At 38.3% G+C, this 144179-nt stretch overlaps 4 protein-coding genes and 1 pseudogene across 5 annotated transcripts; all 5 read left to right on the plus strand.

Moving 5' to 3' along the window:
- Positions 1–4031: 4031 nt before the first annotated feature.
- FAM149A (family with sequence similarity 149 member A) lies at positions 4032–27574 on the plus strand. Of its 2 annotated transcripts, XM_063077247.1 has the most exons (14): positions 4032–4098; positions 7778–7888; positions 8180–8321; positions 10545–10687; positions 12476–12601; positions 13335–13505; positions 14565–14755; positions 15562–15716; positions 19630–19733; positions 20223–20432; positions 22980–23100; positions 24329–24457; positions 24541–24619; positions 27221–27574. In XM_063077247.1, the coding sequence occupies exons 4-14, from the start codon at positions 10602–10604 to the stop codon at positions 27292–27294; spliced, it is 1446 nt and encodes a 481-aa protein (XP_062933317.1). In that variant the 5' UTR covers positions 4032–4098; positions 7778–7888; positions 8180–8321; positions 10545–10601; the 3' UTR covers positions 27295–27574. The 2 variants fall into 2 exon arrangements, with proteins under 2 accessions (XP_062933317.1, XP_062933316.1); XM_063077246.1 differs by lacking the exons at positions 4032–4098; positions 7778–7888; positions 22980–23100 and having other exon boundaries at positions 8242–8321; positions 20223–20340.
- An 8324-nt stretch (positions 27575–35898) lies between these two features.
- On the plus strand, positions 35899–51651 carry LOC134361721 (cytochrome P450 4V2). The gene is made up of 11 exons (XM_063076710.1): positions 35899–36112; positions 38610–38722; positions 40126–40211; positions 41081–41271; positions 41681–41750; positions 43099–43225; positions 45393–45578; positions 48685–48787; positions 49584–49718; positions 49813–49992; positions 51479–51651. The coding sequence occupies exons 1-11, from the start codon at positions 35899–35901 to the stop codon at positions 51649–51651; spliced, it is 1578 nt and encodes a 525-aa protein (XP_062932780.1).
- Positions 51652–58404: 6753 nt separating this feature from the next.
- On the plus strand, positions 58405–59199 carry LOC134362001 (small ribosomal subunit protein eS1-like). The gene is made up of 2 exons (XM_063077287.1): positions 58405–58674; positions 58900–59199. Exons 1-2 carry the CDS (start codon positions 58405–58407, stop codon positions 59197–59199), a joined length of 570 nt encoding a protein of 189 aa, XP_062933357.1.
- Positions 59200–65477: 6278 nt separating this feature from the next.
- On the plus strand, positions 65478–96713 carry KLKB1 (kallikrein B1). Its single transcript, XM_063077370.1, has 13 exons — positions 65478–65535; positions 69598–69760; positions 71931–72037; positions 74720–74879; positions 75337–75446; positions 89119–89278; positions 90073–90182; positions 90339–90501; positions 90601–90713; positions 90860–91028; positions 93048–93223; positions 94170–94265; positions 96685–96713. Exons 1-13 carry the CDS (start codon positions 65478–65480, stop codon positions 96711–96713), a joined length of 1614 nt encoding a protein of 537 aa, XP_062933440.1.
- Positions 96714–103274: 6561 nt separating this feature from the next.
- Positions 103275–118269, plus strand: LOC134361722 (coagulation factor XI-like; annotated as a pseudogene).
- The last annotated feature ends 25910 nt before the right edge of the window (positions 118270–144179 follow it).

Genomic DNA, 144179 nt, shown 5'->3' on the forward strand with positions numbered 1-144179 from the left:
TTCAAGGATAAGCTGAAAGGATCAGTAGTTTGGTTCTGATATGAGTTAAGTATTTACTGTGTATCGATGATGTTTATGACCACAATTGGAAAAATATATAAGTGTGTATTTAGAAGAGAAATATATACCTTGCATATACAATATCAGGCTGGACTGAGAAAGATGGAATCAAAATGTTTAAGTGTTATTAAAAATAAAAGTCAAGATATTTTATACTCTAGAGCTATTATTCAAGATAGTAACTACTAACAACATGTAGCAAATAAGCACTTGAAATGTGGGTAGTCCAAGTTGAAATATGTGTAAAATGATCATTGGATTTCAAAGACTTAGTACAAAAAAAGAACTTAAAATATCTTTGGTATTGGCCAGCTGCCAAAAAAAAAAATATATATATATATATAATCACATTAATAATTTTTTATATTGATTTCACGTTGAAATGATAATACTTTAGATATATTGGACTAAGTAAAATATATTACTAAAATTAATTTTACTTGTTTCTTTTAACTTATTAATGTGGATACTAGAAAATTTTAAATTATATGTCTTTACATTATATTTCTACTGGGCAGTGGTGGTCTAGACCAACCCAATATGAAGATTTTATCACTTTAATATTTGGGCAAGCAATGTTGATTTAGGTTTTTAAATTTGAGAGAAGAGAGATATGAACAGAAGAAAGAGCTGTTTGGGATTTGAGCAGAATTCACAAGAACTATGAAAGAGTCAGGGCTTACTGGGCTTGAAAATAAAACTGCATTTCTGTCCAGAACTAAGGAACGGCCCCTGTGCAAAGATCAAATACTGGGCAGTGGTCAAGTTGAGATCAAAGGTTTGGCTTATTAAAACTTCAGACAGATGTAGGGGCTTTTCACAGACCATCTAGGTTAAACGACAGAGCTCTAAAGATCTTAAGAGTCTTGTCCTATCACAGCCTCAAAGGTGCACCAGGAGCCCATCTCAAAAAGGTCACTGTTGTTGATGACTTATGGAGTGAACTCAGATAAAATTCAAAGAAATGACAAAGTTTATTAGAGACACACTGGTGGAGTGGTGGAAGCACCACCAGCATGGACTAAACGGGACACAGACTTCCCCAGCCTTCTCTGGTAGGAAGCAGGCTGTGAGGCTACTCAGGCAGTTGCAAACCTGGGCCATCTCTCACCCAGGGGGATGTCTCAGAGGGAAGAAGCGAGAGCCCAGAGGACAGAGCTAGGACCTGCGGAGAAGGCAGGGAGCAGTGGTGGGTCCTACTCAAGGAACTAGCAGCATGAGCCACTTGGATTTGGGGATCCAAATCCACTACCCACTTGTAGCCGGGGATCAGGGACTGCCGTGCATCTCCCACTGCCCCTCTTGTGCACAAGGATGTCAACTGCAGGTATCCTGTCCCTGCCCCACCACTGTTTGTTGGGTGTGTGGAAGGCTGCTGGCTTGTCTCTTTAGTTCGCAGCTATTCAGATATAAAGAAAATGCCCCCAAGGAAGAGCCTCATCCACACTTGTACATGATTTAGATGATGAAACTCTTGTGAATCTTCAGAGGGCTGAGTGTATGATGCATGTGAAAAAGTGTAAAGAATTTGTGGCCAGAAGGAAGATGATGGCAGATTAAAGATGGCTGCAGATTCTTTGACACTCTTCCCATTGAGAGGTGGGGTCTATTTTCCAACCCTTTGGTTCTGTGACTGCTTCAGTTATGCAGTAGAGTGGATGTAAACTATGCTAGTTCCAGGCCAACCTTCAGTCAAGCTAACAGCTTCTGCCTTTGTTTCTTGGAGCCCTAAACCATGTGGAAATTCTGACGGGGACTACTTGGAGAAGTCTTGAGGCTACATTAAAGGGGCCCAACGAGCTCAGGCTTAGAAGCCATTCCCCACCCTATGGTATAGACACACAAGTGAAACCTTCCTGGACCCTGCCGAGCAGACCAGTCGCCAGCTGAATACTAGTGAGAGTCCACACGCGGAGCAGAAGAATCACTCAGCCAGGTCTTGCCAGAATCCTGAAGTCTGTGGACTGTGAGCATAATGAAGTGATTGTATTCTAATTCACTAAGTTTGGGGTGGTTTGTTATGCAGCAATAGATATCTGGGATCCACACACACACACACACACACACACACACACACACACACACACACACACACACACGCTACATCCTAGCTGTGTGACCTTGAACATGTTACTTAAAGTCTTTGCCAGCAGCATTTTATCAATAAAATTGGGATAGTAGTATCTACCTATCATGGGTATTAAATAATACATATAAAAATATGTAAAATAATATATATATAATATATCTAAGGCGGCTAGCATATGTTTGGATCTTAATGTTCATTTTTTACTTTCTTGTCTTTCTCTGTCATGTCCATTCCCCCTTCCCCTCTTTAATATATAATAAATAATATAAAAATAATATAATAAATACAGGTTAACAGGTTTGTGTTTACTTCAGTTACCATCAGTTTTCCTGAAATATAGACAGGTATATATGATACACATAGACACACACGCAACACACATATCTACACATATACATGTATCAGGATTCTAAATCTCAATAATTTTAGAATTTATAGCCACTTACCGCTTTAAAACTGATTATTTTTAAAAGTGGCGAGGATCCTAGTATCCTTAGTTCAAGGAATGAATTACTGTTCTCGTTGTTGGTACTTGTTTCTTATCATGTTATGGTTGTCCATTCAAAATAACTAAAATGGATTGTTCACTAATAAATCTGATACATATGCTTTACCTCAGTACATACAGGGGACTGAGCAGGAGGAATAGGTGCGTTTCTCTGTGCTCGTTCTTAGTTGGCCTCAAATCTCAAAGGCCAATGGATATGGCAGGGCCGGGCTGGGACCCGTACCAGCATCCGCTTTATTAGCTGTAATTACTAAAAACGCTTTAGTGGGGAAAGGCATGCCACGTGTAGTGCCCACCGCTGGACACCTTGCTTGAAAACGTATTTTACCTCAGTACTTCACTCCTGCTTCTTTTAGCTTATGAAAAGCACGGTTTAGTAATTTCTCTCTCTCACAGTGCAGAGTCCAATGACTCTGGTCCTTGTGGGACTCCAGAACTGAAACAAGCATATACAGAGAGACCGAGAGGCAGGAAGGCTCTGGTTTCTAGAAGACTTACTGGCTTGTGGGACGTAGAGCACCCATTTGCAGATGGAGAGACAGGACGTGAAAGGATATCAACGTTTGTTGCGCATGATTAGACTTAGGGCTCCTGATAAGCGTGTAATGGATCTTGCAGTTACCAGATCTGGGGCTTCGTTTTGTTTTTAAACCTCACTTGTCCACCCCACCCCCAATCTACGCATCCCTAGTTCTTTGCCTTTACCCTGTGAATTAAAATTCTGTCTCGGAGAATTAAGGGCAGCAAACACCTGTCTGGACAGACCCTCGGCCCAGAGAGACCAGGGACAGGGGTGGGGAGGCCAGACCCGTGCGCTCCGCCCCGGGGACCCAGAGGGGACAGAGGGACGGGCGCCGGGAGGCCTCCCGGGCTGCGGCCAAAGCCCTGGTCTGGGTCGTGCCATCTGGCCTGTGGCAGGGAGCGGGGGGACGGGCGGGCTTCTGCGGAGGTCGGGGCCCTGGGGAGGCGGCGCGGACGCAGGGCAGGGAGACGTGCCGCGGGCGGGGAGCGCCGGGAACCCGCCGCCCGTCCCGGGCCGACCTCGGGAGAGGGCGCGGCGGCCGGCCGGGGAGGAGCGGAGGGCGTGCGCGCCGGGGACCTGAGGCGTCGCCCGGCCGGCCGCGCCGGAATCTGGCCTTTGCGGGGCCGACGATCTGGGGCGGGAAGCAGAGCGGCGCGCCCATGGGCTGCGCAGACCCGGCCGTGCCGCTCGGGGCTCGCGGATCCCGGGCGCGCCTGGGCCGCGCGTGCGGGGCTAGCGGGGCCGGGGCGCAGGGCTGGGCCGGCGGGGGGCCGGGGTCCCGGGGGCGCGGGGGCGCGCGGCCGCCCGCTGCCTGCGTGGGGCCCGCGCCGGGTGCCTGCGCCCGGGGACGGCAGGGCCTCGGGGCGCTGGGCCAGGCCTGGGGGATGCGAGCCGAGGCCTGGGGCTGATTGTGATTGGGTAAGTCTCCATCTGGGAGGGGAGGTGGAAGGAATTGTCTGTCGCGTCCCATTTTGGTGCCGTGTGCGTGATGTTTTCCTGCCTGCGAGGCCGGAATGCGTCGGGGCTGTGTTCCCTGCGTCCCTTCATAAAGTCCGGCGTGTGACATCACCCGGCCTTCCAAAGTGCAGTCGCTCACTTGGTCTGAGAAGCACCGATCGCGTCCCAGGTGACTTCTCCACCAGTCCCGAGAGCCCAGCTTGCTCCTGGGACCTGTTTGTCTGAAGTCAGGGAGACCTGTGTGTCTTACGTTGGAGGAACAGCTTCGGGATGGCCACCCTTGAGTGGCCTTGCTTATGTGTGCCGCGCAGTCCGGAAAACCATCCTGCCTTTCAACCCATTCAGAACACAGTGCTCATTTCACACAATCATTTCAAGTTGAAATAGGAGTGTTCATTTCACACAATCATTTCAAGTTGAAATAGGAGTACAAAATTTTGAAAGCTGCTGTCACTGTTTAACATTTGAGTTTCTGTAGGACATTGTGGGGGAGGTTTGTGGGCTATCAAGAAACAATCTAAGAAAGTAAAGATAGACGATTAAGTCATTTCCTGAAAGCTGGAGTGTAGTGACTCCTGGAGATTGAGACTCAGCCTTGACTTTGATGCACCAGCAAATTAGTGCTATACAGTTCAATGACTGCACCTCAATCTGCCCTAAGGGAACTTAAGATCTGTCCCCAAAAGAATAGCCCTAAATGTACGAACAAGTAATATGTTATCATCTCTGAAATTTAAACTGTGTAGACAGGAATTAGCGTAAAGTTGTTATATGTCTATGTAATATGTAATATAAGCTTAATAGACATTCCACCACATTCAACCTTTAAAATACAGGATAAATTCTTTAAGTTGTCTATATTTTCTTAGACTGTGTAGAAGTTATAGGAGTTGATAGTTTACAGGGAATTAAAGATGTTCAATATTACGCATGGAATAACGGTGTAATGCTTAATTAGAGGACAGAGAAACCAAAGAACGAAAATGCAATTTAAAAAAAATAAGAGGCTCTGTTTCCAGTTTATAAGGTTGTGGTTCCTGGAGAGATGCCGGTCAGCGGCCTGGGTCGTGGCACAAGTTCTATCCCTATCTTCTTGGTGACCTTGGGCAGTCATTGAGTTATGGGTTCAAATTCCTCTTCACCTAGTTTCTTCTGAATTGTGCGGTTGAATTTTTATGTTGTTACGCTGAACTCCAAAGCTCAAGAGGTTTCACAGAGATGAAGAGGGGAAGTAGGTGTTTGCAGGCATCCATTTAGTAGTAATTCCTGGGATCATTGTAGAGCTTCCGGTTTCCCCTGCCCTGCAACTTCAAGACCTCCCCCAGCTGCACTTTCCAGTGAGTAGGGGAGCTGATTTGGGGAAGGATATGGTGTAATGTGAAGAGAGAAATTACTTCCTCCATTTCATAAATAATTTTCTTCTTGTTTGAAAAGATGCCTCCTGCCCTGCAAGAAAAGTGAATTTTCTGGAGGAAGAAATTATTATTCATTGAAAACAAAACAAACTGGCATCTGTCCAAATCAGTGAATTTAGCTTTCCAGTTGCACAAAATGCATGGAAGAATCTAGAAGCAAAAAGCTGTAGTGAGTGTGGCAGAGGCCCCACTTGGCCATGAAAGCCAATTTTGGGGATATCAGCTGTTCAAAGAAGAGCTGTGCCTTTTCTATCTTTACAAAGAATAAAAAATTCTCCTGAAATGTCCTGAATGTGGAGAGTATTTCAATGTCTGATCACAGTACAATCTTTTGTTTTAAGCATGAATTTTCAGAGTAATTATGGAGCAAAAACATGCTCTGTGTTTTGGTCACCAATTTAATCTTTGCCCTTTGATTCTTTCAACAAACAGAGACAGCATCTCTTGTGTGACAAGCATTATTTTAGATGCTACATATATAAGTAAATGAACAAGGTGTGAAGATCACAGTAAGTTAAAATGCCAGAAGAGATCTCTAGAACACAAAATGCTGTGGGGGCTACAAAGGAACAGTGAGAACTCAGCATTTTCATAGAGTAATATATGACATATATGACGATGATAATGGCAGTGAGCGGACAAACCTGACTTATCTAGCACTGACTATATAGACACTGTACATACTTGATCACTTTTAAGTCTCACAACCCAGCCGTACAAAAGAAGTTGACAGCATTCTCATTGTTTTACGGATGTGGATATTGAGTCCAGGAGAGAAGTAACTTGCTCAAAGCGTCAATAGCAGAGCAAATTCGAATCCGCTGTTATTATTATACAGATGTCACGAAAGAACAGTATTTTAGTTAATTCATCACACTGAATTTTAAAATTATTTCTCAATAACATACTAATATATCAGTATGTATTTCTTAATGTTTAAGACAGATCTCTTTGATTTAATTTTTTAGTCCATTGTTTTATCTTTGCTTGAAAAGTTATTGAGTCACATGTAAACAATAAATAATTAAAACAACTGAACAGGGCTAAAGATAGTTTATTAGTACAAAAGTTTGTCTTATGTTCTTTTCTGTGGTGCACTTTTTCTTAACACCTTTATCCTCAGAATTACTCAATTGTACTTAAAACATATAAGAAGGAGAAAAATCATTTAATTCTATTATTGTCTCCTGTACCAAACATATTTATGGAAGGCAGAGGTTCTTGCCAATCTGTTTATGATAATTAATTTGTTTTACAAATATCCTTTGTTGTACAGTGCTGTGGATACATAAGTAAGAGCAGAATTTATTCCATTTACAAAAATGCAAATGTTGAACACCACATGCTAGAGTGGTGTTCTTGTTAGAAATACTGAAAGTTGATTGTTTTTTTTCTAATTCACTGCCATATTTTAAATTAATATGTTTTATTTGCATGGAAAAATATGATTTCTATTAAAAGAATAGAAGTTGTTTACTCTTAAACATTAGGAAGATATGAGGAAAGTAAATGTTTTAAGAAGTTCATTGAAAGGGCGTTTTAATGATTAACATGAACTGTGTTACACCAGTTAGGTTTAAAAATTTATTTAAAATTTAGATATTTCTTCTGTTTTAGTTCTCCATTACCTTTTAATATTTTCAAACTCTAAAAATCAGGATACACACAAAACAACAATGCTAAAGTCAAGTGAGTTAGATGTTTGTGTGGCTTCTTAGTGAGTCAAAGGGATTTGTTATATTTCAGAATTACTACGGGATTAATGATTTTTTACTGGAGGAGTAGATGGGTTTTACAGGTTTGAGGAGGCTTGATCAAGGGACAAGTGGGTCCTGAAATCCAGCCATGTTTTGTTTGCTGAGCCTTACGCCTTGCAGTAAGACTGTGTCTGAAATATTGTCAACTGCTTGGGGCAGCTTTTACTTCTCTGGCTAAGTCACAAAAAGTTGTTGTTGTTTTGTCCAGTTCACATAAAGGTGTGTATGTAAGTTAGTGGCCACCTTGATTCTAAGAAAAATAAAAATGGCAAGGTCCTAGATCTCAGTTGCTTGAGGACGTGGAGGGTGTACATGTGTGTTTATGTATGTATGTGTATGCACATGTACGTGTGTTTAAGGGGACATGGCAGAAGAGGAGCAACTTTATAAAAAAGGAAATTTTAAAAATCTTAATAAATTATTATATAAGGGAAACTTTTCATGTTTTATTTTGTTTTTATTTTTCAGAAGAGGACTGTCAGAAGGATCCAGAAAGCACAGTTTTGCTGTGAAAAGCAAAGATCCTTTACCTACACATTTTACAAGAAATGTGCAGAAAGCCATTGATAAATATACCTGGTAAGAATTAACCTGTTAAATGCTTCTGATTAAAAGTGAAAAAATGCCCATAACAAATATGAGAAACAAAATCAGTGATTGGCCATGAATTTCTAAAAGTAAAATGCAATTTTATTTTGAACCTAGGGAAAATGTTACACTGCAAAAACAGTTTTACCTTAATGTACCACGAAATTAACAAATATATTTCATGAAAGAAAGAGGAAGTAGGCTCAGAGAAGTAAAGCCACTGACCAGTACAACGTCTTCCTAAGTAAATGTTATTTCTGTCGCTTGTGTTCATTCCTGCAGTGAATCTCCTCTGTCATCAGTTTCATCCAGCAGAAGCCACACGCCCAGGGAGGCCCACAACTCTTGGTCTGGTTCTACTACACAGAGTTCTACCACTGGTTTGTCTACAGAGAGGAGCTCAGTATATTCTTGGAGAGATGATGTATGTCTCAAAATATTTTGGATAATCCTGTGGTTATAATTTATAATGAAGAATTGCTTTCTTATGTTCATAAAATCTTTTTACTAATTATAAAAGCATTACCTATTTGCATACATCCGTATACATACATATAAAAGCATTTACATGTTACATGTAAAAATATCAGAATATCTAAATATAGGGAAAAATAACAGTTACTCATAATCTCATAGCCCAGAGTCTTAACTGTTGATAATTTTGTTTTTTCCACCCTCCCACATCTCTCCCTCACCCCCACCCCATCCACAGTATGTTATATGTGACTTGTTGTTTGGTATCTGTGGCTGGAAATTCAAGACAAACCCTGACAACTGGGAGCTTGAATAAGAGAAAAACTTTGGAAAGTGTGAATTGTAAAACATTACCATGATTACAGAATTCCCCCCTCAATAGTCTCAGTCAGATATTTTACTCTCACCTTCCACCCCTAGTGGAAGCTGATAAACGACTTTTGTTCTTTGTGAGGGTGTGATTCTCAGCTGGGTGAACTTTTAGTCTACAGCTCTGGCTGTTGTTGAGAATTCTGCTGGCTCAACAGCCTCCTGCCTCTTTATCCCCTCAAGTGTCCCCAAGAATCCTGGTACACGGCCTTTTGTGAAGTCCATCTGGCTACAGAAGAGCCTGCACTATAGTGCCTTGGGTGTTCTATTTACTTCCTTGTTTGTATTCTGTTTTTCTTTGATATCTTTAAAAGCAGGTCTCCACTCTCACAGCACATCTGAATCTACTTCCTTGTACACAACAGTGATTCCCAAAGGAGTAAAAAGTGAAAGAGTCATGGGAGGGGATTCTGGAAGAGTCAGCTCAGAATTGCTCAGGGGACTTTTTCAAACAATGTGTGACTTCCTCATTTATCATCAACTGTCCCCTGTTCCCCACCCTCATGCCCACCCACTGCCATAACCTCCCACACTCTTTTTCCTCATGGACATGCCTGTGGGAAGAAGGCTGAGAGCCATTGCTTCATTACTGTCCAAATTCTGGGATTCTTTTGCTACAAATTTTCATAGAATTGCCAGGGAGATTCTTATGACTTCCAGTTATAGAATTTAAAATACTCCAAAACCTATAGTTGCTTTTCACTTTAATTTAAAAAAAAATTTACTTTTTGATAGGAAATATTTACAATGGCAACAAAATGCAAAAGACAAAGAAATGAAAGTAAACTCTCCCATGTCCCAGCTACCCAGTTCCCTTTTAAGAGACAAATATTATTAGATTTCTTCTTATTTGCACTGTCAAAGAGATAAGTCAACTACCTGTAATCTAGGGATCTATTATTAATTTGAGAGAAGAACTTACACAGAAAATATTGAATAGCATTCTATAAAAATCAACCTGAATTGGCCATTTTTGGTCAGGTATGTCAGATTGAATATGCACTTGGTTGCTTTGAGTTGTGGATTAGAAGAAAACATGACTGGGCTCTTGCCCTGGAACCGAGTGCAGTGTCGGTTCTCCCAGTTAGAGCAATGCTTATGTTCTCCTTATTGGTTGTGAGAGCTATAGGACTATTATCTCCCAACAGAGACCATCTAGGAAGGCTGAAAGGTCTTTTCATCCACAGTTCACTGCACCCACGGTGCAGATAGGAATCTCTTAAGGCCAGACAGGAATCTCTGGCATCACCATACAACCACCTTTTAGGATAATTGTGGATTTTCTATTTTTTTGCTTCATTGATTAAAAGAAGGTTAATGGCCCTTTCTACAAAGGTAATTTCATTTTCCGTGGTATCAACAGTAGAAAACAAATAGCTTGTATTTTGCTGATGTGCTTAGGTGTGTCAAGCACAACTATATGAGGGACATATGTCTGTGTACATATATGTGTATATGTGTTTGTGCATAGATATATGGGTGTCTGTATATCTGTGTATCTGTATTTATTTCTATGTCAACATGTATACCTGTACCTACATCTGTATCTATGTAAAGTCTCAAAACTGGTGTGGTAGGAATTATCTTTATTTTTCACTTGAATCTGAGGGTCAGAATGAGAAGTCATTTATCAGAAAAGTAAAAATTGGAGCACTGGTATGTCTGACTGCAAAGCCCACATTCTTTTTATCATGTTATACTCCCTCTTATATAATGAGTCACTTTAAATTTATGTGTCATTGATTGTGAAGCCCATATTTCTACAACTTTTAGTGTTGTAACTAAGTGTGCATTTCTGTTTTAGGAATTTGACAAAGCCAGTGCACAGAAGGTGCAGCAGTTGTTCTGGGAGGTGGACGAAATGTTATTTGAAGGGAAAGTAAGCCCTCAGACCCAGAATCTGCAGGCTGAATGCAGTGAGTGGGCAGGAAGATCCCTCCACCTGAGGTAGGGACATTGTTCACAGAAATTCTCTGGGATGGATTTTTGAACGACTCCGCCCGGCGTGGCTTCATTCAGTCAAGACATTTTGACTGAAAGCACTTGCCCAGTCATAGTATGTATCCAGAAGGCTGTCCCTTACTGAGAAGTCACATCCTTTGTTATGGTGTCTGAGGAAATATTGAGACATTTCAATGCTCAAGTGCCTTTTAATTTGTGAGAAGCAAATCTAACTCATCTTCTGAAAAGCACTACATACGTAACAAATACAAGAATGGCAGAAATAATCTTTCACCTTCACGCTCACTAGTATGTGAGCAGCATGTGTCTGTCCTTCATCCCTGAGAATGATGCTGGGGGTGACGGGTGGGCAGAGTAATTACTTGCCGAATGACTGGACAGATGCATCTTTCCTTTCCACCACCATTTCTTATGTAGGGAGGAGCATTTATTAATTTTATATCAAAGATGGAGAATATAGATTGGGTATAAAGGAAAAATTTTTTCCCTTCAATCATTATATTAGTCTGTTTCTGTTGCTTATGAAAGAATACCTGAAACTGGGTAATTTATAAAGAAATGAAATTTATTTCTTACCGTTTTAGAGGCTGGGAAGTCTATGGTCCAAGGGTACATCTAAGTGACACACTGTATCATATGGCGAGAGTGGACTGAGCAGGACAGAGCTCACCTGCTTACTTGATCTCCTTTTGTGGCCATCAGAACAATGCACATGACTCTATGAATGGGTCAATCCATTCACGAGGGCACAGTCCTCACAATCTAATCACCTCTAAGGGCCACACCTTTCAATTGCCGTAATAGGATTTCCCATCCTCTGACAGTGGAGTCAAGTTTTCAGTACCAGAATTTTGAGGGGACACATTTGATGCATAAAAGTCAGTCAGCCAAACTACTTACAGAAAAGTCCATTTCACTTATCTGTAGTTTCTCTATATTTGAGTAAAATAAATAAGAACACTCATGTAAATGTGAATAAATTTTCTAGTTACCTCAACTGGGTAACTTTAAAAAAAAATCTTGACTGAGTAGGTTGTTTTTTTTTTTCTTTTCAGTCCTTCATAAGCCCCATGCCTTACAGAGTATGGTATATCCACCAGATATTAATTGTTGATGTTTACTTTTCTGCGGGTGGTGCGCTTGTCAAGAAGTCAGAAGCTCAGACTTGTTCCTGTCACCATTGTCTTCCATAGTTAAGATAAAAAACAAAGGAGGGAGGGAGAAGTAAGAAAAGATCACAAGTTACATAAGCCAAGGGTATATGGGAGATCTTCAAAAAGTTTGTGGAAAGACTCAAATTATCTTATAATTCTATTTTTTTCCATGAACTTTTTGAAGTACCCTCATATATTTATATATTTTTATTCATTATATATATGTTAGTTAACATATAGAGAGAGTTTCCATGTGCCCAGCATTGCCTTAGATGCCTGAGTCTGGCGTACATTATCTCAAAGCCACTAATCAGTGCTGCAAGGTAACGGTCATTATTCTATCTTGCATATGAAAAGCAAACTAATCAATGATATCAGTGGCTTAGCCTGAGAATGTTACCTCGAGACTCTTGTCAGGGGGGAGAACAGTCCATCCCACCCTCTCAAAGACCGTGCTTTTTCTGTGACATCATGACGCTTCTAATATACCAGTTGGCACCTTATCATGTCATACACCTGCCTTCAAAATCATTATTGTAGCCTACTGTTAAAATCACAAAACATGTTTCCCTTGTCTGATAAAAAATATCAGTAGCTTCTTATTTTGTTTACTTTGCAGAGTACTAGGAAGACAGCTCATTCTGCCAGCTGATGAAGGGTTCCAGCATTTCCAGGGCAGTGTGCTTAGTTCTGCCGTACACAAACCCTTACCTGACACCTGTGAATTCAGCAGCCACATCAGAGAGTATGTTTGGAAAAGTCACTTTCAAAAAGTATTTTTAACTGTGTTTTAGTTATACTTTTTTGTGTTTATCTTATCCATGAGCCTTGGCTCCACCAAATATGCAAGTTTAGATTTTAATGGAGGGTGGTATAGAGAATTTTTTTTGCAAGATGCCCTGATTCTAAGTTGATGATGTGTGTATATATGTGTATATGTGTGCGAGTATGTATATATATGTACATACGAAAAATATATATGGAGCATACACACACACACACACACACACACACACACAAGTTAACTTCAACTTTTGCTCCAAAGGCACAGTGAAAGGTGGGCTACATTCAGAATCAAAAACCACCTCATTGCAATGGATCCTAAGCCTTAAGGCAGTAGCAGCAGAAGAAATAAAGCTTCATCCTTTTTTCCTTTGCTCACTAATACATTTTGATAAATCTCTTTATGCCATTCAAACATACGTGTTTGATGTCACCGTGCCATGACATACATTCATTATAGCAAAGAGGATACAGACTCATAGAATAATTTAGGCTTTTAAGAAATCCTTAAAATTTTTAACGATGGCCTTGTTAAAATGTTTTTAAGGATATGAGCTTTGTCAAATGTAATATTAAAGGATTTTTTATTTGGGATTCTGTACTTTATAAATAATTTAAAGATCCACCATGATCATGCAAAAATTGTATTCCTGATGTTCTGCAAACTCCCATGTAGAATCTGCTTTTTCCCATAGGTTGTGCATCTCTGGCTCTCATATAGTCCCAGCAGCACTCTCAACCTCTGCCCCGCCAGGCCCTGATGGCACAGACCTTGCTGACCTAATGGCATGTCCATCCTTGGAAGAAGAGGTTTATGAAATGGATGGAAAGATTGAAGAGTATTTTGCTTTTGACAGAAAAGAGGAGTAAATAGAATTTTATATGATTTCAACTTCATAGTATAATTTATTCAACATTTATTTTCACTATATGCTCATTTAGCATGTTTTTTACTCATCCAAAAGATTTGTAATCTTTTGAGAGAATGTACTCCCCGAAGTTTTTAGGTTCCTAGGAGGAAGTGTATATTCTAGAGCACTGCTTCTGTTTCTTCATGACAACACGGCACAGACAGAAAACAAGAACTGTACTCAGTGTGCCTGTGAAAATGGACAGGGCTCCTAGTGGCCTTAGGCCCACATCAGCTGTCCTGTACCCGTTGCCCAGAAAGGCAAAGGGGAAGCTCTGCACTAAATGCTTATTTTGCTCTTAACCAAAAGCTACAAATATGGTATGATAAAAATTTACCTTGTGATTAAAAATTGGTACATTCAAAAATATGAATGTGCTAAAATAAATCTTAACAAATTTAAGAAGATTGAAATCATAGCAAGCATCTTTTCTGGCCACAGTGGTATGAAACTAGAAATCAAGAACAGGAAGAAAACTGAAAAATTCACAAGTATGTAGAAATTAAACAACATACCCTCAACAGCCAGTAGGTCAAAGAAGTAATCAAAAGGGAAATCAAAAATATCTGGGGACAAATGAAAATGGAAACACAACATAGCAAAACTTACGGGACACAGCAAAAGCAGTTCGAAGAGGGAAGTTTATAGCAATAAAGGCCTCCATCAAGAAGAAAGATCTCAAATAAACAACCTCACTTTATACCCAAAGGAATGAGAAAAAGTTAGTAGAAGGAAAAAATAAGAAAGATCAGAGACAAAATAAACGAAATAGAGACTAGAAAAAGACAATTTAACAGATCAATGAAACTCAGAGTTAGTTGTTTGTTTTCTTCCCCAGCTTTATTGAAATATAACTGACAAAAAATTGTGTATATTTTACAAAAAACAATGTGTTTTAAAAAGAATGTTTATTAATATATGTATAAATGTATGTACATGCATAATAGGTAGATAGAATTATGGTAACTTTAGCCATTGATGCTTTTAGTAATTAGCATGGGTTTTTATCCTTAGTGATGACGAATGTCTTGAAGGAAAACCAGCTCACCGTGGTAGGAAGCGGCAGAAATACGGACTTCCTCCCATCTCCCCTCATGACTGCATCAAAGATGCCGTGGCAGCCGAAGTGTTCGATAATGTCTGGACAAACGTGGTAGAAATGTTGGAAGAACTGATTAGAAAACACTGGGAAACTACACCCACAGGTACTTATTTGTAGAATTTGATCTCACGAAAAGAAAAACAAGACCCCTGTTCCTCAGCTGTGTGCTCCCCACCCCAGCTGGGCCATGCCTGGAACGTGGCTGGGGTGAGAAGTGGGCCTCCTGCCTTCTTCACACGTGAGCTCTCACCATGCCAGAAAGGATGTGATTGCTTTTTGGGTCATAAAAATAATGTATATGCACTCTTGGAAAAATACAGAAATACTCAAGAAAGAAGCTAGAAGTCACTTTTTAAATTGTAAAAACCATACCCAATTAATCTCTAATAATGGGATATTTGTTTTTAATTGTTCGTGACATTATTTGCAAAGTAAAATGTAAACATAGCCAACTTAATAATCACTTATCTTCATTTATACTTACAAAATGTTCTCTAAACTACTTAAAATTGAGCAGAGACATATCATAGAAATATCAGTAGTAGACATTAATAACTAGTTTTATGTAATCAGTTTGTACAATAAGGCAATAATCATGTTAATTTAAATACTATTCTTTTGTTCTTTTTCTAGCCAAAGGGATTAGTAGGGCATTTCTAAAATACTAAGACTCTTTATTGCCCCACTGTATAATCTCTGTTTTTCTGCATACCACTAAAACGATAGTCACATTAGCCAATTGTTCCACGTGGATCTGTGCTCTCCACGGTAATAATGTTCTTTTACCAGTGGCCATAGCATAGATTCATGGTAACTCAAAAACAAATATGCTCTTTGAAAAATGAATTTTAAGTATATGTATTAGATAATCTGATGTTTCTTGTAATATTGATTTTTTTGTTGATACAGAAGGAAAAAAGCAAAAGGAAAAACAGGAAGTGGCTGAAAATAGATCTCCACATACCCTCATTTCCCGTGTTCACACTGATGTATCAAGTGTTCCCCTGTCCAGAAGTTCTGAGATTCGCAGCATACCCCTGGCTTCTCATCTTAATCCACTCCAGGTAGATGCTTTTACACTGGTCTCTCTCATTCTATCAATCTTTATATCTCTCGCCTCAGCTCGTCAAGAGTGCCACTCTATTAAATTCTATTATCAAGATACTTGGGTCTGTTTGTCAGTAAAACTAAAACATAGTATGATTATTTCATAAAATTTAATAGAATTTTTTAATGGAGTAGGACATCTAGACACTTCAAGATGTGGAGCTGTTTTTTATATTTTGGGAGGAAAAAAATGCTTTCCTTCTAACATTTGAAAATTATAAAAGATCTCTTCTCCTTCCACTGAAGTAATAAAATAAGCAGTGAGTTTACGTCGGGTTCATTCAACATTTATTGAGTTTGTATTAAGTGTGCTATATTAGGTGTTTCAAAGAGATATATAGACGAATAAAACATGGTCCTTGACCCAGTGAAACAAAAATTATAACACAAGGTCAGATGCAAATACATGCTGTGAGAGACATATAAAAAAAGTGTCACAGGAGAATCAGGGACAGAATGATTTGTCCTGATTAGAGGATGAGGACTTATCTTTTGCTTTGGAGTGAAATTTGAGCAGAAACATGAAGAAATGAGTAAAGCTTTTGTGGATGAGAATTCTGAGTGGGCCATTTCAGGCTGAGCAAAGGCGTGGATGAATGAAAGATGGGGTGGGTTTGGGGAACAGTGATTGTACCGAGGGTTCAGAGAACAGGATCCTGGCAACAGCAGGGCATAGTGGCAAGAAAAGGGGATTTGAAACCAAGAGGCCTATGAGGAGTATTATTTTGGACATGTTAACTTCTCTAAACTTTAGTTTCCTTATTTGTACCATGAGGATAATAATATGGTGTCCACGGGATTGTTGTGAGGAAAAAAATCATAGAAATATGTGAGAACTCCTGACACAGAATCTGGCATATACTAAGCATTCAATAAATTTTTCTTGAATTGCATCCTTATCCAAAGATCTAGTAGCAGATGTGGCTGGAAAGGACAGACTTGTTTATGGGAGGTCTTCAGTGGTGCTAAGGAGTTTGAATTGTGTGGGGGAGCAGAGAAAAAGGGTAAGACAGGATTCCTAGTCTTTAGTTGCATATAATTTCCAATTTAGTTGGGGGTAGTCAAGCCGTGTGAAAGAATACTATATGCACACACACGTGCACACACACACAAGGAGAGGCAATATAGTTGATAGAGTGAATGAGAGTTTGAGCTTTGTATATAGACTATAAATTTGGAGCCTAATATCACTGCTTATTAGCTCTATGATCTCAAATCAGTCCCTTTCTCTCAAAATCTCAATATTATTATCTCTGGGATCTATGAGATAGGAAGCTGTGAGAATTAAAGGATAAAACATTTACCACAGTGTGTGGCATAGAGTAGGCATTCAATAACTGTTAGCTTTTATTATCGCAATTAGATGCTAATTATATATTATATATTTTGTAATTAGGTGTGCTTTAGATCATAAATGCCGTGAGTTCAGAGGAAAAACATCATACCCTTCACAAAGTAGGGTAAGAATGAACTAAACCCTAATGGATAGGTAAGATTGTTAAGCTGAAAAAGAAAAGGGATGATATTCAAGGCAGAGGCAAAAATACACACCCAGCATAGGAGCAAATAAACAGGTATCTTCGTAAGATTAAAAGAACACAGGCCTAAACCAGGGTGTGTGGTTCAGGGAGCAGTGGGTAAAACTGAATATCGAATAATCTTGTTTTACTCTCTAGTGTAAGGGCTTTATAATAAATCTTATTTGCTTTTTCTGTTTGAAAGAAACTTTTGGAATTGCTAACTGCCTACATTTTTGGTCTCTTTAAACTGCTCTGATAGGTTCAATACAATGTTTCTCACTTTGTTTATTGGGCAGCATGAATCTTATAAAAATGAACAGTTGATGGTAACAATATACAAAAGAACCTTTAAATATCAGGCAAAATAAATAGACCTGAGAAATAGGGAAATTTTAAAGATAAGGAAGCTATTTTGTTGCTTTTATAACTACTTCATTTGGATAAATGTTAAAAGGAAATGAATGGACAGCAAAGTTTAATAATAATAGAGCCTATTTTGAAGTGGTCAAAGCATTCTAGTGGTAATGATAATAGGTCTTAATTTATTCCTCTAACATTTCTTTATATTTATATTCAATATGGGGAAAATGTGATTGTGGTTGCCATATCTATTCTGGAACTACAATAGAATTCTAGTCTCAGAAATCATACTCATCTGAATCTAAACATTATTTTAACTCCTAGTTGGTCGTACTGTGGGACTGAAGAGGGAATTAATAATTATTTAACCCTTACTTTATGCTTTCACAAATGTCATCTAATTTAATTCTCACAATAGCTCTACGAAGTGGATATCATTATTTCTCAACTTAAAGATGAAGATATTAAAGCTCCAAGAACAAAGTAATCTTTCCAAGGTCATCAACCAGGAAGCAGTTAGAACTGGGATTCAGATTTAAGCCTTTGAGATCTCATGCTTGGGTTTTTCCCCAGGCTATTATGCCGCTGCTGGGAAGAGAATTCTGGCAAGTGTGATGGATAGGATGGGAGAAGTGTAGGACAAGCAGACCAGTTAGGAGCTGTGATACCTTTTCTTCGCTTCTCCAGATCCTCTCTCCACCTTCTTCACCCTGGAGTGCCCGAGAGGTTGATACACATTGACTACAGTAGTCTCCCCTTATCTGAAGTTTCACTTTTGGCAGTCCAAAAATATTTAGTGGAAAATTCCATAAAAAAGCAATTAGTAAGTTTTAAATGGCACGCTGTTCTGCATAGTGTGATGAAATCTCATGCTATCTGTTGGGAAAATCGAATAATTTTATCAGGCTCCCTTGCCTGCCCATCAGGTTGAGGGGTGGTGCGGCACATTCTTTGTAAGTGAATTGTGTGTGGGTGGGTGGAGTTAGTGTGCATGCGCAGGGCCGCAACTTGGCTGGTGTCTGCCTCAGGTATCTGCCCCACACGGCCATCCTCTCCAGCCTACAGCATCCAAGGACCTGTTTGCTGGTTACCTAGCTCATAGACCTGCATGTGAGGGGTCTGGTGACCCAGCCTGGTGGGTGAAGGGTTTGTGACCCAGTCTGGGCAATGGGCTTGAGGGGTCTGTGAGCACCAAACCCAGCCCTAGCTCGACAATTGGCCCAGTTGGCAGGATTACGGGCAGGTAAAAGAGCTCGACACCATCCCACTCCATCTGGCCAGCGATGTGAATCATCCTTCTGTCCAGTGGATCCACTCTGTGTACATTCCTGCTCATTGCCACTTAGTAGTCATCTTGATCATTGGGTTGACTGTCATGGTATCCCAGTGCTTGAATTCAAATAATTCTTATTTTACTTCATAATGGTCCCAAAGTGCAAGAGTAGTGTGCCTAATTTATAAATTAAACTTTATCATAGATATCTATGTACAGGAAAAAACATAGTGTATATAGGGTTCGGTACTATCCGTGGTTTTGGACATCCACTGGGGGTCTTGGAACACATCCCCCGTGGATAAGGGAGACCACTGTCTATCAAAGGAATCCCTAGCCCTCCAACTTCTGGGAGCTCAGAGCATGGGAGGAGAGTGAAGCCTGGTTGTTTCCCTTTGGCCTACTGCCGCATGACATGGGTTGGTGTCATTTCTCTGCTCTCTCCAGGTGCCCGGAACCTCTTTCCTACTTCCTGCTGCTGCGGACCTCGGTGTGGTATAATGTGTCTCCATTGTTACGAGCCTTGGAGATTTACATGATTTCTGGTTAATTTTGCTTCTCACATCTTTATAAAATATAGTTCCTTTATTAACTTTTCTCCAAATTAGTCAGCTAAAGAGTGCCATTTGTTTCCTGCTGATTCCTGACAAGCATCAGTAACTGCAATAGCACTGGATAATTTAATTTTTTTTTTTTTTTTTTTTTTACTTTTCTCAGATTCATCGCTTCTCCAACAATTTTTGTAGTAATTTGAATGGTGTAATGACAATTCAAGCAAAACCACTTCAGCAGAGACCTACATATTTTGCAGATAAATCACAGTATGTATAAGAAATAATTACTCAGCCTTTTCCGTGTGCTAGAAACACATGAACACTAAAGACTACAGAGGACATAAAATAATAAAGATCTCATTTAATCCAGATGTGCCTGAGCACTTTCCAGGGGAAATGTAGTCAGTGTTTAAAAGTAAACACAGATTATGCTAACATCAACCAGAAAATAATTACTATTGTATATTAGGTTGGGAGAGATGAGAAAAGAGGAATGTAGCTATGAATTCTTAATCTTGTGGACTTTGCTATTTGATTACAAACAATGGGAAATTTAAATCTTTTTTTTCTTTTGGATGGTTCTTCATTGAAATTGAAATAGAAATGATAGCCTCTCCATTCATTCAGCAAACACTTGGGAGTAAGTTCTATGTGCCAGCCACTGCTCTGGACAGTACCTAGCAAGGCACAGATATATGTGTTCCCTGTTCCCACATCACTTGCACCTGAGTAACCAACTGGATTTCTCTCCCCCAGGAATGAACAAGAGGACAAATCATTGGGTGTAGGGTCCAGTGCTGTGTCCTCTGCACGGCACCGACTGGGACGAATCTCAGATAATCGCGGATTACAGACTCCTGCAAAGAAAACACCGGTATATAGGAGGCTGCCTTCTCTTACTTCAGATTCACAGAGAATAAAGACCCCCAATGTGTATAGTGATGAAGTTCTTAGGGGAACAAAACTGTAAGTTTTGTTTCTCTCATGATAAACTAAAGGTCACATACGTCAGAATACTTGTCAATTAGAGTTTATAAATTATTCTGGACAAAGCATCTTCTATCAAATTTTATGTAGACACCTTCCTAATAAGTTCACTAATTTTGAGTATTTAACATTGATTTTGTTCCAGTAATATACTTAGCTTATACTAGAATATAAGGTCAGTCAGTGTACCTGTAGCACAGGCAGCTCAGTGAAATGAAACTCTGATGGTGGGTTGATCGTGGATGGATTTCTGGCCTCTGCTGAAAAAATTATAATTAATTAATGCTTTCAAATTACATAATACTTTTTTATGGGAAGATTTAAATACGATAATGTATATAAAAATGCTGTAAAAGTAAAAGGGAAAGGTACCTATCAGTTTTTATTTATCTTTAAGGAGGTGTTTCACTCTATGTGGGAGTTTCAGAAAAGCTTTGGCCTTGGGGACTAACATCAAATCATTGCCTAATTAGGAAGTTGTCTCTTCCTTTACCATAGAATTCTGAAGGAGCTTTCCAGCCAACTTAAGTGTCAGGCAGTAACAGCTAGTGTTTATTGATTGCTTTCTTTGTTACCAACACCAGGTCAATGGATTACACTTTATCTTATTATTCCCCCACTGCAAATTTTTGAGTTGGTGTTCATATTATTCCAAATCTAAGATGTAGAAACAGAGGCTGAAAGAAATTGAATAACTTGCCAAATATCATCGCACCAGAGAGGACAGAGCTGGGGGCACCCACCATGCTGTCTGGCTCTGATATCCACCCCCTGGACCACCATGCTGCAGGCTTTCCACAGCAAGGGAGGGAGTTAATAGAGGGACTGAGCACAGGTCCCCCTGCAGGACTTGGAGGACCGAGCAGCTGCCAACACTTACTCGTAATAGGACTCTTTCAAGATGCATTCATAACACCACTTGGCTTTTTGATAGGTTGGTGTTTCTTTTACAAGTCGGGACTGCTACTTCCAGCTGTATTCGGGTCTGTGCTATTAATTCACGACATCTCTACCCGCTTCATTCTCAGTGCGGCCACCTAGCACGCCTTATTCACCCCATGCCCACGTCACTGGCATGTGATGGGTTCTCTCCTTTTCCTCCCAGCCTACCTGGGCTCTACCACCACTTTCATCAAAAACCATTTCTATTTACTATTGAAATAAATTCAGGTGCCTCCAATTGTACATTTCCTCCATCTTTGACCCCTACCTCTCTGTAGACCAATGTTTTCAGCTTTTTTTTTTTTTCATGATTGCCACACTAAGCAACCCTTTTAGATTGTTTTTCCTAATTGCTCTCCCACCCATAGAATTTCAGTACCACAGACAGACCATACATCTATAGGTATAGCTGTGCTTTATATATGAGTACAATTTTTTGCACCTGAGGGACCAATTTTTGCCCCATTGAGAGAGATTTCCCACTCTTTGGTTATGCACACTTATTTCCCATGACTTCTTCTCACCCACCTTGATTCTGGTCAGCCTTATCATCCGTCTGACTCACAAACACGCCAGCTATGCATCCTCTTACTTCCATGATTTCGTTCATGCTGTTTCTTTAATTTTTATTGAAATATCATTTCCTCCCTAATTATCATAGTACTATAATTTCACTGTGGAACAATAGGACAATAGCAAAAATATGAGAAGAAATCAAAGATCTCCTACACGCCCATCACATATAAATATAGGAATGATAACTGTTGGTAAATTTCCTATCAATTTTGTCTAGGATTATATTTGTTTTCCATTGCCTTTTTTCTAACCCTTGGTGATCTTACTGTTGTAGCACTTTTTCATGTAATTTTTTTCCTTAAAATATTATATTATTTATATTTTCCATGTTATCAAATTTTTTGAGAGCACGATTTTAATGGCCACAAAATAATCATGTGGGTATATGATAATTTATTAAGTATTTCCCTATTAAAGAAACTTTTTATTTTTTTCTATATTTTCATTATGATACTGTGCAGTTAGCATCATTGTATATCAATCTGAATAAAGATGTCATTAAATTGTTTCCTAGTGGTGTAGTCCTCGAAGAAAAACTACCAGGTCAAAGGTTATAGATATTTTTAAGGTCAAAGTGCTTCCCAGGACGATTATACCAATTTATAGCCCCACTTGCAATACATGAAATTGTCTCTTTCCCTGCAGCTTCTAAACTTTGGGTACTATGAATTTCTAGAATGACTGTTATTATGCAAAAAGCAGGTAATTAATTTTGGAATATCAACACCTGGTAAGAGTAGCTCCCTACCATTATGCCTCATATTTGTCTTCCTGAAACTCAGCTTGTTCTACTTGAACATTGTTTTCATTTTCGTTTTACATTTATTTTTACATATGTATATGGTCCAGTGTGTTGCTTCAATACATGCACATACTGTACATTGATTCACTTATGGTAGATAGCATAGGCAGATTGTGATTAATAGCTCAGGTTGGGAGCTTCATGGTAGCGTCTGTCCCCCCCGTCTCTGCACCTGGGTGCTCAGTTACATGTCGTCATGTTTACAGGCAAACTGGAATAGACCACATGTCTTCTCCACCAGTTCAAACCTCACGGAGCAGGCTACCCCCAATAGGCTCAGAGACCAGGGAGCAAAACTCTGCAGTTCCTGGATCCCGCCCTGTTTCTGTAAGACAGATTTCATTATATTTAAGTGCACTATTTAGATAGTGTGTTGGAAAACAAACAAAAATAATCTTGGCACTTCCAAGTGAAATCAGTAATGTAAGAGAATGATCTGATTTCTATATTCAAAATGTCTTCATAATTCACTTTCAGAAAGTAAATGACTTGTGAGAATTTACGGGGGGGGGTGAGAGGGTTAATTCATCATTTTGTGAAATAAAAACATGGCTTGAACTAGATCAGAAAGTCCAGATGGTCAGGATGGTGAAGTGAAGAAAAGAGTATGAAGATTGGGTCAGGAGACAGGGAGATCCGTGTTCATATCCTGCCACACACACTTTCTATATGATTTGGTACAAGTTACTTTACTCTTCCTGAGCCTTAGTTTTCTCCTCTGTAAAAGATGAAGAACGATTTTTACTTCAAAGGATTGTTATAAGGATTAAATGAACACATATATTTTAAATAATGCCTGGCATAACCTAAGAGCTCATTAACTTTTTACCCTCATTATTTTTATCAGGTCTCATTTTTACAGCTAATTTTTGCCCTCTTTATTTCAAAGTAGAGGCAATATCCTCTTCACTCAAGCTCCACTCAGCCATGAAACCCCAAAAGGTCAGGGGATGTCATGCTGCTGGTAGCATGTTTAACCAGGTCTCTCCCGAATTCACAATTACCCCGCACTTTACTCTGATACAAGTAACTTGTGTCTGTTTTACAAAACACAGAAGTACCCCAGTTGTAGGAAGATGAAGGCTTAGAGAGAAAAAAAGCCAACCACAGCAAGGTTTTCTCTTGCATTCTTTTTGCTGCATTGAGCGCAGCAATAGAAACCATGCCCCAAAGGCAAGAGTTGCAAAGCTTTAATTTTTAACTTTAGGATTAAATAATAAAAGGCAAACATCACATAAAAAAGTCTGGCTTCACAAACGCAGAATTACATTTCTATTATAATTTTATATTAACAATGTTATGTGGTTAATGTCTTGATCCTTATTCACTTAATATGGCACTGTCATTTCAGCGTGTTTAATAATGCAATTATATAAGTAAAATATATTTATATAGTTATCCTTAGTAGACCTTATACTTAGCAATATCTAAATAAAAGTTTTCAAATAAGGATTGAATGAATAAATGAGTGAATTCTTGTGGCATATATAGATTTTCTTTTGTCTTTTTAATGGTTGCATTTATTTTAAACAAGAATGTATTATCCTTCATTTAGTACAGGGGAAGACATCCACAAAACCGCGTGTTAAGTGCAGTGCCTGACAGTATAGAAAGGTCGCCTGTTCAAGAAAGAACTGTTACCCTGGAACAGTTTTCAAGGCCCAGCACAACCCATACATTCCAGGTAGGTTCGCCGTTAACTGTAACTTTGATTTTAAAAATATTCGAAAAAATAAAACTCATCTCATTTTATTTTCTTTCTGACAGTCGGATACGCCTCGAAAAGGCTCATTGATGCCAATGGAATTTACTGGTCATACGTGGACAGATCAAAGTATTTTGACAGGTCAGCTTTCTCCACATACTAATAAAATCATGTATTTTGTGAGATTTCAAGTTTCAGAAAGTGAAATTAAGATTTTAAGATTCTCTACCTTGATAAAACTATTTTGGCCTTGTAGGAAGAAATAGCAAGCGTCTATGGTCTATGGCCTGACCTTAGAAATCTCTATCAAAGAGCAAACTTGCACAGACAAGCACTTACCTGCTATTAGGTCGGAAAAGGGAAAATGTCCAAATGCTCTTAATTAACTGGGGAACTCACTCTCATTAAAAAAAAATAAAAGGAAAATTCTGTCTTAGACGTCACTGTATCTCTCTGCTGTAATTTTCATGCTTTTCTTCCAAATGAAACCCTAATATTAGAGTCTCTTTGAAGATCAAATGAAAGAATGCTTGAGAAAATTAATACAAGTTTGCTAATTATTTTATAACAGAGTTTTACAGATAAATACATAATCTCAGCCTAGTATGCTATTTGACGAATAAAATTTTAGTTTGAAAATAGGCTAGTGATGTTTTGATTTTCAAAAGTATTACCAACATTTTTTTTTCAAGGAGGCGGCATGCATCTTCATGAGGTATGCTGTTCTAGAATCTGATGTTGGGTTTCTATCCTGACTGTGCAGTCTTAGGAGCGTCCCAACCTCTCTAGGCCTAAGTTTCTTCTTTTATAACAGGCTGGGTAAATAAAATAATTATTGGAAAATCTATGAAAAGGGCCTAACTAGATGCCAGGCATACATTGCTGAAAAATTATGAACCATTTCTATTATAGATAATCTAAATGTCAAGAATATTTACTGTTTTAAGGGAAATTTTTAATATATTATAATTCTAAAAATATATTTAGTAAAGTTTAGGCATTGTATGACAGATTTACATCAGCCCTTCTATAGTTCTATAGTATAATGATGTCAGGAATTCTTTAGCCTTTTAAAACTTCTGTGAGATTTGAGAGAGAAAGGAGCTAAGGCTGACAAATATGATCCTGGGATGGCCAGCAGAAAGAGGCAATTTGAGGAATTTTGATGAATTCTGGTTTGGAGATGTTGACCGCAGCAGAGTGCCAAGTGGAGGTGTCTAAATAGGTCGTTCGGGCACACCAAAGCAGGACAGAGAACAGGGCTCTGCATTTGTTTTATTTTATTTTATTTTTTATTTATTGATTTATTTTATTTTATTTTTATTGGTTATGAATATTCATGAGATACAAAGCTGATTGTCACCCCTCGTGCCCATGATGTGAGGGCCAGATTCATGCTGGCAGCATACCCATTACCACAAATTGCATTTGTACCCCGTGTCCCCCACCCAATTATCCCCAACCTCCCTCCCCCTCACCCTTTCCCCCCGACTCTGCTTTGTAGCCTAAGGAATGCTCTCTCCCTCTGGAAGCCCAACGCACTACTGTGGTCTTTCTTTCCTTCCTTCTTTCTCTCTTAGCTCTCACATATGAGTGAGCACATGCAGTATTTAAATACGTGCCCTAAATCTTTTACCAAATACTAAGTCAGCATGTTTAATTATGAATAACTTTTTAAGAAATTTATCTCTTTTTAAATTATTGTTATTACTTTACATTCTAAGATGTTGTTGCAGATGGGGGGTCGGAGGGGGAAGGGGAAGGGAAAAGGGATGGGGGTCTGGGCTGGCCCAGGGCTGGCTCCTTCCTGGCTTGGTTGCAAGCCCAAGGCCCAAGGTAGCCCCCCCCCCCAGCTCAGGAGCCAGGGGCTTCCAGCAGAGGCTGGGTTGTTGCTGGGCTTGGTCTATTATGAATAACTTTGAGACCACTATTATCACTGATGGTCAGAGGCCTTTATTAGTCCTATAGAAATGAGCGAGGATGGGCCAGCCCGTGGCTCACTTGGGAGAGTGTGGTGCTGATAACACCAAGGCCACGGGTTCAGATTCCTATATAGGGATGGCCGGTTAGCTCACTTTGGAAGAGCGTGGGGCTGACAACACCAAATCAAGGGTTAAGATCCCCTTACTGGTCATCTCTAAAAAAAAAAAAGAAAAGAAATGAGCAAGGGTACAAAGGGGATGTTACTGTATTTCTCCAAATTTATTTTCTTTTTCTCTCACAAGCAGGCATGTGGCCGCCTTGCTACCTTTGCTTCCAGGTCAAAAAAGCACCAGGAGCTTAATTTATCAGCTTTTTATATGTTCTGTGGTAGGAAAAAATAATGAAGAAGCTGAGGGGGTCTCCGCAAAAGTGGAAGGGATCTCAAAGCAGCCCGCATTGCCCTGCCCTTGTGAAACAGTTGAGCTGCCAGAGCTCCCTACTCAGTGTCCTGGGCCTTAGGGACCGACCTCTGCGTGGAAGGTTCTTGCAAATGCACCAGCTCTGGGAGAACACATGGCCAACACCCAGGCTTGGTTTGGGGGGAGCACCCTTACTTTTTCTCAGGACCCCAAATGACAATTTTTGCATATGACTCTTTCCTGATTTGTGCAAAAGTGACATTAAAATAAAATATTTAAAAATATTTTTTTCTTTTTAAAAAGTATGAGAGTATCATCTGCAAAGAATGTACAAAATAATTTTTTGAGGGGTTGAATTTTTAACATTTTCATGAAAATTACTTTTTGGTTGGTGTTTCAGGTTCACAATATCTGCCAAAATCTTTTCAGAGGACAACTTTGACTTCAAAAAAGAGATTCCAAGTGGCGTCTTGATATTACTTCACCGAACTACGGCACTTACTGCAGCATTCAAAGCCTCAGCACACCGTTTATCACTTGAAAAATGGAAGAACAAGTATACTATCTATCTGACAGTCTGAGATGTTAGACTGCCTGAGAGAAATGCAAACAAATTACTTAATTTTGAACACTTTTCATTGCAAAGAGAATAAACATCAAACTCACCGGATTTCTTCTTTATTGGAAGCATTCCTGAGGCTTTGCTCAGAAGACCCTAATATGTGTTTCTAATCCACAATTTTATCCATTATACACACACTATAAGTATTAATTAATATTAGTATATGATCTAAGAATATGCCGTTTGGTAATTTTGTATTGACGTATTTTTAGATCTCCTTCTATTAATAATTTCATCAAAATCCTAGTCACTAATAGGTACTACTACCTTATTAAAAAATCTTGTAACGTCATTATTTGAGACAGTACGCCAGTTTGAATAAGCTTCAGATTGTTCTAGTCATTACACTGACTTTCTGATACTTTTTTTAAAAAGTGTTTTCATCATGATCCTCTTTGAGAAATGACAGCGGCTAATTTCCCCAAGACAATTTTGTTTTAATAGCTTTCATTTTCAAATACACCAGTCCATTTAAAAGTACTCCACACTTACCATTTTTTAAAGCTGAATATAAACATACGATTTGTTGCATTTACTTTTATTTTTACTGTTTACACCTGAAGTGTTCTGTTCAGCCATTGGCCTGGAAGGATTTGCAGCAGCATCCTCCTGTGTCATCACCTCTGCAATATAGCCTTCCCCACCACTGTCTAAAGCCAGCAGGTCTCTTCTCTCTGTCCTCTTGTCCTGCTTTACCTGTCTTCAGAGCATGTATGTCTATCTGACATTGCTACAGAAAATGGAGTACAGAATGTAAAGGAGAAATTATCAACTGGAAGCAAGGCTCAAGGTTTATTTTTCTTTTGTCCTCTGCCCCCATTGTTTTTCTTTACGGATTTAAGTCCTTAGACTCATTTTGATATTCTCATATCTCAAATCAGCATAATTTCTTTTTTAATCAGATAATTATATTTTATCAAACTGATGTTCATTAATCCAAAGTGAAACTTTATACCGATACACACATATATTGTATAACTGTATCATAAATTATTTTCAGACATATTTCTGGCTGTCGGGAGAGGGGATCATGGTTTGCTTATAGATGTCTGGAAATTAAAAACGTATGCTGAGACTAAAATTCGTGTTGTCCTTTATTACAGAGTGACAAAACAAAAATGATCCTAGATTCTTGCCTCCATTTGATAATTTCTCCTCTATTTTCTCTACTCCATCTTCTATAGCAAGGGGACGTGTTGGGGAATAGAACAAGGATGATCACTCTGTCCGTCCCTCTCTTGGGTGGCCCCAGGTCTGTAACTCTAGGGACAGCACTAATGCTTAGTTTCCCACACAAAGCAGACCAAAGCATTTTGAGAATTTTCTAAACTGCTCTTAAACATTAGCTATGGAAACTTTCAAGAGAAAAGATCAGTCTTAATTTAACAGTTCTCAAACTTGAGGAAGTTCTAGACATGTGAGTCGTGGGGACCCTGTTCATAGGGTCCCTCTTTAGTTGCTCTCTGGTCCATAATTACTGCTAAAAAAAGCTATCCATCCTGTTCTTTCAGAACTGTTCAGGCTATTTTATATCAATTTCCTGGAACCATCCAACTCTTTCCCTATTCAGCCCAAGCTTCTTAAAAGGGAAAAGAGCTGATACACAGCCTAAACTAACATGGGCCGGGGGTGGGGGTCATCCAAGGTAAATTATTTTTTTCTTACAGAACCACTGGATATATATATATGTGTGTTTTATGGTAGTTTTACCTTGTTTGGCTTCAGAAGTTTGCCAGTAAGAATCTATTATTTATATATATTGGTAAAATATACTTTAAAAAATAGAACCATCTTGAATCCTATCTTCTATGCACTTTGGAAGATAAAGATAAAAGACCATTTTAGAGATTATGTATGGACTTGGCTCTGTCATTGATTTTAAAATTAACTTCTTATAGCACACATACACCTATGGTAAAGATAATGCTTTATTTGTAGGTTAAATGAGAGTTAGAGGTTAGTGAATAATGCTTAATATCAAGGATGGTGCTTTTTAAACTAATTAGGTAAAAATTAGACAGTGTTTTCACAATAATCTACTTTTGAGAAATAAGTCTTATCTTAGAATTTTTCTGTTAAAAAATTGAAAAAGGCAAACTGGATTACTTCTGAGATCAATTTTTAAATTCAGGTTAGCGACTAGATTAATTAAAATGTTTGTTAATTTATTTAAAACTAAAGAAGGAATGAAGAAATTTTTTAAAGTAATCAAAGAAAATGTAAAATACCACAGAAAACTGCTAAATTTTGTAAATTTAATTTAAAAAGAAGTATCCATATCAATGTTATTCTGAACTAGAATAGAATTTCAATATGAATTAAAAGGTACATTTTTATGATGTAAATCATTTGAGAATTATATTTTTATTGCCATTGTTTTCTTATGACTACAGACCATTGTTTGGGATTTTTAATTCTTTAATTTTCAATAAAATATAAAAGTCTTGAAAGAACTTTCAAAAATTTATTACATTTGTAAAAGCATCTTTAGATTCCCAATTTGTATATGATTATGCAAATATCTCTCTACTTTGCATTTTCTAACACAGATATTCATTCATTTATTTATAATACATGGCAAACTTTTCCCAGTGAGTTCAAATATATATCCATGTATATCTGTCAAAGTTTCACCTCATTTCTGAATACATCAATGTAATCTTTGTCTCAGAAGATGACATTCCTATATGGTAATCAACATAGATTTATTATTTTATCAAATATTTATTAAACACTTTCTTTGTTTAAGATTTTGTTCTAAGCATTGGACTAAACAAGAGAAATTCTCTCCCCTAAAATAACAGATTCTAGTGGAGGAGACAGACTACAAATAGCTAAATAGAAACATAATATATAAGGTCACTTAGCAATAAGTGCTATGAAGAAACAAAACAAGACAAGGTGACAGAGAATGGGAAGAGCTGCAGCTTTGGATACAGTAGTCAGGGAAGGCTGTATTGCAGAGCTGGTATTTGAGCAAACAAAGAAGATGAGAGAAGCCATACAGATATCTGGGGAAAAAGAATTCTAGACAGAGGGAAAAACATGCATGCCTGTATTAGTCCATTTTGTGTTGCTATAACAGAACTACCTGAGACTGGGTAATTTATAAAGAACAGAGGTTTATTTGGCTTACGATTCTGGGACAGCTGCATCTGGCATGGGCCTCAGGCTGCTTCTACTCACTGTGGAAAGCGGCAGGTACAAGCAGATCACATGGTGAGAGGAAGCAAGAGAGAGGGAGAGGAGGTGCCAGGGTCTTTTAAACAACCAGCTCTCATGGGAACTAATAGAGAGAGATCTCGCTCAGGACCCTCACCCTCCAGGGAGAGCATTAATCCATTCATGAGGGATCCACCCCCATGACTCAAACAGCTTCCAACACTGTCACATTGGGGATCAGACTTCCACATGAGTTTTGGTGGGGACAACACATTCAAACTTTGCTGATACCTAAACCAGGAGCATACCTGGAATGCTTAGAGAACAGCAAAGAGGCCAGTAGACATGGGATGGGATTAGCAAGCAGGTGAAGCATAGGAGATGAGATCAGTGGGTAACAGGAGCTGAGGGATTAAGATCCTTTTTTTGGCACTGTGGGAAATTGTAAGTAATATGAAATAAGCCGCTGGAGTTTTGAGATTGGAGTGATATAATCTGACAAGAGATGATCATGTTTAGGATTAAATGGTAGTGGGTAGGCTGAGGAGAAGTCACGGGACTTTGGATGTGTTTTGAAATTTGAGCTGATAGGATTTCCTTTTGGGTTAGATGTGGAGTGTGGCTACAGAAAGGCTCATGAATAACCCCAAGGCTTTTGGCTTAACACTTGGAAAGATGGTGTTGACATTTACTGAGATTGGAAAGATCAAAAGAGGAACAAGTTTGGGAGCATGTTGGGACATGTTAAGTTTGAGAGGCCTATTAGATGCCTCAGTGGAGATGCTGAGGTATTTAGGTAACTTCACCTAAAGTTGGAGAAAAGGTGTAAACTGGAGGTATAAATTTGGGAACTGTCACAGCATATAAATGGTATTTGAGTGTGGAAGTGGATAGAATAACCAAGAGAGTGAGTGTAAAGAAGTGGGAGAAAAAGGAGTTCTGAGCCTTGGGCATTTTAACACCTCGAGGTCTGGGAAGTGAAGAAAAACCAGCAAAGCAGACCAACAAAGAATGGCTGTGAGGGAGAATAAAAATCAAGAGAATGTGGAATTCTCAAAGTCAAATTGGGGGAAAAACGTGTTTCAAGTGATAAAGAATCAAATACATTGAATGCTATTGATAAGTCAATTTACATAAGGTCTGAGAATTGAGCTATAGATTTAGCCACATTAAAGTTATTGGCAACCTTGATAAGACCTATTAGTGGAATAAACAAAGCAAAAGTCTGCTTGCAGTGGGGTCAGAGGGAACAAGAAGAGGACAGCTGAAGACAGAAGTCATGGACAACTCTAAGAAATTTTTCTGCAAAGAAGAGTAGAGTAATGGATCTAGAGGGCGACGTGGATTTAAGGGTGGATTTCAGACGGAGAAAACTGTATGTTATATCCCTTTGAGAATGATCCAGAGGAGAGGGGAAACCGATGACATAGGAAAGAGGAAAAGTTGCTAGGGCAATGTCCTTTGAAGGGCCCAAGTGGATGGGATAATCTGAGATAGGAGCATGTTCATTTAAAACTTCACCAATCTTAGATAATTTACAAGTTCTTGTACCTAAAAATGTGTTTATTACTTGTTCTAACAAAAATTTTTAAGGTTTTTTTTTAACCCTACTCTCCTCTGAATCTTCCTATGGAAGCTTCAAGGTTTTGGAGAACCTGTTGTGGGAGGAATGTGGTTAAAAAAAAAAAAAAAAAAAAAAAAAACACAGGCACAGACATGTCTATGCATCCAAATACAGTAGATCTATCTGGGCATATGTGGATAAAGAGGAAGGAGGAAGGAAAATAGAAGAGCAAGAATGGAACTAGGAAGAGGTGCCTGGGGCAATACTGTATTCCATCTAAAACAATTTATGACCAGGTTTTAGCCACTATAACAGAGTAATCTGGGGTCTGAAAACATTTTCCTCCCAGGATACTTGTGTCTTTTTATTAGTTTTGGGGTGTGTGTGTGTGTTTGTTAGAAAGCATCATCTTGACAAGTAGCTTTATTATTCGGTTTAGAATGTTGAACCAAAAAGAAACATAGTTAGGGTGCTCTCTGGAAAACATGGGGAGTGCATCACCACTGGAAATTTAAGAAAATGCTGGCAGAGCTGAGGGAATATCATTCAGAAGCAACACTCAGTGAAGGCTAAACTTTCTGAAGGGATTCTTCAGAGTTCATTAAAAAAGCATTTTAAGGGGAGGGAGAAGGGAGGGAGGTTTTGGTGATGGGGAGCAATAATCAGCCACAATGTATATCGACAAAATAAAATTTTTTTAAAAAAAGCATTTTAAGGGTGCAATGGAATATTTGGGGGGGAAAGTTTTATCTTAGAAACTATACATTCAAAATTGTTATTAAAATTCAAAAGTATACACAACTGAAATAATTCTAAAAATAAACTTGGAGGCATTTTTACTGTTTATGAAAGAATAGTTCATTCCAAACTGACACTTCCACTGAAACCAACTATAAACAACTTAAATAGACAAGAAACGGTATTTGGAGACACACGAAAAATGGGTGGCCACAAGCTTAAGAAGCAAATTGGGAGACAGAAAAAAACACTGAAGTGAGCCCCATATTTGCCTCTGTAGTTTCTAATATATTCTGGCCCATGGTTTTAGCTTTCAAAAGCACTAATTCCAAGCAGGGGAGGGTATCAAACCAAGACCTTAACCAAAGAACGATCTTCCAAGCGGGAAGGGCATCCTTTAGAATAAAATGAATCTTCAGGAGGGTAAGAAAGTAAGTCGGCACCTTCCTACTCTCTCTGATTAGGTCCATAAAGCTGACAATCTGCAGGGGCTACAAATGTTGCGGATAGCTCGCCTTCACGTTGGCAATGCAATTGTTTGCTACAAAAAGCACCGTTACATTTCATGGTAAACATTCTAATGTGCAACACCGTACTTTGTTGTCATGAAGCTGAGACAACAGGGTATTGCCGAGCATTTTTGCATTCCCAGCCACCGGGCTACCGGGCTGTCTAGTTTAGCCAAAATTTCAGTTTTCCATCACAGTATGAGAAGGGTCCTATCTGGTAACAAGAAAAGCACGTGGAAGATGACTAAGGGAGCAAAAGGACAATGGTTTTACCTTATTGTCCTTTTCCCCCAAAATCTTCAGTACCCCTCTTCCTCACCTGCAAATTGCCTTCAAAATGAAGATGAAACTTCTAAGCTTAGGAGTCCAGGTCTCTTTAAGCTTGCTCCACCCAACCTATCCACACTAACTTGCATTAGTCCCTGGGAATGACCCTGTGCTCCAGGGGCCCCTCATGACCTGTTGAACTCTTCAGACCCTTCCCTGCTCTGGAGCATTTCTTTTGCCCATGCCCTTACTTGCTGCTTCCCGGACCACTCTCCCTTCTCTGCTTCTTGAGGTGAGAAATTGTATGTTACATTTCTTTTGTCCCCAGAAATTAGCAGAGTCAGATATAGACAAATTCTGTACCTTCATAGATGTAATTGACCTTAAAGTTTAGCCTCATCTCTTTAGAAAGGAAGAAACTAAAGCCCATGAGACATATACTTAAAGATATTAAATCCATTTATTTATTAATTTTTTTAAAAAAGTCTTAAAGTGTGATTAAACAATACAGAGGTGAGTAAAAGTTTTAAAAAGTGTAAGTTCCCCTTCTCCATTCCCATTCCACAGAGTTGATCAGTATTTTTCTTTCCAGAGGTTAGTCTAGCTATAAAGAAAACAAACAAACAAACAAACAAAAAATCTTTCTCCCAGAGATGGTATTACATTATATACTCTGCTCTGCAACTTGTTATTTTTTTTACTCAATATTTCATGAACTTCTTTCCACGTCAGCACGTATAAATGACAAAAGAATTCAACTGGAGAAAAGCCTCAAGCTAGTTTTTCTGTACATCATAGAGACCCTGCTGGTGACCTTGGGCAACCGACACAGTAGCCTCAAGTAAACTAATCCAATTAAGCGAAGTAGGAATCCAGGGCATTTTTAATATTTCATCTTCCTTGGCCCTTAGTGCTTAGAGACCTGCTTCTAGGAGGGGGACACCCCTAGCCCAGCCCCTTTGTAAGAAGTATCAAACGTAGGAAAGAGAATCAGTCAGGATGGGGGCACCTCTACCTGGAGAAGAGAGGGAAACTGGCAGTCAGGGAATCTATTCTCCAGGCTGAATTAGGGCTTCCTTCCCACTGTCCTTTGCTTTTCCTTCCACAGCTGCAGTGGAGTCTTTGCTCTCTTTTGAAACTATTCCACAACTACTGTCTCCTTACCAAACCCTCCTCTCCCAGTATCCTTTACCCTCCCCTTTCTGAGACCCTCTCCTCTCCTACCCTACCCTACCTAACCTCTGGTTCTCTTAGGCTCTGGCTTTGCTTGGTCTGGAGAACAGTTTGGAAGATATCTGGATCGCCACAACCTCATTTAGCTCTCCAGTGTCTCAGTCAGCTGACAGCAACTGATGGGTGGTTCCGCTAACGTCGTGTCCCTAAGGCACTGTAAATCAAAGCAGCTTGCTACTCTGAGCAGCCCTGCTGCAGAAGCCGTGCGCCACCCATGTCCCTGCGGCCGCAGTCCCAGCCGGGCACGGTTGCGCAAGGAAGTGCAAGGTTAGAGCTCCAAAGGCAGAATTGCAAACCAGGGGCCTCCTTATTTCAGTTGTAAAACGGACTGCTCACGCCAGCTGAAGTCCCGCCACGCCCAGCAGCGGGGTCCCCTAAACGACAGCTCAGCCCACCCTGCCTGGCCCCAGGGCACCCTGGCTGGCCCTGTGAGCAGACGTAATTTCCCCTCCACCTCGCAACTGCCCTAAATGTAACGTCCCTTCTCCCCATTCCGTCCTAAGTGGCTGCAAGTACATTCACAGCCCAGAAGCTCCTTTCCGGTGTTTCGCTTTCAGCCTGCACCAGACCCAGAGGCCCGGGTGCATGGCGCAGGCTCCTGCCGTGCGCAGTCAGCACGACCGCGCCGCTTTCTCCTCCTTCCCCCGGAGGGCTGGAGACCTCGTCCCTAGGGCGGGGCGGCCCCTGCAGCGGGAAGCGCCTGCGGTCTCGGGCCGGCGCTTCGCGGAGGCGGGGCCCGCGCCCACCCGGGGCGGGAGGACAAAGACGGCAGCGGGCCTGGAGCCAGCTCTTCCCGCTCCGGGACGCACCGGCACCGCCGCCGCCCCCGGATCCGGGGTCCGGGAACTCCTCCCGGGACCCGCGCACGTGAACCCGGAGCTGGACCTCGCCGGCCGCCCCGAGGGCCCTGTCCCCGCGGCGCTCGCAGGCCCCGCAGCGGTCACTCTGGCCGCCAGCCCCGAGCGCAGGAGGCCGCCAGAGAGATGCCGGGGCTCTGGCTGGAGCTCGCCGGGCAGAAGCTGCTGCTCTGGGGCGCGGCGAGCGCCGTCCTCCTGGTCGCTGCCACCGTCCTCCTGGACCTCCTGCAGAGGGTGGCGAGCTACGCGCGGAAATGGCAGCAGATGAAGCCCATTCCGACGGTCGGCCGCGCCTACCCCCTAGTGGGACACGCGCTGATGATGAAGACGGACTCCACAGGTAAGGGCAGGTGCGCTCCCCGCCCGCGCGGCCCCGCCCAGGAGCGCCTCCCGGATCCAGCCCCAACCCCAGTACCTGAGGCTCGGGCTGCTAGGAGAGGCAAGCATCTGTCACCCGCCAGAGAATGCAGCCCCAATCCTATGCAGTTTTCCCTTTGACACCTGCCAAAAGTGCTACTCCCCCCCCCCCCCGCCATCCCATATGCACATTTTCTTTATGTGTAGCACAGAATCCGGGATTTCCAAACTCCTGCCCTTCTGCCTTTTCCCTTCTCCTTTTCCCGCACTGTAGCTGCTCAGATCTCAAAACCCTGTCTTTTCTGCTGTCTTGCCTTGGGAAACCTTAAGGACAGAAACTCCCCTGGAACACGGCAAATGCTTTAAAACGGGTAAATACTTCAAAACTTAGTGCTGCCTTCCTCTCTCTCCCTTTTTGGCAAATAAGAGACTAGAGTTTCATTTGAGCCTCCCCCCCACCTGCCCCCGCACTCATTCCCAAGCATCACAAGACTTGACCACTACTTTTGTTCCTTCTTGTCCTTTTAAGGAGGTTGTGTAATAACAGTTAGTAAGCTAGTATAGCAGGACCTTCAGGTAAACTCATATGGCAAGTTTCAAAAGCCTTGTTTATTAAAGAGTGAGTTGGGTTTTTTTAATTGAAAAAAAAAAAATCACTTTAAGTTAGAAAGCTCTCAGAATTACTAGCGTATTTGCAGACCTGCACCAGAGAGGTGAATTAGATCTGTGGGCTTCATTCTAATGGAAGTATAACTTGAGATACCCAGAACTGAAAAGATTTGCCCAAAATGACATATTTTAAAATAGGCCCAGACCACAACCCAGTTCCACTATAGGTTAATTGGTAATAATAATTTGACAGGCTGAGCATTAACTCCAAAGTTTGAAGGATTATTTCATTTTTACTTCTGTTTCCCCAAATAAAAATAATGCTGTCATTTCAACTTCACAGAATAAAATGAGGCCTCATAGGAGAATGTTTACCAAAATATTGAAAATATTTTTTGGCAGAAGAAATCGAAGCAAAGTTTTTATTATCCAAATATCAATGTGATTGATATTACAAGTAGTCCAACAACATATTTAGATTTATGGAGATCACATTGATAAAAATCATCTTGGTTAATACTGAAAGCAGAGCTAACCTTCCTTTCTACCCTAAAGCTTTATAGTATTAAAAAATAATTGTGTAGAAATATAGATTCTCTTCTCCTTAACCCCTGGAAAGTGATATACTTAAGAAGTCTCATCATAGTCTTTTGGGAATTCCAAAAATTAAAATCTGTAGTACATAAGACCTGTTTCAAAACTAACTGTGAGCTTCTTGAATTATTTAAAGTAAATCTCCTTGGAGTTACTTTCCGAGTGAGGACAATGACAATATGCAGTCTCTTACAAAGAGACATTTTATTCTGTCAAGTACTGGATTTTAGCATCAGGAAAATTGTTGCACAATTTCCAGCTTTGTAACCAAGTTGTTTGAGAAGTTGTTTAAAAATCTCTAAGTTAGAGGGTATTTGTCTCTTTACACGTAAAAGTAACTATATTACAGGATCATCTTAAGGATTATATTTAATGCATGCAAATTTTCTAGATCACTGTCCAGAACTTGGTTAGAATACGTTTTGTAATTGTTAGTCATTTATTGAGGCCTTGCTCTGTGCCCAGCAATGAGCTCAGTGAAGTTGGGAATACACCTTATAATACTCTGATAAATCCCTGTTTGTCAATAACACTGTCTCCTATCAAGAGGCTATTATGCCTTTCATTCTGTAGCAGATGTCCAAAGTCTGGCCTCAGTAATCTTACCTTGAATATTGCGGTTGGCTTCCAATTGGCCTCTGAACTCTAATCTCATGCTTTTCCAGTCCCTCATGTCAATGCCAGTCCTCCCCAGCTGCTCCCAGCTTTTGGCTCTGATACCTTCAAACCACAGATTCAGACTTCTCTGTGCCCTCCCTCAGACCAGACTAAGGCAGGCAGTATATTAACATGACACAGGATGTTTTGACACTGGTGATTTGACCCAGCCCTTTTTGCAGTAATTTTTACAATGGTTTTATCCAAGAGACATTTTGAAACAGTATAGAATAATGGTTAAGATGGCATATTCTGGAGTCTTGGTACAAAGCCAGATCCCACCACTTACTATAAACTCTGTGATATTGGGCAATGATTTTTTTACAAAGTGCACATTTTGGCACGTCAAAACCTAATAATTATTATCCTGTAATAGCTGACATTCATTATGTTATATTTATTTGCTGTGGCAAATATTATTTTGCAATAATTTCAGACCTACAGAAAAGGAGCAAAAAATAGTCCAGAAAGTTCACATATGCCCTCTACCCAGTTTCCTCTAATGGTAACATATTGCATAATTAGTATATTTATCAAAATGAGAAAATGAACATTTGTACAATGCTATTTACAAAATTCAATGTCTTGATTTAATTTAAAATTAAATATTTTTCTCCCAGAATTTTTTCAACAATTAATTCAGTACACAGAAGAATATCGCCATATGCCACTGCTGAAACTCTGGCTTGGGCCAGTGCCTATGGTGGCCCTTTATAATGCAGAAAATGTAGAGGTGGGTATGTAGTAAGTAGGATCAATATTTTACTGTAAATTTGAGTGTGAGAATCTCATCTGAGTAAATTTAATAAATGTGTTATTCTATTTCATTTGATTCAGTACAAAGAGCATTCCATTAAATATTTTAGGCAATGCAGGTGTCATTTAATGCTTTCTAGATGTAGTCTGAATCCTGGGGAAACTAACACCCTCAGATATCTGTGTGTATTTGTTATCAGGTCCACATATATTTGTTCTCCTTTTTTGAAAAGTCTTCTAAAGTTTTTTAGAACCATAAATAGATTATTCCACAAAATGAGCACTTGATATTTTCCAGACACTGTTTTAAGACTCTAAAATCATATGACTGATAAAATATGGGTGTTTCCCTCAAGGTGCTCAGGGTCTTATATTACACTGATGATAAATTTACTATTCCAAATTTAAAAAGAGAATGCTAATCTGATATTTACAGGGTAAACATCATTAATCCATGCTATTGAGATTAGTGCTCAAAAAGATTGTATACCTTTTACTCATTATTGTGACACTGGAGGAATTATCTTGTGGTATGATGAGAAAAGGATTTGGGTCAGGGGGTAAAAAGGGGATAAACAGAGCTTCTCTTTGTAGAACACAATTAAAAAATAGAATTTTCTAGAAAATAGTGCTGGAACATGTCTTTCTTAATTACTGTGGTGAAAATGTTAGAGTTTCTTTTGTACCACACTCAGAATTCCAGTTCAGAGAAGATAGTGAGGGGACCTGGCATAGGATTTCAGCCACTGTTGATTTAGTAGAAGTGGTTTGGTCTATGCAGTAGAGATCTGTCCAGAATAGGGAACGCGAACAAGAAGCCGGGGAGCATTCTGTGCTCATTCTTGGACGCTCATCCCTTCTCCTACGTCACTTTCTCTCCAGGTAATCCAGTCACACTCATGCCTTCCAATGTTACCTATCTGCTGGCAACACTCCAATATGTATCTCTAGCTCAGGGCTTTATCCTGAGCTTCACACCTGCTTTCAGACCATGGAACATGAACGCCTCAAAGGCAATGTACGTGAACATGAACTTGGGACTTCCTTCCCCCCAGATGTAGTCGTCCTCCAGATACACCTGCTCCCACCCCCCCTAATTAAGTGACTCCACTTGGTTTCTAGTTCATGGGGGAACCAGGGAATCATCTTGCACATTTTTCTTTCCCTCAACTCCATTTAGTTCCCAAGACTAAATGACAGTTATATATCTAAAACTCTAATTGAATTTCTCTGAGGCACAGAAATGAAAATGAACCACAGAGAAAATAAAGGTTATGAAATATTGCCTTAAAAAGTAGTTGTGTTCTAGCCAGGTATTCCTATAATTGAAGTTGTTTTGATGTCTATATGTCTCTGAAATTTTTTTTGTCTCTTCCCAAGGCAATTTTAACTAGTTCAAAGCAAATTGACAAATCCTCTGTGTACAAGTTTCTAGAACCATGGCTTGGCCTAGGACTTCTTACAAGGTATGCCAGTGTAAATTTGTAAAAGCTATCTTATAGAAATGATTACTTCTTTGTGTAACTTGTTATTTTAGGAATTGACACTAGGAAGTTTTTTTTTCTGTAGCAAGACTGTGCTTTTAGCATGGAAGAGAGAGGCTGGAAGGAGAGGTCCAGCTAATAGTGGGCCTTCGACAGACAAGAGTCCAGGGTGTATGGTAATCTCCAGCCATGGCATTCAATAATGACTATCACCAGTGTTCCCAGAAGACTCAGGAGGTCCTGATGTGTGAGGAGAATAAAGCAAAGGAGTGTGTGGAGCAGAGAAATCTTGAAAATCCAACAGAAAAGAGAGCTAGCCCTTGAGCACAGTGACCTCAGTCTTTCAGTGGCACCCAGAAATAGGACTCCATCCTCTGAGAAAGGGCCCAGCAAGAGAAAGGCAGGAACCTTGCAGGGACTTTGGAGAATTTGAACACAGCAGAGATCAAGGTAGAATCATGAAGCATGTGGTTCATCTGAGGACTAAGGTATTGATAGGGGAGAGAAAAAAACTCTTATTTTTGGAAACTGAGAACTTAGAAATTGAGAAAAATTCTTACGTTTTACAATTTTATGAATGCTATTCTAAATATTAGTATTATAGAACAATATCCAAAATATCCACATTTTGTAACTGTATGTGAATATATATATATATATATATATATATATATATATAAATAGTATAAACTTGTGTATATATGTCTGTCTTTGTCATTCTGACCAGTGTTTGAGAACCTGTAGATAAAGCTGTCTCAAGAGAATTTTGTTGACTTGGCTGTATTTGTGCTTTATTTTGGGGGGGGGGGTGTTACTTCTTTTTTATTTGTAACCACATATTATATTTCTAGTACTGGAAGCAAATGGCGCTCCAGGAGAAAAATGTTAACACCCACTTTCCATTTTACAATTCTGGAAGATTTCTTAGATGTCATGAATGAGCAAGCAAATATATTGGCTAATAAGCTTGAAAAACATGTTAACCAAGAAGCATTTAACTGCTTTTTTGACATCACTCTTTGTGCCTTAGATATAATCTGTGGTAAGTCTCATTGATTTGTTTCTGAATTTATGGTGTGATGATAAATGCCCCAGATAGAAAATAACATTCCATTGAGAAGGCAGATGAGGAGACTGGAAAGGACAATGGATTCTTCAGGATGGTTTTTCGGCTAAATTAGCCTCCTGAGAAGCAGCAATCACTGCTAGAGCTATGAGCAGAGCAGTCACATAGCCAACTAGCCAGGAAGGTCAAAGGGAAGAAAGAACAGAACAGGAACAGGGAGTAGGAGAAGCAGAAGGTGCAAGAGAAGGGCAAAAGTGGGGAAATAACAATTCTAAAATATGTAAGATCAGAACAGGACTTAGGCCTATTTTAGTGTCTGCCACTGCAAAATAAACACCAGATATGTGCATGAATTGAATGGTTGTTTCTTACCCATATTTTATAGAAACAGCTATGGGGAAGAACATTGGTGCTCAAAGTAATGATGATTCTGAGTATGTCCATGCAGTTTATAGGTAAATGGAGTCCTTTCAATCATTTTTAAAATTATTATTAATTTGGGCTTTAAAAACTATTACTAATAATTTCTACCTTTTTTGCAACAATTTCTGTCTGTGTCTGTATTTTTTATTGTCTCAGAATAAACATTAAACTAAAAATGAACCTCATCATTTAAGCATGTGTTTTAGACCTAGAGGAATGGTTGTGTAAATTACGGCACATTCAGATTGTGCAGTGATTTAAAATTTAAAATGATTATTTTCTGATATATTGAGGTTACATTATGATGTACCCTGTGATGCTTACATCATGATACTAAGTGATAAAAGAAAGATATGAATAGTTTCTTTGTAATATGATAACCATTGCAATATCAAAAATAGTCATTAAAAAAAACCTTAGAAAATACTATACAAAATGTTAGCAGTGGTTATCATTGTTTTGTGTACGTGCTTCTCTCTCTTATGACATTTTGCTTTTGCTTTTATTTATTCTCTTTCCTGTATTTTCTACACTGAGTAGATATCATTTTTGTAATTGAAAAAAAAGTCAATTTTACTTTAAAATTCATATTGAGAGGAAGGGACAGGATGTGATTTGATGTACCCCATCTTTAAGTCCACTGCTCATTTCACTTCATTTTAACAAACGTTTATTGAGCATTTGTAACCTGCCGATCATTGCACGAGGTACTAACTGATTTTATAGTGGTACACAGAACAGAACAGCATGGGAGACAGGCACCAAACAAAGAAATATAAACTCACAAATTGTGATAATTGCTTAGAAAGAAAAGATCAAGTTGTCATTAGAGAGGAAAACAGGGATATGTCCTACAGACTGAGTATTGAGGAGAGGCCCTCTGAAGAACTGGCATCTCAGCTGGTCCTGAAGGAGATCATGTAGAGATCTTTCTGTTCGATCTCTGGAAATGAGAGGGAGGTGCTCAGGACTGCCATGTGACTGATGGCACTTTCTTGTAGAAGAGAGCCAGCAGTTATCTTTTGTCACTCCAGAAGAGTGATCAAGCAAATGTGTAGACTTTAAGAAGAGGGAGATTTCATCTCAATCTTTGCTACAAAAGCCCCAGGAAGCCTTGGGAAGTTGAGAACTTGCCCTGGAGAAAGAAGCAGAGACCATTCTTCATTCCTCTAAAGAACTTTTGTGGGTTTTTTTTAAAGCTTCATTGCATGTGTAATAGCCCACGCCTTCATTGCTGAGCGTGTAGCAGGTGGGTCGTAGTAGCCTCTAAGACTCATCATCGACATTCCCGTACTACCTTCATAAGGCCAGGTACCAAAGAGATGCTCAAGAAATACACATTCTGATGTGACAGCTAACGTATTTCTGTCCTACTTATAGGATGAGTGACATGATATTTCGAAGAATGAAGATGCCCTGGCTTTGGCTTGACCTTTGGTATCTTATGTTCAGAGAAGGATGGGAACACAAAAGGGACCTTAAGATCCTACATACTTTTACCAACAACGTATGTTCTTGACTTTTTTCTAAATTGTGGTAAAATATACATCATATAAAACTTACCATTATAACGATTTTAAGTGTACAATCCAGTGGCATTAAGAGAATTCACAATGTTGTACAACCATCACTGCCATCCATTTCTGGAACTCTTTGTAAGTCCATGATTTTTACGTTTTGCTAACATACCCTGTGTAGGACCATGGAGCCTGTGACTCATAAAATAAAAGTTGAATTGAATAATAATGGGAAAAAAGTGGTCAGCATGATTGTATTTAAATTATGTATTCAACAAATATTATTCAGCATTTACTATTCAACAATATTATTCAGTACATCAAAATGTACTCAGCTTTTGGTACAGTGTTCCCTTTAGGATAGGGAACATACATATATGTCTTATTCATGACTGTATTTCCAACAGTTCCCTTTAGGGTAGGGAACATACATACATTAATTACAGTACCAAACACCTTACTAAATGTTGGAAATACAGTCATGAGTAAGACATGCATGTGTGTTCCCTACCCTAAAGGATGTTAGTCTAATAGGACAGGTTATCTATAAACAAATAACTACGAAATGTGACATGAGCTATGAACACTTATTAACAAACAGGGTGCTCTGTGAAAAGAATAAAGAGACAAGGATCTGTGTATAAGAGCCTTCTGGAAAATGTTCAGATTAGGCAGTAGTTTTCAAAGTCAAAGGGCATTTACTGTGGTATCTTAACTTGGAAAAGATTAAAACTAACTAGATATTACTATTTTATTTATAATTCAGAAGTAACCAGGAGATAGTGATTTATAGAATAGCTGATGCCAATCTTTGTGTTAAAGATGTGTTTATGAAAAAGCAAGATTTAATTGAAAATATACATGAAATTATAATTTAAATGTACTGAAAAAAGTGCCTATTTAAGTATAGTATTTCTTTGCTGTGAATTTTGGTTAAAATGTTTTGGAATTGCTTCCTTACAGTGAGGTAATTAATTAGTCAGTAGATGTTAGATGAATGAGACGTTCGCTTGAATTGGCTACAGCAGAGTATAGAGTAATCATCTGGAAGTAGGAGACTATCCAACTGGTTGTATTTTGTAGTTATATTTTCCCTTAAATTTCATGCATTAATATCAACATCAATAATTACTGCATTCCAGGTTGGATGGACAATACTATTCATTTAAGAAATATTGAAAGTTGCATACTGAGCCCTAGGCACTACGAGTTCCACAAAGAATAAAAGAAGACATGATGTTTTGCCCTCAAAGATCTTAGAATCTATTCTTTCAAGCCAGTTAGAAGCAGGTTTGGTTCATTGCCTGATAGGAAAAGAAAGTTGAAATGTGTAACCACATTGAGTTTATGACCTCTAATTCTTTTAGTCACTCAACAAATATCTAATGAACGTTCTTAAAATGCCAAGCAGTACTCTAGAGGTTGGAAATATATCGATGAGTAAAGATAAATCTGCTGCCACATGGATGGTAGCATTTGAGTTGAAGGAGAAAGACAGTAAATAGTAAGTATAATATAATGCCAGGTGGTAAGTGAAATGGAGAAAAATAAAGTAGGTTTAGGAAAGTAGCAAGTGCTAGGAACTAAGGTAGCAGTGGTCAAGGAAGGTCTCTCTGACAGTTTGATAATGAGCAGAGACCCAAAAGAAGTGAGGCACCCAGCTGTGCAGGCATGTGAGGAAAGCATTCCAGGCTGAAGGAATGGCAAGCATTCAGGGTGAATTGACTAATCCACCTGCTCTTTCTTTTCTCTAATACAACATGTAATTAAGAGTGATCTATAATTAGTCTGTTATATAATGATTTCATTCTCTCCATCACTTAAATTTTTTCTCATTAGTTCATTCAAATCTCTAGGGTACTATTTTGTAGACTACGACTCTGTTCCCTGGTTGGAAAGCCTGCAAGAACAGCACTTGAAAATTCTGAATGTCTGAGATTAAATTCGTTTTTAAAAGTTTCTCCAAATAATGCTCTAAATGTTAACAGGAGGTTTTAACTATTTTTCACAATAGCCTAAATTGTTGTTGAAATGCAAAGAACAGGAAAAGTTTAGAAAAAATGAGTTTAAAAAGCTACCATATTTTCATGGGAAGATATGTTTTAGGTTACGTTAAAGTCCAAACAAAAGCATGTGACGGTCATTTAAATCATATAGGTCATCGCTGAACGGGCCACTAAAATGAAGACAGATGAAGAAGGTAGAGGTGATGACCGGGGCTCTGTCCCCTCCAAAAATAAACGCAGGGCTTTTCTTGACTTGCTTTTAAGTGTGACTGATGATGAAGGGAACAAGCTAAGTCATGAAGATATTCGAGAAGAAGTTGACACCTTCATGTTTGAGGTATTTTATATGGTCATGTTACCTTCAGATATTAAACATTAAACAAATCCATTTGTTTTTAGAATCCTTAGCGTTATTTTTTAATTTAATCAAGTTTTAAAGTAGTTTAACATAACAAAGGAAGTTTTATTATTTTTTAATTCGAAATAACAAAAGTTAAGAACTTGATTAAGTGCCAGATCAACTTCTTTTTTCAGAAACGATTTTTACTAGTAGTGGGTACAGCAGTAGTTATGTTTTTTTCTCAAGAAAACCTAAGGTACATCAGATTTTTCCTAAGCAGAAGAGCAGCCAGAAGTTGCTGTCCATTCTCTATATTGCTTCATGGTTCCTTTTAATCGCCCAACCCCCCAGTTCATTTCTTCACGACCTCCTTTTCTAGCAGTTCTGACAGATGAGCTCTTAGCTGCTGATGTGAGCTGCTGTAGCTAAAGAAGCTAATAGGAGCCCTCCAATAGGGAGTTTAACAAGTTCATCATTTTAAAGACATTTCTGGTCTTCAAATTAAAAAAATGTATATATGAAATACTTTTTACAAAGATAGTCTAAATATTACAAGGAGTGATATTGCAAATATTACAAACCCCATGTGGTAATGTCTTCGCAGTGAAGCGAAGTGAAAGGCATCTGAGTTTTCACGGCAGGTTGTGTTAGTGGCTCTGCCTGCAGCTGTCTGGGTACGATGCCAATGCTCGTGCGTTCTTCCTTGCAGAGTAAGGCTCTCTGACCCTGTAGAAGAAAGCTGTGCTGAGGGTCTGTAGACCCAAATTCTAGTTCTGACTCTGTGCTCATATGAGATGGTTCCAATCACTACAGGTCTCCGTCACAATTTCCCTGTGTGTAAAAGAGAGAGATGGATTGGATCAGTGGTTTTACATTTCATTTTTAAGCATAGTATTTGATTGAAAACAAATCTTAAGCAGAAAATGGACATTTAAATTAGCTGAAAAGTAGAGAGGTGTTAAGCATGTGGACTCGGGGGCCAAATCCCAGCTCAAACAGGCACTTCAAATGTGACCTCAGGCACCTCACCTATCCTTCTGGGTCTCAGTATTGTCATTTTAATAGCACAGGCCTTGTGGGATAGGTACAATGATAAGATTTTTTAACGTGCACTGAAAATCATGCCTGGAACATAGGAAGCAAGCAGCAGATATTAGCTGTCATTATTTGATGCCGAAGTGGATAAACTGTCTCACATCTCCATCCTGCTCATGCACACACATACAGACACATGCACATACACACATGCATACACACACAAACACTCACAAACATCTGCACATACCCACATACACACATGCACACACGCAAATACACACAAACATATGCTCATACCCACATACGTGTATGTACACACACACAAACAAATCCAAACACATGCAGATGCCCACATACACACATATACACACACAAACACATGTACATATATATATACACATACACAAACACACACAGAGGCCCACATACACACATGCACTTATACACATGCATTCACACTCATGTACACACATGTGCATGTGCACACACACACATCCATCTCCCATCAGTAACCTCTCACTCTCATAAAAACAACCAGAATAATGACCTCTTTCTTCCAGCTCTAACATTCTTTGAAATTCTAATTCTTTTCTTCTTTGCAGTGAATAGGAGGCACACCATGCAGAACTATGATATTGTGACCTCCTCCATAAGGTGGATGCAGGCTATTTACTCCATGACTTCTGTGCCCCAGGTTCCAGCCATTAAATATTAAGAGTTTTGCCCCCTCCCCTGTTCTACCATTGTGTTTTAGTTAACTCTGTGCTTTATGTTTTGCTTCTTCCTGTCTTCTGCCAATCACATACAAAATAAAACCGGAAGTTCAGCAAACTTCTCTTACATATCTGGATCAGGTTTTTACTCATAAGTTCAAGAAAAGCTATTAAAAATTATTTAGCAAGAATACGTCTTGATATGACTCAGTAGACAACCGAGCAAAATGGGCCAGATCTCACCCAGAGTTCAGAGTCATTTCTGTGAAGGAACTACAAATGTAAAAAAATGGAATGCAGTGCCCATGTCAGAGACTTGTAGACTATATATTTTAAAAACTGTGAAATAAGCCTTAAGCAACTCAACTTAGGAGCTGTTTTATAAAACATGCGCTTCAGACATTTCTGCCCAGAGAATGAAATACTACAACAATCGCTTGTGTTGCATAGAGAAAATGGGAAAGTAAAATCTTCCAGAGAGGAGATAATTTGTTTTCTCTTTTTTTTTTAAAAGTCTGACTCATAGAGCTACAATATTATTATTGATTTTCCAGATACTTATTTTTTCCTGAAGAAATCACCATTCTGCATATAGAATTGTCCTAGTGAGATGAGGATAGGAGATAAGAGGCTACAACATTGCATGGGTAGAGAACAAGGTTGTGCAGGATGTTAAGTTTATTAGAGGGGCGTCTCCTCGCCACAGGCCACTCCATGCTTGTAGAAGGGAATAGCACGGGCTCTGTTTGGTCATCAGACACTCTGGCAGGTCAGTTCCTGCCTCTGCCTCCTACTAAGCTGTCTGGCACAGGAGAAGTTATTTAACCTTTCTTTCACACCAGTTTTTAATCTATAAAATGTGAATAACAGTAATGAGTATTTCATGGAGTTTTTGTGAAGATTGAGTCAGTTTCTACGAAGTACTTAGTGTTTTGCCTAAAATTCAGCAATTAAGTGAGGCTATTTATCAACTTTTTGAGGTGGGGACTATTACTCGGAACTGCACATCTACTCCCTGGTGTCCGCATCCTCAGGTAAAGCCCCTGATAAATGGGGCAAGGCAAAGAAATACAGATCTGCCACGTTGGCTCATGAAAGTCAGACTTCTTTCCCTTAAAAAGGTCTAGCTCATCTAGTCCCCTTCTTATTTACACAGCCCAGCCACTTTCCACAATGTGGTATGGCACTGAAATGTCATCTCTGGGGTAAGATGCTGTACAGAATTAATTTATGTTCTCCAGTCACATTGCAGCTGTCAAATCCAGAGACAATTCAAAATAGAGGGTTATAGTCTCTCCTAATCTTCTCAGTATAACTCTGCTCTTTAGGCTATTGTTTTCTTACATTTGCAGGGCCATGATACAACGGCAGCTGGGATAAACTGGTCCTTATACCTATTGGGTTCTTATCCAGAAGTCCAGAAAAAAGTGGACAATGAACTGGATGAAGTGTTTGGTATGTTGTATAGTCATTTATTTTTTCCACATGGATTTTAATTTCTCTCAGATTGCCTCTGGTACGTAAATTTGGTCTTCTAAACGCTCACAAGTTCTTTTACCATAGGTTCACATTTTTTATATGCTCTGCAATTTCTAGTTCATTACTGGTTGCACAAACACTTTTTAATGTCACAATTAGTAACACAATCATTATTACTAGAGCCTTTGTTCTGCTTCTAGTGTTTTCTCCATATTCCTCCTCACTGTTCCTTCTATCCCCAATATCAGTTCTAAAATTTTTGAGCAACTAATCTTTGGGTATTGAGTTGCAAGTATCGATTTCTTTGTGATTTTTTTAATTGAGGTAAATGTCACATAACATAAAAGTAACCATTTAAAAATGTATAATTCAGTAGCATTTACTACGTTCACAATTTTGTGCAATGGTCACCTCTACCTAATTCCAAAACAGTTTTAGCACCCAAAAAGAAAGCCCTGTACTATTAAGCATTCATTCTCCATTTCCCCTTCCCCAACCCCTGAAACCACTAATTTACTTTCTGTCTCTATGGGTTTGTCTGTTCTGAGTGCTTCCTGTAAATGGAATCATACATAATGTGACCTTTTGTGTCTAGTTTCTTATACTTAGTGTATTGTCTCATTTTATTTTGAATATGCATAATATTAGAAATTCTACTTTGGCTATGTTTATTGAATATTTGGTGCTTTGACTCATGCATGCCTCTTTGATGTCTCCACCCCCAAGCCCAGAGAGTCCTTTCAGTGTTGTCTTATATGCTTACTTTATTCAGGGAAGCATAAGTGTCCTGCTTCCTTAGAAGACCTGAAGAAACTCAAATATCTGGAGTGTGTTATTAAGGAGACCCTTCGCCTTTTTCCTTCTGTTCCTTTATTTGCCCGTACTCTTAATGAAGACTGTGAAGTGGGTAAGTGTTCTATAATTAGAATAGCAGGGAGAGTGAACTTTTTAAAATGTCCATCTTATTCCAGTCTGATGACATATTGATGACTTCTTGACAGCAGGTTACAGAGTTGTGAAAGGCACTGAAGCAGTCATCATTCCCTATGCATTGCATCGAGATCCAAAATACTTCCCCAATCCTGAGGAATTCCAGCCAGAACGATTCTTTCCAGAGAATGCACAAGGACGCCATCCATATGCGTATGTGCCCTTTTCTGCAGGACCCAGAAACTGTATAGGTTTGTATCCACCCAAATTGGTTTGATCTTTTAGGCCACATGATAGTGGGTTTCTCATAATAATTTCTTCGAGATGTGGTGTGACTTGCCTGTATGCAACAGCCTTAAAAAGACTGGTTTTCTTTTTTCCTCCACTTTACATTATAGTTTTAAAATGTGGCTGTCAGAAAGTGTATTAGTTTGCTAGGACTGCCATCACAAAATACCATAAACTGAGGGCATTATACAGTGGAAATGTATTGTCTCACAGTTCTGGAGGCTGGGATCTGAGATGAAGGTGTCGGTAGGGTCGGTTTCTTCTGAGGCCTCTCTCCTTGGCTTGTAGATGGCCATCTTCTCCCCGTGTCTTCACTTAATCTTTCCTTTGTATGTCTATATTCTAATCTCACCTATCAGATTGTATTAGGGCCCACTTTAATGACCCACTTAACCTTAATTACCTCTTTGAAGAATCCACTTGCAAATACAGATGCATTCGGAGGTACTGGGAGTCAGGACTTCAAAATATGAATTTAGCAGGGGTTGGGGACACAATTCAGTGCGTAACATAAAGTATAATCAGTTTCATGGTGGTTTTGGGTTAAAGTAGAATATAATTTATTGTGGTAGAAAACTCTTATATGCTTAATTATGTTTAACCTAACTTTTGTGTTTCTTGCTTTTAACACTTGCATTTTGCGAAAGCAAAACAGAGAATGTTTGTCGTATGGTCAGCTGAAATACTTAAACAAAGTGAATGCACACCACCGTGTGTTCCAAACACTTTTGACTTTAGTACAGTCGTCCCCCCTTGTCCTCGGGGATATGTTCCAAGACACCCAGTGGATGCCTGAAACCGAGGATAGTACCCAACCTTATAGATACTACGCACAAATTTCTTCTCCTTCTTCACAATTGCGCAGGTAGACTTGTTCTTACTGTAGATTTTAGCAACCTCAGCCTATGGGGTTTTTTTCTTTCCTTATTGAGAACTTTCACCTTTTCACTTACAGGATGCACTTTATGGCTTCTCTTTGGCATATCCAAATTGCCAGCATCACTACTTCTGTGCTTGGGGGCTATTAAATAAAATAAGGGTTCCTTGAATACAAACTCTGTGATACTGCCACAGTCGATCTGATAACTGAGATGGCTACTAAGTGACTAAGTGGCAGGGAGCATATACAGTGTGGATCCACTGGACAAAGGGACGATTCACATTCTGATTGGAACAGAGTGAGAGATTCTCAAGCTTGAATGAGCCCAGGATTCTTCTGGGATACTGCTAAATCACAGATTCCCTGACCCACCCAGCTATTCAGAAACATGAGTGGGAGCAGGACAGGGCACTCAAGAATCTTCCTTTTTAACAAGCATCTAAGTGATTGGTTCTTCTAAGGCCTACTGTGAAAATATAAAATTGCTTGCTTTTTGTAATCAGGCCTCTTATTTCTCACATTTGATGTATATCTGTAATAATAGTGATGATATTTACATTAATTTAAAGGTCAAAAGTTTGCCATGATGGAAGAAAAGACCATTCTTTCCTGCATCCTGAGGCAGTTTTGGGTAGAATCCTACCAGAAGAGAGAAGAACTTGGTTTGTCAGGACAGCTGATTCTTCGTCCATGTAATGGCATCTGGATCAAGCTGAAGAGGAGAAATGCAGAGGAAGCTTGAGTATATTATTGGAATGTGTCCTTATCACAACAAAGGTCCTTCTTCCAGAGAAATGAGGCATTTGCAATTTATGGATCATGAGCTCAATATTCTTAATCCCTAGACCTAACTTTTTCTTGTCCCCTCTGATCTGAGAGTCAGATCTACCAAAGAGAGAGTTTTTGTATTTTTGTCACCACCACAGACATTACATGTGGTCTTGGTCCGAAAAGTAGAGTGAGTCAGTACCCAAATAAACATACAAAAAGTTTCCCAACAGAGAGATCCACAAGCCAATTCAATTCCAATAGGAACAGAAGATATAATTTAATTGAAGTTCCACAATTTTTTAAAGGTATTCTTATTGACTCGGGAACATATATATATATATAACATATAATTTGAACAAGATGATTAATTGAGGACTTTAACTTAAGGGGCTTAAGTTTTTTGAATTATATCAGTGACATCAGTTATGAGAAGGATAATTATTACAGTACTTTCCGGATTGTATCACCTAGAGCAGATCGTTTACAAGTTGACCCATGGGTTCTGTTTGTTTCCCTTCTGACTGTACCTTTAGTTCATCTTTTGTAGAATCACGATTTCCATTATAAATCATATATTATTGGAAGAGATTCCTCTTGGTAATTTCCAGACCCTCACGGTGCCTCATATGGCTGATTAATGGCTTCTGGAGCTGAAAGGACCTTAGAACTTATCTATCTGCACTCCCTTATGTTAGAAGTAAGGGATCGGAGTCAACAAGAAGGCAAGTTTCTGCCCAAAGTCATGCTGCTAGTTGGTGATAGGGCTGGAAATACATAGAAGTCTGTGCACTCCCATTGTGATATACTTGCGACTACAATATGCTACTGCTTTACGGAACTTAGGTCTATCACTAGATGTGTCATTAGAACACAGGTCTTCTGCCTCTGATTTAGTCATATTTTTTTCTGAAATTCTCCCATCTTTAAAGGAAAAAAAAAAAGCTATTCATTTATATTTAGAAAACCAGTAATATCTCACTGAGTTTAGGGTTAGACCTCTAGTTAATTAAGTTCAACATACCTATCAAGATGGTAACTGACATGCATTCTCTGAGTTTTAATTCAGTAGACAATACCTCTACTCTCTCACTCAGTGATTTTTAAAACTGTTTTTAATAAATAATTTTAACAAGATTACTTTTCCCCCCAATTTTCCCAAGGCAATAGCAGATAGAAGTAACACATCAAGAGGGTAAAATATGTATTTTTCGATCAGAGGAGGAGGTTAACGAAACCAAAGCCATTTGGCAAGCTCTATAGCCTGGAGCATTTAGAACACGATCAGCAGCAGCTATGTATGCTTAGCTTCCCCAGAGAGCCCCAGTGCATACAACATGTCCCTAAGTTGATGAGAAAAAGTCAAGAAAGTAGATGATACAATTGCAAAAGATTCCCATCGAATGCTTAACCTTGTTATCTAGAAAATGGGCATATGTAGAAAATCTTGTTCCCAGTTGAATTTGGATAATTGAAAATCATTATTATCTCTCAGTTTTATGTACTTAATTTAATGCTTGCCTTTTAAAAATTTTTAGTGATCCTACATTAGACATGCAATTAAATTTGAAGTAAAATCTCTCTTAATGAGCTATTTTTTATTTTTGGCCTAAGATCTTCCTTTAGCCCCAGAATAATTTTTTTGACAGTTTTTTTTTATTGAAACATAATTGATTGTATATGTTTGTGGGGTACAGATTTGAATATCAATACCTGCATACAATATGTAATGATCAAATTAGGGTAATTAGTATGCTCACATTTACAAAACGTAATCAGTCTTTATGTCCCTTAACCAATTTCTTGCTAACCCCCTCCCCCTCCCCTAGACTAATTTATTACTCATATTTTGATTGGTATTTCCTTTAAATCATATCAGAGTAGGAACTGAGAAATCATGTCATGTTCGGTAGTATCAAAATGTGGATGCTGATTTTTTTTTTAAATAAGAGGATCAAATATCTGTTTGTGTTCCTATTACGTATCTTACTTCTGCATGAAAGAGATATCTCAAGAAAAGTAAATTACATTTTAGACATGGGTGTTACATTTTATTCTAAGAATTGATGTCAATTTGAAATACAGATAACTTTAAAAGCTAAGTCGGTGGGTGGCTGGCTTATAATGGGTAATAAAAGAAATAGCACTGTTGAGTTGATGTCATAAGTAACATTTGGACTTTCTAGCAAAATATTCCTGTGCCATTGTCATAGACTGAATTTCCATGACTCTGAAGAGGCAACTAGAGGAGAAGTAGAATAAGCAGAAACCACAAGCATCATCGGGTCCCCAGGATTTAGAGTCTAAAGGTCTCTCCAGGTGATGGACTGTTGATTTGAGTCTCTATGTGCTCTACTCATTGTCACAGACAACTGAGGGATGTTAATTTCTGGACCAATTGACCTGTCTCACAATTAAGAGATGCTGGTCACAGAAAGGTCTGTTCTCATCCTTTTGCTTCCCCAACTTATACACACTGCAAATATGTGGTTCTAACTGGAGCTGCCATGTTCTTAGGCAATCTCGCTTTCTCAACTTAAGTTGATTAACCCAAGTAGGGTCAAATCAGAATTCTTCCCTTGGTTTTCCCAGCTGGAATTGAAGAAGAGATACAATCAGTCTCCTTTGGTAGAAACTTTAGGTTTTGAGGCTCGGGATCCATCAGCAGTTGAACCTCAGGAGCAGCTGCTAGGAGATGGAATGAAGGTGACGAGTGGACAAGAAGCAGAGAGAAGACATGGAGAGGATCCTGGGGGTCTGAGGTCCATATTCCAGATGATACTGAGGTTCAGCTGCATGTCTGTCCTGCCCACTGCTCAGTTGCTCAACCCTCATTTGGAACCCAAGAGCCGGTCCATTGCTATTTTGCTTAAGTCAGTTGTCTTTCGCTTATAGCCAAAAGCAACTAAGCATTGTCAGATCAGCTGCAGAATGAGGAAAGGGCCCCCCATGGTCTGGACATGATCTTAGGTTTTCACACTATTTTCTTCAGGCTGTTGAATAACTTTCCTCTAGGCTGGATTATCAGCACATTTGTCTGCTAGCCATTTAAATGCAATAGCGTTTGAGAAAATGCAATTTCTTTTCTAGATAGTAGGAAAATTAGAGAGGTACAGTGCTTCATTTTAGAATACAGCTAGGTTTAGCCTAACACAGCAATCTAGTTTCTTGGCTCCACCTTGATGAATCCCCAAACTAGTTATTTATTTTTCTCCTTCCTTAATTAAACTGGGTTCATCCTAATTTTCTTTCTGACTAGCTGTATTCCAGATTTCAGGGACAAATCTCATCTATAATTACCGAAAATGAGCTGGTTGCGTTCTGTCCTCAGTTTCTCGTCCAAATGTTCACCTTATAGTTATTTTTTTGGAGCTTTTGGTCCAAATTCATTTTCTAAATTAACTCCAGCACTTAGCTATTTCTATTCCTGTTCTTTTGATTCTAGAAGATTTTTGGCACTTTCTTTCTCCTTCCCATCATTTTCTCTCCTCTTTACCCATCACTTTCTTTTTGTTGAGATTTACATTTATTGATTTCTGTTTTTCCTGATATTAGTCAACTACATTTCTTAGAAAGGCTGTACTAAAATAAAATTCATGTTCCTGTATAAAAATGTTGTGATGACCTTTTTTCTTTTCTTCAATAAGGGTCATACAGACAGTACAGATCTTCTCAGAAAGAAATATTATCACAATATTTAGACGTGCTTGTCTTATTTACAGAATGTTTTAAGTTTACTTTCAAATGACATATATTGTTAAAATATATGTTTTAGTTGAATGGTAAAGACTGTGTAGGTATAGGGATATCTATTGGGCAATCCTGGAGGTTAACTTTTTTTTCTATAGTATAGTAGGCTTTGCCTCCTTTCTTGCTCAAGTCAATCCCAAGTTTTAAGTTTTAGCTTATGGAAATACAGTAAATTAAGACTTTTAAACCACTCAGGTGCAGTTAACTTTTTCATATGATCACATCTTCCTAGGAGTGATTGTGCCTCAGTCTTTCCAGCTTTCTGTGCCTTTATTATTGTTACGACCACCCATAATGCTTGATGTTGTAACCAATATTGGTTTGTTACTACCAAAAACAATTCGGGTTTTGAAAGCCAAGGGCTGCAGTGTCTCATATTGATGCAATTGGATAGAACCTCAAGAGGATATCTGCTCCCACCAAAGGACATTCAGCAGAAGGAGGGCCAGTCTGGCTATTACTCCAACAATCATTTCCAGTGTTTTCTAAGACCAGCAGCTAAACTTCAAGTGTGATTATGACTCTCATGTGTGTTAGTTGGTCCACATTTGTGGGTAAAAGGGCTATCCTGTCCTCAACCTACTGTTTTGTTTTGTTTTTTTAAGAAACAAAATTCCTGAGTTCTGGTCAAGATGGCAGAATAGACAGTCCCCAGTTTCACTCTCTCCCACAAATCAAAATGTAACATCAGCCAAGCTGGGGCTGCTGGAGCTCAGGGGAAGAGGAGGAGAGACCTACAGAGTGCACAAAGGGGTAGAAGCTATGATGAGAGAAAGAAGAAACTGCTCGGAGCATTTTGGGCTGCGGCTGCTTTAAGGCTTAAGCTGCTGAGCGCATGGAGCAGGAGCCGGCAGAAGCTGCAGCTGTTACTTGGAGGCAGCAGGGGAGAAAAGAGCCTTGGTGGCCCCCAGGACAGCAAGACCACTAATAGGGTTCCTGTGGAACCACGCAGGAGCGAGGAACCAGAACACAGCTGTAAAAGGGAGCCACTCAGAGGCCGATGAGTCATCACAAGGAACAGGCACAGGGCCCATCCCATGGGAAGTGTTTGGAGTACAGGCAGTGGGGCAGTGTGGGAGACAAGCCAACCGGGAGAACACTGGGACACAGCAAGAACAGCCGACCCACCCCGCAATCAGCGCAGGACCACTCGGAGGAGACTGGTCAGTAATGCAGAATTGCATGGGGTACAGTTTGATGGAAAAACTCAGGCCCAGATCAGAGTTTCTACACTACCCAGTGCACTGAGTCTCTGGAGAGCCAGAAGTACCTATAAGGTCAACCATTAAACCCTGAGCTGCACAAAAAGCCTTCCCTAGGGAAACAGCAGCAGAACGGCAATTTAGCTTAACCACACAGCTCAAGTACTGGTTCCTCCATTTTAGAAGTGAGCAAAGGACAAAAATTTGTTCCAGCCCAGGCACACCAGCAAAGCCTTGGGGCCTGCCAAGGGACATGAGGCATGGGACCAGGGACCAGACCCCACTCCCACATCCAGGCATACTGCCAGTGCCTTGGGGCACACCCAGGGGCCCAGGGCATGCAGCCAGGAACCAGACGCCCCCTCACACAGCCAGGCACACCACACCAGCACCTCGGGGCCTGCCTGGGGACCCAAGACATGGAGAAATGGACTGGACACCCCTTCCACAACCAGGCACACTGTACCAGTGCCTCGGGGCCCACCTGGTGACCTGAGTCATGGAGAAGGGGACTGGACCCGCCTCCCACAACCAGGCACATTATGCCAGCACATCAGGGCCTGCCCAGGGACCAAAGGCATAAAGAAGTGGACTGGAACCCCCTCCCATAACCAGGCACACCTTACCAGTGCCTTGGGGCCTGCTTGGGGACCTGGGGCATGGAGAAGTGGACCGGACCCCTCTCCCACGACCAGGCACACCATCAGCACCTTGGAGCCCTGTCCGAGGGCCCAGGGTATGGAGCCAGGGACCAGACCCCTTCCCACAACCAGGCATATTGCACCAGCACCTCAGGGCCTGCCCAGGTGCCTGAGGTATGGATCTGGGGACCAGAACCGTTCTCACAACCAGGCACACTGTACCAGCACCTCGAGGCCTGCCCAGGGTCCCAAGGCATGGAGAAGGGGGCCGGACCCCCCTCCCTCATCCAGGCACACTGCACCAGCACTTTTGGGTCCACTCGGGGACCTGAGGCATGGATCCTGGGATCAGACACTCCCCACAACCAGGCACACCACCAGCACCAAGGAGCATGGCAAAAACATCACCTCCATGTGGGTGGCCCACCACAGCCACCACAATAACCATGGCTGCTGCAAAAGCAGCTTGATGTCACAACCAACACACAGATGGTCTGCCAGCCACTGCAATGCATTGACACAAGGAGAGTCACCAGCAGAGATAAAGAAAAGAAGAGGATGTCTCTCTCTACAAAGCCCATTTCAGAGTGACAGAAGAAGGCTCTGCTCTCTGATAATATTGGGGGACCCATCACACCTCTCAGCATTGGACAGATCATCTAGGCAACAAATCAACAGAGTAACTATTATTTTTCAGAAGGACAGAAGAAATCTAGGGTAATTAGAGGAGGGAGGGGGAGGGAGAGGGGGATGGGGAGATGTTAGACAAGGAGCATAAAGAATAATTATGATTTGTAACAGAATATGTGCTAGTAATATTGATTTAATCAGCATATCTCAATGTCGAACCCCCAAAATATGTATAATCAATTTTAATTCAGTAAAAATTTAAAAAATAAAATAAAAACACCTAATTTCTTATTCACTTACTTGCTTACTTGCTATTTCACTCTTTCATTTAATGAATGTCTGCCAAGTACTATTCATTGCTCTGGGGAAAGACGACAGCAGACAAACTGGAGTCCCAGTCCTACAGCAAGGTGTTAAAGATAGTGGGCCACAGAAAAGCTGCAGGAGGGTACTTGAGAAAGTTCATGCGGGCAGTTCCATACTTTTGGCTCCCTGAGCAGCACCATGGTGGTTGGCAAGAACAAGCGCCTTACAAAAGGTGGCAAAAAGGGAGCCAAAAAGAAAGCGGTTGATCCATTTTCTGAGAAAGATTGGTATGATATGAAAGCTCCTGCTGTGTTCAATATAAGAAATATTGGAAAAACACTAGTCACTGGGACTCAAGGAACCAAAATTGCATCTGATGGCCTCAAGGGTCATGTGTTTGAAGTGAGCCTTGCTGATCTGCAGAATGATGAAGTTGCATTTAGAAAATTCAAGCTGATTACAGAGGATGTCTGAGGCAAAAACTGCCTGACTAACTTCCATGGCATGGATCTTACTTGTGACAAAATGTGTTTCATCGTCAAAAAATGGCAGATCATGACTGAAGCTCATGTTGATGTCAGGACTACTGATGGTTATTTGCTCTCTGTTCTGTGTTGTTTTTTTCTAAAAAAGCCCGACCATCAGATACGGAAGACCTCTTCTGCTCAGCACCAACAGGCCTGCCAAATCCAGAAAAAGGTGATGGAAATCATGACCCGAGAGGAGCAGACAAATGACTCAAAAAACGTTGTCAATAAATTGATTCCAGACAGCATTGGAAAAGACATAGAAAAGGCTCGCCAGTCTATTTATCCTCTCCATGATGTCCTCATTAGAAAAGTAAAAATGCTGAAGAAGCCCAGGTTTGAATTGGGAAAATTCATGGAGCTTCATGGTGGAGGTAGAAGTTCTGGGAAAGCTACTGGGGATGAAACAGGTGCTAAAGTCGAGCGAGCTGATGGATATGAACCACCAGTCCTAGAATCCGTTTAAAATTCAGACTTTTAATAGTGACAAATAAAAAGTCCTGGGTGGGGGGGGGGGAGAGTTTCATGGAAAGATTGGAAAGATTTGTATTACTTTTTAATTCTATTTTTCCATGAACTTCTTGAAGTACCCTTGTGTAGTAATGAACAAATTGGTGATTTAATGTCAGGTACTAATAAGTGCTACATGAATAAACAAATAAATAAAGCATAGTAAAGAGACAGGAGTGAGGGAAGATGCCTCTTTAAATGAGATTCTTATGGATGGTGCTATGGGTTGAATGTGTCTCCCAAAAGTTCATGTGTTGGAAACTTGACCCCCATTGTAATAGTGTTAAGGTGGGAAATTCGAGTATGGTATTTGAAAAGTGGGGCCTTTAAGAGGTGATTGGATCATGAGGTCTATGCCCTCATGAAAGAATTAATCTATTCATGGAGTAATGAGTTATTATGGGTGTGGACTGGTGACTTTATATGGAGAGAACATGAGAGAGCTCTTGCTGTCATCACCATGTGATTGTCTGCATTGCCACGGGACCCTGTAGAGAGTTCCCATGCAGAAGAAGTGCCTCACTGGATGTACTCCCTGGACCTTAAACTTCCCAGCCTCCAAACTGTAAGAAATAAATTTCATTTCTTTATAAATTACCCAGTTTCAGGTATTATGTAATATGAGACAGGAAAGGACCAGGACAGATGGCATCTCTGAAGAGAAGACATTTGAGCAGAGGTCTGACTGAAGTGAGCCATGTGGGCGTTAAGACAAGAGCATTCCAGGGAGAGGAGCAAGTGAAGAGAACTTTCAGCTGGAGAATGTTTGAGGGCAGATTCAGAAGAAGAATCCTCTTCCTGAGCTCACTCAGTTTGTTGGAAGTATTCAGTTCTTCATGGTTGTAGGACTGAAGTCCCCATTTTCGTTCTGGTTCTCCTTGCCCCATGATGTCTCCATCTCAAAGCCAGCCCTGGAGAGCTTCCCTGCTGTCAAGTCCCTTTCACACTTTGAATGTCTGACTTCTCCCCATGCTAACAGCAGAAGGAAACTCTGCTTTTAAAGGGTTCGTCTGAAGAGAAGAGGCTTACCTAGATCATCTCCATTTTGATTGGCTCAAAGTTAACTGTTTAGTAGTCTTAACTACATCTGCAAAATTGCATTCGTCATGAAACATAATCATGGGCAGACACAATAGCTCATTGCATTGATAATCCCCAGGGTTAGAGTGGGAAATCTGGAAGAACAGTTTAGAATTCTGCCAACTACTGCCTCTTTTCAATATAATTCTGGTTTCGTTCTACTGAATCCACACACAAAAATTAGTTTTATTGTATTACTAGAACATAACATGTTTCATTGTAAGAAAAATTCAAGGTAAACATGGGAGTATATTTAAATAGGTTAAAATCTGTAATCTCACATTTTAGGGAAACGACCTCTGAGGGTTTCTGCTGTGATCTGTAGGCAGGTTACTTTTGTACCAATCATCATTTTTCCTGTTAAGTCTGGTGGCAGATGAGATCAAAAAATTTAAATTCTTTTACACAGCACAGAGCAGAAGGTTCTTTTTTGTTGATTGCTTGTGTACCTGAATCTAAAAGGCAGCACAGTGTGCATACTTAAAATGCACTACTTCATTACAGCCAGAAAATATTTTTTTGGCAGCATTATCCTACGTTTCTAATAAATAAAGTTCTGCATTCCAGTAATTTACATAAAATATTTATTTAAGAATCAGCTTTCCCCAAATCTAATTTACCAGTTAGAATGATGTACTGTAATTCTGAAGAATAAAACACAGAGGAGATTTAATGGGTGAGTGACTATGGTCTTTAAATATTTAAAAATGCACAAAAAGGGAAATAAATTATTTTATGTTGATCTAGTAGGTAAATCGAGGACTGAATGTTAGCATTTGCAAAGAGGTATATTTCAGGGTACAGGGAGACTTTTTCTTAAAAATAAAAATAAAATAGAGCTCTCTGAGCAGGAGCAGGCTGCCTGGAAAACCTGTGTGTCTCTCCTCAGTCATGGTATCCTGACAGGGAAGTATAAACTCTATGCCAGAAGTGTGCTACACAGCAAGTTTCAGCCAGCTTTATCTGTAAAGGGCCAGATAGTACATCTTTTTGGCTTTGTAGGCTTCACTGTCTCTGTCACAACTTCTTAACTCTGTAGTTGTAGGGAGAAGCAGACATAGGCAAGACATGAATGAATGGGCATGGCAGTGTTCCAATAAAACTTTATTTACAAAAACAAGTGCTAGGCCAGATTTCATCTGTGAACTGTGGTTCATAACCCTGATAGATCACATTTCTTGAATTGGGTAGGAGGAGGACATAAATATCGACCCAATCCCTTGCAAATCTGAAATTTCAGTATTATATGATTCTTTGGATACAGGAAGGTATAGATATCATTTGCTAAAATATCCCTCTAGGAGGAGCTGTTCGTACCCACCCCTTATTCAGTTGTGCCTCCAAGCAACTCTAATGGAAAAAATTTGGTTAGATGATATTTAAGCTGCGTGCACCCAAATAACTGGGAATGTTACGAACACTGTAAAAAATGGAAGGCTGGTCAGTTAGCTCAGTTGGTTAGAGCACTGTGCTCATAACACCAAGGTCCAGGGTTTGATCCCCATACAAGCCAGCTACCAAATAAACAAGTAAATAAAGGACACCTGTGCATGAATTTCACGGCCCTAACAGGAAATACGGGTGTTTTTCTCCCTGAGATAGGTATTTTAATTCATTTCCCTAATTTTTATGATGTATATTTTACAAATAAAAATTGTATATATTTATAGCATACGACATGATGTTTTGATATACATATGTATTGTGAAGTGATTGCCACAATCAAGCTAAATAACATATCCATTATCTCACATAGTTATCATTTTGCGTGTGTGTGTGTATGTGAGCACATGTGGTGAGAATAAGATTTACTCTCTAGCAAATTTCATGTATATAATACAGTACTATTCTCTATCGTTAGAGCCCCCCAACTTATTCATCCTCTGACCAACATCATCCCATCTCCCCATCCCTCACCCCCACCCTCATCCCTTAGATTCTGTTAATGTGGTGTGTCATGCTTATTGATTTGCACATCCTTGCATCCCAGGGATAAATCTTACTTGACTATGATTTTTAAAATTTGGTTTGCTAGTATTTTGCTTAGGATTTTTGCATGTATGTTCATCAGAGATATTGACTTGCAGTTCTCTTTCCTTGTAGTGTCCTTGTCTGGCTGGGGATCAGGTAATATTGGCCTTGTAAAGTGAGTTTGGAAATTTCCATTCTCTTCAATTTTCTGGAAGAGTTTGAGAAGGATTGATGATAATTCTTTTAAATTTTTGCTGGAATTCACCAGTAAAGAAATTGGGTCCTGAGTTTTTTTAGTTGGGAGTTTTTTTGATTACTGATTCAGTCTTCTTGTTTATTATTGGTCTGTTCAGATTTTCTGTTCCTTCATGATTCAGTCTTGGTAGGTTGTATGTTTCTAGGAATTTATTAATTTCTTCTAGGTTATCTAATTTGTTGACATATGGTTTTTCATAGTAGTCTGTTATGATCCTTTGCATTTCTGTGATATCAGTTGTAATGTTTCCTCTTTCATTATAATTTTATTTATTTAAATCTTCTCTTTTTTTCATAGTCTTACTAAAGATTTCTCGATTTTGTTTATCTTTTCAAAAATGAAAAAAACAAGTTTTAGTGTCTGATATTTTCTATTGTTTTTCTAGTCCCTGTTTCATTTATTTCTGCTCAAATTTTTATATTTCTTCTGCTGACTTTGATTTAGTCCTCTTTCTCATTCCTTCAGATATCAAATTAGGTTGTTTCATATCTTTCAGTTTTCTTAGTGAAGGCTTTATTGCTATAAACTTCCTTCTTGGAACTACTTTTGCTACATCCCATAAATTTGGGTATGTTGTGTTTTCATTTTCTTTTGTCTCTAGATTTTCCTTTTGATGCTTTTTTTGGCTTATTGGTTGCTCAGGATTGTGTTAATTTTCACGTTTGTGATTTTTCCAATTTTTCTCCTGTTATTGATTTCTAGTTTCATATGATTGTGGTTGATTAAAAGATACTTGATATGATTTCAATCTTCTTGAATTTGTTAAGACTCATGAAAGTTTTTTAAGATGATTATTTTGAATTATTGGTCAAGCATTTTGCAGACCTCTGTTTCTTTAGGGGAAATTACTGGTGTTTTATTTTGTTCCTTTGGTGTTGTCATGTTTCCCTGATTATTTGTGATCCTGTGATCTTGTGGTGGTGTCTGTGCATTTGAAGAAGTAAGCACCTATCCCAGTCTTTATTGACTGGCTTCATCAGTGAAAGCTCTTCACTGGTCAGCATGTCCAGAGATTCTGGGTGGGCCATCTGGTAGGGTCCATGGGCAGGCTTCCTGATGAAGTCCTCAGGCAGACTGACCTAGTGCCAAGGTCAGCAGTTGTGCAGACCTGGTACCTGTGTCCACAGGGGTTGGCCTGTTGCCTTGGTCTGTAGGGATAGGCTTGGATATTGGGTCTGCAGGGGCTGGCCTGGCACTAGGGTGCACTAGAGTGAGTCTGGTGACAGTCCACCAGGGCAGGCCTGGAGTCTGGGTTCAGTGGATCCTGTGTGTGAGAACTGCCTTGAAGCCTGGATCCTTAGGGACTGACCTGGCGATGTGACAAACCTTGAATCTGAGTCTGCAGGGGCCAGCCTGACATGGGGGTCACCTGGCACTTGGGCCCATGGGGATGAGTCTGTCCCTGAGTCCATGGAGACATCCTGGCACCTAGGTCTACAGGGGCCAACCTGGTCCCAGGGTGGACCTGCAAGCCTGGGTCTGCAGGGGCTGGCCTGGAGTCTGGGCCCATAGGTACCAATCTAGAGCCTGGTGCTGCTGGGACCGACCTGTAGACTGGAGTCACAGGGGCAAGATTAGAGCTGAGGCAGGCCTGGAGTCCAGGTCTGAGAAACCATCCTGGAGCCTGGAGGCCCAGGAACTGGCCTGGTTTGGGGTGGGCCTTAGCCTGGGGTCTCAAAGGCTACTCTGGCACTGTGATGGGCCTCAAGGCTAGGGCTGCAGGGGCAGGCCTGGTGCAGGGGTTTACTGGGGTGGGCTTGGTACTGGGATCTGTGACAAAGTTGGGTGCTCACTTCACTCTCCTTTCCACAACAGAGGGTACCTCTCTCCAAACTGTGTTGCCCAGGTTTGGGAACAGGGTGATGTGGATACTGAGAATCTGTCCTTCCTATACCCTTCAACCCGACTTTTTTTATTTCTGTGCTCCCAACAGGTGTTATAACCTCTCACCTGGATTTCTTAGCTCTATGTGAAGTTATTTTCATGCATGGATAGTTGTTCAAATTGATGTTTCTCTGCAAGGGGATGAGTGCTGAAAACTCCTATTCTGCCATCTTGCTGACAACAGTCCCTGAAATAGTTAATATTTAAATAGCTGAACACAGGAATGGGATGTTCATGAAATATGTTGACAGGACAAAAAGTTGAAACTGTTGGCAGAAACCCAAAGTCAATATTGGAGCCAAGCAAATATTGCCTGCAGCACCACATTAGGACAGCTCTAAGACCGTTCATTTTTAAGTGGCAAGAGACTTCCTCACCTCCAGAACCACGGAAGCAATTGTACTTTCAGGTAGCAAATTTCTATTATTCTGATTGCTTCCAAATAAAGTGTTTTTTTGTTTGTTTGTTTGTTTTAAATATAGTTTTTACTTTGTGAAGAAGCTGTTAGTTTATGTTCTAATTTCCTGCATATTTAGAGAGTCTAGAAGGAACTAATGTTTGTGTACATGGAAATATAGAAATGTAAGATATTTTAAAATCAAAGAGAATATTTGACTGGTTTAAAATTTCTAAATGGGCTTGAATATTTTCAGAGGTTTTATTTACTTAGGGATTCTGGTCTGGTATTATTGCCATCATTTACAATGATTTCCTTTTTTCTCAAATCAAAATGTTTCATGACTGTTTAATTCCTCTCTACCAATTCTCTTTCCAAAATTACTAGCAACAAGGGTGGCAATAAACACAATAGCAATCTAGAGGTCTCAATTTGTATCTTGGAAAGCATTATAAATTTTCCAAGCCCCTAGACACAATATGTACAAAAAACCCTTGATCTCTATAGTGGTAATTGTATGCTTTGATTTGCAATTCAGGCATTTACAAGAAAATCTATATCATCTTGAATTTAGGTTGATGTTAAATATGTGTCAAATATGGTCCAAAACCAGTAGAGTTTTGTATGTGTTGTTTTCTTTTTTAGGATGATTTCATTCAGGCAAGCAGCTTATTTCATTTGCTTGTTTACTACAGTTTCCTGCGGTAAGTGAATTACCTACAAGATGTGAATGAAGTTAAGGGTGTGGGAGAGAGAAATAGTTAAGTACTACCCCCGGAGAAAGCTATTGAACATACAGTTTCAGGGACGGAGACAACCCCTGATAATTCAGGACATGTATCCTTTTACTGCTTGGAGGCTGTACCACTTCCCGGAATATTGCCCTAGACACACATTGCAAACCAGGGGGAGGAGCCCAGAAGTGAGAATGCATGTGTTACGAGATACTCTGGATACGACTTTCTACAAAGCAGACCCCAAAACAATCAGCCCTCTATTTTTATTATCAACATTAAAAAATGAAAAAAAAAACTTCATCTGAAAATTCAAGACAGTGCTAGGCATTTTATAGTGTCTGGGTCCAATCTGAGTATCTGATAGGTACATGACACATATTTTTACTCTAGGCCATGAGGACACCATTTCAGAAACGAAAGCACCTGGTTAAAATTTAACTTAGAAAATCATCCATTTGAATAATTCTAGCTGAATAGTTTTCAACACCAGATTTTGATCTCTTTCTCTGTCCATTCCATTACTTTTCAGAGAATAAGAATGATTCTGGACACTGTTTTTCATTCATCGCTGTGGAGTGGAGTTTTCTGTGTGCCACCATTAGTGGTGGACTTGGAGTCTATGGTGACTTAAGATTTACACACCACAGTGATTGTTTACTTACATCTCAGATTTATGGCTAAGATAAACATCTCTGCATATTGTATGTAGTCCCAAAATGCAGAAATAGCCATTGTTAAAAATCTTTTGTATGGTCTTGCAGATATTTTTGTACATATTATCTATTTACACATTTTACAAAGATGTTATTAATTACAGATATTCCTTAACATATTTTCTATTTATGGCTTTTTTTAAATGCAAATAAATTTATAGCATGTGTTTTGGAGCTTGCTATTCTTTCCTTTTCATGGTATTTTTGAATACACATTATTACACACATGTTCAATTATTTCTGTAGAATAAATTTTTTGAAATAAAAATACTAGATATGACATATGAATATTTTTGAAGGTTTTATGACCTGCATCATGAAATTATCTTCCAGAAAGGCTATTATTCCCTAGCTGATTTTTTTCCACCAGCACACGAGAGTGCTCATTTACTCCACTTAGGCCAACTCTAATAGGCATCTGATGCTCTGTGGCCTGGCACATATTTGCCTTTCTGGGAATAGTATCCTCATTTATTTCTGAGGAACTGTTGCTTCCCAGTTTTTGGTCCATGTGATTCTGGTGACGCTGCTTCTGCTGCTGACAACAGGACAGAGCTTGTGACCCAGCAAGGCCTAAACCCAGAGGTGCACACATCCTGGGACTGCAGTGACGCACTTGGAGCCGATGTCTTACAACAAAGTTTTGCTCAGATTTCTAGAGATAGGACTCAATTTTTTTCCAATTTGACATATGTATAAGAGAATGCAAACACCTGAGCTACTGATATCTTGCTGCTATAGAGAGCTTGAGACCAATGGCAACACCATGGAACAAAGCAAGTGGATGGAGACAAATTGTGGACTGTTGCTATCAGTTGAGCACAATGTCCAGCTGCTCCTGAAGGCAGCTTCACCGTGGGCTTTTTGGTTTCTGAACCAATAAATGTCATTTGTATTCAAGCCACTTTGAGCTAGGTTTTCTATCATGCGCAACCAAAATCACTACACGAAATCTAGTTATTTAAATTTTAAATTTTTGCCAATCTCATGGGTAAAATGCCACCTAGTTGTTTTAATTTAAACAAAAGTTGTTTTAATTTGCTTGTATTTGTCATTCTTAACATTTTTTCATATACTTACTAGTCACTTCTATTGCTTTTATAAATTATCTTTATAATAAAGACATCTTTACATGTCTGTCACCAAATTTTTAAAAATTAGAGTACATCTCTTCTCCTTATTGATCATGTAATTTTTTAACAAGACCAAATAACTTGCCCAAAGTCCATGGACATGGGGGCCCATTTTAGACCTATGAACGTCATGATCGTTATGAGATAACATATACATACACTCTGAAATGCAATACAAACAAGGCTATCATTGTCATCTTCATCATCATCATCATCACTATCATTATTACCAACTTATAAGAATAAGCAAGAAGACCTACTAGAACTTTCTTTCCATTCAGCTCCAAAGTTGGTGCATTTCTACTCACCCACTTCCATCTGCTGATTCACATGGCAGTTCACAAAGGCTCAACTGCAGAATGAAAACTCCCAGGCTATCACCAGCCATTGTCTGTACCTTTGTATATGCATTGAGATGGGGAGAGGGGTGACTGCTTGACAGTTACGAATCAACCAAAAACACCAACCATCTAAAAAACAGGCTTCTTTATGGCTAGCATTGTCAGTGTACCAATGACTTGGTGTTTTGTGCGTATATGAAATCTAGGCATATACACATGGGAACTTGTATTCCCAGAAGCTTCCACCTGAAGAGATCTGTGCTCTTTCCAAATATAAACCTTACCTAAGAGATATCATCTGAGCCACACTTCTAAAAGGAAGGGAAGCAATCTTGCTGGGTTGGGTTTTCATAATGGGGCTCAGGGCCAGAATCCCCAGAGTGGTAGGATAGTGCAGAGAAAATGTGAATCTTCAGTGCTCAATGAAATTCAGGTTGTCTAAGCTGCCCATTTGCTGAAAAACAATAAAAACATAGAAATTATTTAAATTGAAGAGTGACTACTGCTCTAAGGGATGGACAAGGTTGTCATTGGAATATCCCATGGTTAATAGAGAGTTGACTGACTGAAATGAATGTGTTACCTTAGCTGGAAAGTTTATTAAGCTGACTTTGAAGTGGGTCTTTCATGGTAAATTAAAATTCACGTATTCAAGCCAGTAAAGACACTTAATTCTCTAATAATATTTGGGGTGCAGGGTATTTGAGAGCTGGGCTTAATTCCAAACAACAAATAGTTCATAGCTTATTTCCATATGCATGCATTTGCTTAAACCAGATAAGAAACAAACTTGTAACAAAACAAATGCTCAATAACTGTTAGTTTGCTTAAATTAAACTGAGATGAGGAACAACATTTAACACTGCATGCAAGAAAAGGGGATATGATTGGGAGTTAGAGGGGCTTGGTTCATGTCCCAGGACATTCATTAGCTGTATGGATCTTGGGGCACCCTGAGATTCAGTTACTTAACTTTTCTCCTAAAAAATAAATAAGTCAGATGCAGATAATAAAGCCTCACTCTAGCTTCCCTTACAGAGTTGTGAGAATCTAGTGAAGATGTTTATGAAAGTGTTGTGTTTTGGTTTTCATTTGTTTTTGAGCACAAATAGTTTAATTGTGTAAAATGAGATTTTCTAGAGGTGTCATGTTATCACCCTTTTAAGAGACATAAACACATGAAAGGATATCACCAGAAGCGAAGGGCTAAAAGTTAAGGGTGTTTTCAAAAAGAAACCCAGAGGTCAATCAGAATAAAACAAGCTCAACATGGTCCTAAAATCTTGGTAAAAGAACTAGAGTGGAAGCCCAAGCTGGTGAGCAAGTGAGAGAAGGAAAGAAAAAACAAAAAACATTGTTCAAGCAGATCACATGCAGAAACCCAGTACTAATGCTGGTTTTGGCATTATCTGGGTAACCCCTATTTTTTGTTATAGGTGACTCCAATAATAGTCCTATTGTTGTAAAAAAAAGTGTTTTGCAAATAAATCAAACATCATTATTTTTAAGGTTTGATATTTTTATAGCACATCAGAAAACAGAGAGAAACCAAGCTAGGACTGTATTTTATTGTGGATAATTTATGTGCAAATTATTGTATGATTTAATAAAAATCAATGTAATTTTTTATACAGAAGTACCCCTAAGAGAACTTTGAATCACATTATAGATTGTTCAAATAACTGCCTTTATATGTTTTATTCTGCCTTTGTAATTAAAGTCATGTTGTAAAGATCTTTGGATAATTAGTGGAAGAAGTAAGATGGTTAAGAATACTGGTGTATTTCTATTAATATTATGTGCATTCATTCCAAATTAATTTTTTTAATGATTATGTCACAGGGTGTCAGACTCAACTATATAAAAACACCTTTTTCAGAGGTGGGGATGTAACTGCCATGTACACCCCAAATGCCCGGCACTGTCAGATGATGTGCACATTCCACCCTAGGTGTTTGCTCTTCAGTTTTCTTCTGGAAAATTCAACCAATGACCCAGGGAAAAGGTAAAAGTTGATATTTCATTATTGGAAAAGCCAATCACTTTTCAAAATGTAAGCGGTTGTGTGCAAATAGGTGTAGCACATTGCTGGGTTGTTTCCCAAATATGGTTCAAGGACCATCTTCATTAGAATCACATAGCATGGTTCTTACAAATGAAGACTCTTAGGCCACAGCCTAGACCTATTGAATCAAAGTCTCCTGGGCCTGGAAATCTGCATTTTAAATAATTACTGTATTCACTTAAAGTAGTAGAAGCTAGTATTTTCTATCCAAGGCCTTAAGAAAAATGCTTAAAAATCACTGGGTTAAGATATTGTCTTAAGGAAGGGTCTAACAACAAGAGAGCTGAATTAGGAAAATTCAAAATTGAGAATATAATAAAGACCCAGAACTGTTGCACTCTCTTTGTCACCTCTTCCCCTGGGTGATGGAGATGCAAAAGATTACTCAAAGCCCATTTCTTCTGACCAGTGAGAAATCCCGGAGGGGTTAATTTCCTGGAACCCTCAAGAGAGAGGCATTTCTCCTTGGGAAATTAACACTGGACTGGGGTTCTTTCTCAGTATTTATTCTCCAGGCCAGAAAGTTACAGAAAAGGAACATAGGTGGAGTTATGGCTAAGTATAGTTTAACAATAGAGGCTGGTAACATCAGTGAAATAACAAAGTGACATTCCATAATGCAATTTGCAAAAGGTTAACTCAATCCATCAACAAAAGCTTGTTCTTAACAAATACTGTCTTTTCCTACAGCAATTTCCTCAGTATGTTTACATAATAATAAATTAACTTTAGGTTAACCTGCTCCAAGGGCATCTGTCCTTGAGCCAGCAATTTTGCTGTGTTACAATCCTTTATCTACATCAGAGACTTTAGCCTTTCCTGTCTTTTGCAAGGTTAACATTTCTATATGTAATTTTAAGCAGTTAGGTTATACTTGAAACTACAGGGCTTTGGAAACTAGGACCTGTGAAATACATTTGCTTTATAAATGTTAGTGTACTCCACACAGAACTTGTGATGTCGGGAGAGGGCAGGTCTGAATGGTGCTGATAGTGAGCCCGTTTGGGCACCCTAGTATGTATGGGGTGTGTGTGTGTGTGTGTGTGTGTGTGTGTGTGTGTGTGTGTGTGTGTGTGTGTGTGTGTGTGTGTGTGTGAATGTGTATTATTAAGTAGTAGTTTGGAAAAAAGTAAGAGTATTGGAAAAATACTTGGTAATAAAAATCTTATTAGGTCATGAAGATGCTTATTACGCACAAACATAGTTTCATCTTAATTTCTGTCATTTTGATCAATATTCAGAATGAACTTTTCTCTGTTGTTCTTGTTTTCATATACATGTTTTTTTTTTTTTCATTCAGTGCAAGAGGTCAAAGGCATTTTGGTTTGTTTAATATGCAAACCCTCAGCACACATTATCAGGGTCCTCCTTACTATGGCCTTGCATTCAACTGCCCATTGATAATTTCAACATGAAAAGTTACCTGTATTGTTACCTGTACCTTGCAATTTAGGAAGCAAAGTAATCCTTTTCAATCTTTTCTCTTATTGTTACTCTATTTGAGTTTAAGAACTAGAAATAGGATGATTATTCTCCGATTCTACATGTTAAACTTGTACAGAAAACCCAACCGTGTGTGAGAGTCATTATATTAAAGATTGAGTTAAGTTCTAGAATCCTTGTAAATAAAGGAATTAACATTAAGGTTAACATTTCAGAAGGAGAGAACAGACCTGTGGTTACTAGATTTGGAAAGGGGGGAGGAGGAAGGGGGTTAGAGAGAAATGGGGTAAGGGACACAAAGAAGAATTAAGATATGTAATAATGAACATGCAAGTAATATCGATTGATCATCACATATTGTACACAAATATGGATAGTCAACTCTGTACCCCATATCTATGTATAATCAATTATGTTTCAATTAAAGAATAAATTTTTTAAAAAAGAAAAGAAAAGCAATGTTGAAGTTAGGTATGAGCATTACAGAGACCATTAGATATTGTGGTATTAGATATTCTGGAAAGAATGTTCTTTCCAGAAAGCGTCAGGGAAGTTGTATTATTTTCCTTATTCCTGGCTTTATTTATTAGTGTATAGAGAATGCTAGACATTTCCTCAAGGTATGTTTATTGTTCCACTTTCTAAGTGAAGCTACTTTTAAAAACAGGTTTGGTTGCTTCTTGAAGGATAGTGTTACAGGATCCCTGCCAAGAGTGCATCGGACAAGTGCAATTTCTGGACATTCCTTGAAGCAATGTGGCCATCGAATAAGTGGTAAGATGTGGATTTCTTAGCTAAATTTGAGTTAATAATGGATCTACCTTAGAATAGCTTTTGCTCAAAGTCTGTACTTCCACGGACTTTTGGAAGGGAGCACTCAGAAAAATAAAAGCTGGGGCAGTATTCTGGACCTAAAGGAGGAAACCATACTCATCTTAATAATCCTCTTGTCTTTATCAGTCAACACATGCTAATGAGCCTCTATTATTTATGAGATTAGCATTATAGTGTAAGATTTGCAGAAAGTGAATACACTTTCAAACAATAGTCTCCCTTTATTCCAGACAAGAATTTTAAAGAAAACCCGGGGAACATCTTTCTCCCAGGTTCATTTGTATGCCAGTGGTTTTCAGTGATTGTCAACCAGCAGTGATTTTGTCCTTCTCCCCAGGGGACATTCGGCAATATCTGGAGACACTTTTGGTTATTACAACTAGTGGGGAATGCTACTAGCATCTAGTGAGTAGAGGCCAGAGATGTTGCTAAACATTCTACAAGACACAGGGCAGTCCCCCACAACAAAGAATTTTCTGGCCCACAGTGTCAGTAGTGCCGAGGTTAAAAAACCATTTGTATACCTTAAAGCCCAAATTGAAGGACTGGGTTCTGTCAATCTTGCTGAGAATAATACTTTTAAAAAGAAATGTGAGGACTAGTATGCTAGGGAACTTTAATTCGGACACCTGTTGCTACTGATGTCTTGGGAAACAGTTTCAAAGCTATCCTAATAAATTTAAGACAAATGAACTTTTTCTCTAACATGACTGGGACTGATCAGAAAGCAAAGGTGCTAAAAATATTCTGTCAACTGATGGGTTGACAGAATCTTAAAATATCCATACTGGAACTATATACATCATTACTATTTTATCTTTACCATGTACAGTTAATTTTGTAGGTTCGAATTTCAGGTATTTTTAAACTTGTCACCCTTTCCTCCCCCATTAACACCACCCCCTCAGTATGAACACACTTTGAGCCTGCAGTTTGTATTTTAAACAGTTATCAATAAAATAATAGAACATAAGGTAATAAAACAATATGTTCCTTACAGGAAATAAAAAGGGGGGGATGGAAATGCCTTAGTTATAAATATGGGGGCCTGACTTAGCCAATATAAGAGGTGTAGTTTACCTGAGATGGAGTACGTTTCCTAAGATTGAATTTATATATTAATACAATTTGGTATAAATTATTCACTTAAGCATTATTTCCAATTATTGTATCTTATAGACAAATTTAAAGAAAAAGTAATATTGTGCCTTTCTCAATTCTCCTTTGTAATTTTAAGTTTATTCAAAAAAGTAGTCTTTTTAATCTTCATTTCTCCTTTTTATTTTGCCTTTTAAAAATTGTTTCCCTCTATCTGCTTTTGTTTTGTTTTGTTTTGTTTTACAAACCCTTGTGTGATCACAGAGAGGGAGCTGTTCTACAAAACCCTGACCCAGAAGCAGGTGGTCTACAAAAGGTTTAGCACCATGTTCCTCACAAATGCACGGTGTGACAGGGGAGCAGGTGGCCCCCTTTCCCCAGACACCAAAATTTACTCTTACTCACAGAGTTTAATTTTAATATTCCTTTCTAACTCTTGTCAAACATCTTAAAGTGAAAACTTGCTCCCAGGTAATTAAAGTTTCTAAACTCAGGACCAATTTTAGTCAAAAACATGTAGAGTTAGGTTTACAGCTTTCAGATAACCATTAAGAAAAGTTTTTGTTTGCAAGTATCCCATCCTAGTTCTTAGCCTATTTCTTTTCTCATGTGCAGCAAATTTCATTTTTATAATCTGCAAACTCTTGTGTTTGTGAATCACTGTGAATAATCCCTGCCCACCTCAATATGTCGTTTTCCTGCTAGTTTGTGTATTTTCTGTCCTTCCCACCCTTAAATTTAGTTTTATGACTTCATCTATACTTCCTAGGAGTGGAAAACTATGTGTAATCAATAGGTTATGGTTTATACTGCTGGTTATACCGCTTCCTTAACCAAGAGTCTAATTAACAAATTTGAGTCTTTAAAAAAAGCCTAATTTGTTTCACTGTCTGTTAAAAGAATAAGATGCATTTCAATGAAAAGGATTCCTAAATAGAATTAAACAAGATTTTAAAGCAAAAATGGAAATGCTTTCATCATGCATATACAAGAACTCCCCACATTTTATAATGATTGGACACAGAGATGTCCATGGCAAGGCTTACAGACACAATTCATGATCAGACAGGATTAGTTGAAAGCAGAGAAATAAGACAAAGAGATAGAGAAGTTTTTTTTTTTTTCATTCAGAGCTAGAGGTCAAAGGCATTTTGGTTTGTTTAATATGCAAACCCTCAGCACACATTATCAGGGTCCTCCTTACTATTGCCTTGCGTTCAACTGCCCATTGATAATTTCAACATGAAAAGTTACCTGTATTGTTACCTGTACCTTGCAATTTAGGAAGCAAAGTAATCCTTTTCAATGCTAACGCACTGGGGGAAAAACACATATGGGATTGTGTTTATTTCAAACAGAGTTTGATAATATAGGAATGTAATTAAAATGTTTAATTTTCTAATTAATAAATCAGTCACCAAAAATGGGATATTATCCTTCAAAATTACTCTGCCCAAATGGTAGTTGATGACCTACCTCTAGAAAGGAAATTGACTGGATTTGCTATGCGTTTTATTTGTACAGCTTGCCACCGAGACATTTATGAAGGAATTGATATGAGAGGAGTAAATTTTAATGTATCTAAGGTTAAAAGTGTTGAAGAATGCCAAAAATGGTGCACCAATGATATTCACTGCCAATTTTTCACATATGCCACGCAGACATTTAACAAGGCAGAGCACCGGTGAGTAAAATTCACAGTGTGTGTTCTTTATTGATGGTGCTTTCAAGATTTAATTGTATTCTTCATATACGTATAACTTCTTTTATTTTTCCAACTTAAAACCAAACAGGGCTTTTAACCTGTTTTCTGATTTACTTACTCAATTTTAGTGTCATTTTTCCTGAAGAGAATACATTTCATTTGGTCTACAGATAGTCTGTGTTTGTGGAGTGAGAGTTTAGTGACATAGAACAACGTCTCCCACCCCATTCTCACTTTAACATTTCTTCTGCAGAGGAGAAGGGGTCCATCTGATTAATAAGGCAACCCCCTAACCCACTCAATATCAGGGTCATTGTTCTGATTGCATTGTTTATTTTCTACTGCCGATGGATCATTTCAACACCAAATATTACCAGGACTGTTGCATATATCTCAAAGCTTAGGAAGCTAAGAAATTTCTTTTCTTCACATTCAGGAATGAATGTCTACTGAAGCAAAGTTCAACAGGAACACCTACCAGTATAAAGGTGCTGAATAATGTGATATCTGGATTCTCACTGAAGCCCTGTGCACTTTCAGAAATTGGTAATTGTAGGACTATTATTTCACTATGTGATTGTAGTAGGCAGAATAAGAACACTTCAAAGAGCTTCACATGCTAATCTCTGGAACCTGTGAATACGTTACCTTACTTGACAAAAGGGTCTTTGTAAATATGATTAAAGAATTTGAGATGGGGAGATTATTCTGGATTATATGTATGGACCCAAAATGTAGTCACAAGGTCCTTAGAAGAAAAAGAGAGGCAGAAAGGTCAGAGTCAGAGAGAGAGAGAGAGAGAATTTGAGGATGTCAGATACTGGCTTTGAAGACTGAGGAAGGGTCCATGAGCCCAAGGAATAAAGGTCTCTAGAAGCTGAAAAAGACAAGGAAGCAGGTTCTCCTATAGACGTTCCCAAAGCAACAAAAGCCCTGCTAACATCTTGATTTGAGCCCAGTAAAACACATTTCGGACTTCTGATCTCTAGAACTGTACGATAATAAATGTGTTGTTTTAAGCCACTAAATTTGTATTATTACTCCTATAATGGCAGTGATAGGAAACTAGTACAGTGACATTGTAGAGAAAACTGTAACGTCATTTCTCGGTGGTGTCCATATCTAGTGAAATGACTCTACCATGATGAATCATTAAAACCCTGTGATTTTAGACATATAGGTAATTTCAACTGAATTATTTAGAAAATTGCTGTGAAATTCCAACTTATTTAGCATATCGGTGCATTAATGACAAGATGTTGAAGCCAAATCACTTGTAGCCAATTCTACACAGTATTGAGTGCTGAGTCTATACCAAGCCCAGTATTGGGTGCTGGTCTAAGACTTCTCTGTGGAAGATTAGAAAGTTGGCAGCAATGCACCTCTTTTCTTATCTTCTTTTCCCTAGCACATCCCCTTTAAGGTGTATGCCAGATTTGTGGGTTGAAATTTACTGATTATTTAATTTTCATATTCATATTGGTTTTTATCTGGGAGAGTTTTTGAAGATGTGGACTCCAGGAGGTGGGACTCTTCATTCAGACGTGTTTCATTCAGTACACAGCACTGCTGCTGGCAGTACATGCTGCACTCACCCGGGAGCTGGTAACATTGTGCTGCTGCCCAAGCCCTTCACAGCTGCTGTCCACAGCTTGAAAGATCACCCGCATGTTTAATCTCTGGCAGTTCTCTGCTTATGTTCTTGTTAAATTGCAATGAGTTCACCTATTACTTCAACCCAATTACATGGCCTTTACAAAGTGATAAAAATCCCGGATATTTCAGGAAGTGTCTCGAGCTGCTAAGGGTATGGCTTTTCACTGGGTACCTTTTTCCACATCCCTTAGGGAACACCTGGTAGCCAGATGCCTCCTAAACCTATAGAAAGGCTGTCCGTGGGCCCAACTGCCCAAATGAAATTCATAAGGTAGGGGTAGTTTGTAGTCATTACCACGTTTGTCCTTTGTCCTTAGTTTCACTAAGGATTTTCCTAATTTTACCGACAAGAAATCTACAGCTCCTAGAGGTGAAATGACATGCTCTAGGTCACAGAGCAGCCAGGCAGAGTCAGAACTTGAACCTGAGTCACATAAATTCCACACCCCTCACTTTTTTTAATGTGAAGCCTCCTACTTCTCAACCCATATATGAACTCATTATGTTTATGGACTTTCCTTCTTGTCCATCTTCCTGCATGGATTTTGAAAGGTTTCAGGATAATCAGATTCCCTCAGTTAATGTGACAAAACTTTTTGCAATTCTGGTGGGGGAAAACTACTACCATATAACTTACTAATTTCCCTATTAATATGGTGAACATATTTTCCAAACCAAAATTAGAAAAAAATATTTTATTTTTATCATCGTTGGATGGAAAAGATAGTCTGGTAAATGAAGTTGGATGATAATATTGCAATGGCAGGGAGCACCTTCCTGGCTTCTGAGGATAACCAAATGGCATATTTGAAATAAAGAATGTCCTATACATCAATTGGTTACATGGCTAAAATATCTATAAGTAGATGAGACTAATAGGAGGGCTACCCACCATATTAGGTAGAAAAAGCAAAATAAAAATAATTTTAATAGGTTAAGATATTGGGCTAAAAGTATTGCATGTATTTAAGGCAGATAAATGGAAAGTTCTTGGGGTCATATACACACAATGGAAAAGATGGGGCTTACTAGTAGTTCATAGGAAAACTTGAAGTATATATTTGAGAATCCACAGTGTAATTGCCAAAAACCTAATGAAAACTTAATTTTTATGAATAATGTATCCCTTTTACATTATTCTCTCAATCAATTTTTATATTTTAATGTAGCACGTATTCTTTTTTCATAGGTTTTAAAATTTTGATATAGAATTTAGATTAAAGAAAATTAACCCTTTTAAAGTGTACAACTCAGTGGTTTTTAGCATATTCACAAAATTATGCAACAATCACCACTACCTAGTTCCAGAACCTTTTCATCACTCTGAAAGAAATGCTGTATCTATTGCAGTCGTTCTCCGTTTCCTCCTCCCCTACCTCCTGGCAACCACTGATCTACTTTCTGTCTCTGTGGACTTGGCTATTCTGGGATGTGTCATATACACGTAATCACGCAATATGGGGCATTTTGCATATGGCTTTTTTCACTTACCTGGAAAACTGTACCTTGAAAACATCCATGTTGTAGCATGTATCAGTACTTTATTGTTTTCAGGACTAAATAGTATTCTATTGTATGAATAAATCATATTTTGTTTATATATTTATTAGCTGATAAACGTTTGAGTTGTTTCCACTTTTTGGCTCTTATGAATAATGTTTTTCTAACCAACAGTTTTTGTGTGGGCAAGTGTTTTCAATTTTCTTGTGTATATACCTAGGATTGAAATTGCTGGATCATATGGTAACTATATGTTTAACTTTTAAAGGAATTGCCAAATTGTTTTTGAGAGTGGCTGCACAATATCATGTTCCTACCAGCAATCATTGAGAGTTTCAATTTTTCCACAACCTTACCAACCCTTGTTATTGTCTTTTTATTTTGCCTTCACAGTGAGTGGGAACTTTTATCTCATTGTGATTTTGATATGCATTTCCTTAATGACTAATGATGTTGAATATATTTTTTATGTGTTTATTAGCAATTTGAATAAATTCTTTGGGGAAATGTCTTTTCAAAGCCTTTGCCCATTAAAATTAATTGGGCTATTTGTATTTTTACTGTTGAGTTGTATGAGTTCTTTATGTATTCTAGATAATACATTCTTATCAGATATATTATTTGCAAAGATTTTCTGAGTTCGCAAGTCAACTTTACACTTTCTTGATAGTGTCCTTTGAAGCACAAAAGTAAATTTGAAGTCCAGTCTATTGTTTATTTTTCCGCTTGTGCTTTTGGTGTATTATCTGAAAACTTTTCCCCTAATTCATGGTTATAAAGATTTATGCATGTTTTATTCTCAGAGTTATATAGTTTTAGCTCTTACATTTAGGCATTTGATACATTTTGAGTTAATTTTTGTATATGGCTTGAGGTAGGGATCCAACTTAATTCTTTTGAATGTGGATATCCAGTTGTTCCAGCACCATTTGTTGAAAGACTATTTTTTTTCCCATTGAATTTTCTTGAAACCCTGTTCAAAAATAAATTGTTCATAAACGTAAGAGTTTATTTCTGGACCATCAGTTCTACTCCATTGATCTTTGTGTCTATCCTTATGCCAGTTACACAAAGTCTTGATTCCTGTAACTTTGTAGTAAGTTTTGAAATCAGTCTGAATCCTCCAATTTCGTTCTTTATCAAGATTGATTTGGCCATTCTGGATCTTTTGCATTTCCATATGAATTTTAGGGTGTTTTTCAATTTGTTAAAAGAAAAAAAAAAGGCAGCTGAGTCTTTGATAGGGAGTGCATTGAATTTGTAGATCAATTTGGGGGTTTTATCATCTTAGCAATATTAAATCTTTTAGTCTATAAACATTGGATGTCTTTCCATTTATTTTGATCTTTAATTTCTTTCAATGGTGCTTCATAGTTTTCATTGTAAGAGCCTTTTTGCTGCTATTGTCAATGAATTTGTTTTGATTTCATTTTACAATTGTTCATTGCTTGCGTATAGAAATACAATTTACTTTTGTGTATTGATCTTGTATTCTGCAGTCTTGCTGGATTTGTTCATTAGTTCTAATAGATTTTTTGTCTGGATTCCTCAGGATATTCTATATACAAGATCATGTCTCTGTGAATTCAGATTATTTTACTTTTTCTTTTTCAATCTGGATGTCTTTATTTATTTTTCTTTTATAATTGTGCTGGCTAGAACCTCAAGTGCAATGTTGAATAGAAGAGATGAGAACAGACATCCTTGTCTTATTTTTGATTTTAGGGGGAAAGCATCAAGTCCTTCACAATTAAGTCTGATGTTAGCTGTGAATTTTCCATATATGATTACTATCATGATGAGGATAATCTCTTCTTTTCCTAATTTGTTGGAAGTTTTTATTATAAAAAGGTGTTGGATTTTGCCTAGTGCTTTGTTTCTGCATCTATTGAGATAATTACATAATTACATAATGTGTTTTCCCCTTTGCTACACTAATATTAGAGTAATATTATATTAATTGATTTTCATATATTGAAACAACCTTGCATTACTGGGATAGTTCTCACTTGGTCATGACGTATCAATTTTAATGAAGCTGAATTTGGATTGCTAGCTTTTTATTGAGGATTTTGAGTCAATATTCATGAGATATTATTTTTGTAACTTCTTTTCTTATGGTGTCTTTGTCTGGATTTTTATCAAGTTAATACTGGCTTCAAAAATTGAGTTAGAAAGTGTTCCCTTCTCTTTCATTTCTTGCAATATTTTATAAATAATTGTATTTATTTTTTAAATGTTTGGTAGAATTCAGTGGTGAAGCCACCTGGGCCTAGGCTTTTCTTTGTGGGATGTTTTTCAATCTTTTTACGTTTTATAGGTCTATTTAGATTTTCTATTTTAGTCAGTTTCAAAAAAATTGTGTTTCTAGGAAATTGTTCATTTCATTTAGGTTATCTAATTCGTTGGCACACAATTGTTCATAATATTGCCTTATAGTCTCTTCTTTTATTTTTGTAAGATCGATAGTAATATTTTCTCTTTCATTACTTTTTAAAATAATTCTTTTATTTTAACATTTATTTGTACATATATGTGGGGTATAGTATGTTGTTATAATACATGCACACACTGCACAGTGATTTACTTAGGGTAGATAGCATAGTTTTGTACCCATTAGTCCACCACTTTTCCTCTCCCTCTCCACCCCTCCTCTCTTGCCTCTCTGGTAACCATTATTCTACTCCCTAGTTCTATGAGAACCATGTTTTTTTTTTCTTTTAGATTTCCCATATGAGTGATATCATGGGTTTTTTGTCTTTCAGTGCCTGACTTACTTCACTTAACATGGTGGTTTCCAGTTCCATCCATGTTGCTGCAAATGATAGGATATTATTTTTTTTTAATAGCTGAGCAGTATTCCATTGTGTGTATATACAACTGTTTCTTATCCATTCATCCTCTGATGGACATTTAGGTTGATTCCATCTCTTGGCTACTGTGAATAGTGCTGTGATGAGCATGGGAGTGCAGGCATCTTTTTGATCTATTGACTTCCTTTTCTTTGGGTACATACCCAGTAGTGAGTTAGCTGGGTCATAGCATAGATCTATTTTTATTTCTTTGAGGAAACTCTATACTGTTTTCCACAGTGGCTGTACCAATTTACACGCTCACCAGCAATACAGGAGAGTTCCTTTTTCTCTGCACAGTTGCCAGCATTTGTTATTTTTTGTCTTGTTGGTAATAGCTATTTTAACTGGAGTGGGATGATATCTCATTGTGGTGTTAATTTGCATTTCCCTAATGATTAGTGATGTTGAATGTTTTTTTATTTGCCTCTGGGCCATTTGTATGTCTTCTTTTGAGAAATGTCTCTTCAGATCCTTTGTCCATTTTAATTGTTTTTTGTTTGTTTGTTTGCTTTTGCTTTTGCTGTTGGGTTGTTTAAGTCCCTTATATATTCTAGATATAAGCCCCTTGGTCTGATGTATAGTTTGGAAACACTTTCTCCCATTCTGTAGGTTGTCTTTATACTTTGTTGATAGTGTCCCTTGCTGTGCAAAGTTTTTAGTTTGATGCAGTCCCATTTATGTACTTTTGCTTTAGTTGCCTGTGCCTTTGTAGTCTTTTTTAAAAAGCACTTCATACTCCCATTTTGCATAGCATTTCCCCTATATTTTCTTCTAGTAGTTTCATAGTTTGGGGTCTTAAATTTAGGTCTTTGATCTATTTTGAGTTGATTTTTGTGTATGGTAAGAAATAGGGATCTAGTTTCAACCTTCTACATGTGGATATCCAGTTTTCCCAGCAGCATTTGCTGAAGAGGCTGTCCTTTCCACATTGTATATTTTTGGCACATTTGTCAAAAAATTAGTTTGCTGTGAGAGCACAGGTTTATTCCAGGGCTGTGTATTCTATTCCATTAGTCCATTTGTCTGTTTTTATGCCAGTAACATGCTGTTTTGGTTATAAAGTTTTATAGTATATTTTGAAATCAGGAAGTTTGATGCTTCCAAGTTTGTTCTTTTTCTTCAAGACTGCTTTCACTATATGGGGCCTTTTGTGGTTCCATACACATCTTAAGACCATTTTTTCTATTTCATTGGTATTTTGATAGGGATTGCATTAAATATGAAGATTGCTGTGGGGGATTGTACATTTTGATGACGTTAGTTCTTTCAATCCATGAACATAGGATATCTTTATATTTATTTGTCTCCTCTTCAATTTTTTTTCCACCAATGTTTTATAGTTGGTTTTTTTGTTTGTGTGGGGTTTTTCGTACAGGTCTTTCACCTCCTTCATTAAATTTATTCCTAGGTATTTCATTTTTTGAGTAGCTATTATAAATGGGATTAGTTTCTTGATTTCTTCTTTAGCTATTTCATTGTTGGTGCAGTGGAAGGCTATTGATTTTTGCATGTTGATTTGGTATCTTGCCACTTAACTGAATTCATTTATTAGTTCCAGTGATATTATGGTAGAATCTTTAGGGTTTTCTATGTATAAGATCATGTCATCTGTAAGTAGGAATTGTTTGACTTTTCCTTTCTATTTGAATATCCTTTATAGCTTTCTCTTGCCTTATTTCAAAGGCTAGAACTTCTAGTACTATGTTGAGCAAGAGTGGGGAAAGTGGGCACCCTTGTCTTGTTCCATATCTTAGAGGAAAAGCTTCCAATTTTTGTCCATTCAGTATGATATTAGCAGTGGGTTTGTTGTATATGACCTTTATTGTGTTGAGGCACATCCATTCCATACCTAATTTACTGAGTGTTTTTATCATGAAGGGTGTTGGATTTTATCAAATGCTTTTTCTGCATCTATTGAAATGATCATGTTTTTTCCTTCATTCTGTTGATGCTATGTATATAGATCACATATATAGATTTTCATAGGTTTAACCATCCTTGCCTCCCTGTGATGAATCCCACTTGATCATGATGAATGATCTTTTTATGTTGTTGGATTTGATTTGCTAGTATTTTGTTAAGCATTTTTGCATCTATGTTCGTTAGGGACATTGGTCTGTAGTTTTTGTGTGTGTGTGTGTGTCTTTTTCTGATTTTGGTATGAGGGCAATGTCGGCCTCATAGAATGAGTTTGGAAGTGTTCCCTCCTCTTCAGTATTTTGGAAGAGTTTGAGAAAAATTGGTATCAGTTCTTGGAATGTTTGGTAGAATTCGGCAGGAAAGCCATCTGTTTCTGGGGTTTTCTTTGTTGAAAGACTTTTGTACTGCTTCAATCTCATTACTGGTTATTAGTCTGTGTAGATTTTCTAGTTTGTCATGATTTGACTTTGGTAAGTTGTATGTGTCCAGGAGTTTATCCACTTCTTCTAGGTTTTCCAATTTGTTTGCATATAGTTGTTCATAGTAGTCTCTTATGATCCTTTGTATTTTTGTGGTATCAGTTATAACATCCCCTTTTTCACCTCTCATTTTATTTGAGTCTTCTCTCTTTTTTTCTTCATTTCTTCAGCTAAAGATTTATCAATTTTGTTAATCTTTCAGAAAACCAATTGTTTGCTTCATTGATCTTTTGTATTGTTTTTTAAATCTCTAATTTACTTATTTCTGCTCTAATCTTTGTTATTTCTCTTCTTCTACTGATTTTGGGTTTGGTTTGTTCTTGTTTTTCCAACTCCTGAGGTGTAACATTAGGTTGTTTATTTGGAGTCTTTCTTCTTTTTTGATGTAGGCATTTATTGCTATAAATTTCCCTCTTAACAGTGCTTTCACTTTATCCCATAGGTTCTGGAATGTTGTGTTTTCATATTTTGTTTGTCTCCAGAAATTTTTAAAATTTCCTTCTTGATTTCTTCTTTGATTTATTCACTGTTTAGGAGCATTTTTTAAAATTTCCATGTATTTGTATGGTTTCTAATGTCCCTTTTGTTGTTGATTTCTAGTTTCATTCCATTGTGGTCATGTAAAATAGTTGATATGATTTTGATTTTTTACATTTTAATGAGGCTTCTTTGTGTCCTAACATGTGGTCTATTCTAGAGAATGTTCTATGTGCTACTGAGAAGAATATGTATTCTGTGGCTGTTGAATGAAATGTTCTATAAATGTTCATTAGGTCAAGTCAGCCTATAGTAGAGATTAATTCTGATGTTTACTTGTCAACTTTCTGACTGAATGATCTGTCCTTTGCAGAAAGTGGGGTATTAAAGTCTCCAACTACTATTGTGCTGGAATCTCTCTCTCCTATTATATCCAACAGTAATTGCTTTATAAAACTGGGTGCTCCTAAGTTGGGTACATATATATTGAGAGTTGTTATATCCTCTTGTTGAATTGATCCCTTAATCATTATATAATGACCTTCTTTATTATTAAATAGTATTATTTACTTGGTTTGAAGTCTATTTTATCTGATATATGTATAGTTACTTCTGCTCTTTTTTGGTTTCCATTTGCATGAAATATCTTTTTCCATCCCTTCACTTTCAGACAATATGTGTCTTTATTTGTTAGGGGAGTTTCTTGTAGGCAGCATATTGTTGGTTCTTGTTTTATAGTCCATTCGGCCACTCTGTGTCTTTTAATTGGGGCTTTTAGTCCATTTACATTTAGGGTTATTATTGATATATAGGGACTCTATTGCCATTTTGCTATTATTATTTTTTCTGGTTGTTTTGTGGATGCTTTTTCCCCTTTTTCTGATCTTACTGTCTTCATTTGTGATTGGTTGGTTTTCTCTAGCAGTGTATTTTGAATTTTTGCTGTTTACTTTTAGTACATATCTTCTGAGTTTTTGTGTTATGTTTACCACAAGACTTGTGAAAAAATGTTACAGTTACAACAAATTATTTTAGACTCATAACTTTGATATCTAAGAAAAAAGAAAAAAAACCAAAGCCAACTCTATGCTTTGGCATCATTTCCCCCCCACTTTTTGTCCATGTGTTGTTTCAAGATATGTCTTTTAATATTACCTTTCTCTTATATGGTTGTTGTACATGTTAGTGTCTTGTTAGGTTTGTCCTTTAGTCTTCATACTAAGGATGTAAGTGGTTAATTCACCATCCTTACGACATTGGAGTATTCTTAGGTTGTCTGTGAACTTACTTTACTAATGAATTATGTAACTTCAAATGTTTTCTTGCTGCTCCTTAGCATCGTCTTCTTTCAGACTGAATAATTCCTTTTAGCATTTTTTGTAATGTGGGTCTGATGCTGATGAATTCCCTTAGCTTTTATTTGTTTGGGAAGACTTCATTTCTCCTTCATATTTGAAAGTTAGTTTTGCTGGCTACAGAATTCTTGGCTGGCAGTGTTTTTCATTCAGCTTTTTGAATAAATTCCCCTATTCTCTTCTGTTCTGTAGGATTTCAATTGATAAATCAGCTGAGAGACATATTGGTGTTTCCATTGAATGTTATGTGTTTCTTTTCTCTTGCTGCTTTCAGTTTTATTCTCTCTTTGTCTTTGGTTTTTGATTGTTTATGATGTGCCTTGGAGTGTTCCTCCTTGGATTGAATTTGACTGGTGACCTCTGACCTTCCTGTACCTGTCATTTTTCTCTATACTTGGGAAATTTTCAGCAATTATTTTCTTGAATATGCGTTCTAAATCTTTCCCTTTTTCCTCTCTTTTGGGTATGCTAATTATGTGGAGGTTATTTCACTTGATGGAGTCCTACATTTGTGGTATTTCTGTTTCATTTTTTCTTATTCTTTTTTCTTTTTGCTCCTCTGATTTGATAATTCCATGTGTTTTATCTTTGAGCTCGTTGATTCTTTCCTTTGATAAAGTCTGCTGTTGGAGCTTTCTATTGAATTTTTCAATTCAGATAATGTATTCTTTATTTCTAGAATTTCTATTTGTTTTTTTTTAATTGATTCTATTCCTTTGTCAAAATTATCATTCTGCTCTTAAATTATTTTCCAGATATCATTTAATTTTCTATCTATATTACTTGTGACTTCCTGAACATCCTTAAGAGGGTTTTTCTAAATTCTCTGTAAGACATTTCATAGATCTGCTGTTCCTCTGCATCCATTTCTGGTGCTTTGTTTGTTTCATTTGGTGCTGACATATTTCTTTGTTCTTTCTTGATCTTTGTGTCTTTATGTTCATGTCTAGGCATTTGAGGAGATTGCTCTTTGCTGCTGATTCTCTGGGGAAGGCTTTTTGTGAGGACTGTTAATCACTTCCAGTTCCAGGATGTGTTGAATTTCTGGGGTCTGGGATCAGAGATTGAGCCCTCTGCAGTTCTATTGCCCTGACCAATTTCCACTGAGACTCTGTTCAATTTTTTAAAACATCTTTTTTGTTTCTGTTCCTCAGACTGGATAATCTCAATTGACCTGTCTTCAAATTTGATAGTTCTTATTTCTGCCAGCTTACATTTGCTATTGAGCCTCTCTAGTGAACTTTCAATTTCAGTTATTGTACTTTTCAACTCCAGAATTTCTATTTGTTGAGTTTTTTAAAAAATCTATCTCTTTATGATATTCTCTCTTTTGCAAGACATTCTCATATTTTTCTTCAGTTCTTTAGTTTCCTTTAGTTCCTTGAACACATTTAAAATAGCTTACTTAAAATATTTGTGTAGTAAATCCAAAGTTTGTGTTTCCATGGCAGCAGTTTATACTGATCACTTTTTTTGTCTGTGTATGGGCCATACTTTCTTGTTTCTTTTCATGTATGATAATTTTCTTGTAAACAATTAGACCTTTTAAACTATAACATGGAGCAACTTCTAGATATCAAATCTACTCCTTCAGAATTTGTTGTTATTACTGATTTTTTGTTGTTATTGCTGTTTGTTTGGTGACTTTCCTGAACTAATCCTGCAAAGTATGTGTTCTCTGTTCTATATGGCCACTGAAGTCACTTCTTGGTTTCCTTAGTAGATAACTAATGGTTGGACAGAGATTTTCTTAAATGCCCAGAGCTAATAATTATCCCAGGCTTCCAAGTTTCCTGACAGGGGCTCTTTGTGAGTTGTGGCATGTCTCCAATGCTCGGGTAGGCATTTTAAAACTTTGCCCTGGCCTTCACTTTCTGTTGCTACTAAGCTCACAGAGCTCAAGGTCAGGCAGCAGAGACAGTTTAGGATTTTTTCAGGTCTTTATAAGCATGTGCAGAGCTCTATACATGCATGTGGCCTTCTAGATTCCCAGGAATATGTCAGAGATTTTCACCGCCCCCATACATGTCTTTCCACAAGTTTTTCTTTTACGATTTTTTTATTGGCTTGTTGTTTGCCACAGCTGTTATTGCTGCCTTAGGCATCTGCAGTTTGATATAATTGCCACTTTTTTTTTTTTTTTTTTTTGAAAAATGCTGCCAAGGAAAAGACTGATAACACTGGACAAGCTCTGAGCCAGTTCAAATAAATTCAAACCATGTGTGTGCGGGGGATTTTCCAGGTAACTTCCAGATAATTATCTAGGAATGGGGATTTGGAGTAGCTCCAACCCCATTCCTCCAGTGGCTGCTAGGCTGCTGGTTTTCACCCTAAATGTGGGGCTGTTTTCAGGTTTCCTTGGAGCTGAGGAGAAGGGGATTTGCATAGGGCAAGTTAAAAGCCCACAAAGCTCACTGTTCTTACTGATATTTAGCCATTTTTTCTTAAATAAATGCTCTCTGGATTATTATAAGCCTTTAGTTAATTTCTAGAGTTCTGAAATTAACCAAAAGCTAATTGGTTTTTGAAGGTTTTGATAATTTTGCCAATACTCTGATTACTTTTGTGGTGAAGAGGATTTTGGGGGGGTCTTTACTCTGCCATTCCTGCTAACATCCTATAGTGCTTTTGATAAACAAAACAAAAACAAATAAAGTAGTTTTACAAAAGACAATGGTCTTCAGAACAAGGAGGCATCAGTCCTTTTGTCATCTGCACATGTCAGATGATGACTGAAATATTGTGCTCAGTTTTGTATCCACACTTTGTGTGGAGCAATGAAAAGCTGGAGCACTTCAAAACAGGGCAACTGAGATGGTAAAATATCTACAAATAACAGAAAATGAAATATAATTAAAGGAAGAAGTTAAAGATATTTAAAATGAAAAGAGTCAGAATAACTGTCTTAATTTGGGGGGAGGGAAATGACTACTATTGGAAAAAAATATTAGACTAATCTGTATGGTTCCATAGGGTAGATCTAGGTAAATACTAGAAGAAAATGAGGAAAAAAATCCCAACATCTGGAGTGGTCCAAAAAAGAAATGAAGAAATAATAAAAAACTCCCAACATCTGGAGTGGCCCAAAAAAGAAATGAGCCTTGTCATGAGCTAGTGAGCTCCTTATCACTCTAAGTAAAAGTTGTAAAACAACCCGTCAGGGATGTCCTTGTGAGGATGCCATTGCAGGCTGGCATAGATGACCCATAAATTATCTTCCAGCTTCAAGAGTTTATTTTTTTAATTTAATTAGTTGAGGTTTAATTTCCTAGGCTGCCCATACGAAGATATCACGGGAGGTCCTCTCACTTGATCCCACTGTGTTCATTTAATTTAAATTATGACTGTTTTTATCCTCCCCAAAATTGCTATCACTATTCTTTAAGTTTCTATAGTTTTAGTGGAATTTATGTTATCAAATTGAATAAACTCAATAAATAACATGAACATAAATAAGAATGGAATTAAGGAATTAAATTATATAAGGGTAATAAAAGTGGGTTTCTTCCTGTTCTAATTTTAATGGGCACATAGTATTTTTGTTAGCTGCCTGGTATTTTTATTAATCTTTCTATTAAAATATTTTTTATAATAGTCAGGAAAATATAACATAAAACCTCAGGTTTTTAGGGCCTGGAATTCAGGGCCAGGGTGATATAAAGAAAATATGAATACGTGCTAAGTAACATAAACCTTTTACATTGGTGAAAGACAAAGTTAAGAGCACAGATTGAGCTATTTTATTTCTCTAACATAGGAATTTGTCCCTTATCAGAGTTAGACCAATTTTGCCCTCTCCCAAATGGCAAACAACAAGTTCAAAGATATGTTAACAGACATTTTTTTTTTCCACTTAGGATGTTTAATGCTGTGAATAATAAATAGTTATAATTTCCTTAGTTATGATGACAAAGTACAAGCAAATGTGTTAATCATGTCCTTTATTGAAGAACGTCTTCTCCCTGTGAGTTCACAGGCTGCCACATGAACATTTTCCAACATCTTGCATTCTCGGGTGTGGATGTTGCCAGGGTTACCGCTCCAGACGCTTTTGTATGTCGCACCATTTGCACCTATCATCCCACCTGCCTCTTCTTCACGTTCTACACGGATGCATGGCACAGACAGTCGCAAAGGTGAGTGTGAAGGTGTCGCCTTTGCCGCTGTTCTTTCACTGCTTTTCTTTACAGCTTGAGTTAAAAACAAACAAACAAAAAAACTTTTGTTCATTTCCCTCAAAACACTGGACCTGCAGTTTCAGCAGGTACTTTCTGCAGGTGCAGATTAGTTCGGGATTAGCAGACTTTCCTATCTACCTTCTCTTACTTAAAACATACCATTGAATCAATGAAATAACAGCCCTGGGAAAAAGAGGATCTGATGCCTTTCGTACTGATCTCAGTATTTTGCATGAGCTTGGAGTAAAATCCACTGGTGGGCAGTCCTCGTATATCCTTTCAGCTTGTTGGTTCTAACTCCTCTTTGTTTTAGAAACTAGAGCCCTGAGTATCCTAAACAGAGTTCTGGTCTGACCTCTTCACCCTCAGATAACACACCCTTTTCTTTACATACAGCATGGGGCCAAGAGAAGGGTATAGTTATAGCATAGCCCTGGCAGCATAAATCCCCCAAATTTGTCCTTTGATGATTACTGGGTTTTTTTGGTCTCTTTCCCTCCAGTTAGAAGGTGGAACTTTACCATTGTCCTTTTGTCACGTTAGCTGTGCCTATTAGTTTTCTACAGAGACGTGGCTCGATTTACGTTTAATCTCTGTAATTTGTGGAGTCCTGTCGTCTGACTTGCTTTGAAGAGAGCTTCTGAGAAGAATAAAATTTGCAGCTTTGCTTTTTTTTATGTGAGCTGCTTTTGTGCTTGCCTAATGCCTTTAATGCACTTTTCTTTTTCTCTCTTGCTTTTTTTTAAAAATAGAAATGTTTGTTTCCTTAAGACTTCTGAAAGTGGGACACCGAGTTCTCCTACTCCTCAAGAAAACGCCATGTCTGGATATAGCCTTTTAACCTGCAAAAGAACTTTGCCTGGTAATGTGATTCAGTAGTATTACTTACATACAACAAATTTTATGATTTTCTAACAAGTAATAGTGATGAAACAATCCTCGAGATACCAGAAACTTGTGTAAATGTGGTTTATTGATTTTCTCATTTTATATCTTTTTATGTTTATAATTGGCACAGAACCCTGCCATTCCAAAATTTACTCTGGAGTTGACTTTGGAGGGGAAGAATTGAATGTGACGTTTGTTGAAGGAGTGAATGTTTGCCAAGAGACTTGTACAAAGATAATTCGCTGTCAGTTTTTTTCTTATTCTGTACTCCCAGAAGACTGTAAGGGAGAGAAGTAAGGAAAATTTTATTTTTCAGAAACAGTCAGAAAGATAATCTCATGTACTTTTGTCCTCTGTGAAGGTTTAATCTTCATGTTGTTCATCTTATCCAGGTGTAAGTGTTCCTTAAAATTATCTTTGGATGGTTCTCCAACTACAATTACATATGGGACACAAAAGAGCTCTGGCTATTCTCTGAGACTGTGTAAAACTGGGGATGGCTCTGGTGAGTAAACCTCATTTTTTCATGGAACTCTAAAGGGATTTCTGTATTCATTTATATAATGTAATTACGTATTTTGTTTTCCTTGGCTGAAGAGGAGCCTGATTCACTTCTGATCCCAACCATTAGCTTCAAAACTCTCTTTTTAGTCTGCACAGCAAAAGGAAATGCACGCATTGTTGGAGGAATGAACTCTACTTGGGGAGAGTGGCCCTGGCAGGTTAGCCTGCAGGTGAAGGTGACAACTCACAGACACCTGTGCGGAGGGTCAATCATTGGACGCCAGTGGGTCCTGACTGCTGCTCATTGCTTTGATGGGTAAGTTTTGGGTGTGTCTTATCCAGAGTCTTATCTCATCTTTTTGTTTTGAAGAATCTATAATCAGTTTCTCCATCATCAAGTGACTTTATTGATGGAGAGTTATTCTTTTTTAATAAAAGACATTTTAAAGCAGGGATGGTATTCATAATATTTAACAACTAGTAGGATCTGAGCCCTGACCAGTGTGACCAGTGAGAACAGAGTGTGGCCTGTATACAGGACTGATGCCCCTGAGTGAATGTCACTCCTGCCTAAAGAGAAATTAAGAAAATGCCCCATCTGCTGCCTGCTCCTCCCAGCACTCCCTAAATGCATTTTTAAAAAATTTATTTTTTCAGGGCCGGCCCCATGGCTCACTCGGGAGAGTGCGGCGCTGGTAGCCCTGAGGCCGCGGGTTCAGATCCTGTATAGGGATGGCCGGTGCGCTCACTGGCTGAGCGTGGTGCAGACAACACCATGCGGAGGGTTGCAATCCCCTTACCGGTTAAAAAAAAAAAAATTTATTTTTTCAGGCCCGTAGAAATTTTACTTTCTACTGTTTGATTCACAAATGTTACTAAGCAATAATGAAATACAAATGTGATTGTTTATTATTCTATATATTTTAATGTATATAATTTGATATAATATTTCTATTTTATTGGGCCAGTAGTACATATGGCAGGGTTTTAAAGTTTTAAAACAATTAGACCTTGCAGTTAGAACAGGGCTAAGTTACAGCTCTGGCATTTATTAGAGGTATGACCTTGGGCAATTTGTAAATCTCTCTGAGTTTTATTTCATTTCAAATATGAATAATAATAGTACCTAATTTGTAAGGTTATTGGAAGGATTAAGTGACACACCTAAAATGATCAGCACTGTCCCTGGAATATAAAATTACTCTTAAAAATGTGAGCTATGATTACCGCATTCAATAAGAAAGGTAAAAATGGACAAAGCTTATGAATAAGCAAAAGAGATACTAAAAGACACTGGATCACTCTCTAAAATAAACACAAATCAAAGAATTTTTGTTTTAGTAAAATTCACCGCTTCTGCAGCCTCAAAGGGCAGGGTCCAGGTTGCTGCATAGCAAGACTGAGTATAGGGCCGCCAAAATCCAGCTGTCAGTGGCAGAGCTGGGCAGAGCCAGGCTCCTCCACATTGCCACCTAGCAGCTGCGCCCTTCAGTTAGTGACTCTGCAGCACATGGCCCTGCTGAGGGAGGGCCGTTGGCTTGGAAGTCAAGGCCCCAAGATGAGAAATACTAGGTCCTCTTTTTACTAAATGCACCCCAATTTGGGGCCAAGAATTTTCATCCTTGAAGGCTCTGTATTGTGAGTTTATAAGAGATAATAGACACAGAAACACTGTTTTCATTGAAAGAAAGAAAAAAAAGCCTCTTCACACCTGCTATCTCCATATTTCTTCTAAAATTTTTTGTGAGCATGTCTTCCACCACTCACTTGATGATGATAAAAATTTCCAGATCTTTGCACAAAATAAGACTTTGCTTCAGGTCATAATTTTGAATTTACTTTGTATATATTCATCATTTAATTTTTCATACTTTGCAAAATGCAGATATATTTTAAAAACACTGAAGTCCCCCTAATTTTCCCTATTAGAGGAACTTATGTAAGATCAGTCTGACTTCTTGATAGTTCTAAATTTAATGAAAGCAGTTGCTTTCAGGTTAGGTGAACTAAGCTTGATTTCCCATAATAAATTGTTAGTCTCTCCCTACCAGTTTCTCTCTGAATGGGACAGCAACATTCTTGTATTTTTACTTGCAGTAATCATGACATAATCGCATTAGTCATCTTTTGGTGTTTTAATCTAAATCTTCAGATATTTAGTATCGCTGCTGTCAGTGATAGCAAATTGCCGGGAGGAGGAATTAGGTAGGAAAAATATGTCATATGTAATATTTCCTTCCCAGTTCTTTTTTAAAAAGGGAAGAGAAAGGAAGAAGAAACAATATTAAAGACCAGTCTTTCCAGCTTCAAATAGGTATTTATTTTTCTCTCCCAGGCTTTCCTTACCGGACATTTGGCGCATTTATGGTGGCATTGTAGAGCTGTCAGAGATTACAAAAGAAACACCTTTCTCACAAGTCGAAGAGATTATTATTCATCAAAAATATAAAATCTCAGAAGGTGGTCATGATATTGCCTTAATAAAACTTCAGGTTCCTTTGAATTATACCGGTATGTAGCATAGTTAAGAAGAAGATCTGTGGCTGAACTGTTTTGGTTTAAATTTTCAAATCAGTTTGAATGAGAGGGCAGATCTGCAGAGACTGTCTTTATCTTCCAGTTGGTGGCATTGAGGGAAAGGTGAGGGCTGCAAGAGAAGTGAAGACCCTGGGACTTGACATAAAATCTACTTAAAGGATAAGAAATTTTAATTAATTCCTTCAGGAAGGAATACAACTGCATATATGTTATTGAAAAAATAGGCATTGGAACTGTCTGTGCCATCTGGGAGGTACTGGATTTCCTTTGGCAAGACTAGCAGACTTACCATGGCTTTGGATTTAGGAATAGTAGGAATATATGAGGACAAGTGGGACCAGATACTAATTTTCTGATATAACTTGCATAGAGAAGAGACTGCAGAAAGAAACTCTGGGAAGGCTGGAAAATCATGTTGGGAGGTGTTGACTTTGGAGGTACAATGACCCACAGGAGCTGGATGCCTGCTGCATCCATTAACAATTATGTGACCTCGGGCAAATTGCTTTACCTCTTTGCACCTCTAATTTTCTCATCTGTAAAATGGGGATAATAATTACATTAATAAGTTAAGCACTTAAAATAACACCTGTCCAGCGTAGACACTTTGCTATGACTATTAAGGATAGCATACACTGAATGGGACACAAGAACTTCTAAATGCTTTTGACAGTGAATTTGGGTTCTGAGTTTTTTATTTAATTCAGGAAATTTTAATGCCAAAAGTGCCATGTGAAAATGACTCTGGCAGTGAGAAATTTTCTTGAATCATTGACCTTAGAAGTTGAGCAGAAAGCAAAAGTGTTATTCTTGGTGCTACTCTGTCGAAAGAGAATACAGAAAAAGAAAAGGATGTTTTCTTAAAGTCAATATCCATAACTTTATTTAACCAAACTCTAATTTAAAAATTACCTTACAGAGTTTCAAAAACCTATATGCCTGCCTTCCAAATATGATACAAATACAGCTTATACAAACTGTTGGATAACTGGATGGGGCTACACAAAGGAAAAAGGTAAAGCCTGACATTTTAAGTGTTTCTACAGCAAGTCTTTCATGTTAAAATGCATGAAGTAAATCAGTTTGATTAGCTTCTGTCTAAAATCATATTTTAACTTATTATCTTTCCAATCTATTCTCAACTATTTATTCAGTGATTCTTGAGAAGATGTATTTTTGCTTGGGCCTGAAGAAATGTATACGATAACCTTAAGCATCTTACTTTATAATAAAAATCATTTGCTCGACTTTGCACAAATGATTGGGGCCACATAGAGCTAACAAGCCCATTCAAGTCCATCTGGTCCTCAGTATTAATAGCATTCTCATCTCCCAAGGCCATGTTCTCCTTTAATATTAACTGCCAGGAGTGTGGTCCAGCATGCCATCTCTCCTTATGGCCAATTCTTAATCTTTGTTTTTCATGCACTCTTCCTGCAATCCAGTGAAGCCTGTGAGCCATTTTTCTAATAATGCTTTTAAATACACAAATCAAATTCATAGGTTACAAAAGAAACCAATTAAATTGCAATACTATAATCAAAATACTTTTTAAAAACTGATATAGTAATATATGCGCTCCTTTATTAATATATTACGTAGCAAGTTGTTCTAATACCTTACATAATTTTGAAATAACGGTGAAGATAAGTGATGTTTTCAGTTATGTGCCACAACTGCAATGTGATATGAAAATATCTGTGATCTCTCCTGGAGGCAAAGTCATAGGTGCTACTAATACTACTGTGTTTGTTGCCTACATTCATAAATGAAAGGAGTATTAGGCTTCATTTGGAGGTTAGTGCAGATAACTCTGTATATATATTTTTTCCTATCCAAGTTTATGGATCATGTGCATTAAGAACGCTACATTAACAATTCCTGATTATGGATATTTGAAGTGTTTCAGTTACCTTTGAACTTTTCAGGAAAACAGATCATTCTTTTTTCCCCCAAATTATGCTCCTGATAGACACTATAGAGAGCAATATTTCTGTCATTCTCTGCAAAAGGAGATAGCTTGCCAAGCTCTCTCTATCTTTCCTGATTCAGTCCTATAGTCAACTAATTCAAACTTTCAATTTTTTTTACTAGTAACTTGAGACAGGAAGACATGAAAATAACCTAAACTAAGCAAAGAAAGCTCCCAACATATATCCAAGGGGAACCTGGACACAGATGGAATTTAAATGATCTGTAAATAAGTTCTTTGTGGAAAATGCTCATTTGCATTTACTCAAAAACCAAAATACCTCTTTGTTGTCAGGTGTTTGAGCCTTTTTCAAAAATGATATATTTTTAAATTATAATTTTGAATGTGTAAAACAATAGAATGGAAGGTAAGAATTTTCAAGCTTTTGGATTTTAGGCAATAAGTATAAGAAGGGATTTCTGAGGGACTTCTATTGAAATGAGAGAATGGCAGAAAATATGGAAGCCAAGTTTCTAGTCAGTCTAGGGTGCTGGAGTTGTCCCAACACTGCATAAGGGACAAGAGGCCAATACAGACACTGTGTGTGTGTGCGTGTGTGTGTGTGTGTGTGTGTATGTGCGTGTGTGTGTGTGTGTGTGTGTGTGTGTATTCGTGTGTATGTGTGTCACTCCGGTTTCTCAACCTTTATTGTCTATTTTTTTATCCAAAGATACGACCCCTATGGAAAGTTCACCATTCTAATTCACTTTAACCTTATTTCCATATTTAAAACTTTAGTCTTATTTCCATATTTATTGTATTTCCTCCCTCTGAAGTTTTATATGTTGGTTACTTCACAGGTGAAATCCAAAATACTCTACAAAAGGCAACTATTCCTTTGGTAACTAATGAAGAATGCCAGAAAAGATATAGAGATTATGAAATAACCGAGCAGATGGTCTGTGCTGGCTATAAAGAAGGGGGAACAGATGCTTGTAAGGTAATGCATTAGATTATGAAAAACACACGAGAGGCTATGTAAGAAAATTCATTTCAAAATATATTTTCCAATAGTATATTTCATTGTAGTTTTAAAAAAAATTCAGGGACAAATGATCTGTTAATTTTATAAGTAACTTTTAACAAATTGAATATATATATCTTATATATTATGTACAATATGTATGTTCCAACTGTGCACGTGTATGCTATATTTATTTAAGGGAGGACAGTTTACTTACAATAATCGTACTAAAGTATAAGAGCATTAGATTTCTTTGACATTGGGATGATGATGTCAAAATTTCTTTGTTGGATTTACTATTGAGTTAAGTCATTTTTGCTATATCCAGTAACTAATGAAGCACATGAGTAACCTGAAATTTTGTGTGTGAGTGTGTGTGTGTGCGCACGTGTGTGTGTGTATGGTATGTAGAGTGACTATGGAAAATTGAAGGCAGTCACTTATGTGAATCACATGTGCCATAACTTTCTGTCATTTTATCTTTCCACTGTGACACAGGGAGATTCAGGTGGCCCCTTAGTTTGTAAGCACAACGGAATCTGGAATTTGGTGGGCATCACCAGCTGGGGTGAAGGCTGTGCCCGCAGGGAGCAGCCAGGTGTCTACACCAAAGTTGCTGAGTACGTGGACTGGATTTTAGAGAAAACATGGGATGATGATGGAGATGCTTTGCAGAAGTCATCAGCATGAAGAGGTTGTACCGTGAGAGGAGCCCAGTTTGTAGCATGAGTTTTACAACCTGGGTTCGAGTCAAAGACACAGCCTTGGAGTCTTCATCTGCTACACGTGGAGAGTGGTGCCTGCCTCGCATCCCTGCCGTAAGGATAGCAAAGGCAATGCAGACAAAGCTGCTGAGGGCAATGTATCCTCAGGCAAGCTTTCAGCGTTTAGTAACTGGAAGCTGGTAATAGGAGATAACAACCGAAGAGCTCCACGGTTTTGTGAAATAAAATGGCAAAAGAGCATGATTAGAAAGTGTTTTGCTTTGGTTGTGAAACAAAACTGAAAATAATTATTCCAGGTTCTAGCGCAGTGCCTGGGTTTCTTCTTATCTCGCTGCTTCCTCTGGAACTCAATATATCTCAGAGGGATTCCTTCTCTGTGCCTCATCCGCCTGGCCATTAAAACCTCCGACTGCCTGCTTCACTTGGGGTGCAGAGCTGGGAAGCCCGGGTTTTGTTCCACCAACTGGAAGGGAGGAGATGTGTGCAACATTCACTTTTACAAGAAAGAGATGGGTCACCCGAACCTGGGAGAATTAGGGCACCTTTTCAGTTTGGCCTCCTTCTTTTGTCACCTGGCATTGCCTCAAGGGTCCCGGCTGGGCATGCAGATGACATCTGAGGGGCTGCAGTGGTTGTGGATGCAACTCCTGCAATAGTTCCATTTCACAGCCTTTATAGAGGGCAAAAAATCTGCTTTGCGAAGGGCGTGAACCCTGGGGGTTTGCTGGATATCGGGTTCTGCAATAGTAATTCAAGAGGCGTTGTTAGGTATCAAGTATTTCAAAAAATTCAGACTTGTAAATTCATGGTATAGTGAGTAGATTGGAGTGGATGATACAAGTTTTTATGCAACTCCCATTGTCAACTTCCCAGTGATTCCCACGACAGATACCAGGTAGCTTGATTCAGTTCAGTTAAACTGACTGATATTTACACAGAATAAGCCATTTACAAAACATTGTGTATGTGAAGTAGAAACATAGAAAAGGGAAGTTTTCTAAAGGACGATGAGTTTTTGCATCTATACTCAAAGACACATTGAGTAGTAGGAAGGGCTGAAGGTGGAAAGGCTGGAGGAAAACCATAGGCTGGGGTTAGCCACAAACCATACAGTAGGAAACTGAAGAGTTAAGAATTTACTTCCAAAGTAAATGATTGTTGTAAAATCTGGCTAGGTTCCATGAAATTATTTTTAAAAACACACAATTTCACTTCTTACCTTTGCATGCAATAAAGATACTGGTCTTTCTTCTGTGTGGATGTTGTTTTATATTTAAAAGGGAAAAAAAGATTTGTAATGAAAATATTTTATTTCAGGTTTTCAGTATTGATAATTCTAAAGGGTGTTCGAACAGGACTTTGAAGTGTTTGCAGAGTAAACCCTTGGGCTTGTGTTGGTCAGGGAATGACCTAGTTTGGGCAAAACAGAGAGGAGAGTTTTGAAATGTGAAACTTTCCTGAGGCATAAATTATCGCGTCAAAGTTGCTAGTCAGAACCTGGTGGTAGTAGAATGGTCTCTTTATTACTTACTATGTGGTCATGTACAGGAATGAACAGAGGAGCCCTTCCCACTGGAAGAGACTCATGGAACTTAGACACATTCAAGAGAAAGTGAGAGGTCAGAATGACTTTACCCTCACAAGAAATAGTAAGTGTAGGAGGCATGGGTCTTTGGCAGGTTCAACCAGTAAGGGCTGGTGGCAGTGCCAACCCTGGACACTACCACTGCTCTTACCCTGTGACAATAGCATGCATGTGGAGAACACAGCACATGTACACACTCACTGACACCAGGTTAGCCAGGGGCTCCAATATCTGTTTCATTCCTCACCAAGGTGTGGGATACCTCCAATTTAAGTCAACACTTTTTATTTTAATTATTGTTTATGTTTACCTGCTCCACTAAACTGTGAGCAACTTCGAAGGAGGCTTTCTCTCATTCACATTGCATTTAAATGGGCATTCAGTAAATGTCTAATGAATGAATGCATCTTTAGTACAAAGAGAAGGCAATGGAGGCTTGAAGTAAAAAGATTAGCTCAAGGTCACTGGCAAGGACAGAGCCAGGACTGAGCTTGGCATTCAAATCCCTGATGATGTCCCCTGGGCCCATACCATGTTGTCTTGTACTATGAACAGGATAAAAGATGACAGAAGCATTTGTAACCATCATTTGTTATTTTCGTTATTATCTAAGACAGTGGTTGTGAACCGAGGTGAATTTGCCCTGCCTCCCCACGTCCAGGGGACATTTGGCAATGTCTAGAGACATTTTTGGTTGTCCCAATAGGGGAAGCAGGTGCTACCAGCTGTAGTGGGTAGAGGCCAGGAATGCTGCTAAACATCCTACAGTGTGCATGATAGCCCCCACAACAAAGAATTATCCAGTCCCAGTATCAGTAATGCCAGGGTTGAGAAACCTTGATCCAGGGTCAGCATTAAAACCTTAGAATGAAAAGAGGATATTTCAGAGACAGCAAGAAAGAGGTTGTAGGACATGACAGGCTGTGCCCTTTTTCAAAAAGGGTTTTGATGAGAGAGAAAAGAGCTTCTAGAGGAAGCTGACTGTGGTTGTGAGAGGGAAGGGGTTGCAACCAGCAGTATGCCTTTGAGGTCACCCCTGTTCCAAACAGGATTGTAGGTCACAATATGCCCAATACCTCTCTCACCTACAACCCTAACTTCTGACTTGCACTTGGGTCTGACTTGCACTTGGGTCTAGACTAACTCTAGCTTCTTCCTGAGATTTTGTCTAGTAATTCCTGATTTTCACAGACTTCAAGAACATTTTGTTTCACTGGAGAAAAAAAAAGACACCTTTACCCTAAAAGTAGTCAGTATCAGCATTTTTAAGTGCAATGCATTAGTTGAAAAGAGTTTTAAAACACCTACTGTCAATTTGAAAGAAAGGTCTATTTAATCTCAAAGAGTTTCTATGTAATTAAGATTCTTATTCTACTTGTATTTGAATAGACAAAAATATTTCAGAATGCTTATACTATTTCAAAGGTTTAGAATTCCACCACCTAGCTAAATCAAATTTAGAAAAATATTAGTATTTGTTTTCCAATGAAGCATTTTTCTCATTTAGAGTCTGTTTTGCTCAATAGTGTTGGAAAGTTATCATCTTCTTTTTATTAGGGCTTTAGGATAGAGATGGGGTTTCATAGAATAAATAATACAGGAAGGTAAGGACCTTATATAATCTCACATATCGATTTCCTATGAAAACCTTTCTTGGCATAAATTTGCTGTTCTATGTTTAAGCCTCATAGAAGGCAATGCATCATAAATACGTACTTTTTGTGTAGCTGGAATGTACTTATTTTTAAATTGGAGACTCAAGAAAGCACTTAAGGACTCTTTATGCCAAGACGGGTCACAATGCATTGGTTATAGATCAAATAAAATGACTGAGTAACTGCCTTCCAGATAGAACATCAAAATAGTTCTTTAGCACTTTACACAAAGACCTCTGCTAAGTTCAAATACCCCTTCACTTTCTGCCCCATGAAACAAAATGCTGCCTTCTCTCTTCTTTCAAAAATTCCCCAATTGATTTACATGGGGTTGCTTCAAATTTACCTTTACCTTGCTAACCATTGTCTCTTTCAGTAAGTTCTCTCTTTTGCCCCATATTTCCCTTTCTGTAGGAATTTTTGAAAGGGCCGTGCAGTGTTCCTAATCGTAGGTCATCTTTCTATTAGCATTTGGCCACTGGGGACTGGGTATTCTACAGCTTCAAAAACCAACCAGATTAAAGACAATGGCAGCATTATTATGATGGACAGGAAATAAAATTATCTCCCAATGTCCCCAAATATTGAACTGCTCAAAGTAAAACGGGTGATGTTTTTTAGGTTTGGAAGATCACACTCACATTAGCACATTGTCCCTGAACAAAGTACAGTTTCTCCTTTGGTACACATCACTTCAGCAAAATCTCTAACAGGGACAAGTTGTCATTTTATTTCTCCCCAGGTCCTCAGAATATTTTTTTAAAATTATGATTCCATTTACAAGTCCAAGATCTTATTTGGTTTTTCTATGGAAAATTGGGAGGCTTCTCTGAACCATAAAATTATCTTTCTCTAAAATTTATTTAAATAAGACATATTAAAACCCTTTTTATTTTTAGTTAGATTTGCAGGGGACCACAGAGAATTCCTTAGGGCTAGTTAGGGTTTAATGTTATAAATGAGGAATCCGAAGCTCAGAGAAACAAAGCAGTGTGGCCAAGGCCCCACAGGTAGCTGGTTTACAGTGCAGCAAACTGGTTTCTGCTTGAACTACAGGGATAGTAACTAATAAATACTTCTGGATAACCAAGGACATGGATTATCGTGCCTTCTATAGAACTTTTAGCCATTCTTCAAGGTCGATGGGAAAGCTCTTAATAGAAATGTATAGTTGTGTAAAACTCAGAAAAATATTTCACAAGCTTCCCTCTCTATAAACTGCAACAAGTCCCACCTCTGGAAGGCTCCCTCCATCACAAGGCCCCTTATTCTTCAGGGAACTGATCTTTTCTTTCTTCATTGCTTGTCATGCAACAGCTAAATGTGTCACTTCCCAGTTCTCCACTTATGTGTTAGTATCCCAAGATATAAAGAAAACTATGAGAGCCCCATATTTTTCCATTTAAAAAATAATTAGAATTTCAGTGTTCACAAGTGGAATTTTAAAAAGCTCAGTTCCTTAGCATTAATCATATTCACATAAGCCTCTGAGGAAGTAACTTTAGAAAAAGGGAAACAATCTACAAGAACAGGGCACTTACAGTCCTCACTTTGTTTTCTATGCGTCCCCTAGCTCACAGCAGCTGCAGTCTGCTTTACAAATTAAAAGTATTTATTTTACAAATTAAAAAGACGTTGAAGAGCAATATTAAAAAATCAGAAGTCTTGATTTGTCTCCCTGATGAGTTAGTTTTTTACAGAGCAATCTGATTGATCCTCCTCCGCTGTACTGAAAATCAGTAAGTCCATGTGACTTTCCATGTTTTCTTTTTAAACTCTCAGATGCAAGTTAGGCTAGAATTAATGGTTAACAGTTGATACCTGAAAGTGTGGTTAAATGCAGCTTTGGCATACTCATGTGAGTTTGCCTGAGCACTAAGGCACACAGGTAAATTCAAGTTCTCTAGCTGTCTCTGTGTGTGTCACTTGTTTGAATATGCAGTAAAAGAAAAAATAAAGAAACTTGGTGAATTTAATGTATTGAAAAAGCAAGCAACTCTCCCAGGGTACCTTTCTGATATGCAGAGATTTTAAAAACTTTCACAGGTAATGCTGTATAAAGAGACAATGTTACAGAGCATTGGAAACCAGTAAAAGTAAATACTAAAGTTAAGTGAATATTACCTACACAAGTTCATTTTGAGGAGGATGAAGACCATTTTGGAAGAAGAAAAGCACTCTTATTAAGAATTGCAGCAAATAAGCAAACGATATTTTCAGGTATCGTCTCAAAAATTATTATTTAACCTTTCTCTCAAGCAGTTATGCCTTGAAATGCCTTTTTCTACCATGGTGGTTTTAAAAAATTTCACAATAGAGAATAATTGATTTTTAAAATGTGTCTGTTGTAACATTTTAGAGATTTTTAGCTAATGTTCATTACCAGTTTGAGAGGAGATGCAGAATGAAAGAAGAGGAGTAGTTTCTACTCAAAAACTAGTATTCACAAGGGCTTTTCAAAAAGCTTGTCGAAAAATATAATTAAAAGATAACATGAATCTTTCCAGGAACTCTTTGAAGTACCCTTGTGCAAATGAAAAAAACATTCAAGAGCAATATTAAAAAATCAGAAGGTTTGTAATTTGTCTCACTGATGAGTCAGTTTTTCATAGAGCATTTTGATCAATGCTGAATAAGCACGTTATAGGTGAGCAAGACAATCTATTCATATCCATGCAGCACATATTTTTTACATAGAAAATTTTATAAGTAAAAGTCATTCAGAACTCTTTGATAGATAGAGAGAAAGACCTTACAGATGGAAAGAAAAGAAATAACTTAGAAGAGAAAACACAGATGGGAAATCGCAGTGGCGAGAGTGGTCAGAGAAGGAGTTGATTAATAGTGAGCTGGGGGTGGGAAGAGGGAGGAAATAGAAAGAACCCTTTCCCTGTCAGTTCTGGCTTCTGCAGGCTATGAAAGTGCTGAACACCACACACACACACAGCCACACTGGGGAATGTTCTAGAATTCTGAAAAGATAAAGTTCAACATTATGAAAGGAACCCTGCGAATGCTATTGATTTAACTCTCTCTCTCCCTATTTCTTGTAAATCTTGGTGTTAGTAAACTATACATTTACATTTTAGGTTCTAAAAACATGCTCATTTTTCTCTTTGTAGGATGATTTTATTATATCAAATGATATGTTTCATTTTATTTGCCTCAGTTTCTGCTGGTTAAGTAGAGCTTTGTCTTAAGTATGTATGGAAAGTGCTTGGTTTTCTGACCTGTAGATTGGAAAACAAGGCGGCACAAGCCCAGAGAGGGAAATCACTCTAGAGTCCCCACACACGTGGGAGAGTCCCATGCCATCTACTCCAGGGAAAAAAAATAGTTTTATTTATTTTCCACTTAAGGCTCCAAGGGTTTTAAGCAAGGAAGGAAATTGGGGTAAAGAAATAATAGTAGGAATATATATGTATATCGATACTTGCATCTATATCTATATCTATATCTATATCTGTATAACACTTTTAAATAATATTTAAAAGCAATATTAAAGAGCAGAAGTCTTGGTTTATCTCAGTGATTAGTCAATTTTCCATAAGGCAGTCAATTCAATATAACACACATGCACATACACAATGGCAATTTTGGACTGAAAAATGTGCACATATTCATACATGTTTATACATTTCAATAACTTAACTACTGCTGTTAATTCTTCACCCTACATCATATCTACTAAATTTGTTTATAAATTATTTAACCAATATTCACTAGGCTATATTCGTGACACTGCAACAAAGATGGGGCAGTATAAGTATTTTTTTAGTTCCTACGTTTATTCTTTATTTAAAATAAAAACTTAAGCATTCCTTTAAAAGAAAACTTACGCATAATAGACTTAATTTCTGATTCTGTTGCTAGTACTTTAAACACAGTAAATGTTTTTTTCTGGCATATGTAAAAAATGGCAAATCTAGATAAAAAGAATTAAAATAAAATAAATTCCACCTAATGTATTTAACTATGCAGTTTTAATTTCATTTTTCTTTGTGACAAAGTTGTTATTCAGGTTATTATACTCCTTCCTTGTCATTATTTTGAAATTGCATTATTATTTTATTAGTAAACATATCAGAGCTAACTCAATTGACATATTTTAAACACTGGACCAAACAACTGCATATATACATATATACGTTCTTTACACATAAATATGGAACATTTACAAAAATTGACAAGGTTATAAAACAATTCTCAAAAAATTTTAAAGGGTTGAAATTACACAGAGTATGTTGTCCAGTCACAGTGCTATTAAGCTAACAAATAACAAAAATACAACTGGAAAATTCCCCCAGTGTTTGAAAATTAAGTATACTCTTTTTAATAAACATGGGTCAAAGAAGAGATCACAATGGAAATTAGAAAATATATTGAGCTGATTGATAAGAATATGGCACAGCAAAATTTTAGGATATAGCTAAATTAGTCCTGAGATCACATGCACAGACTTATATGTATACATTAGAATAGGGAAAAGTTAAAATTTAATAAGAATCCAGCTCAGGAAAGTAGAAAGAGAACAGCAAATTAAATGCAAAGAAACTAGAAGGCGGGGGGGGGGAGGGGAACAGAGAAAATAGCAGAAATGAAGTAAAAAACAAACATACTTGAGGGCACTTCAAAAACTTCATGGAAAGATTTATATCATCTTTTAATCCTATTTTTCCACAAACTCTCTGATGTGCCCTTATATTAGAGAAGGTCAACAGAGGCACACTCTACAGCCCATTTTGTAAGGTCAGTATAGTCTTGATACCAAAACCTGGCATGAACATTATTTTTAAAAAAAGGCACAAGCCTTTTTTTCCCTCATAAACATACATGCAAATAATCATAAACAAAATATGACCAAACTTAACTCAGAAGTATATCTAAAAAAAAGGGATGAGATAGTGACATAGTGACACTGTGACAAAGATGGGGTAGTTCCAGGAATGAAAAGTTAGTTTAACATGGAAAAATCAATAGATTCACTACTTCTGGGTCTATACCCAAAAGAAGTGAAAGCAGGGTCTTGAAGAGATTTGCACACCTGTGTTCATGGCACCATTATTCAAAATAGCCCAAAAGTAGAAGCAGTCCATGTGTCCATCAACAGAAGAACAGATAAACAAAATGTGGTACATACGTACAGTGGAATATTATACAGCCTTGAAAAGTAAGGAAATTCTGACACACGCTCCAACATGGGTAAGTCTTGAAGACATTATGTCAAGTGAAATAAACCAGCCACAAAAGGATAAATACTTCCTGATTCCATTTACATAAGGTACTTGGAGCAGTCAATCTCATAGAGACAGAAAGAGGAATAGAGGTTACCAAGAACTGGGGGGTAGGGGGAAATGGAGAGTTAGTGTTTAATGAGTACAGACTTGCAGCTGGGGAAGACGGGAAAGTTCTGGAGAGTGATGGTGGTGATGGTTGCTTAACAATGTAAATGTACTTAATGCCACAAAACCATTTAAAAATGGTTAAAATGGTACATATTATGTTATGCATATGTCACCACAATAAAAAATTAAATTTAAATAATTTTAAAAACCAACGCATGCAGAAAAATATTTGATAAAATTCCATTCATAATAAAAACTCTTAGCAAACTCAAAATAAAAGGGGATTTTCCTCATCCGTTAAAGGATATTTAAAACAAACCAAGCCAAATGTCTTCAAGAAACTTAATACTTAATAGTGAAATATTGAAAATGTTCCCAAGGGATTAAGAAGAAGACAAGAATACCCACCATTACATTCATTAAACATTGTACTGGAGATCCTAGTCAGTGCAATAAGGAAAGAAAAAGAAATAGAAGGTAAAGATTTAAAAAATAAATAAACTAATTTTTCATAGATGATATGATTGTATACCTAAAAGAAAATCCAAAATAACCAACATGTAAATTATCTGAGTAAATTAAATTAGCAAGAAGTCTAGATACAAAGTCAAAATATAAAAATAAGCACTTGGCAATTCACACACACAAAACAAATTAACTGGCTCTTACTGCCACTAGAAGCTGTATTTGCATTTTGAAAATCAATCTGCTTTGTGAAATTAAATGATCCAATTAGTATGGGATATATGAATCTACTAAGAAAATTAGCAAATATATTAAATATATAAAACATATTTAATTTATCAAATAACTAAAATTTTTCTTAAAAGTAATATTTTAGTGTCAAATGATAGCTTTCCACCAAAAGGTGGGATTTGCATGGTCACTGGGAATATTTTGAAGTGAGAATAGACTCTCATTACTAGGCGGATTGCTATACAGTTTGGTTGGGAGCAACACAAAACTTGAGGAGAGGAGACAAATCCCAAGTCATTCTTCGGCTAGTTGCTGATTACGGAGAAAATCATGCTATATGAAGAGGCTGTATGTGGAGAACTTAGCAGGCATATATTTTGAGGAGAGTCTATAGCGGGGGTGATCAGCCCTCTTTTCTCCCATGGATCCCTTTGGTTGATTAGTGAACATTATTGGCCTCTTTTCTAAGAATAGCTTTTCTAAATGCATGAAGTAAAAAAATATTAAAAAATGGGCAAAAGAGCTAAATAGGCATTTCTCTAAGGAAGATATCCAAATGGCCAACAGACATATGAAAAAATGCTCAACATCACTCAGCATCCGGGAAATGCAAATCAAAACCACATTGAGATACCATCTAACTCCAGTTAGGATGGCTAAAATCCAAAAGACTGTGAACGATAAATGCTGGCGAGGCTGCGGAGAAAAAGGAACTCTCATACATTGTTGGTGGGACTGCAAAATGGTGCAGCCTCTATGGAAAATGGTATGGAGGTTCCTCAAACAATTGCAGATAGATCTACCATACGACCCAGCTATCCCACTGTTGGGAATATACCCAGAGGAATGGAAATCATCAAGTCGAAGGTATACCTGTTTCCCAATGTTTATCGCAGCACTCTTTACAATAGCCAAGAGTTGGAACCAGCCCAAATGTCCATCATCAGATGAGTGGATACGGAAAATGTGGTACATCTACACAATGGAATACTACTCAGCTATAAAAACGAATGAAATACTGCCATTTGCAACAACATGGATGGACCTTGAGAGAATTATATTAAGTGAAACAAGCCAGGCACAGAAAGAGAAATACCACATGTTTTCACTTATTAGTGGGAGCTAAAAATTAATATATAAATTCACACACACACACACACACACACACACACACACACACACACACAAACCGGGGGGGGGGGGGAGAAGATATAACAACCACAATTATTTGAAGTTGATACGACAAGCAAACAGAAAGGACATTGTTGGGGGGGAGGGGGGGAGGGAGAAGGGAGGGAGGTTTTGGTGATGGGGAGCAATAATTAGCCACAATGTATATCAACAAAATAAAATTAAAAAAGAAATATATATATATATAAGATTACCAAATAAATAAATTCTTTTTAACATTTACTTGCACATTTTTTGTGGGATACAGATGTGGTTCTTATTAAGACATTATGTGACAAGATTTCGTGGTAGGTCTAAAGCTGCACTGTAGTAATTCCCACCAAACTAGTAGTAAGTGATAATGGTACTTTGACATATCTGCAAGTGTGGTAATCGGTGATTACTATTATGACAAAGTCACAGACACTATGAATACTGATGTGGTTTGTCGCGTTCATTAATAATAGAAAGATATGCAACATTTCAGTTGGTGGTTAGTGAAAATACAGATGTAATTTATCCTATTCTAATTCATGGACTACCTAAATCTTGTAAGCCTCTTGTGATAGTTTTGACTGCTTTGTATCTACCTTCTTTCCTACATATTTACTGGCATGATGTTTGTTACAACAATACATATTAGAATTATATTTTATCACACCTAAAGTATTTTTATTTTTGTTCTCTCTCTATTTTTTAATATTAAGAAGACCAAGCGGTATATAGCAGTACCTCTCAATGAGAAAATGCCAAGATTAAAAACCACAACTTTTGACTCAGTGACTAAGGAACAAATGATCTAAAAAAAAGCCATACACGATCTAGAATATTAAATATCTCTTTCTAGAAACAAAAGAAATTTTAAATCTTATGAAACTTGGCTTTAAAAAAACACAACTTATTTGTGATTTCAGCTAAAGGGGATTCAGTAATTTTTCTGAGAGTCTAAAGTTCCTGTTGGTACATTAGCCCATCTTAAATGGTGAGGCAATGTAATGCGTTATCACTTCCAGGGCCACCGACACTACTGAAAAGTGATTGCTCTGGAGCCTTTGTTTCATACAAGCCCAGGGTTGGATAAAGAGAAGCAGTGGGGAAAAGGAGAAGCAGAAGGCCAATTTGAGACTCAGATGGGATCCTAAAGAGCATCTTTTGCTAGTAAAGTTCCGAGAAATAATTCTATTACCCACAAAGCACTCCAGGTCTCCAAGACAATCACTCACAAGCACAATTCCATTTAGGCAAATGTGCTAAGCTATTTCGTGATTTTCTTTTCCATCGGTGGCTGTTCATGCAAGAAACTAAAATGAAAGTGTTAATTGCCTTAATTTCCAAGTTCAGGCATGTTGCCTGATAAGTACACCTATGTGCTTTGCCTTTGTGAGATTATTGCTTAATTAGATATGTGCCTGCTAACATCAAAAAATAATACATGCCATGTACTGCATCACAGAATTTGTGACTAAGCTGCTCAAAGATGCCTACTTTCAAGGAGGAGATATTACTACTATTTTTACACCAAAAGCCAACTCCTGCCAAGTAGTCTGCACCTACCACCCAAGATGATTGCTCTTCACTTTTATGGCTGGATTATCATCTGGAGATCCTCGTGAATGGTAAATGTGTATGTTCCTACACAGAGGAAATGGACTTTACAGGATGATTAATAAGTTGCATCCACCAAATTTTATAAAATTTGATGTTAACAACTAAAAAATAAATTGTCCTTCAATTGAAATATTAAATATTACAAAAAAAGATGTGCCTCACAGTATAGACTTTCCAGTCTCTCTTTATGCTTCTTAATCATTTTGGTTTTTGCTTTTCTATTGATTAATGATAATTGATATGATTTAAACTGGAACTTCCCCCAACTATTTTATTAGGAAAAAATTAAACATTTGTAAAGATGATACGAAACAATAGTACAATGATCACCTGCCACCACCAAGACTCTGCCATTTTTTCTTAACCTACCTATACATGACTATATGTTTAACCGTTTTAAGTAACTTTAAAATATCATGATATTGCACCCCTAAATAATTCAGCATGCGTTAACCTACACAAAAGAAATAAAAAATTTAATAAGAATTCCTTTATGTCATCTTGATTGTTTCCCAAATGTAATTTATAGCTGTCAGCCTTAATTTTATCCAGATTCACAAATTGCATTTGCTGGTTTTGTCTCTATAGCTATATTTTAAAAATTTTAGAACATTCCACCCATCATTTTTGTTCCATGTTGAACTTGAAAATTCAGTAATAAAGCCTTTCTGCAGAATTCAGTTTTTAACATCTTTGTGGATTACTGCTGTGCTCATAGATATTTACATAGCACTCTGAAATTATATTTATACAAAAAGCCCATGGAGAGATTTATATTATCTTTTCATTCTATTCTTCCAGGAACTTTTAAAATTTTACTATTCTAGAATCTAGAACAGGTATTACCAAATGTTTCTTAATAAGGCAGAGATAAATATTTTTGGATTTTGGGGTCCAAAGACAAAATCGAGGATATTATATAAGTGCCATTATATAATATGTCACCATTTAAAATAAATATAACCATTTGAAAATATAAAAACCATTCTTAGCTCATGGGCTGTATTAAAACAGGCAGATTTGGGGCTACATTGAACCAGCAGGCCATAGTTCACCCAGTCTTGTTTGTTTCCTGCTGGGAAGGAGTATTACACATGGTCTCTTAAATGTAGGGATGCTGGAATGACAAACTCACAATCCTGCTAAGAAAATATTTGTTTTGGCAAGAGATAAAGCAGTTTGTTTCCTTCTCTTTGGCTTTCTGTGTGCTGACTTTGAAGACCCGTTATTTTAAACATAAATTTCCACCCAGTGATGTTATTGTTTTTAAAATAGGTTTACTTGTGTCCTGAAAGACAGTGTTAGAGAAATGCTGCTAAGGGTGAATATGGCAAGAGCAATTTCTGGGTATTCTTTCAAGCAATGCCCACACCAAATAAATGGTAAGATGTCTTGGGAGAATTAATAAGTACTAGTTATTGTGCTGTATACAGAAAGTTGCACCAGATATGGTTTCATGGCTATAAAACAAAACAGTGCTATGTGGAAATAAACTCTTCCAGTGAAGTTCTTTTGGTGTAGAGCAAAAATTAATATATATACATACCTGCCCCCCATTAACATAACTATAGTTTATTAAAATTTCTTTACCTCCTAGAGTGACATATCTTACTACCTCAGTTTTCACCATTCATTTATTTTCTTTTCCTTCCCAACATAAAATTTTACATGAAAGTCTTTATTAAACATCCTAATTCCAACCAAAGGGAGCAAATATAAAGGTTGAAGTGACACTTGTCTTAATAGTGAAATAGATACTTGAATACATTAATTAGTGAATTAATTAATCAGTGGAGTTATGATGAGAGAGGCTAGGCCAGAAAATCAAAATGCAAGGTTACAGCGCTAGAATTGTTGAAATGTAAGAAGGACATTGGTATTCTTTTACTGCTACCTATTCCTGAGAATAGCAATTAAGCAGATTAAAATAAAAACAAAGGACTTCTAAGGAAAAGTGGGAGAAAAAGTTAAAAGAGTAAGTGAGAAGAGACAGTTGCTAAGGTAGAAATACTTCTTATTTCTGGGAGGTAGCCATATCGTTCCACGTTTATTTTCAGCTTGCAACAAAGGTGTTTATATGGACCTAGACATGACAGGGACGAGCTATAATGGCTCTGTTAACAAGAATGCTCAAATGACATCCACTGTCACTTTTTTACATATGCCACAAGAAGGTTTCCCATCGTAGAGCATCAGTGTTGAGCCCAAGCACATTAGAGTATCTTAATGGAAAACACAATGGTGATTCACTAATTTTTTTTCATCAACTTGATGCCAAATCTTATTTTTAACCACTAAAAGTCATTTCTATGACAGTACTATAGTTTTCATTATGAAAAGTACATTTAAAGCCCGATTTGGATGCATGAATTCATGGTAAGGAATCTGCCTTTTAATGACACTGTTATAAAAAATTTATATATGCTTAACCCATACCTTAGCTAATTTCTAAAATGCTTCCTTTTTAAAGTGGCAATTTTGAAACAGCTATAATCGGCCTGATTGGCAGTACCCTTTCCAGCCTAAAAGGTGTTACAGCCTAACTCTATAGAATCAAAAATAAAAACTTACTCATCTATCTGTTTACATAACAGTTCCTTACCTGAGACAAAATAACAGAAGCCCATGTGTAAAGTTGTATTCTGCTTTTTCCTGGATTTTGAAATATTTCAGGGATAAATCTATCATGTAAGAATATAAAAATGATCTGATCTCTAATAACTAACCCTATGTTATCCTTTTTACAAATTTATTAAGAAAATATATTATAAATTTTTATATTTATAAATATTTGAGATGGTCTAGATTTGCATAATAAATTATACTTATCTGAAATCCAATGACAAAAGCAAAATAAGTTCAAATCACTAACATTTGGATCTTAATACTCTGCTCTCCACAGTCACAAAAAACAGATAAGTAAAAAGCAAATGAAGAATGAAAGATTTAGTTCAAAAGCAACAAAAATAAAAAACCACAACCCCCCAAATTAGTAATTGGTCTTCTATGGCTGGCTTTAACTCAGCTCAGATGACATCTCTGAGACTTAACACAATGTGAACAGCAAGCCAGAAAACTGGGAGTTCCTAGGCGTTATAAAAAAAGTTAGTGTTGAAACTGAGAAGGGCTTGAGAAGTCATCAATTCATACTCTCCTACTCTTCACGTCCTCGCCCCTCTGAAGCTGTCGTTTTACTGATGAAGAAATCAAGGTAAAATTCACAAGACCACCAGGGGCTGGGACTCCAGTCCAGCTGTTCAGCCCTCAGAGGAGAGCTTTTCAGAGTAACTCCTTGGCTATAACACCCAAGTCATCTCCCTAAATGGGAATTTCTTACCATCTTATGTTTTTTCCTACTTGCAATTGGAAAAATAAAACACTTTTTCACTTTCTTTTCCTTTGGTAACATTTGTCTGTTGAAGCACTCCCTAACAGAGACACTGGCCAGAATAATGAAGCTCAGTAAAGTGGTGTCTGAATTGTCATTGAAATCCTGTGCACTTTCTAATCTGGGTAACTATCGCTTTCTTAATGAGGTAGTTTAGCCATTAAATGTGTATGTTGCTGATAATATATATAATAGATCTAACTTAGGATATCAATTTATGTTTACAGATAAAATGGGGCCAATATCTTTTATCTTCTTCATGTGATAGATTTCATTATGCCCTATGTAGTTTAGACCTTATATTTAAATCTCAAGTTTAAAATTATCACTTCGCTTTTTCTAAATTAAAAAAAAAAAATTTAAAGATCTTGGGATAAACTTACATTTTTTAATATGGAATTTACAAATACAGCGACTGGAATTTTCATGGTTCTTCTGGTGAACTGATTTCCTGTCACGGTTTCTTCTGTCACACAGCTTGTATTAGGGACATTTTCCTAATACAGTGCAGTGTTGTGGCCCCAGATGCTTTTGTCTGTCCCCGTGTTTGTACTTACCATCCCGATTGTTTGTTTTTCACCTTCTTCTCTCAAGAATGGCCAGAAAAACCTCAAAGGTAAGGAGTTACAATTAAGAGTAATTTGTTTTTGTTTTTGTGTTTGTTTTGGCAGCTGGCCAGTACAGGGATCTGAACCCTTGACCTTGGTGTTACTATCCCACACTCTAACCAACTCAGCTAACCAGCCAACCCAAGAGTAATTTGTTATCTTTTAAGAACAGCTGATCAAAATCTATCATTAAAAATTCTGAGTGAATAAAACTTTAATCTAAATGTCTGTATAGATAAAAGTTGCAAAGAACTCCTAGATCCTTTCTCTTTCTATTCCCCACCTACTGAACACAAATCCAGCATTACCCAGGACTCTCGTTTTTCTTTAGCTTAGGGAGGTCTCTGCCTTCAGCAAAGGGAGAGTTGATATAGAATATTTCCATCATTGCAGAAAGTTCCATTGGAAAGCTCTGCTCTAGACTGATTTTATGCTACTTAGTAAAAGGCAGTCCCTTCTGGGAAGATACTGGCAGGGTCTGGAGTGAGTGATAGATTTTCCTTACCCCCTTATAAACCTGGAGCAACCCTGAATAGGAGATTTCTTCTACGTAGCATGAAAATTCTTGAGTCTTTGAGATAGTCTTGGGAGGGTTGAAAGGAAGGAAATAAAGAAGGAAGATACTAGGAACGCTGACAATAGAGCAAGCTCTGAACATTTTTTACAGAGCCAGGTGGCTTAGTTTTGAAAATGTTTACAACTCATGAGTCACAGAATGTGACTCGTGATTCACGAAGGGTAGTTCCCAAACAGGACAAGTTTCGCTATTAAATGCCAACATGTGATGACTTTACCTTCCACGTGTCCTGTAAAAACTGTTGTTTTTTTGCATAAAAAATGTTTTACCAATTTCTCCTCTTTACCTCTTTGCTGATGAGGGACAAATCTGTGATGTCATTCCTATTCATTCAATCAGAGCACTGTGCTTTACAATGGCCCTGAGAACGGTCTGACTGCTCTTCTCTTTTCATAGACAAACACTTTACAATATAAAAAATCCAATACAAACAGGACTTCGTTTTACCTTTTGTGCTTTTCTCCAAGGGTACAAAACCCTGCCACTCAAAGATAAAGACAGATTTGGGTCACCACACCATCTTTTCTTCCACATGTGGGAAACACGAGTCTTTCTCTCTTTAGTCTGATTGTGTCTCCCTTAGTTTCTGCACATCACGGGATCACCTGAGCCACCATTTTCCCAGGATCTTCGACATGACGATTCTTGTCCTGCTGGTGCCTTTGTGCCTGAGAGAATGACAAGCCTCTCGGAACATTTTATTTGGAAAATAAACGTTATACCCTTCTAAATTTTACAGAAATTTACTTCAGTTAAAAGAAGTGCTATAGGATGGAATTATAATAAATGTATTTTTTGGAATGTTGAGAAATAACTTTAAAAGAATCAATTCTGTGATAGAGCATAAAGATATAAAAGTGAATTTGTGTACCTGTCACCTTAGTCTAAATTGTGCCATGCTAATTAATGACCTCCAAACCGTGCCCCCCCAAAGGTGTTTTTCTTTTATATGTTTTATATGCTGTATTTATATTTCCCCTTTTTTTGTTAGAAATCTTTGTCTCCTTAAGACCTCTGAAAGTAGATGACCAAGTACACACATTATAAAGAACAAAGCTCTTCCTGGTTTTGGTCTACAAAACTGCAGGCACAGCATCCCAGGTGAGCGACTAAAGTACTTTCTTCTGATTGAGATCAACACGTCTTGAGGAGGTCGATGAATGCTAACTAAGGTTGTGTTTCTCACATCTGACGTGTAATTTACTACCTAGTGTTCTGTCATTCTTCATTGTACCATGACACTGATTTCTCAGGAGATGAACTGGATGTTGTTGATGTGCAAGGTCATGAAGCCTGCCTGGAAATCTGCACCAATGCCATCTGCTGCCAATTTTTCACCTATTCCCCATCTCAGGAATCGTGCCACGAAGGGTAGTAAGACACACTGCAGGTTACGTAGATTCCCTTTTCCCTTCTCTTTGTGAGGTGCATTATGTTCATGCCATTTCGTTTCCAACTGTAGGAGCAAATGTTACTTAAAACTTTCTTCAAATGGGTCTCCAACTCAAATACTTCATGGGAGAGCTGGCATCTCTGGGTATACATGAAGCTTAGGTAAAATGGATAATGGTATGATGTCACTTGAGAAACTATATCTGAAGGAGTTATTCTATGTGAATATATCATAACTGAGGGAGCTGATAGCCACAGAGGGGAGAAAATCAGTAAAACAGTGAATTTAGCAATTTTCTGTTTTTTTCATTCCTATCAGCCAAGCTGGTCATATTTTAAAGGTAAATATTAGATCCTGACTAAACTCTACATTGCCAAGTATTAATGGAATGTGTGTTGCAATTTGGCACATTTATACAAGTGGCATTTCATGGTGAGACCCAGGCAAAGCCAACAAACTTAGGTCTGATTCTTACTATCAAGGTCAATGTTCTTTCTTATTATTCTTGATAGTTGAAATATCATCCAGTACCTTAGTTAATCAAATTACTCATTTTCTTCCCTCTTGATCTTTAAATGAAATATAAATAACCATAATATATTTTAAAAATCACATACCTATTTGAGAAATACCAGAGTAGCTCTTTTTCAGGGCCATGATTCTTTCACATTCCCTGCAAGGGTTTTGCAGACCTTCGAATATTGGCAAAAGTTACAGTAAAACCTTGTTAATTTGTAACAAGTGTGGTAAGGTGAAAATAAAAAGATTGTCTAGATTATGCAAGATCTATAATAACAAAAATTATAATAAACATCAGATCAGCAGTCTTTCCATCCTAGCGGCCTGTTTCTGAGCATAGTAGCAAGGGATGGTTTGTAGGCAAGTAGGATTTTTCTAAGGAACAGAATCACAACAGGAAAGAACAGACTGTGAACACTTCTCCCTAAATTACCATCATAACCTATTAGGGCTTTACGATTTACATAAAGCTTCATGTTTTGGGACTGTTTGTTGCTTAATGTTCAGTATTATAATGCGCTGTAAGGTGCAACTGATATTTAATGAATAAAATGAAAACAACAATCATGCTTTGTAATAGTTTTCAAAGTATAAAAATATTTTGTGTCAGATGATTTGCAGTACTGAGAAGGTGAATCAGTCCTTAATTTTCTGAGAACTTTGTTTTATAGAACATACAGATGGCATATCACATTCAAAGGTTATAGAATACAACCTATAGAGGTACAGATTGTAGCTACAGGAGAAAATATAAGACAAAGGAAAAAAACTTATGTCTTTTTAGTGCACCTTCTTGAAGTAAGTGAATTAAATAGCTGGGTTTTACTGCACTATGTTAGATGTAATAACACCCTAATATGAGAGGGAAAATCTAACGGAGATGTTTATCGTGTTCTGTACTGCAACTGGTCTACAACATAACTTTCTGAAGACAGACAGCAATGCTGTTAAAAGAAACATTTTTAACACAAAATGTGACGCTAAATGCAGATATTTTCAGCATTTTGTTCAAACTGAGAAACAAAATAGAGCGAACATCAAGATCGATGACCTGTACCTAGTAAGGTCTTTACTGAGTTATTCATAACAGGCCTTAGTTACTGCTTCCCCATTAATATTTCTAAGCCTTACCTTTAGGCCACTTCCCCATTTGCAAACTATAAAGGCTTCCCAGAAATTTCAGAATATAGTTAAAATCTTAATTCCAGAACTAATCTCCACCCTATTCACTCTTAAATGAGGAAACTATGTTCAGGCAAACACATCATGGTTGTTCCTACCTTAGCTTGCTGTTAGCTCTTATTTCCTTCAACAATCCCTTTTCTTGTTCTCTCCTTCTATTTTCAAGTCTGCCCCAGAATTATACACTCATTTTCCTACTGAGGAAAGAAAGGCCTAGACAGGTTGTTCTATGCCTGCAAAACTAGCACATGGACCATCTAGGACTTGACTTTTGACTAAGTGACTCTTCTGCTACCTTTACACTCCTCCATTAGGTAAGGATGTAAAACTTCTCTGATCCTCTGAGCCTTGCTATTATTTTTTTAAAGCAGAATGTAAAGTTGAATTTAAGCTGTTCTTAAAAAGTAGAAAAACCTGGGAAGGAATTTGACAGTAAAAAAAAAATTAAACAACAACAACAAAAAAAAAAACAGACAAGAAACCAGAATGCTAATTTATTCACAATCTGAACTACACTTTTGACGTAGATCTGGATGGTATTAATGCCAGGTGTCACTGGTTGTGCTGTGGTAACCTTCTACACTTAACATATTCTGCAGGAATGAACCTGGGGAGTGGAATACAGTGATTCTATGGTATGATTTTGATTTTAAATGTATGTATATTGTTATTCCTCTAACAAAACAAAAAAATTTTTTTTTCAGATGAAATACAAAATACCCTCCAAAAAGCCAAGATAACTTCGGGGACAAATGAAGAATACCAGAGAAGATACAGAGGGCATACAACAACCAATAAGATGATCTGTGTGGGCTACAAAGAAGGAGGGAAGGAATTATGAGGAAACAGAGTGTTCTCAACCACTTAAACATACTCAAAGTAGAATGTTGAATGCATTTTAAAATGCAGTCTTCTGCCAATGAGCAGAAAACACAGGTATTTGTTTTCCTTATACTGAAATCTAAAAGGGACTGCTTGCTTTGATTCAGTCGATCAGGTTCTTTGAAAAGTATTAAAGGGCAGGGACAGAAGTTTAAGTGAAATCACCCTGAGCAAAATGTATTTAAGATGGGAAGTGTCTGAACTGATCTGTGCACCTTTTCTTTTCTCCTCTGTGTTATAGGGAGTTTCAGGGGTGGGGGGCCTGTCCTGTACCCATGACAAGATCTGGCATTTGGTGGGCATCACAAGCTGGGGCGAAGGCTGTGCTCACAGGGAAAGGCCAGGCATTTATACCAATGTGGTCGAGTACATGGACTGGATTTTGGAGAAAACTCAGGCAGTGAGAGTTCCCAGGTGCAATCTAACTCCCTGAAGAGCAAAGCAGATTACTCCCTAGAAGAGGGTTTTGATTTCACTGAAAAAAGACACTGTACTGTCATGTTTCCTCCACAGTAACAAACTGGAGGGGCTTGATGTTTGTAAGAGAATACCAAACGAAAGCAGTCATTCTCAAAACTCCCATTCTGTGATAACTGTAGGTTGTTTTCAGTATCCAGTCCCTTGCTTTTTGATCACACTTCTACTGAGCCAAAGAAATGCTGTAAGGCGGTATTTTTGAAGATCGATATCAAGGCAGATACAGCAGAAGAGAATCAAGAAGTGGCACCAAGAGATCAGCAGGACTGCTAAAAGAAGCCACCATAAAAAGATTCGTTCAACAGAAAATGGGAACTAGAAGAAAGGGAACAAAGACAGTCATCATCCATTTGCAGGAATCACTGATCTCCTGTGTGCACTCGTCTCTTTCCGAAAGAAAGGATGTGACCAAATTCAGTGGCAGGTTTTCAGAGCAGTCAGGAAATCTTGTCATGTCAATGTTTAAGATTTTTTTTTTCATATCAGTTTGGGTAGACACGAGCTCAGAGTGAGTGTGAATGAATGCTCAGAAATCCTGGATGAGAGAGGATAATGAGCAGCAAGTCACCTGGAAGGGGTACCTTAGGGGACAAATCCAAAGATATACTTGCCCAGAAAACTATCTTGTGTGTAGTTTTGTATTTGTACTGTATATTTATTTGGAGTGGTTTGGGAGGGAGAGGCTTACAAACAGCTGGATAATAAATGTATTGACAAATAAATATCAAGTATATCCATACTACAAAGAAAAAACAGTTTGAAAACACATGGATGACTATGCAGGAGTAGAGTTTTCAGCATCTTCAAACAGCTCCCCATATTTTCAGTACTGGGGTTTTCTCTTTAGTGCACATAGTTACCTGGTTATTGTTCTGATTCAGAGCAACAACCTAGAATTTGAACTGTCTCCACATAGTTTTCAACCTGTGTCAACCATTATATAACTCATCCAATATGAAAAGTATTTATTGAGCACAATGATGTGATAGCGTCACACTGAGCTTTGGAGACATAGTGCTGAGCAAATAGGAATGTCCCTAGTTCGTGAAGCTTGCAGTGTACTTAGCATGAACAACAAAATAATTACACGAAATATACAATCTCAAACTGAAATGACAGGTAGGCGCAGGGTCCTATGAGGGGCTCAAAGATTGGATGAATAGGAGTTTGTCCTGAGGAAGACAAAACCAAAATGACAACAGTCAAAAAAACCCACAAAAGATCAGAATGACTGGAACGGCATAAAGGGCAAGAGTTCAAACAAAACTGGAACTGGAAACTGGAGTGCCTTCAAGATTACCAAACAGTATTATCTTATTATCTGTTTATTACTTTAGTAGTCTTGAGGCAACACTTCACATAAAAAAAAAAAAAGGTTGGGATGTAATTTCTGATAAGATGTGATCTTTCTGTAAAGTCTTTCCTAAGAAGTATTTGAGGAAAAACACACAATTTAGTTTTTCATACTTAACTTTGTATAATATCTTAATTTTTGAGTTGTGTATGCCCATGATTCATAAATAAAACACAAGAAGATAAGAAATAGTCAATCAGAATATTCCCTTCCAAAAATATAGCACATTCTGCGCACTGTTCAGTGCTTTTCTCTTTTTCACTTAGTATTCATTCTGTCTTGGAGATGCTTGTGATTGGCACAGAGAGGACTTCCTCAGTCTGTTGCAGAAGCATGGTGTTTTGTTGCAAGGATCTCACATTTTATTTAACCAGTCCCCTGTTGAAGTACACTTCGGTTGTTTTCTGTCTTTCCCTCTTTCATACATATGCAGGCAAATTTGTAGGCTATCTTACAGAAGTAGAATTGCTGAAAACAAAACAAAAGGGTAAATGCATTTTTAATTTTGATAAATATTGCCAAATATTCCTTCAAAAATTTGTAGTAATGTTTTCTCCCATTTAACATAACACCTAACTTAAGGATTTTTAACAATGCAATAGGTGGGAAAAAGTGCATCAATGTAGTTTTATTTTGCAACTCTTTTGATATAAATGACATTATATTAATTTGGTGTATAAGATCACCAAATTATTAACTGCTGCTTTATTTTTTACTGAAATATTAATTTGGTAGTTATCGTGTAGACAAGAACAAAAAAAAAATAGAGTATGCTCCTTGCAGTCGTATAAACAAGGAAATTTCCAGAGCTTATATTGTTTAACCTTGATAGTGGCTCAGTGGGATGGGTGTATTGGCTGTCCACTCTTCTCCCTGTGCATTATGGCCATAAATTGGGGGTGGAAGTGACCTCCTCTCCAGTTGCAGGGTGGATCCTGGTTTGCACATATACACAGATGTAATCCCATCTTCCTTGTCCTGGGAATCAGGTGGGCAGGGCAGGGCAGCTGGCAGGTGGCCTTCCCCAGCCACAGCTGTTGGCTCAGAGCCATCAATCTGGGCAAAGTTTAAGGCTGTGGATTGGTGGCTGACAAATGGCTCTCTCTTTCCCCTCTCTATGAATGAGGAAGCATTGGCGCTGGTTGTAGTGGCAGCAAGCTGAGAAGCCAGCTCAGGGACCACAGAGATGTGGAGACAGAGTGGCTGGGGCCTGACTGAACTCCGGCTTTCCTCTTTCACAGCAGTAAATCCTTTTTATGTTTAAGCCAGTTTGAATTGGGTTTTCTGTTACTTGCAGTGGGCACATCCAATGTACCAGGACATAGTCTTCCAAAATATTATCGATTATTGCCCCGATCCAATTAAATTTCACCTATGTTTCTTAGGCACCTACTACTGTGTTATTCTATAGGACACAGTTTCATTTTGTCTTTTCCAATTTTAAAAGTTCTACTTTCTTGAGTGATTTTGATTCTAAACATTCAAAGAAAGGTTGGTTATGACTCTTTGCAGAACTGCCTCTCTGCAATGAGTGCCGCTCTTTTAAACAAGGCCACACAAAGTAGGAATGCTGAGGTTCTCACACGTGGCACCAGGGCCCTATCAGAGACTCTGAGGAGGGAATCCCAGTGTAGGAATGAGACTGATATATAAGATTGAGGTGTTTGTTTAAGGAAGGCTTACAAATAATAGATTTTACATTATATGAGAGTACTTCAAAAAGATCATAGAAAAACAGATTCAAAGATAATGCAAATCCTTCCATGAACTTTCTGAGGTAGCTTCGTATGTGATCTGCTTATGGCCTTAGCTATCAACCTACCTGATTAAAGAATCAGAGAAGCTTTATCCTGCTAAGGGGCATGGCTCCACATGGGTCCCTCTAATCAAGTCCACTCCTTTGAATTTTTTGCCTTGACCACAGTGCTATTAGTAAAGAAGTGATGAGACTGATGGAAGATGAGGTTTGGCACATGAATTATAGGGGACCTGTGAACTGTTAAAGGTGAAAGAGATTTTAGTGATCAATATCCAGAGAAATAAAGCCCAACGTGGTGAGTGGCTTCTCCCATCTCACACAACTAGTTAGAGCAAGAGCCCGGTCTAGGAAATCCAGGTCTTCCAGGCTCAAAGTCTTTAGGTGCCAACTTAAATGTGAACAGAATTTGGGTAGTAGAGTTTGATGGAAAAGCAGCCCCTTTGTCAGGCGTGTATTTCTCCTTGCTGTTACATACATGTTAGAAAGACAGACGTCTGAGACGCCACACTTACTACTTAAAGGCATTTTATGTTCAACTGCTAGTGGGTCTTCACTTACAGTGTTCACATCGAAGGTAGCTGCCATTCTCAGCATCAGGAGCTGCTATGTTCTCCAGATTTCCTCTACACTCTAGCGTCTTCTAGTACAGTGCCTGGGAATAACGTACGTTGAAATCAATTCTCAGCTTTTTGTGCAGCCTTTTAAATAATTCCATGGAGGGTGTGATCATAAGAATATCATTTATATCATTATCAGTTGGTTCTATCCAAAAGGAGTTAAAATGAACATTCTAGAGTTAAGTGAACAGCTTTTAAAATGGATATTATAGACACAAAATTCAGTGGGTCCAACCATCAGTGATTAGTATTAATAATAATAACATTTTGCTTAACAAGAGTAAAGAAAAGAATACAAGAACATTACAACATTCTCCTGCTAGGAGATGCATACTGTGCTGTGTGTATTACTGTTCATTCATGTAAGATAAGGAATTATTATTCCCATTATAACATCATCTAATGTTATTGTTTTTTACATGGAAAAAAAAAAAAGAAATCAACTTGTAAATATTTTCAATTCAATTCTCCACCTTTCCGCTAGATGGCACTTTGATACCTTTCTTTGTTATATTTCAAATCAGCATATGAGCAGAAAACAATTTATAATGTGTTTAAACAAATCCTATGTATATATAATATCTGGGAACATTAAATCAAATTAACTGCTTCAATTCAAATATGCTTGACTTCTCAAATATAATTATTGTAAATATCTAGTCCCCAGATAGCAGTTTCTCCTTTAAACCACAGGCTCCAGAGTCCCCCTGCTCTGGGGACTACCTAGTCCCAGTCCCCCAGGGTGGGTCCATTGTGGGTCACTGTGGAGCAAGATGTTCTCGCCAAACACCTCAGGAACTGCAGAGGGAGTGCTGACCTGTGTCCCACCAATCTGTCCCTGTTGTCACTCACCCTCTGGCTGAGTCCCATGGCTCAGGACTACTTCTTGCCATCTCTCTGTGGTTTCCTTTAAGCTATTGCTGCCCTCCCCATTTTTCTATCCCTCCACCAACCTTTCTATTCATCCCGGCCCTGCGCCCCCTCTGCTCTGCTGAACATGCGAACAGAATCCCCTCCCTTGATTACTCAAAGAATAATTAAAATTGCATCGTATTTTTCAAAACGAACAAACATAAGCCTTTGAATACTGAAAGTCTGGTAATAAAAGAAAAGGAAAGAAAGAAATATACCCCCCCCACACACACACACACAAACGCGCGCACACACACACACACACACACACACACACACACATGCTCGGGCACACACACGCAGAAGTGGTCAGACCCCACGGGTCAATTTCCTCCACAGAGGTTTTCTTACTGGCTCTGTGTTACCTTAGCCCCGACTTGCTTAGATTTGCCCAACACACTTTAAGCGTACTCCAACCATAGAGCCCACAGGGGCAAAACCAGGTTTTGTGGGGGGGAAGCTTATGCTATTTTGTGGCTGTGACATAGAAAGTCTCCTAGGGACAGAACTTGAATCAATATTTGGTTGTCCACTTCATGGGCACAGAGAGAAAACCTGGGGTACGAATCTGCCCTCACTCGTGGACAGTGTCTCATAAGTTGATCAGCTGGTTAGGGACTTGAAAAAAAAGATGAAATTGGAAAATTGGTGACAGGAAAGTCTGGGAAAGGAGGATGCAGGCGCGACTCTCGAAAGGGGCGGTGTGACATCTCAGGATCTTCCTGACGTGCCCACCAGGGAGCGCAGTGCTTCGACTGCAGCCTCCGGAGACGCTGAGAAATAACCTGAAGCTTTAGAATGTCATTATCCTCTCAGTCCCGCGTACCCGATCTTCAGCTTGGAGCCCTAGCGTTTCCAAGAGGTACTGCAGTCCATCTGAGCTTCAGCGCCCTGTAACAAAATTATGATTCAGCACTACTAACTGCAGATACTTAGGGTAGGAGATCACGTGGTGTAGAGCTTGAAAAGTTGCAGAGTGTCCCTTTGTGTCCAGCTCCCACGAAGCCCATTTAGAGGCCAGCGCCACCCCTCACCGCCTAGGCACTGCAGGAATGGCCTGACATGCCCCCCCCCCCCCCAGTTTAGCCACTACACCATTAAGTTAAAATCAGCTCCTATAAGAATTACAGCATCCGGGAAATGCAAATCAAAACCACACTGAGATACCATCTAACCCCAGTTAGGATGGCTAAAATCCAAAAGACTCTGAACGATAAATGCTGGCGAGGTTGCGGAGAAAAAGGAACTCTCATACATTGTTGGTGGGACTGCAAAATGGTGCAGCCTCTATGGAAAATGGTATGGAGGTTCCTCAAACAATTGCAGATAGATCTACCATACGACCCAGCTATCCCACTGCTGGGAATATACCCAGAGGAATGGAAATCATCAAGTCGAAGGTATACCTGTTCCCCAATGTTCATCGCAGCACTCTTTACAATAGCCAAGAGTTGGAACCAGCCCCAATGTCCATCATCAGATGAGTGGATACGGAAAATGTGGTACATCTACACAATGGAATACTACTCAGCTATAAAAACGAATGAAATACTGCCATTTGCAACAACATGGATGGAACTCGAGAGAATTATATTAAGTGAAACGAGTCAGGCACAGAAAGAGAAATACCACATGTTCTCACTTATTGGTGGGAGCTAAAAATTAATATATAAATTCACACACACACACACACACACACACACAAAACGGGGGGGGGAAGAAGATATAACAACCACAATTACTTGAAGTTGATAGACAAGCAAACAGAAAGGACATTTTTGGGGGCGAGGGGGGGAGGGAGAAGGGAGGAAGGTTTTGGTGATGGGGAGCAATAATCAGCCACAATGTATATCGACAAAATAAAATTAAAAAATAAATAAATAAATAAATATAAATAAGTAAATAAGTAAGTAAGTAAATAAATAAATAAATAAATAAAAAGAATTATAAAAAAGAAAAAAGCCCTTTCAGAAAGTGAGCTTAGGTGATGCCCCTTTGCTCCGAAGTGCCTACTGGACAGATGTTTGAGTGCCACATACTTTGGGGGAAAAAACGAGGGCTTAGGAAGTCAGATTTTGTTCAAATGTGAGCCATTAAACTGGTTATCAAAGGAAGAGAGTGTCGTGTCTGCTGTGAAATACAAAGCGAACTTTTACAAAAAAGGATTATTTTGAAATAAATTTTAGTTCAAAAACACCCTTTTAAACTTACCCCAAGTAATGATTGTAACAGGCACAGAACTGAAAGATGCAAATATCAAAAAATATTCAAAACTCTGAGTCAAACGAGTGAAATTAACTGTCTTACTCATTATCCAATTCATCCAAGAATAATCATTACAATAGATTTTGATGCCTATAACTGTCATTTTTTATTACTAAGGGTGGGAAATAGGAAAGATACTTTTAAACATGATTAATAATCATTTAAATGAGAAATTTTAAATGATATCTCATTAGAACTTGCTGAATTTTTAAATTATATTTTAGATGATTTTTTCTTTAAAGAACTATGGGTGGATATAAAATACAACTAATTCATTAATATTCAGTAAATGTCATAAAAATTCTTTAAAGATGTTATGTCAACGTCGTACATCTAAAAAGTAGTTATCTTGCTGTCAATGGTTGAAGTCATATAAAATTTCTGCTAAATATTTTATTATGTCTTTAGCTGCTGAAAACTTTCTCTTCTTAACTAATGGAAGCTTTGGGCCTAGGTTCATGTTCAAATGCCCCAAAACAATTATTTAACAGCCTTTAAATGTTTAGGAATTTTTAATGGTATTTTTACAAATATATATACAAAATATGTTTCTTGAAGAATTTTTTTTTAAATCAAAATACAGAGATATGAATAAAATCACCCATCATCCCAATGTGCTGCTCATATTCTGACTTAATTCTTTCCAGTAATTTCTATATTTATAGAACTTCATGAAGATAAAAGGGAAACGATAGAAAAATTCAGCATAGAGCACAAACACACAGAATCCAGATTTGGATTAAAAATTAGGTAAATTATATTAGTTGTGAGTGGATCTAAGCTGATTTGACCTCTCAGTAAATATCAGGTTCTTTTGGTAAATAGTCTCTCATGATTAGAGGAAGGTGACAGCTATACAGGCCTGTCCCCATAAACTCATGTAAGATGGTTTGTGACAGTAAAAGCAAGTCTTAGACCAATTTCTGCCAAACATACAAATATGTATTAACAAGCATTTACAAAGACAGTCATAAAGCCAGTTCTTGTAGCTTTTGGGTATCCTGCCCTCTGCACTCAATCATCCTGTCTTGCAGCTGGCATGAAAGGTTTACTGAGAAGGGGACACAATACTCTGACAGAAGGACCAATCAGCTTTGAGGTAGGGTTCAGTAGGCAAAATCATGGCCAGTGGGGCTCTCGCCGTAGACGTTAAACTTAACACTGAAGGCACAAGTATGGGACTTACAGGCTTTGCCTACTTCACCCACACAAGGCAGTGGGATATGTGCAAATGTTTCTAACTAGCACCCACCCATCTTCAACACCACAGTTTTGCTGCTTTGTTAATTTTGCTAACTAACAAACTCTCTGGTGTAGATTTTGATATTATCACTTGAAATACTAACTAACCACCTCTAGATTGTTGATTAGGGTACGTCAAATGCTAACTAACCATCCCTCGATTATTGTTTAGAGAAACCTGTTACATGCACGCATCACACTGTTTACACTATAGTCTCCTCACCTTCATTCTTCCTTATCCTTGTCTACTTTCAACCCAGGAGCCAAAGTGACCCTGTTAAAATTTAAGTCTAATTATAACACTCTTTCTCACACTCAAAGCAAAACTCAATATCTTCATAATGGACTATGAGGCCCTGCAAAATACATGCCTAGCATACATGGACCAGAGACTCAATCAACATTTTTGCTTGAGTAAATGAATAAAAGAAGCAATGAATACTTAAATATTTTAAAATAAATTACCCTACAGGCAACCTACAGATTTCTTTTTATATTTCAAACATTGTTCAAACATTCTCACTTTAATATTCTTAATTCTCCAGCTATTAAACACAGCAGAATGAAAAGCTGCTCTACTGTCCTAAAGGAGTTTTTAAATTTAATCTAAAGATAATTTTAACACAGGCAGAAGCTTGTTTATTATGATTACAGTTTTTAGTACCACTGAACCCTGCAGTGCAACTTTAAGGCATCATGCCATCAAATACTGTAGTGTTTTTTCTATTAGAATTCACATCTAATACTCTATGTGTTAAGTCATTGCAGACACTCTTTATCTACTGCTTTTCACTAGCCTTCCATTTTTTTTCTGAGTTTTAAAATAATACCACCCCACAAATATTTTTAAGAAACAAAAAAACCACACTGAATTTTACAGTACTCAAGGCTGACTGAACCAGCCAGCTGCCAAAAAAAAAAAAAAAAAAAAAAACAATTAAATTGATGCCATGAATCATTTGCTAGTTTGATAGAATCTTTTCAAACTTCCTTATCTTTTTTTAAATACTTCCATCAAGAACTTATTTACTAAATCTGAAGCTGCCAGTTGTAATTTGCTGCTCTTTGGGAGCTCTGGCACGCTGCGGAGAAGGGAATGTGGTAGAGAGTGTGGGCAGAGAGGGTGTAGGGGGCTGAATAATGCCCTGCCCCCTGCCCTGAGATGTCCACATCCTGATTCCCAGAACTTGTGAATATGTCACCTTACATAGAAAAAGGGACTTGGCTGATGAGATTAAGTTAGGAATCTTGAGATGGAAAAATGATCTAAGTAATCATTAGAGTAATCATTAGGGTCCTTTTATAAGGGAGGCAGGAGAGTCAGAATCAGTAGTGGAAGACGTGACCACAAAAGCAAGAGTTTGGAGTGATGCAGGAAGGGGACCCAAGCCCAGGAATGCAGGCAGCCTCCAGAAGCTGAAAAAGACAATGAAATGATTTTCCCCTCAGATCCTCCAGGAGGATCACAGCCCTGCCAACATCTTGACTTTAGCCCAGTGAGACTGTATTCAGATTTCTGACCTCCAGAACTGTAAGATAGTAAATTTGTGTTGATTTCAGCCACTACATTTACAGTGATTTGTTATAGCAGCAATAGGAAATTAATGCAATGGCTTTAAGAACGTCCCTCTAGATGGAGATCGCTGCTTTATGATTAAAAGTGCACATGGACATACTAAAAACTCTGTTTTGTGGGGTCAGGGAAAAGTCTGTAACTACTAAAAGTCTACCCTGAATGCAAACTCTTATTATCTCAGATGACCATCTGTATTAGTAAATTTTCCCTTAAGTGTCCCAAAGCTAGTGATTTTGTCATAATTGCTTGAAGCTCCATGTCTGTGCAGGACAAGCAGTGGGAGATGGTGCAGAGGCTAAATGCTGAAGATGCTGCCTCCACTGGGAGCTGTTCTGTGGTCAAGTGATAGTGAAGGTTACTGCACCGACAATCCATTGCTCTTTACCACACTCAAACTTAGCGGCATTATTAATGTACACTGATACCTGTAGAGCTGATTTTGTTTGTGGAAAAAATAGGACTGGGAATCCAATACTGGGCCAGACATATTTGGCTTTGATCTCTCCCCATTTGCCATATTCATGAATGTATAGCTTCTGAGGAAAGTTAATTTCTTTCAAATAAAGCATCTTCCCTTCCTGGAAGAGGGGGTGAATATATATAAATATATATATATGGTGGACATCCGGTAACATATAACTGCAGATTTACCTCCTAGGGAGCTAGGAGACCTGGGCTGAGACATACTGCATCACCTATAAGTCTGTCTGGCCACTCAACTTCTGATATTTTCTGTACTCATGGATAAATAAACTGTAATCTTACAAGCTGCTCATCAGTTCCCTCCAGTCAGGAACCCTGAATGTGTTTTCACATCTAATCGATCAGCAAGGCCTTTGCTTCCAACTTCAACACCCCCATACAGGTATTTTCACCTTTGCTGCAACCCAAACCAAGCCAGCATCACCTCTTTCCCACTGAAATAATGTGAGAGTTTCCTAACAGGTATCCTTCCCATTACTTTTTGCTTCTTACAATTCATTTTCTGCAAGTAAGTCAAACTTTTTAATACAGAAAGCAGACTGTGGACTCCCTACCTAAATCCTCCTTGGTCTTTGATCTGTGTCTAAATTCAGACTCCTTACCCTAAGACTCTTAAGACCTTAAGTTACCTGGCTCCTGTCTCTGTCTCTAACCTCATCATGCTGTTCCCTCATGCTCCAATGCATTAAACTGAATGCATAAGTCTCCACAAAGTTCTTATGTTGAAATCCTAATACTCAGAGTGATGGTACTGGGGGGGGGGGGGGGGGGGAGGCCTTTGGAAGGTGATCATGTCCTAATGGGATTAGTGCCCTTATGAAGGAGAACCCAGAGAGCTAGCTAGTGCCTTCTAAATGTGAGGAGACAGTGGGAAATTGCCCTCTATGAGGAAGCAGGCCCTCATCAGACACTGACCCTGCTGGTGCCTTAACCTTGGACTTCCCAGCCTCCAGAATTGTGTTGTGCTTATAAGCTGCCCAGTTTATATTTTGCTATAGCAGCCTGAACAGACTAAAACAGCCACCGATGCATGTTTCTTAGGCACTTTTTATTTTTTTCAGTCTGGAAGATGTCATCCTCAAGCTCTTCACTTAATATGTCTTTCTCATTTTTTACTTCTCAGCTCAAATGCCACATCCATAGAGAAGTATTTTTCATCCATGACAACAAAATTAGACCCTGCCCTAAGCTGTCACTAACACAATACCCTTTTTGTGTCCTTATCATAAATAAAAATCTCATTTGTTTTTTTTGTTGTTGTTCTATTTCCAATCTAGCATCCAATCTGAATAAAATTTCTACTGGCTTGTAAAATTTTCAATAACTATTTGTTGAATGAATGGATACATGAATGAGTAAATGAATCAGCAGAAAGCCCATTGCTTCTTGCTGGCTATCATAAACATCTATTTATAAAACCAGAGCACACAACATTTTAATCCACAAATTTTTTGTTTGTTTTCCCATGCTTGTTACTGAAAATTCAGGTTTCTGTGTAACTTTCCCCAGTAGAAAGTTATTTCCCTGAAAGACCTGTCCCCAGAAAGAGACACCTGTCATAAATGAGAGAATTGCTGCCAATAATGGCAAACAAGCAGCTGGATAGATTCTTCTGTTCTCCAAAGGGACACTATTAAAGGTCAACCAAATGTTAAGATTTAGTTAGTTCTTTTAAAAGTTGCTGTTTATAGCTTGGGGTCTGAAGTATGCTCTGAAATGAAGCAGAATGGAACGATCCTGTCTGCAGCCCAATCCGTACTCAGCACCCAAAACAATCACTGTGGCTCCAGAAAGACATCTGAATCCATTGGGAGGTCGCATTAGATTTTCCAGGTTGTTTTAGTACTGAGTCATCTCCCGTGGAATAGAGGTGGGGGGTGTCTAAAAGTATAAGACTCTCTGCCTGGGCATTAACAAAATGACTAGAAAAATTAGACACTCGCATGTGGGAGCATTGACAGTTTTTACCCACACGATAGACTTGGTTTTATGAGTAACAAATTTGAGTTGAAGTTCTGAGCTGAACCTCTGATTTACTGCACTTTCCACACCTACTGTAAAACACTCTGACTAGTCTCACCACCCACAAAATGCTCAGTCTGCTTTCTAGTGCACACATGACGTTCTGTTCTTTTCAGGTGAATTGAAACTTTTGAAATAGGCTGTGTTTGTTTCCATATCTGCTCAGGTCAGTGTTACTTGTTATTGTAAAGAAGTAATTTATCTATACTTATAAAAGCCCCAATCTGAAAGAATTCTCAATAGCCAAAACTGGGATAATTTGAGCAACACAATGATTAATATAGTATCGGATTATACCCTAAAGTCAAAAATGAATATCTATGAGTTCATTCTGATAAAAAAAAAAAAAATTGAATAAATAAAAAATGAGACAGAAGAGAGAAAACTTCCATACTGAACAAAACTTTCAAACAACTCGTGGAGATCATGCCTCCTCTCAAAGGCAGTGGAGCTTAACTCCTGCTTAATGACTTGCTTCCGGAGAGTACAGGATGGATAGGGGTGGAAAGGTGACTTTACAGAGGAGAAACTGGCTAGGTGATCAAGGTTAACACCATCAGCAGTAAGTCACGTGGATAGCATGCACTCCTTTAAAAAACAAAAACATGTTTATTAATACATAATTCACATATCTCCAAATTTACTCACTTAAAGTGTACAATTCAGTGGTGTTTAATATATTCACAGAGTAGTGAGATCACCAGTCTAATTTTAGGACATCTTCCTTGCGGCCCAAAAGAAACCTCACACCTAGTAGCAGTCATTTTCTCATCTATCCAAGCCCTAAGCAATCACTAATCTACTTTTAGTACCTATAGATTTGCCTATTCTGGACATCTCATATAAATGGAATCATACAGTATGTGGTCCTTTGTGACTGTTTTCTTTCACTTTCATCTTGTTTTCAAGATTCAACCATGTTATATCACATATCAGTATTATAAAAAATCACTATAATAAAAAATTGTGATAAAAGTATTCTTTTTATTGCCAAACAATATTCCATGGAATATATATGTACACATTTTATCCATTCATCTGATGGAAATTTGGGTTTTCCCCTTTTTGGCAATCATGAATAATGCTGCTATAAATATTTATGTACAAGTTTTTGTGTGTACATATGTTCATCCTTCTCTTAGGTATACATCCAGGAGTGGAATTTTGGGCTCATATGGTAGCACTATGTCTAATGTTTTGAAGAACTGTCAAACTGCTTTTGAAGGCAGTTATCCTAGTGGGTATTCCAAATTTATAGGAATAAACAAAGTAACATGTTTGTCCTATAATCTCACTCAGCAACAATCAACACATAAGAAAGACTTATGACCAAATAATTTTCCCCACACAACAAGCAATTCTGCAGCTGGGTGTCCTCTAGTTCAAATCAATTCTGACACTATCTACCTAGAGATAATGACAGATCACAAAAGGTTGAGGGCTCAGTCCCCAAGACTGCCCCCACTTCAGATGTCAGTTGCAAGTCCAAGCCCCTGAAACGTTTGACTAACCAGCTATAAATCAGGGCCCCTGTTACCGACAGACCAGGCTCAGCTTGCCCTCTCACACTAAACTAATGACTTGAAAGTACAAAAGTTGGTGCGAGGATTGGAAAGTTTTTTTCAGAATACTGGTACTCAACTAAATGTCTAACCAAGCAAACAAAGAGAAAAGAGGAGCAGTGGGGTCCAGTTTATCCTGGTCCCAATCAGCAGGGCCAACCTATTCTGCTGACACAGTAATTGATTAAAGCGGTTCTCCCCACTGTTAGCACAAAGAAGAAAGTACTGACTAGATTTAAATCAGAGAAGCAAAGCATAGCCAGGGGCCATCTTAGGGTGCACCAGTATGGAACAGCAGAAGAAGGCTCAGAAAATCAGAGGAAGGTAAAGAGAATTTTAGTGGCTTCTGGACTTCCAATCACTGTGTGGAATGGGACTGAATCCCACCACTCTCATGCATCCCCTGTCGGGGGAACCTGCTCAAGCAAGGTCTTCATGGTGTAGGACTGGCCTTCCCACCTTCACTAGTCACCTGTCAGGGCAAGCTGCTGCCAGCCAGAGGGAACAGCTTCTCACAGGTGAGAGGAGTTTAAGCTGTAGTTGTCCAATGCTCACTTCCTCTTTAGAGGAAGAAAAGGAGTGGGGGGGGAGAGTAAAAGAGAATACGGCATTGCCTTGTTAGAATTTAGGCTGGGACTCCAGGAGAGACTTACCAGCAGCATAGACATGGGAGCAAAAAAGTCCCAGTGGCCACTTGCCTCTTGCAGCTAGAGTCCCCTCTGGTGCCCAAAGCTTTCCAATTTTTACCAGTGACTAAATTAGGCTCTTGGATTCCAAAGTCATAGGAATGAACAAGGTACCCAACAGTAAAGCAAGCAATGCTTTATTAAAAGGGGTGATAGACTTATGCATAAGGGACGTAGTGACAGTAAAGCTAGCCCCACAAGGGGAGCTGTTCAGGGTCTTTTATGGGGAAAGGAGTTAAGGGGTACAGGCCAGCGTCACTGGGGGTGGTCCATTCTGATCTTCCTGGTTGGGTCATGGGTGCATGCTCAGTAAGACCAAGATGGCAGTGGTGTTCTTCATTGTCACCCCAGGAGGGTCATTGTAGCAGTCACCTTGATGCTTTGTGTACAGGTGGGAATTCCTAAAGGGGTCTTAAGGTTAATCTGTAACTTTTACAATTATAGTAAACAAGCCTTGAGGAGGAGTTTTGCAACTCAGTGAATATCTGTTTCCTCTCTTATCTCAATTTATTTTATTAGGGCGGGCCATGGGGTAATCATTTGCCCTGGGGGGGGGGGTCTCACTACTGAGGTGTGGAAAAGTAACAAAGTGTCCTCTGCAGGGAAAATGGAGTCAGTTGAGTTCACAGGCCTGGCCTTCCTCTGTTTTACCCCCACCACCTCTTCCTTGGGTTAGATTGACTTGCCGAATGGCTCACAAAACTCAGGGAAACACTTACCTTTCATTTATTCTAAAGGATATTAATAGATCTGCAACATAACCAGCACCATTTTAGACAAGCCCAAGTACAAAATGGCACCATCCACCTCCTCCCCTCCCCTCCCCCATTCTCTTTTACAAGAAACCTCGCGGTTTTGGAGAAAATGAAACTTTCACCATTTCCACATGTGCAGAACTCTCCATTCCCATGACCTTACTCAATCCCCACCCTGGAATTACATCACCCAGCTCTTGGTGCCAACATACCAATATAAGCTCCCACTGCCCTAGGCTAGCTGCTGTCCCCCATTTTCAGGGCAGCCCTTGGCTGTTCCCCACTTTGAGCACAGCCTGACAGATTCTTTTCCTTTAATAAAGCTTGAATGGTACCCGGTGTCTTGGCTCACTTTCTTTCAGATATTATAAAGGATAGAGATAAAGAGGGGGAGAGGTATGGGAAAAATGGCACGGAGCTCCTGTGCCCTCTGTGTTATCAGCAGACCAGGCTCTGCTAGCCCTCTTGCATTAAACAAATGACTTGAAAGTCCAGAAGTTGATGCAAGGACTGGAAGATTTATTCAGAAAACCAGCATCTGGGGGATGGCCAGAATAAAGTCATCCCACCTTCCGATACCTGTTCTGGGGCTTATAAAGGGGAAGAGGCAGAAAGATGAGGTAAGAGTCTTTGTTCTGAAAAAAGGGGTTAGTCTGGGAGTGGCAGATGGTCTGAGTCAGATGTCAGGGTCCCATGATGGATTGGGAACTTCAGTGTCATAGAGTCTGTGGTCAGCTTTAAGCCCTTGATGTTACCTTGGGGTCAGAGTCCTTATCTCCTAGGGAGAGCTCAAGGATAACATCAGAGAGCTCAGTCAAACATCATATAAATACTTGATGTGGATTTCTACTTAACATGGATGCAGTTTTCCTTTAAGAGGGAGAATTTATAATCAGCTAGGTTGTTTTGCCTCTCTTATCTGCTCTTGTTTGCAGCTGATTAGAGAGGTAAGAAAAACAAGAAACTTAGTTTTAGTCCTTAATTGTAGGTGCACAACCTCTGAAGTAAGTCAACATAAGAGGGGTGACTTCATCTCTGGGCATCTCTCAATTCCTCTGCTAACCTCAAGGAACTGTTGATCATCAATTCCCAAGTTAAAGGCTGATTGAAAAGTTCTGCTCGGTCTTAGTTGCTCCAAAGATGGTTGTTTTTCTAGCTAAGGTCCCTTTCATCTGGGCATGCCACCCTCTAGAACCTCCACATGTTCTAAGGAAACCCTCTTTTGGGAAAATAGAAAAATTTGGTCAGGCCCCCTTGCCTCAGATCTGGTTGAATATGGTGCAACACATTCTTCGTAAACAAATTGTGTGTGTGGGTGGAGTTAGTGCACATGTGCGCCAGTGTATCTTTTTTGTTGTTGCTATTCTTGTGTGTTTGAGAGTTGTGTGGAGTAGCAGCCCTGAACTGTTGGCCAGCAGAGAGCTTGCATCTAAAAAGAGAGCATGTTTGCTTTGCTGGCAGCTGCTCAGGTTTTCTTTGGACTTTGCTGGTAGAAGTTGAGTTGAGTTTCTGAGTTTCTCTTTGGACTGCCTAGCTCTCAGATGTGTGTGTATGTTGAATAAAGACTACTCTTTCTTCCACCAAGGCTCCAAGGACCTTTCTTCTGGTTACCTAGCTCATAGACCTCCGTGTGAAGGGTTTGTGACCCAGTCTGGACAATGAGCTTGAGGGGTCTGTGAGCTCCAGACCCAGCCCTAGCTCTACACCCCTGAACCCAGTCTTTCTGGGTTTTTATAGAGACTTCACTACATAGGCATGATTGATTAAATCACCGGCTACTGGTGATCAACTTAACCTTCAGCCCCTCTCCTCTCTGCAGATGTTGGGGGTGGGGCTGAAAGTCCCAACTCTCTAATTCTGCCTTGGTCTTTCCTGTGACCAGCCCCCATCCTGAAGCTACCTAGGGGCTGCCAGCCATCAGCCAACTTATTAGCATACAAAAGACATCCATGGCTTTGGAGATCTTTTACATATTCTGGATAATAGTCCCTTGTCAGATATTTTATGCCATTCCATGGGTTGTGTCTTTTTAATAGTCTGAACAGAAGTGACTCCATTTCGTTAAGCTTCTAAATTAAAAAGGTTTTTTTTTTCTTACTCTTGTAACCCAAACTGCATAGCTTGCAGCTGGACATTAGAATACAACGTTACCTGTTCACGGAACATAATGACTTTGCTCACATTGTCCACAGAATAATTACAGAAGAAATTATTAACCCAGGTGGCCATTCTTTACTAGCTTACTAACTAGATCTTTTTGAGGTTATCAGGAACTGAATCTGTGACTTGACAACATGGAGGATGGTCACCATGAATCAGCTTCCACCTGAGAAGTTCTTTGATGTTTATCTGCAATTTTATGATTACACCTGCACATCCCTGCTTAGATCAGCATAAACCAGCTCCCACCACCTGTCCCTATAAAACCCTTTGGCAAGTCTGAGACAAGTGGAGATGGTCTTTGAGACATAAGTCCACCATTTCCTCAGGCTGCGGCTTCCTGATTAAAGGCTACCTTTCCTTACACCAACACATGTCTCTCTATTATTGGCTATTGAGCAGCAAACAGGCCTTTGGGGTCTCAGTAACATTTTCACTCTTTTGGTGTCCTGTGAAATGCAAATTTTTTATTTTTTGTTAGAAAATTTAATGAAATTAAATTTTTACTTATTTTTATTTTTTGATGAAGTCCAACGTATCTGTTCTTTTTTTCTTTTGTTGCTTGTAATTTTGGTGTTGGATCTAAGAAACCACTACCTAATCCTAGGACACAAAGACTTATTCCTATGATTTCTTTTAGGATTTTTATAGATTTGTCAGTTACACTTGGATATATGATCTACTTTGAGTTAATTTTTGTGCATGGTGTGATTTAGTAGTCAAAACCCATCTTTTCCACATAGATTCGAGTTGTTCCAGCACCATTTGTTGAACAGACTATTCTTTCCCCATTGAAGGTTCTTGGAACCCTTATCAGAAATCAATTGACCAAAATTGTAAGGGTTTATTTTGGACTCTTAATGCTATTTTCCATTGATCTGTATGTCTATCCTTCTGCCAGTTCCACACAATCTTCATTGCCGCAGATTTGTAGTAATATTTGAAATTGGGCAATATGTGTTCTCCAACTTCATTCTTTTTCAAGATTATTTTGGCTATTTTGGGTGCCTTGCATCTTTGTAAAAAGTTTTGGATCAGCTAACCTATTTTTGCAGTAAAAGACAGCTGAGATTTTGTTGGTGGGTTGAATCTATAGGTCAATTTGTAGAGTATTGACATCTTAGAAATATTAAATCTTCTGATTCATAAATGTGGGATATTATTCCATTTATTTAGATCTTTAATTTGTTTTATAGTTTTCAGTATATAAATCTTGTACTCCTTTTACTAAATGTGTGCCTAGGTATTTTATTCTTTTGTTATGCTATTATGAATGCAATTGTTTTCTCTATTTTTGATTTATTCATTGCTACTGTGTAAAAATAGAATTGATTTTGGTCCATTAAAAGGGAAACCAGATAAAATATTATATACATACTGTATTAGTCTGTTCCTGTTGCTCATGACAAAATACTTGGAACTGGGTAATTTATAAAGAAAATGAAATTTATTGCTTACAGTTTCTGAGGCTGAGAAGTCCAAAGTCCATCTGGGGGTGGTGACAGTGACCCAGGAGTCTCACATTGCAAGATGGTGGAAGCAGAGCGAGCGGCACAGACTCTCTTCTTTTAAAGCCCTCTTCTTCTTTTAAAGCCCCCTGACCACCATTTTTAATCCATTCACTACTGCACGGTCCTACAATCCAATCACCTCTTCAAGGCTCCATCTTTTAATTACCGTAATAGGATTTCCCCCCCTCTTAATAGTCACAGTGGGGGCTAAGTTTCTAATACATAAAACATGGGGAATACAATTAGAGCTTCAATGAGTTTTGGGGGGACACAATTCAATCCACTACACACACCATCAACATTTTATAGAGCAAACTAAACCAAAGCAAGCAGAAGGAAGAAAATGATAAAGATTAGAGTGGACGTAAGTGAAAGAAAGAATAGAAAAGCAAAAACAAACAAACAAACAAACAAAAAACAATAAAAACATGTCATTTCTTTGAAAAGATTAATAAAATCAACAAACTTTTAGTGAGATTCACAAGGAAAAAGAGAGAGAAAACTCAAATTACTAAAATCCAGAATGAAAGAGGGGACATAATTATTGACTTTACAGAAACAAAAAATATCTATAATGGAATACTATGAACAATTGTATGCCACAAATTAAATAACTCAGATGAAATGGACAAATTTTAGAAAGATACAAACTACTGAAACTAACTCAAGAATAAATGGATAACCTGAGCAGACCTATAATAAGTTAAGAGATTAAACTGGTGATTTAAAAACTTTGACAAAGAAAATCACAAGCCCAGAGAGCTTCACTGGTAAATTCTACAAAATATTCAAAGAATTAATACCAATTCTTCACAAACTTCCAAAACATAGATGAGGAGAAAACACTTCCCAACTCATTCTATAAAGCTAGTATCATTCTGGCACTAAAACCAAAGATATCGCAAGAAAAGAAATTACACATTGATATCCCTTATAGACTCAAAAACCCTCAACAAAATATTAGCAAACTTAATCTAGCAACAAATAAAAGAGATTAGACACTATGACCAAGTGGAATTTTTTTACAGTAATGCAAGGTCAGTTTAACATCCAAAAATCAATCAGTTACATCATATTAACAGAATAAAGGACAAATCGTGATGGTCATCTCAATAAATGCAGAAAAAGCAATTGACAAAATCCAAAACCTTTTCACAATAAAAATGCTTCACAAACTACCCATAGGAGGCAACTTTCTCAACTTGATAAAAAACATGGGAGGCAATGTTCTCAACTTGATAAAAATCATCTATGTAAAGCCCACAGCTAATCATATTTGATGGAGCCAGATTGAATGGTTTCTCCCTAAGATCAAGAAGACAAGGATGCCTGCTCTAGCTATTAGGCCTCATGGCCAGCTTAACATCAGCACAGCCATGATAAGCAACTTCACACCCTCTTCTCCCTTGACCCTGCCTATCTATTGTTAAGCAAATTTCCACCTGCTACCCCCTTGCTTTCTGAGAAAAATTGGAATTTGTGCAAAACATATTCTTATGCAAAAATGACCACCCAACTCCCTTACTCATTCAAACCTTATAAAACCGTTTTAGTCTGTAGAGACAGGAGCTGATCTGACTTGGTCTTCCCTCCACACTGGTAGAATAAAGCTTTATGGCTGAAATAGCCTCTGGCTCAGGTCTCCCTCTTCTCTGTCTCACCGAACCTAACACTAGCCAGTTCTATTCAACATTGTATTAGATTTTATAACCAGGGCAATTATAAAAGAAAAAAAAAAGGCATCTGGGTTGTAAATGAAGAATCAAAACTACCTCCATTCACAGATGACATGATCGTTTACACAAAAAATCTTAAGGAATCCACAAAACCCCACTAGAGCCAATTAACCAGGCACTTACTCTGTGAGCAGGTACCAGTCCTCTCGTTATTTTATAGATGTGAAAACTGAGGCAAATAGAGGTTAAAAATTAGAAGAGACAGTAAGAAGGAAACTAGAAAATCAAATCCTGGCTCCTGAGTCTATGCTTTTCTCCCCTACGGGAGGGGTTATCAGATGATGGCTTCTGAACCAAATCTGGCCTGCTGTCTGATTTTGCAAATAAAATTTTATTGGAACACAGCCATAACCATTCATTACATACTGTCTACGACCACTTTTGTGCTACAACAGCAGGCAGAGTTGAGTAGTTGTAAGATAGGAGGTGCTCAGTTTCCCTGGGTTCTGATTTCAGGACACATCTCTGGGTTTCAAGCCACTCCCCGAGGTCTCAGGCCCCCTGTTGATAGTTGGACCAATTTTGGGCACCAATGCAGGGAAATTGAGGCCTTGGGGACTGACTTATGCAACTCCAGTGGCTGGGCATGCTCAGTAGACAGGGGTTATATAACCCTAATAGCCGAGCATGTTCTGTAAAGTGGAATGTATGATCATTAGATAGCATGACTATGTATTAGTAGCAAAACTGTGAAAGTGGAATCCCAGAGGGCAGGGCTATTGCTCACTTTCCTGAAGCCAGCCCACACTTCACTGGCTGGGGTGTGTATATCGTTTTGTATCAAATCTGCATTTAGCAGGTTGCCATTCACCTTGGGGCCAGCCCACTCTTTGTCTGTAAACGTTTATTTCTTACTTTTGTATTAAACTTGCTGCGGTTGTTGCTCACTTTCCTGGGGCCAACCCGAACTTGGCTGGCTGAGGTGCTTTCTTTTGTATCAAAATTGCGTGGGACTGCAAAATGGTGCAGCCTCTATGGAAAATGGTATGGAGGTTCCTCAAACAATTGCAGATAGATCTACCATACGACCCAGCTATCCCACTGTTGGGAATATACCCAGAGGAATGGAAATCATCAAGTCGAAGGTATACCTGTTCCCCAATGTTCATCGCAGCACTCTTCACAATAGCCAAGAGTTGGAACCAGCCCAAATGTCCATCATCGGATGAGTGGATACGGAAAATGTGGTACATCTACACAATGGAATACTACTCAGCTATAAAAACGAATGAAATACTGCCATTTGCAACAACATGGATGGACCTTGAGAGAATTATATTAAGTGAAACAAGTCAGGCACAGAAAGAGAAATACCACATGTTCTCACTTATTGGTGGGAGCTAAAAATTAATATATAAATTCACACACTCACACACACACACAAAAAAAAAACGGGGGGGGGGGAAGAAGATATAACAACCACAATTACTTGAAGTTGATACAACAAGCAAACAGAGCGGACATTGTTGGGGGGAGGGGGGAGAGGGGAAGAGAGGGAGGTTTTGGTGATGGGGAGCAATAATCAGCCACAATGTATATCAACAAAATAAAATTTAAAAAGAAAATAAAAATAAAAATAAAACGGATTTGGATAAACAACAACAACAAAAAATTGCCTTCAGGGGCCAGCCCCGTGGCGCACTCGGGAGAGTGCAGCGCTTGGGAGCACAGCGGTGCTCCCGCCGCAGGTTCGGATCCTATATAGGACTGGCCGGTGCACTCACTGGCTGAGTGCCGGTCACGAAAAAGACACACACACACACACACACACACACACACAAAAATTGCCTTAGGCAAGCAGCTGCTCACTCTCTTTAGCCAGCCTGCACTCCATTCTAAACTTTAAGTGTGTATTTCTTACTTTTATATTAAACATGGGGTGGGGCCCTGCTGGGTTTCCGGAGCTAGGCTGCGCTCTCTCTCCCTGAAATCTGTATCTCTTATTCATTATATTAAACCTGTTCTCACTTTCTACTGTGACTGCTCTTGAGTTCTTTCCTGTGGCAGAGTCAAGAACCTGGTAAGAGGATGGGGTGGGTTGAGCCCTGATGTCTGGCCTCCCCAGACCTCCTCCAGCATCAGTTGAAACAGAGACCCAAAGGCTCACAAAGCCTAAATATTTTCTATCTGGTGCTTTTCCAGAGAAGTGTACTGATCCCAGCACTGTGCTATACTGACTGTCGTCGTGATAATACACGCATCATGGCTACTATGTGATAATAACGTAAGTGATTATAAGTAGCTAGAAGAGTGTCTAGCACACACACAGATATTCAATAAATGGTAACAGTTGTTGTTGCTTTCAAGGTTACATGATAAACAAAATATAGTTCCTTTCCTTAGCAGTCTGCCCATTAGCAATTCATTGTACCCTAAATTATTTATTTTGATGATAGAGATTAGGTCACACCCATTCGTCTGCCTTCCTTTCTCATTTTGGGGCCTCCTTTGAGCACATTCCCTTCCTTTCCATCACTAACATACAAGAAATGTCTGGAGAACAGTGGACACTTATCATGGAAAAGAGGCTGTATTTCTTTATCTGCAAGGGATGATGTAATGATCCATGCTATAAGCAGAAGAAAGGAGAAGCCAGTTTCCAGAGAACAAGAGTCTGGTTTGGGGCACTGCCCGTGACCTGATCAGAATAAGATTGCAGTCTGAGTTCCCATCCCAACAAAGCAGAGAGAAAAATCCAATTTAAAACTAGCTTTGACTAGACTGTGCTGCAAAACAGAAGATGATATTGGGCTAAATCATTTAAACTTCTATTCAGAACATAGGGAGTGTGTGGGACATTCACTTTCACCTGGTAATATGACTTCAGCAGCTCTGTACTCCTCTTGCTTCCAGCCTCCCACTTAACAGCCAGAGAAAACTGCCAGCACCTCCAGATCCCGCCTGGAGCGCACCTGCTACAGCACAGGAGCTTATTTTTGGAGGCAAAGATGCTCTCTGTAATAGTTCACTTCTGTTACCGGACTCAGTGGGTCTGTTTCTCAGTGAGTGCAATGAATGAATGCAACCAAGACCAGAAGTCTAGATAGGAAGGTTTATTACTTGTTACAAACAAGGAGACATTGGGAATTGTTCCTAAAGCAACAATGTCTCTCTGAAAGGAGGCTTACAGCTTCTTTTATTGAGGGTGAACACGAACATGTATGAGCTTTATTGAAGGCATCTCATGTAGAGATGGGCACCTGCCAGTGCAGGCACAGTTAGTTCATCACTGTCCTTGCTTATACATCCTATGTTATGCTAATTAGTAATGATGTCACCCCTGGGTGGAGAATTTGGTATTGTAATGGAAAAGTTCACTCTAAGTTCAGAATTTTAGCACCAAAACTTGGTGCATCCAATGCAACTGGTTTCTGCTGGTTCTGTGGTCATCAGCTCCCTTCTCAACTCCCTGGAACTGGCTGATCTTATGATTAGCCCTGATCAGTCTCCTCTTACCCTGATCCTTTCGCTAATACTAACAAAACGCTTGTCCAGCTCACTTGAGGGTTGTCAGAGGTGCACAGATGGAACTCTTTTTTTCAGGGGTAATGCCTTTCCATTTGTTTTCCTTCATGAAGTTTTTTCCAGGCTCTTCCACTGAGCCAGCCCTGCCTCACCCTGCCCTGCCCTCTACAGTGCCTGTGGCGCTCCAGGATTGCAGGTGGTCTAGGCAGGGTCTCTAATCACACAGGTCTGTCTCCAGGTGGCGTGAAGTCCTTATGGGTTATCAGCCATATCCCCCAGTAGTTGGTCAAATTGAGAAAGAGAAATAAAGTATTTTAATATTTTCTTTATTACTCTATTTGTTAGCCTGTTTTTCCATTTTCAATTTATTTTTACACATATTTGGTACCTACTATGTGCATGGCACAGAGCTAAGTTCTGGAAGGGAAACAATAATGACGGAAAGCACTGCTTTTGTTCCCGATAAACATTATTATCTAGTGAGAAAGTGGCTACAAGAACAAAAAGAAATTCACAAATAATTGTAATACAAAGCAGAATCACAATGCTCCCAATCCATCCACAAAAGCTTACCTGGGTTTTCCAAGGGCATCTAGCTCGGGTGTGGGGTGTTACTAGAATGTAGGTTCATCATTCATTCATTCACTCATTCTTTCAACAAATATTTGTTGATCCCTTCTTCTGTGCTGTCACTGTTCTGGGTGTGTGTTATGTATTAACTGATGTAAACATTAGTATACTTTTTCAATTTACCCTTGACTCCTCTATATAGATAGGTTTGTGAAAAATGAGAACACATCAGTAGGAAGTTGTGTCTTAACTGACATTTTAGGTTTTCTATAGAATTACAATGCAATTCTTCATGGATTTTCAGGATGATTTCCAAACTCCTTAGGATTAAATACAAAATATTTTATAGTCTGTTTGTGGATTCCAGAAAATAATCAGGCTTTCTGAGCATCGTTGGCATAGTGAGAGATGAGAAAAGATGTTCTCAGCAAAACATCTTTCTCCCTCAACCCTATGCCATATTCCCTACACAATTTTAATGTTACACAGTATTACACAATATATGTCTATGTCCCCAAATCTTTTGAAGCCATATCCCCATCTTCTTACACACTGCCCTCCATCACTCACACCTGTTATCTCCCACCTGGAATGTTGCAATATCGTCCCAACAGGTTTCTCAGTTTCTCATACCATACACCTCTGTTACATGTTTCACAATCTTGCCTTTGTCATCGAAATGCAAGAATTATGTTCCCCCTCATTTATAATTCTGCATGGACCTTCACGATCATTTCTGCATGTCTTAGTGTGACACATAAGACATTCACAGTCATTCTCTGCTCATCTCTTTAGCCTCTGTTCCCATCAAGCCCTCTCACTTGCATTTGATGCCCCAGCCAAGTCAAATCTCCTTGTCCTTTAAAAGTGTCACAATGCTTCAATCTCTGGAGCTTAGCAACTGTCATTTCTTCTGCCTATCATCCCTTTTACCATATTCGAAACCATATTTACAGCCATTTACAACCATATTTTAAAACTGGGTCAAATGTCACCTCCTCCGTGAAGCCCTCCCAGGCTCTCTCAGGATGACTCCCCAGTCTGTGCTACATTGCTGCCTGGTATGTGCCTCTGTTTAGAGCTTATCATATTGCTGTGTAGTCAGAGGCTTGCTTGTGTGTGCCCCACTAATCCTGAACTCATTGTGGACGAGGGCTTGTGTGTCCTGTGCCATCCATTCCCAGCACTTAACACTTTGTTTGGCTCCCTATGAACACTGTATAAATGTTTGCTGATTATTACGTACAAAAATTCACACACACACAAAAATCTGTGGCATCAGATATTAATGCAGCGAGAACAATAAGACCTTGACTATTTTGTAGAGTCCAGTGATGGATATATATATGTTTTAATTAGCCTTATTTTAGCTTCAGTCTTGCCACAGCTCTGAGAGCCAGGGGAAAACAACATACCTTGAATTTCTATTTACTCTATTTGTTTTATCTATTGAAGTAGGCATGTACATGCTCCAGAGAATAATGGAAATATAAAATTAGAGTTACCTT

Source organism: Cynocephalus volans, chromosome 13 (genome assembly GCF_027409185.1).
Source record: "Cynocephalus volans isolate mCynVol1 chromosome 13, mCynVol1.pri, whole genome shotgun sequence".
NCBI classification, from domain to species: Eukaryota; Metazoa; Chordata; class Mammalia; order Dermoptera; family Cynocephalidae; genus Cynocephalus; species Cynocephalus volans.

What these genes read in the sequence shown, in the direction of transcription:
- LOC134361721 (XM_063076710.1), top strand. Translation starts at nt 35,899, where the DNA reads ATGCCGGGGCTCTGGCTGGAGCTCGCCGGGCAGAAGCTGCTGCTCTGG. An exon ending in TATGTCCATGCAGTTTATAG is followed by an intron (nt 41,751 to 43,098) that starts GTAAATGGAGTC and finishes TCCTACTTATAG; the next exon opens with GATGAGTGACATGATATTTC. An exon ending in TACATACTTTTACCAACAAC is followed by an intron (nt 43,226 to 45,392) that starts GTATGTTCTTGA and finishes TAAATCATATAG; the next exon opens with GTCATCGCTGAACGGGCCAC.
- FAM149A (XM_063077247.1), top strand. Translation starts at nt 10,602, where the DNA reads ATGTTATTTGAAGGGAAAGTAAGCCCTCAGACCCAGAATCTGCAGGCT. An exon ending in GGAAGATCCCTCCACCTGAG is followed by an intron (nt 10,688 to 12,475) that starts GTAGGGACATTG and finishes TTTACTTTGCAG; the next exon opens with AGTACTAGGAAGACAGCTCA. An exon ending in CTCATCTTAATCCACTCCAG is followed by an intron (nt 15,717 to 19,629) that starts GTAGATGCTTTT and finishes TACTTTTCTCAG; the next exon opens with ATTCATCGCTTCTCCAACAA.
- KLKB1 (XM_063077370.1), top strand. Translation starts at nt 65,478, where the DNA reads ATGATTTCATTCAGGCAAGCAGCTTATTTCATTTGCTTGTTTACTACA. An exon ending in ACCAATGACCCAGGGAAAAG is followed by an intron (nt 69,761 to 71,930) that starts GTAAAAGTTGAT and finishes TTTTAAAAACAG; the next exon opens with GTTTGGTTGCTTCTTGAAGG. An exon ending in GAAGACTGTAAGGGAGAGAA is followed by an intron (nt 90,502 to 90,600) that starts GTAAGGAAAATT and finishes CATCTTATCCAG; the next exon opens with GTGTAAGTGTTCCTTAAAAT.
- LOC134362001 (XM_063077287.1), top strand. Translation starts at nt 58,405, where the DNA reads ATGGTGGTTGGCAAGAACAAGCGCCTTACAAAAGGTGGCAAAAAGGGA. An exon ending in TCAAGCTGATTACAGAGGAT is followed by an intron (nt 58,675 to 58,899) that starts GTCTGAGGCAAA and finishes TGCCAAATCCAG; the next exon opens with AAAAAGGTGATGGAAATCAT.